The sequence below is a fragment of the Urtica dioica genome, chromosome 8, assembly GCF_054948205.1.
Source record: "Urtica dioica subsp. dioica isolate 48M chromosome 8, U.dioica_male_clone48M_v1_H2, whole genome shotgun sequence".
Classification (NCBI taxonomy): domain Eukaryota; kingdom Viridiplantae; phylum Streptophyta; class Magnoliopsida; order Rosales; family Urticaceae; genus Urtica; species Urtica dioica.
Window position 1 is genome coordinate 4,111,721 of NC_142763.1, and position 144,179 is coordinate 4,255,899.

Here is a 144,179-nt window from a genome sequence, read left to right on the forward strand (position 1 = left end):
CCCAGCTCACTACCTTTTCCGGCGAAAATCCTCCTCTCCGACGAGAACTCCAGCGACGGAAACCCCGGCCACTTCGACGAGGAGGCTCTTCAAGCGGCCATTTTCTCCGCTATCTCCGGTGAAGCATCTGAAGGCGGTGTTGGCTCGGCGGCACGGCGCGGTGAAGCCGAGCGCGGGCGCGACAGCGGAGGGGAGCGACGGCGGTGCTCCGGCGGCGTCGGCGGTCAAAGTCATCCCCAAGGCTAAGGTAATCAACTCTCTCACTTCACTTTCTTACACTAATTGGAATTTTTTATGCGACGATTTGTATTTCTCGTTACTGAATTCATCTTGATTAAAATGGATAAGTTTAAAACTGTTGTTGGCAGATTTATGTAAAAATGAATTATTTATTTTTTCAAAGTTGGATAGTCAATTGCGAAGCTCTTGTTCATTGCGAGAAATTTGGTGATAAGGTCTCCCATGGAAATAGATGAGTTATGAGTTGGAATCGCTACTAGATCCGACTATAGAAAAGTTGTATTTCTGTTATTGAATTGTTCTTGATTGTTTTGTGGAAAGATTTATCCGTATACGATGGAAAAGTTTGAAACTTTTTTTTGGCTAATTTTCGTGTAACTTATTATTTAATCGATTGTGAAACTATTGTTCGTTAGTTCGTTCATTCATTGTGAGAAAATTTTGGCGGCAGACGACGTCTTCCATTGCGATCGAAGACGTAAGAAGAGAAGTGAAGATATTGAGAGCTTTGAGTGCGCAAAATAGGAATCTCGTTATATTTTACGACGCCTTTGAAGACAGTGAGAATGTTTACATAGTCATGGAGTAAGCTCTTAAACAGTGGTTTTGAACTTTTGGGTTTTATTTTTTATTATTTCCTTTTTCTAGTTTATTGAAGTCCTAGATCTGCATGGGTTGTAGATATACAGAGGATGATGCCAAAAAAATGATGATACAAATATTAAATGTAGTCGCCTTTTGCCATCTCCAGGGTGTTGCGAATTTTCTCGCACACGCAAGTGCACGTGGTCGCAATAGTAATAAATCGTAAGAACGAGTCGATCCCACGAGGACTAGCTAAATTGAAGATTCAAGATTCACAAGCTAATATAGAACTAAATATAGTTGATGGAATCGTTGTCATAAAAATTCACTAACATGTCACAAAATTAAATAACTAGATGCACAAAAAATTCTAATGGCTAAAGGAAAGGACTATGGTTCACGGGTGCACAAAACAACTTAGATTCGCTGAATTAGGAAAATAAACAAGCTATTGAGATTCATACTTTTCACTACTCATACTCACTTTAATAAAATTGATAGATCTCTCTCAAGCATCTAACAACCTAAACCGATACCGGAATATCATCTCTCGATCTCAACTCCTAACAAGCACGGCTAGCATAAAAACAAGAGTATTCTCACGAGTCTAGAACAACCTAGCTATATCTAGCCTAGGAATGAATTCTAGTAATCCACACAAAAACACAACAACCTAATCTTTCTCAAGCATTAGAGTTGAACATAAAACAAGCATGAGTTAATGACATTCATACAAGCATTAAGCATAGTTGTGGATTAAGTAAAAGTGATGAGAAAAACAACAACCTAACAATTCTAATACCATGAATCCTACATCGTAATGAACCCGCTACACCATAGCCCTACATGAGACTAATTCATATTAATAACCATGACAATAAAAATACTTAAAGATGAACACAAGAACAACACATCAAGAAACATCATAAACATATGGAGAACTTGAATTAAAAAAAATAAGAGTTTAGATAATAGAACACTTTTATTAGGATTGTAGCAATGGTAGAACTCTGCAGCTCTCTCCTTCTCTTCAAATTGGAGCCACAAAGTATGAACAAGTCTGGAAAATTTAGGAAAAATAAAGAAAAAACTAAGAAAATGAAAAGATGTTCTTGATAGATTCTACAAAATCCCTTCCATGCATGACTTCTTCTGAAAGCATTGGTCTTTTTAAGGTTGAATGGACTTGTTTTCGGAGCAATCTAGGCCTTCCAATCACATCCAATGGCCAAAATCCGCTCAGAAGCTCAACATTGGAAAAAGCTGATTTTTGGACCGCGCGGCGCGCAGACCATTTTTTCAGCTTCGTGCGGTTCGCGCGTACGACTCTGGAGGCGAAAACAGTGAAATTTTCGTCCGCGCGGCGCGCGCTTTTTTCCGCGCGCCGCGGGCTTCCTGCTCGCTGCACACCATTTTTTAAACGGTCGTAACTCCTAGATCCGACGTCCGATTTCTGCAAATAAACATGCGTTGGAAAGCTAAGAGAGAGATATATCCAATTCTGGAAGTGGATCATCCAAAATCATCATTTAAAAATCCCAAAATCGTGCGGAAGAGGACGTTGTTCCTTGTTTCGCTCCAAGTTGTCCAAATGTGTATGAATCTCCTTGAAATTGTTCGGAATCGTCACATGATGCGCTAATAACCTCCTCAAGACCCAATTGACCTCTTAAACCTGAAAATCACTCATAAACACACAAAAGCTATCAAAAACACTTTAGGACTCGTTAGTTTGTAGTCCGGGAAATAGGAGTTTTACGCGTAATAAACGCACCTATCACAGGGCGGCGAACATCGGGATCATGTTTTGAAAATGATTGTATTTTTGGTAATTTGATGATCGTGGTATGTGATTGTATGGTTAGTGTTGTAAAGCTTGTTTTGGAAATACAAATCTGTCACGAAGTGAACTGAGTCCGTGACACATCTGTCATGAAGTGGACTTATTTTGTCAAAAATTTCTCAAATTTATATGACTCCATGAGTTCCACCGGTAGACACCAAACGCTTGTGGACACGGAAGTCGGAAACTTGACCACCATTTTACCATATGTTCTGCAAGTCGCCGGCGTTATACTCTCCAATGAATAAATATTCAAGGTCGTACACTACGATCAAATGCCACAACAAGACAATGGGAAATGTCAACGTTGAGGCTACTTAAAATTATGTGATTATGACTGTATACACATGTTTATTATTGTACGTATGTGTTTATAACTGTATATATGTGTGTCTGATTGTACGTATGTGTTTAGAACTTTATGTATTGTCTTGAAATCAATTAATTAGTTTAGAATTTTATGTATTGTTTCGCAATCAATTTATGTGTCACAAAGTGACCACATTTCGTGACAGATGTGTCACGGACTTAGATCACTTCATGACACATGAGGTTATTTTATAAACCATTCTTAACAATAAACCCAATACCAATAAAGTTCAAAACATTCAAAATGTAATACATACTAAGGAAGTTCTAGACATTCAAGGATAAAACATGTCGAATTACAAACCAAACCAATGACCAGTTCGGTTCGTTCTTCCTCAAGTACAAATAACATTGCAAACTTTCGTTGTCGTCTATGGTTGACGATATGACCCCGTCAGTTTCATCTTTGACGTTGATTGAATACGTTACATGGGTCACGTTCAACCGAGAATACAATGTTTGCTGTTTGCATCAAACTTGAGTAATTCAAATTGGTAGGAAGTCAAAGCGTAACAGTACCACCCTCTTGATATATGCCCGGTTTTATCCACTTCCCGCTATGCTTAGCATATAAACATATTTCTGCCATAGCTGTATACGTTCCGTCATATTAGATATGAGTATTAAAAAACGATTATTAACATCGAAAAACATCCAGTTCGTGACACTAGTGTCACGAAGTGAATCCACTTCGTGACACCCTGGAAATATCGGGAAACAACAAAAAACGCCATTTTTGACAAACAAATCACACCCAAACACAATGGAACCTATTTCAACATGAATCAAAACAATTAAACATGTTATTATATGTTAAAAATATGAAGAACTTACAAAAAAAATATGTTTGAAGAAGTTTTGGATCTAGGATTTGTAGGAAACATATTCAAACTTTATACTCGGGGCATCCATAGAATCGTCTTCCAGGGTTATCAGCAGTCTAGGAAGTTCGTTCAACTCCATTTAGACCACACGAACATGAAGGAGGAGGTCGTCGACGCTCGGTACCACCTCCTATATTTCCTGAAACGCGCGGCTTCCGACGTGTTGACGAACTGCAATCACTCGACTCCATCGTGATTGTATCAACTGTTATTTAATTCTGAAAGAATAGAATAAAAAACATCAACAACATGGTAAAATTTTTATTTCCAGTTCGTGACACTAGTGTCACGAAGTGAATCCAGTTCGTGACACTAGTGTCACGAAGTGAATCCAGTTCGTGACACCCTGGAAAAATTGGGAAGTGTCACGAACTGGATTCACTTCGTGACACCCTGGAAAAATCGGGAAGTGTCACGAACTGGATCCACTTCGTGACACTAGTGTCACGAACTGATTCACTTCGTGACACCCTGAAAAAATCGGGAATTCAACAAAAAACACCATTTTGACAAACAAATCACACTCAAACACGATGGAACCTATTTCAACATGAATCAAAACAAGTAAGCATGTTCTTGTATGTTAAAGATAGGAAGAACTTACCAAAAATTTTGTTTGAATAATTTTTTATCTTTGATTTGAACGAAGATGAGCTTGGATCTTTAATATCGAACAACCACTATGGGTTTCAGAGGAAGAAGAAGAGATTATGGTGACAACGTGTGTAGATTCCGGAGAGGAAGAAGAAGAAAAACGTTGAGTTTCAAATGGGCGTGAGGAAGAAGAAGGAAAAAAAATGGGTCTCAGTTTTTTTAGCGTGAGAAGTTGGGGAATAGAGTTGGGGGTAGGAAACTTACCGTCGACGAGCAAGATTCCGGCGACCCAAGTGATGAAGAACTCAAGAATGCTTCGTCAACTTCTCCAGCTCAGACCCAAAAAATAATCGGCCAAACTTGGTTTTAAGAAGAAAAAAACGTAAATGAGGAGATGGTAGGGTTGAGGGTAATTGGGGAAAAATTAATTTCTCTCACCTACCATAAGTACTATTTTTGTCAAAATTTTCATTTTGGGCTATATTTGGTAAGGGACATTGCAATGGTATTATTTGTGTCAATTCCCCTAAGTTATAACTTTATTCCTCAATAATTGTTTCTTCAGTCTACTATGGTAAAGGAGATAAATAGACTTTCTTTTTAGGTTCTATAAATTCTGGATTTTCTTTTCCTTCAATAATTGGTAGTAACTATTAAATAGATATAAGGGTTTTTATGGTTTTTTTTTTCTTGTGAATTGCGTTTAGTTAATAATCCGTAATACTAGTTACTCATTTTTTTTTTATAGTTTTTTGCATAAACATTTGATTTTCTTGTTTTTTCTTATAAATCACTTACTGAAGTTAATAAATATTGTTAATATGTTGACACTTCAGCCTTTTTACGGGATTTTTTGGGTTTATTCTCGTTTTCGATTCAAATGGCGAAGAATAAGAAAAATTCTATTCAAAATGGAAATTATTTTTACGATTATGTTATTTAGGGGAGTTGTTTCTTGTTTTATGGGATATTAATTATCACCATTATTTTCTTTCCCTTTTCACCACAACAAACTAGGTAACGGCCACGACTATGTGATAAATGAAAGAATAATCGTGTGATAATTGTCGCGTCTAATCACTTTGTAACAGTTCTTTTTTTTTTTTTTAGGAAACGTGGGCGATACCACGGGCAATTCATTAAAAACCCTCACATATGGCGGAGGAATACACCCTCATTTTGTAACACTTTATATTTGTGACGAGCCGACTTTTCGGACCGTCATACTAAGCTTAATTCTCTTACTTAGAAAAAAAATGGATAAATTTTTTTTTTTTAAAAGAATTAAGCTTAGTATGACGGTCCGAAAAGTCGGGTCGTCACAGTTGGTATCAGAGCAACGAACCTACGACCCCCCTTCGCTATCGATCGCACGGCTTCCCCCTACTCAAGTAAGTTAATTTTGTTTTATTATGTTGTATGTTTAGCTTTTCTCTTTCTTCTTTGTTAGATGGACGTTGAAGTAACAAAACACGTGAACGCGTAAAGCCAGAGCCGCATTGCTGATGGTGACCTCATGATCAAATTCTTAAGAGACAAATCCTCCGGTTCTTAGCAGCATGACGACAGATATCGTCGGCACACGAGAGTGGTGCAATAACATAGACATCCGTTTTAAGGTGTTGCAAGTTCCAGAGAGATTGCAAGTATCCTTTGCACAACTAAAGGTCCGCTGGAAGGTATTGGAGTATTGGCAAGGGATCACCCCGGAGCTGGATGGGAGTACATGAAGGATGGGGTTATACGAAATTTCACCAATATAAGGGCTGGCGTGCGAAAATGGAAAGAAGGCGTTATCGTCATGTTTTGAGGTCATGGAAGATGAGAGATGGGGAGACTGCAAATGAGTACCATAATCGAACCTCTGACATGCTATCCCACGTTCCTTTTATTTTGGATGATGAAGACGCGATTAGTATGTACTGGAATGGGCTTTCTGTTGGAAACGATCTAGGGTTTAAGAAAAAGTTTAACGCTTCGTTAAGCGGCGGAATTTTAAAAAATTTCTTTTTCAAGTAAAACAGTTTTTACTAACCTAGACAAAGTGCAAGTACATGTAAATAAAACTAATATGAGTATAATAAATTTACTAAGCTCTTTAGAAGCTTGAACGTTGATGAGCCATCGTCACTCTGTTATCTTCATCTAAAGATCTTCCTTGAAATATTCTCCTTCTGGCCATCGTTGCCTGCAACATTACAATATCTTACGCGTATCAAAGTCCACAGTTATTAATAATAAAACATTGGAATGGAATGTTAAAAATACTAAGTTCAACCCAAAGTCCATGAATGCTCCAATTACGACGTATTCTTATATCTATATAGCTTATTACTAGTATGCCAATAACTAACAATATCAACCGGTCTATACGATATAAATCATTTAAGAAATATATATTATATCTTAAACGCCACGAAAGACTAACCTTATTTTCCCAATTTGTGAAAATTATGACTAGAGAAAGAAGAAGTGATTGTAGAAATGAACCAAGCACAATCCCAACCCAAAGTCCCGTTCCTCTGAAGTCGAACCAAAATCCGAGTGTGACCGAAATGGGAATTCCGGCGAAATAGTAGGCTCCAAGGTTGACAAAGGCTCCCAAATCTTGCCATCCACATCCTCTGGCGATCCCCGAGAGGACACATTGTAAACTATCGAATATGACCCCAATGCAAATTAGAGCGGCCATTGAGGTCACGTATTTCACGACTTCCTCGTCATTGCTAAAAAGGTGACCCAAAACGCTACGGCCGACAAAGAGAGTCGAGCTCACGAGGAGAGCCTCTGAGACCGCAAGTGACATGACTGATTGCACGACAAGCCGAGCTGCTCGAGGGTTACCGCCTCCTAATTCATTTGCCACTCTCGTGCTATTCGTAAAACAAATTAAAACAATTTATAAAATAAATCTCTAGTGTTTGAACATGTTAAAAAAAATGATAAGAATCTGATGTCAGAAAAATATGAAGAGGCCAAACAAGATTTATAAGGTCACAAGTTACTCTTTGTCGAATTTGACTCATGTTAAGTGAGCTCAAAGAGTCAGCATCATATTAAATTATTAATAATCAAGCACCAAAAATAAAAAGGTCACGTGTTTAATTCTCCATGCTATAGCAACAATTGTTAAGGACGTCCCACGTCGAATAGATAAAAAGACCAAACAAAACATATAAGGTAATTTATATATTATAGTTTTTTTAATTTTTAATTTTTATTGAGCTACGTGATAGGATGAATAAAGATGAGTATGCCTCAAATAATTAACCGTAATTACCTTGCAGCCGCGCTAAGCCCTTCAGGTATTGTGTAAAGGGTAGTGATCGTTGATAAACTGTTTTAAAAAAATTGAAAGACAAGTATAAGATATCAATTATTGATCAAGAAATAAATGTTGAGATATCTTTTGTAATAATAGTTTACAAGTTATTGACAGGATATTAAACTCGTGAGTCCCAAAATGACCAATAAAAGTGTACGGAGAATAAATATTAGGATAATACAATCAGAATTTCAACGGCGTACGTACATACTCTCAGAGAAACGTATACAAACCATATAAGCATGCAAACATAATAATTAATGCTCAAAGTATTCCATCCTAAAATGCATACTTTGTTAAAGCTTGCAATTAATAACATCATTATTTAACTAAAACTTTCAAAAGGTTGACCAAATTGAAATTGCAGCATTTCAATTTGGCTACTTTGTTAGAGTGCCAATAAAATTGTTTATAAATTGATGAAAAAACGGATAAATCTATGAACTAAAAAAGGAAACTTGTCCATTAAATCTTCAAACTTGCATCTGTGAGATTTTCTTAAGGACATAGATAACATATGGTACTCTTGTAATTAAATTAATTTGAGTAATCTACATATTAAACCCTTCCCATTTCATTTTTTCTGCAAAATAATACCCTCACTTTTCAATTGTGCAAAATAATACCCGAACATTTTAAATTCCTGCAAAATAATACCCTCTTCCATACTAAAGTTGAGAATTCTTTTACATCATATCACATGGCTTATAAAAACTCATGATTTGATAACTTTAACTTAGCACATGCAAATACTTCTTATACACTATAAAAACTAAGTCCCCTCAGAAGCATAACATCTTAGTAGGAAAAAAAAAAAGAAAAAAAAAAAGAAGCATAGCATCAAAAAAATTGATTTAAAAAAAATTAATTATCAACAAAACTTAGCAATCTGCTTCTTTTGATTGAGACTCCGCTCCAAGATAAAAAAAACCGTCACTTGCTACTCCCCTGCAAGATAATGAAAAATCAAGCCCCAGTTATGGAAAGTTGACATTTGAACATTATGGACACCATATACAAAAACCCCATGAACATATTTTTTTTTTTTTTAAGAGCTGGCATTCACTCGCTCTCGTTTGTCGCCTCCACTTTTCTCTCTTTTTTGGCCACACATCTTGGTTTTAGAGACAGCAAGAAATTCCGCTTGGAAAATCAGGGTATCGTTCACGATAAATCCATTTGACTCATCGTGAAGATCCTCCAACGGCATAAGCTGAGTGAAGTGGCTGCACGGACTTTTGTTCGGGGGTTCAAAACATGAGCTCTCTGCAGCATATAGAAAAAGGATCCATTAGAATATGTAATGCTAAATAACCAATTTAAACGTTTCACATTGCTAAACGCCCAGTATCTTACAATATGTGGTTACGCGTATGCTCCGATGTAGAATTCTATTGTAAATGCTACTTCCTTATAAAATTGGGACCTCTACTACATAATTAGAGTGGTGTGATTAGCAATGGTCTAACGCCAAATATAAAAAAATGCTTATTATTTTTTAAGGAAATTATTCGACTACCGGGTTAATTTTTTTTTTTTCGAGAATATCTCATGTCTCATTATTATTCCAAGGATATTTTTTTAAAGCTTTTCCTGTTATATTTGACTTTTTTTTATTGTTTACCGTTTCCTTTAACTTTTTCTTGGTTGTTTACCGTCTAATTTCATATAACTATTAAATCATCTGAAAACTAAAAAAAAAATGAGGTTTTTATAGAATATTCAATAATTGAGGTATTCAGTGACTTATCATCTTTAAACGATATATGTGTGAAATTTTCCTTATTTTTTTTTAACTGTGAGTATCTGATTTTACCCAACTAAGCCCGCTAGTCTAAATCCTTGGGATCAATAGTAAAATGCATTTCTTTTGTTTTACAATTTTAGACACAAATTATAGCAGTCAATTGGATTGTTTGGTATTGTGCATCAAATTATACATTTAGCTCGATTTTTTTAACACTACATTGGACATGCTCTTAGTAGGCAAATTTGGTAACAATTGCAACAAAAAAAAAGGGTGGACATACCTGTGCGCTCAAAGTGTTTGCCATTGATTTGATCGAGCACTCTCAGCTTATACTCTGCGTAAACCGACCCGCGAATTTCACCAAATGTCACCGGAGATAGCTCCAATACCATTGATCTTATAACTCTCATACTTCCTTCCGGAAAGACTGTCGGAAGAATCGTAAACACCCTACAGAAACCCGGCACAACAACACTAATAATTATACCAAAAAAAAAAAAAAAAAACGCAAACACCAGAGAAAAACAAGACAAATCACGCACCACTTATTCGTTTTGTCCGAAGCAAAAACTTCGGACTTGTGCGATTCGTTCCCCAGCTTGGAGAAGTCCTTGATCACCCAAGTGAAGATTCGGTTGGTTATTTCTCTGCCCGTGAGCATCGAAACGCTCTCTACTTTGCCTCTGTACTCGATAACAAAGATTTCAACCCCGAATACGCACTCGCCTAGATGTGAAATGTAGCCTTTACAAGGATCCTCGAGAATCTCCAGCGGAAACGCTTTTGCAATTCCCGATTTGGTCTGAAGCCGGTTGAACCGGCTCACGGGATGGTCAGCATCTTCATCACCACAACGAGATACATTATTATTACGGAATCACTAGATACAGCATCTTCCTCGGTTTCTCCTATTTCGTTTGTGTTCGGTTCGTCCTCGGAATCCCATGGATTTTCTCCCACGGGCTTGAGTTCAACGTCTTTCAACTCTATTGTCGGTATCTTTTGAATCTAGTATACCAACAAAAAAAAAAATTATGATCAAGTCAGCGAAACATTCTTCTTCTGATTCACTTTAATTATTGTTGAACACTGAAATCACATTGTGAACGATAAATTAACTTTTAATATTTTGTCCCTTCTTTTGGATTTAGGCTTATAGTTTAGTGGCACGAGAATGGAGATCATCTTCGATCAACATGAATACCATCATTTAGACAAAATTCTGTAAGTGCTCTAAATAGTGGATCATTTTATATGTGTTTTTCGATTTCACCAGAAGAAAGAAAGCTGATATGAACCTTGAAGATTTCAATAGAATGGTACTGAATACAAGATAATCAAGGAATTCGAGAGACCCCAAACTCTCTCAGAAGGGTAGCGGTAAATGATTATTTCTAACCTCTATTTATAGACTAAGTGACAATCAACATATAAATTATATTTCCAGTCCTAACAAAAACATCTATAGTTCTGGACTATCTCACGAACCACGTATTAAATGAACATTTTGGAGCCAAAATTACCAAGACATGAGAAAAGGAAAGCAATTTTCTTTTGTGTTGTCATACATCTTTTGTGTTGTCATACATCTCTTGGCAACGTGAGTGTTGTCATTGTAACATAACCTTATCACATAATTATTAACCTTATCTCTTTCTGAAAAAAAAAAAAAAAAAACTTATCTTTTGCAGCCTTTTTTTTTTCGTTTACCCCAATGCTTTTATCTTCTGCCAACTGAAATTTTTTACATTTCATTCATGTCCCACCTCGTTTTATTAGTTATTTTGTTGGACATAACATTAAATGACATTTCACTCTAACCAAACAACTAATGGTTCGAATAGAATTAACCATGCAAGTGCCACTGTGAAGTTTCAAGACAGATGAATGTGAACTAAAATAAATATCCACTTTCTATTCAAAAAGCCATGTTTACGCATGAAACATTATATATAATACGACAACAATATATATATATATATATACTCTCTTTTTTTTTCAACCCCTATGTGTGTGAATCAATGAGACTACAAGCTAGAGATATGACATGTGTGACGAGGGATTCTCTTTTGTGTTGTCATACATCTTTTGTGTTCTCATATATCTCTTGGCAACGTGAGTGTTGTCATTGTAACATTAATTATTAACCTTATCTCTTTCTGAAAAAAAAAAACTTATCTCTTGCAGCCTTTTTTTTTTTTTTGCTTACCCCAATGCTTTTATCTTCTGCCAACCGAAATTTTTTACATTTCATTCATGTCCCACCTTGTTTTATTAGTTATTTTGTTGGACATACATAACATTAAATGACATTTCACTCTAACCAAACAACTAATGGTTCGAAATTCGAATAGAATTAACCATGCAAGTGCCACTGTGAAGTTTCAAGACACATGAATGTGAACTAAAATAAATATCCACTTTCTATTCAAAAAGCCATGTTTACGCATGAAACATTATATTAAATTAAAATAATTATTTTATCATATGCTTAATTATTTCAACTCATTTAATTGTTCACTTGATTAAAAAATATGATTATAAGTATATACTTGTAATGTGTAAACATATAAGATATATGTATGTCTATGGAATTTATGTATGGTATTATATATGTATTTGTGTTATTATAAACCAAACCATTAAAAAATTGTGTAGAGTTTATTATTATTATATGCACTATTCTTTGTGTAAAATTTCTATGTATATGAACTAAAACTGAAAAATCGTGCTGATATCGATATCTAACACCATTAGAAGTGTATTTAAACTTTAATGTGTGACCATTACCCTCAAAATCCTAATATCAAATATCAGCCAGTTTACTGGTTCTTGAAAGGAAAAAATAAAAAGGTCCAGACAAACCTATGTGTAATTGTGTTTTAGTCTTACTCTTAATACAAAATTTCTCTCTTTCCTAAATAACAAGTTTCAAAGCACAAAAAGGACACCATGCATGATTGCCAGTATAAGTGGGATGCAGAACATTCAACGAATTATTTTTTGTTTCAGCCATGAACTCAAATTATTAGTTTAAATTATATATATATATATATATATATATATATATCAAAATTTAAAAGCAGATTCATAGATGAAGACAAAAGTCCCAATAGGACATATTTTTAACTGTAAATGTGTGAGTTGTCTATGCTTCTACTCGAGCATGATCAGCTTTTCGTTTGCTCAACTTGCTCTCCATATTTATTGTTTTGCGTGTATAGGCTCACAGTTTTTTTTTTTTTTTTTTTTTTTAATATAAGCTTATTGTTTCTCACGAATTAACAAGTAATAAAAGACAATTTAAAATAATGATTGCATAACCACAAGTTTCCCTATAAATAGACTTCATCCACAACAAGTTTTCATATCTCTCAAGTCTCAACAACATCACTGCGCTTCTCATCTCTCTCTCTCTCTCTCTCTCTCTCTCTCTCTCTCTCTCTTCCTATCTCTCCCTCTCTCTAAATTTGCCTATATCAAGTATCAACCACAAAAAGTTAATATCACGGCTAGAAGCATTTAAAAAAAATATTACCGCTACTCTCTCTCCCTCTCGCTTGATGTATATTTATATATATATATATATATACATACATATTTATTATATTTATGTTTGTGTTAATTAGAGGAGACATGGTGGTGTATGTTTATAGATGCTGACAGAAGATAGAGAGCACAGATGATTTGAAATGCATGGAAGCTATAGCATCTCACTCATTCGTACTCTCTATCTTTCTGTCGTCGTCACTTTGATATACAACATTATCACCTAAAGTCCCTCTGGTATAACTAGGTGTTTTTTAATCTAAATTTTCTTTATTTTTTTTATCTACTGTGTTATATTGTTCGTGGGGTATTTTTATGGTAGTAGAGTTAATCTTTTGCTTTTAATACAGACGCATTGATTTTAAAATTTTGCCGATCTACATACATCTCTAGGGTTTTCATTTGTATATGTATATTTCTAGGGCTGACCTCTAATTTCAGCGTGGCATACAATTTACAGATTCTCATTTGATTACGAGTGTATCAATGATCAAGTTCATTTCGTATTTCAGATGCGTGATTTTCCTACTGAAAGCTAGTTTTGAAAATCCACTCTTTCCATTTAATGTTTTGAATACCTTTTTATTTTACTTTATCCTGACAGATTATTGCAATCCGTATATTTATTCAACTGTTAAGATATATCAGAAGAAATAATTCACCCATACAAATAAGATGAGTTCTGTTATGAACTAGTATTTTTTTTTAGCTACTACAAAACAAAAGCTTTGTTTGGCTTAGTTTAAGTGTTGTATATGTAATTTTGAGATGTTCTTTTCAATATCATCTGTATCAGTGTGCATACATTGGAATGTTTGGAATCTATTTAGTGGCAAGTGTTTCGTCACGTTTTATCGAAAAAGGGTGTTTTGATGTCTGATGTCATAATTATTAAAAAGAAGAAGAAGAAATTTGAAGTCTCATTATGTACATTTTTTATTTATTAGAAGCAAAAATAACTTCCAGTTTATTGCAAACCCTAAACCTACATTATTAGCTATATATAACAAAAAAACAGAATATAAGCAAAATAACATATATATCTATGTATGGATTATATGTAATTTCTGCAGATTCAAAACCCTAGAATTGGAGAACGGTGGTGACCGAAAAGCCCTTTTGGAATGGTGGTGACCGGAAAAACCCTTTTGTAGGAACGATGTGATGAAATCAAGTGTGTCTTATTTGGTGAAAGCCAATATCATTCTTCAATAATCTTACCAGCTATTGTAACTTTGGACGATTACAGTTAATGTCGCCACAAACATTATACGACAAATTGGAAGAATGTATATGGGACTGAATGCAAATTAAGATGTTTTTTTAAGTCTTTATCTTTCTGTGAGAGTGTTTTTGAGGGATATAACTTTTTATGATGCCTTTTTATCAAGGGATATACTTGCAAACATGGATTTAAATGTCGCCGAAATTCTCCGATTTTCGCCGGCGGTGTCGTTTTCGTCGGGAAAACGGCCGACGAACTCATGAAAGTCGTTTTTCCATGTTATTTCGTTTGATTTTCTCTGAAAATGACATGCCGTTTGTCCATGTTATGTCGTTTTCGGCTTGAAACTATAAACTCATTCTGGAAAAAAAAATGGCGGAAGCAAAATGAGGAAGAAGAAGATGAGAGAGGGGAGAGGAGAGAGACGAAGTGAGAAGAGGGAGAGAGAGGAGAGAGAGAGAGAGATAGACCTGACCATTCTGGGGCTTGGACGATTAGTTTAGAAGTTCGCGACCACATTCTGGTATTTGTTTGATTACTCAGTGGTTTTCGTTAGCTTATGAATTCAATGCGTTCATTGTTATAAATGATCATCGATCTCTCGATTTGAACCTTTTTAGCAGATGTATATAGAGTTGACTAAGGCTCTTTGGTTCAAATTATCTACCATTGTAACATTTTTCATTGCTAAAATTTGAAACTTGTATTCTATTTTGTGTTGACCAAGAAAAATATGTGGTAATGAGTAAAAGTGAGGGAATTATTTTGGGAGTTTTTTCACAACATTTATCAATTTTTTCGTTATCTTTCTTTTTATATGACTTTTTATAATATATTTTTATCTTATCTAATAGTGTCGTTATTTTCATTTTTATTTTTTGAAAGCTAAAGTTCTTTGTTTGTTGGAAGAGAATTCAACACATCCTCTTTTCTTCCCGTACTAAAAGCTAAAACAAACAAAAGGTTGTTTTCTTATTTTATTTTCATCTCACTTTAATGCATATGAATAACCTCCTCAATGTTTTAAAGGCTATAGTTTATTCCCTGAAGTGTAGCTATCAGCATTTTCTTTCATATGTTGATGAGGGCTATCAGAAATTGATATTTAGACTTGTCTATTTTATTTTATTTTTAGTATGGAAGTTTCAAATTCAAATATATTTTACAAGCATGTGATGATGCATTAAAGGGAGAAAAGCAATTCATAAAAAAAAATTCCAACAGTACTTTCAAACAAACATTTCTTAGAACTTTTTTTTTCAGATGGTCAAATATTGGAAATTTGTCTCGCATAAAAAAAATTGGTATTGGAAATGGAAAACAGGTGTGTATAGAATCTCTACAACATCACAAAATTCCAACAAGAACAAGAGTAACAACCTTTTTAATTTTTCCAAGCAAAAACTATCCTTTTGTTTTCCGTCAATTTCTCCATCCATCGTCACAATCCACGAATTAATTAAAGTTCAAATTACCAAAATCAATAGAAAATAATCCACGAAAGTGGGTCCATATTTTGTATTATTATTTGTTTTATAGCTTTTTTGCGACCAATTGATTGTGTCACGAATCAAAGCACTTGAAGAGTTAATGCTCATCTGTGTATCTGTGTTTCATTGGTAAAAGATCATTCAATGCAAGAGCAGAGAAACTGGTATGCTTGTTAAGTTGTAATTATATACTTGTATATATATGTACATAAATATATATATTATTATATATATATATATATATATATATAAAACAATTAATGTCCAAATATTAGTTTTCAAAGTGTGTCTGAGCGCAATTATAATAAAATCAACCCAAATCTTTCTTAGCAGAGACATATTAGCAATATAGTGAAGTGATGATCAAATGAGTTGTTTCTTTTGGCTATCTTCATCATAGTTATAACTGATAGTAATTATTGAAGAAGAATGTGTTTGAGCTTTAGAGGGTAGTAATAATAAAAAATATGTTTCTTTTCTGAATGAGACAAAAGCGTGGGGTTTCACACTTGTTTTATAGGGCTTCATGTATGTGTATGTATTCAAATTAAAATGTCTCAGTTTAAAGTATATAGTTTGTTAGAACTTAAAAGGCTGGCTATGTGTTGGTGAATTAGGTGAAGTTTTTTTCTTTTTCTTTCTCTAGAGAGGTTACATTACCATAGCTAGCTTCAAAGCAATATATACACTGATAAGGACTTACTGTTTAATTCTTGAATAAAAACTTAAGTTTAAAAGATGTACAGTGCAATGTTACGATAATTAGTTAGACTGTACCGTAAGAAGGGAATGTATGAATATATGGTATTAAAAAAAGATAGTGAAAGTAAAGACAAAAAAACATTGGCTATGCTATGCCATATATGTAATTGAAATTTTAAATTTCTTATTATTTTGTTTTGCTTTACTAGCTCTGTATTCAAAACTTGGTCAAAGATTGATCACTTGACATGTAACTTCACTTTCTAGTTTTTAGACTCCATTCTTTGCTTGCTTAATATGCATAGTCGGTTGCAACAACTACAGAAAATGGACATGCTTTACCTTAAAAATATGAACGGGTATCTCCTATTTGGCTGAGATTCATTTTTCCGAAATGGTTAGAGAAGAAAAATTAACAGCTTAAAATTTAGCCGAAACATTTTTTTAAATTAATTGAATCTCGATGACAGTGTTGTCACAGATGTTTTTGCGAATAAATAAGCCAAATATTCGTGTCATTTATTTTGATTATTTAACTATCTTTGACAACAATGCCGCTAGAACAATTTAATGAATATCTCTTCAGCAACATTGTCGTTGAATAATGTAAAATATGCGGCGATACCTAAACATGAAAGACAAAGAGATTTATAACTAATTAAGTGATGTAGACTTGGATTATAGGAAAGACGGAAAAACACTCTTGATCAAAAGATCGATTTTTCATTCATTTTAAAACTGCATTACAATGAGGTCTAAAAGCCTATTTATAATAAAACCTTAATCTCTCTCTACTACGATCCTGAATTCAAAAACTAAATAAAATAAAATATTCAATACTTTAATACGTATATGATACTAAATAAACCTATTTAATTATATATATATATATATATAGAATGTAAGAATTCGAATACATATATATTATAACTAATATTATATATTATTTCTAAATTATATATAGAAAGGATATTAAAACTTACGTATGTAATACTATATATAGGATATAACTAATACTATGATATATTAGTGATATATATTATCACGTAGAGAATATGCTATATAACTATAGTATCTATTTCTATATAGAGAATACTAATACTTAACTACTACTAATAAAACTAATTCTGATTACAATATATTTAAAAAATAAAAGATTAAGATTTTCTATTAAAATCTCATATTTACTCTGCATCATTAAGTCTGTTTACACTTAAGGATTTTAATGTAGCATACGTTTTATATATATTTTTTTTAGCCGTTATGTTGATATGACATTGATTCAAACCAACTCCTCCCACACAGTATATCATCAAGTATAGTGCAAAATCTTCTCCAATCACTACCAAACCAACTTTATTTTACTATTTTATTGATTTTAATAATATAGTAATGAAGGATAGTATTTTTAGTGTGAAATTTAGTGTTGTGATTGGAGTTGAAAAAAAAAAAAATTGGCGCTAAAAGAAGATTTTGAAATTGAAAGAGATGGTATTCAGAATTTCAGATTTTTAACAAAATAATATTTATACTCTCTGATTTTTATTTTAACAAAATAGCGCTAAAGGTGTTTTTATTTTATTTTATATAAATGTGACATTTTGCTTAATGTTTTTCCTCTCTTTTGTTATGGGTGGCGAACAACACAACTTAGTCTCAACTTCTTGAGGAAAACGCCGGAAACTCACAAGCTCGAAGCTTCATAGCACAGACATTTAATTCTAGATTTAATCAAGGCAAGTCAATTTTTTTATGAGAAGTACTGAACCTATTAGCAGTGTTGTTGAACTGAACAAAAAGAAAATTATTTTTATTTTTAATTTATAATCACTTCATAATTCGCTTGGTATTTCAATCTTTTATTGGCTGTGTACATATTGACAGACAAAATTAGTACAACATATAGAATAGTTGACTTTTTTTATTGTTTACCGTTTCCTTTAACTTTTTCTTGGTTGTTTTTACCGTCTAATTTCATGTAACTATTAAATCATCTGAAAACTAAAAAAAAGAGGTTTTTATAGAATATTCAATAATTGAGGTATTCAGTGACTTATCATCTTTAAACGATATATGTGTGAAATTTTCCTTATTTTTTTTTAACTGTGGGTATCTGATTTTACCCAACTAATTAAGCCCGCTAGTCTAAATCCTTGGGATCAATAGTAAAATGGATTTCTTTTGTTTTACAATTTTAGACACAAATTATAGCACTCAATTGGATTGTTTGGTATTGTGCATCAAATTATACATTTAGCTCGATTTTTTTAACACTACATTGGACATGCTCTTAGTAGGCAAATTTGGTAACAATTGCAACAAAAAAAAAAGGGTGGACATACCTGTGCGCTCAAAGTGTTTGCCATTGATTTGATCGAGCACTCTCAGCTTATACTCTGCGTAAACCGACCCGCAAATTTCACCAAATGTCACCGGAGATAACTCCAACACCATTGATCTTATAACTCTCATACTTCCTTCCGGAACGACTGTCGGAAGAATCGTAAACACCCTACAGAAACCCGGCACAACAACACTAATAATTATACATAAAAAAACAAAAAAAAAAAACAGGGAAAAACAGGACAAATCACGCACCACTTATTCGTTTTGTCCGAAGCGAAAACTTCGGACTCGTGCGATTCGTTCCCCAGCTTGGAGAAGCTATTGATCACCCAAGTGAAGATTCGGTTGGTTATTTCTCTGCCCGTGAGGATCGAAACGCTCTCTACTCTGCCGCTGTACTCGATAACAAAGATTTCAACCCTGAATACGCACCCGCCTAAATGTGAAATGTAGCCTTTACAAGGATCCTCGAGAATCTCCAGCGGAAACGCTTTTGCGATTCCCAATTTGGTCTGAAGCCGGTTGAACCGGCTCACGGGATGTTCAGCATCTTCATCACCGCAACGAGATTACATTATTATTACGGAATCACTAGATGTATGTATATGTATGAAATTAAAAGATTTTTTTCATGTATGTCTCCTGAATAATTCGTACCTTGTACGGTCAAGTATTGGTCTGTCAAATCATTGAGCAAAAAGAACTTGAAACTCACGTAGATATCGAGCTCGAACCCGGAGCGGTTTTTCTCCTCAGCAGATTCCAAGTAGAGTGAAACGTGGTCGGCACCACCGTTCTCGAGGTCTCCTTTCGGGTGAAGCCACAATCTCCTAGGAACAAACTTGAGAGAAGATCACATATTTTAAAAAAAAAGGGAAAATGACGGAAAGTAAAAAAAATAAATAAATAAATAAATAAAAAATAAAGGGAAAATGACGGAAAATTCCTCGAACACAATGGGCCGCATAAGGTTACACGCAGTGGGCCCAAAATACCTTCTAGCACTAAGGCCCATTTCAACAAAAATGTGTAATAAGTGGGAAAATTAATAATTGAAAATTCGTTACTCAACTTATTAACTAATCAAAAAGGTCAAAAATACCTTTTGACCGGTTTAAATTAAAAAATAAATAAAATAAAAAATTATTTACATGGCAGTTTTTTTAACTTAATTAATATTGAATTAATTTTCTTACTTTCTCATTTTCTATCTCCATGTAAGTGTTGATAATTGTTAATGACAGTTAATCATAGTTTTTTTTGTTTGTTTAAATTGATTAATAGTAGTTTAACAAATGGGTTTTTAGAATAACTTGTTTTTTACGCTCATTTATAATGATTTATAGTAGTTTATAACACTCGCTTTTTTATTGAATATATTAAGAAATGAAAGCTTACCCGTAAATAATTGAAATCATACATACATATATCATACAAAGAATAATCAAACACATATTCAATTTATGAGACTACATAACAAAAAAAAAATGAAACGTAAAAGTCCTTCTTGAATGCTCTCTTTCCTATATTCACGCTGAAATACAGCTCAATTAAAAAATAAATATTAATTATTAACTATAAGAGATTTAGAAAGAAAAAATCAGAAACCCATAACTGATAATTGTAGTAACTGTTATTACCGATTATTAATCATACGAAAAAAAAAAAAAAAAAAAAAAACCCCAAAACTCTAGAATGAATTCATAGAATCACCAATCAATATGAAAACCATACACAATTCCGAGCCCAATACACCAAACCCTAGCCAATCAATATGAAAACTATCCGCGATGCCGACCCCAAAACCTACTAGAAAATAAACTCTGTTCACAATTCAAGAAGTGAAAAAATCCCTCAGATTACACTCCACTATCCAGCTAATAGAAAATTAAGTCTAAAATAATAGATTAGACATCTCTTTTCATTAGCCTGCCCACTCCGAACACTTATTTATACTTAAATATAATTAAATAAATAAATAGCATGAAACTCAATAAAAAAAATGTACTAATTTACCAAACGGGTGTAACATGCTAAGTGGAACTAAAAAAAGTCAGGAAGAGCAGCCAATCCATACCTCCGACGAGTCTACGGAAGTGATGCTGAAATCCCCGAGCCTTCTGAGAAGGGGCTCATAAGGACCGGAGCGAAAGCGTGAGGCACAAAAGAGACCCTTGACTCGCCTGACGTGAAGCGCTTGGTCGGTTTGTGGGAGCTCGAGCTTGGTGAGTGAATCGGGAGAGTTTCAAGACGTGCTCGATATCTTTGTCTCCGAGATCCGGACGATCGGAGCTCGAGCTCCAGAGAATGTATTTTGTTTCTCTAACGAGGTGAATGTAGTCAAGTTTGCAGCTGGAAAGCAGGATTTCTTATTCCTTTTCGGATAGTCTGGTTATGATTTTGTCTTCCTCGGTTTCTCCTATTTCGTTCGTGTCCGGTTCGTCCTTGGAATCCCGTGGATTTTCTCCCACGACCTTGAGTTCAACGTCTTTCAACTCTCTTGTCAGTGTCTTTTGAATCTAGTATACCGAAAGGAAAAAAAAAATTATAATCATGTCAGCGAAACATTGTTCTTCTGATTCACATTTATTTTTATTCTTAGGACACTGAAATCACATTGTGAATGATAAATTAACTTTTAATATTTTGTCCCTTCTTTTGGATTTAGGCTTATAGTTTAGTGGCAAGAGAATGTAGATCATCATCGATCAACATGAATACCATCATTTAGACAAAATTCTGTAAGTGCTTTAAATAGTGGATCATTTTATACGTGTTTTTCGCTTTCACCAGAAGAAGAAAAAAAAGCTGATAAGAACCTTGAAGATAATATATTCAATAGAATGGTACTAAATACAAGATAATCAAGGAATTCGAGAGACCCCAAACTCTCTCAGAGGCTAAGCCTTGCACAAAGGTAAATGATTAATTCTAACCTCTATTTATGAACCAAGTAACAATCAACATATAAATTATATTTCCAGTCCTAACAAAAACATCTATAGTTCTGGACTATCTCACGAGCCACGTATTAAATGAACATTTTGGAGCCAAAATTACCAAGACATGAGAAAAGGAAAGCAATTTTTTACCAAGAGCATCATCATCAGGACATGTAAACATCCATTTATAATTCATAAAGAATAATAAGAAAAAAGTTATGGAAGGAAATTCATACACACAGCATACCTCGGGAAAACCAATGAACATGGGCAATGAATTTACACTCCTTGCAACAGTATGCACAGATTCGCGGGTCCCACTCAAGCTCGCACACGTCACACCGAGGACGAATCGGTCCACTTGGCAGTTGTCCCACAAGCTCCCAGTCACGGAATAGATCTTGTCCACGAAGAAGAGGACGACGTATGCGATGGTCCGGTCACAGGCTGACCCTGCAGGGACGGCCGATAAGACCTTAATCTCCTTGGGCCTTTTATTATTTACTGTAGGGTTAAATTGTTCGGCCCAAGGATTAATATATCGATACCGAGGTTTTGATTTTTTTGATATATCGAGTTTTGATTTTTTTGATATATCGACTACCGACGGATATATCGATGGATATCCTATAACAATTTCATTACCGATTACCGATTACCGATTATACCGAACCGATTGATATCTCGACAGAAATTTTATAACATAATATAATTGAAAAAACTCAAAATATATATAAGTCTCCAAATCCTAATATATTTTAAAAATAAAAAATTATGATAAGTTATATGCATATATATATGTATATTCAAAGCTTTATATATATATATATATATATATATATATATATATATATATATATATATATCTATCTATCTATTTGTATTATATATAATATACATAAGAAATATTGATAATAAATAAATAAAAGATATATAAAAAAAAGATACTGTTGAATTAAATCACCACATCATGTCATCAAGAACACAGTTGAATTCATTTTTTTTTTATAAAGAAACTTAAATTTCTTATTAATATCTCACTCCCGCCCGGAGGCAGGAGACGGAATAGAGAAAATTCCATTGCTGCATAGAAGGAAAAGAGCCAACGCCTCACCAAAAAAAAAAATACAACAAAGTTGACTAACCATAATCGGTGTGTTTTCTACAACTCGGCCACTTTGTACCACAAAAAATCGTTCCGCTAAGAACTTGCTCACACAAGCGTGTCTAAAAATTCACTTATGGTTGTGTGCCTCACTTCTGGGTACAGCTTGGTCCCATCTACCCCGCCAAAGGCCTCGATTTCAAAGTATGTTTGGTCTCCTTTCACGAAAGCCGAGTACACAAAAACCATCTCCATTTTCTGAGGATATTGGGTCTCTGCATATAACCCTCAAAATTGATTCACATTGTCATAGAAACACCCACTGAAAATTAAAATAAAAAAAATTCCAAATTTTCATTACCGTGAATCCTCCGAAGAAGCTCTTGCTCCGAAACGAAAACCTTTTCAAGCTTCTTCCCAATCTTGCCCTCCCAAATCCCGACCAGCTCGTTCATCGAATATACACATTCCCCGGAGGCCTCAAATACACCGCCATTATCGTGAATGCAGCCACGTCTCTCTCGCTCACAAACACGCCTGCCAAGAAAAAAAAAACACCGTTAATCATAAAACAGTCATTCAACTGAATCCACAGGCTTTCCGTGCTATCACCTTTGGCGGTTCCGTCGCCAAAGATAGTGACACAGTCCCTCGGAGGAGAGCTCAGACCGGGCTGGACGAGCGAGGGAAGGAACATCCTCATGAAGTAGTTGCAGCATATATAAGTGTAGGGAATTCCCAGGGATTCGATCAGGCGGCGAATCTTGGCTTTTCTCGAGTAGAAACCGCCATCAATATCGGAAACTCGAGCCCGATCTGGATCAACTCCGAATTCAGACGGAATAAACCTCTATCAAATTACAAAAACAATGAAGACTAATCAAACAGAGTTCACTTCACCTAGGACCCAAAATCTGTCAATCATTCACAATTCGATTCACCTTTAACATAAGGGAAAATCCGTGGAACTGAAATTCTCATAATTAATCACGACTGAGATAAAAGAGAAAGAGAAAAGCGAAACTGACCTTGATCGAACCAGATTGGTTGATGACTTTGATCAGAAGCTTCTGAGAGAGAGCTTCCTTGCTCGGTACTGCGGAGATTACGACATCCACTTGCTTCTCGGCCTCGACCAGACTCTGCTCGTCCTCCAGAGAACCCTGAGCGATACATAGTGAGCGAGAGAGCCAAAATGCAGAGATACAAATAATACATATATATATAGAGAGAGAGAGAGAAAGAGAGAGGTAGTGACCTTGAGGATGGTAAGTCCGGCGGCGGAGAGGGATCGGAGTGAATCGGCGGCGAGGGAGAAGGAAGATGACCTACCGAGAGCGAAGGTGGGATGAGATGATCGGAGGCTGAACTCGGCCAAATGCCTTCCCAGACGCCCCGTCGCTCCGACGATCAGAATTCTATTCTTCTGCTTCTGCTCCTCCATTTTCGGCTGTCAATGGTGGCTCTCAGTAAGCTATGCTCGCAAGTCGTGTGCCAAAACGACGTAAATACAAATAAAACGACATGCGAGTGAAAAATGACGATCTAAGTTTTGAATAAGTATCCTTTAAAATTGGATTTTTTTTTTTTGTGTCTCATTTCACATTTATTACAAAATTCGTCTCTTTTTTTTAATGTAAAATTTTATGCAAATATAAGTTATTTTTAAAATAAAAAATGGCATAAAAGTTTACCGATCTCAAAATAGGGACGCAATAAATATCATTTTCTCTAAAATATATACAAAATATGATGCATTAACAAATATAAAAAGGACATAAAAAATTATTATAGGTTAATTAATGCCATTTTTTCTTAAATGCGTTCCTTTTAAGATGGTAGACTTTTATGTCCTTTTACATTTTTTATTGGGATCCCTTTTTTATTCTTCTAGTAATACCCTATATTTTATAAGTATTAATTTGTAAACTAATTTTAAACCCTACAACTGAATAGAGTGAGGCAATTATGTCCAAATAAAAACATCTATCATAAGGGACCTTATAATTATCGTCATCTTTTCAATATTTTTAGTATAAAATTCCATTTATCTAACCTAATTATATACACTAGTGAGTCTCGCTTATAATTATCGTCATCTTTCTTACAATAACATATTTATCTAAGCTTATCATGTTTAAGAACTGAATTCAGGTGTGCTATTAAGTTTGGAATAAGTTAGCTGCGCTCGTGGTAAGAATGATTAGAGAACCGGTCAAATTAAAGTTAAAAAACAGAAATACCGTATTCAAATCTAGTATCAAATGCCACTTAGAATTCCATTAAAAAGGTCTAATTAAAAAAAATAAGTTATCTACCCAAACATCAAAACTCGTCAAATTCAAAGACCCTACAGGCAAGCATTCTACTATAAAAAATAAAAACATTATCATGATTAGAAAATTCACCCAGGAAAAAAATAAATCGGTTCAAGCTTTTTATAACAAAACAAAATACAAGAAAATCAATGGAAATTATTATAATTATTATTATTACTCAAATACATATATAAGCTAATGAGCGCAATTAGAACCACCGGGTCCTCCGTAAAGAAATCTATAGCCCCAATAGTCAGACGATGTGAGCCTATCATTTTTCAATTTAAAACACTTAGACGTGCCCATAATAAGCTCTTGAACATTGGGGTCATTGTTTAGAGGCGCAAATTGTTTAAGGCCATCCAAAGCAAAATGCAAGTTTCTGAAATAAGCCGCGGTGTCATAGAACCCGTCCGGGAATCGCCCCTCGACACTTCGTCCGCTCCGTGGGCCAAATCAGGCACTATCTCCTTCGGCCAATATCCTATCATGACGTTTTGCTCCAGCGCCACGAACCACAAAATTAATAGTCGAAACGGAACGCAAATCAGTCCAAAAAATCCTTTCGGCCAATAAATAAAAACTCATTGAAGGTTACCTTAGACCCTGAATTGATTCCTATGTATTTTGGTACTTAACTTCTAGGAGAAGAAAAAAAAAATGCTGATTTAATTTGTGGTGTTAATTAATGGGAATTTATTGTAAGAGCTATTGTGGTGAATATGAGATAATGAAATGCATGATAATGGAACAACATGAAAAAAAAAGAAAAAAAAAATCTTAAATTTTGGTCTTTTTGTATGCTATATTCGTTATTGGGTTCTATAAACTAGAATAATAAAAGGAAAAATTGTACAAAATAGTCATTTGAAACTTATTGATTAGCAAAATAGTCAATATTTCAACTTTTCAGCAAAATAGCCAAATTTACGTTTAAAAAAAAATGGACAGTCAAGATTAAATTTTTTGAAGATTATTATGAGCAATTTATCACTTTCAAAAAAATTAATCTTGGGTTCAAATTTTTTTTTGAAACCAACATACTGCACATTTTGGTTATTTCACTAAATTAAGACAAACTTTGGCTATTTTGTAAATTCATAACTTTAAATTGCCTATTTAGCTACATCATCAGGTAATTTTAGTAGTCTAACTACCTTTTTTGTTGTTAAAAATAGCTAAAATCTCGTATTTATTATATTAAAAAAAAGTCTTGACATTCGAATTCTAACATACATAGCCACACTTAAAATGACCTTTTATTATTAGAATAAAAATCACTATAGTTGCATTTTAAAGAATCTTTTTTTTTAATAACATTTTCAAGAAACTTGTGAAGACATGCATGGTTCTTGTTCTTGAAGAATCCATGCATCGTACGTATAAAATTATTTTATGAAAAAATAGATATTTTGTTAGATGGCCTGAAAACTAATAATAACACTAATTACTTGGTAGATGTTATATTTAATTTCAAAAGTTTCTCCGCCGATTGTGGAGACAGGCTCAACTGCGGTTTTCGGAACTATTTTTTGGCTGAAGCCCTTACACACGAAGTTGAAGCACCCAGTCCTTTTATTATTATCTGCCTAAATAAATTCATTTATTACAAATTGTAGATCATTAGGATTAATAAATAAAAAAATATAAAGTATACTGAATTACCGTCCAATATATACAAACAATCTAGGTTTGCTATCACCGTTTAGTGTTGATGAAACCTAAAAAAAAACTGCATGTCATATAATCATATTTTAAAAGATGTAACATATTATTAATATATAATGATAAAAAAAATCGAATTAATTAAAACAAATGAGAAGATAGATATCTATATATTACGATTGTTCCAGCAATGAGAGAATTAACCACGTCCACAGGACCAGCCTCAACCGAAATATTCGAAGTACCTGATGTGATGTGGTATAAGGCTGAGATTATATATCGAAGTCGATCCAAGGGCTCCGAAATACTTCAATTTTACGTCTTTCTTTATTTTGATCATTACTTCCTGAAAAAAATTAATTAACGAGGACATTAAAAAGAAAATAAATATGAAATTATGTAGGTGGATATATAAGTGCCGATTGATTACATGGTCATTCGGACCGACACTATTAGGGTTTTGACCAATCTTGCGAAACAATTGTCTTGTTATGTTTCTTGCCCTAATTCTTTCCTCCTTTGTTGTTCGGTATATCGGAACTGTTCCTTCAGGGCAAATCTCGTTCCTCGAGAATCCAGCTTCCGATGATGGCGTGTTTGAACCGAGTGAATTTTTCGCACGATCAATATTTTGAGGAAAATTAGCACTTGGTTTTAGCTGCAGCAAAAAAAAAAATAATAAAGAAGGGTTAACAAAATAATCGCGTTTAGTGATCTATTTTGTTCTAGTCACTATACTAAATAAAAGTACTATTGAATCCCTGCTGACTGTAAAGTAAATTGATCAATACCTGAATTTTGTGATTTTTGAGTAAAGGATGACTAAGTGAAGGCTGATTATAGACGTCCACGCAGCCGATTATTTTTCCTTCATTCCTCTTTATCATAGAGAAAAATAAAAGTGATCATCAATTTCCTTCATCAGTTTTAGAGAAAAATAAAAGTGATCGGTTAATGACGATAATATATTATTGACATTTACCATATAAGTACCGGTATCTGTTGAGATATCGGCTACCGCTGACACTATCAGTATTTCATAGTTATTCAAATACCGATCATAATTTACTGAAATAATATCTATTTATCCTTAGTGATTTTTTACTATATGAAGTATGGACAATGTCAATATCTGAATAGAAATATTGAAGACTATCAATAAATATTCTATGAAAGAAAGCCTTTGACATTTTTATAAATTAATAGTCAAATTACAATTGACTATCAATATATATCTAAAAATTAGAAGGTTTCACCTTTGTTCTCGACAAGGTGTGGAACAAAAATTAGAAGTTGGAAATGTGGTCTCTTCTCGCAAGCCGGTAAGGAGATCCTTTTAAAAGCTATTGTCCAGGCGATTCCTAGCCACGCCATGAGCTGCTTTAGACTGTCTAAGGGCTTAATCGGAAAAATGCACAAAATTATGAATGCCTTTTGGTGGGGTAGCACGTTGGAGAAGAAGAAAACCCACTGGGCTAAATGGGAGAGGCTGTGTGATCATAAGGCCAAAGGAGGTCTCGGCTTCCGTCACTTAGAAGATTTTAATCAAGCTTTTTTAGCTAAAAGAGCTTGGAACATCATTAGAGATCCGAGCAGCCTAGTGAATCAAGTTCTCAAGATGAGCTACTTTCCGAACTCTGACTTTCTTGAAGCTAATGATATGGCTGGTAGCTCTCAAATTTGGAAAGGAATCTTGTGGGGACGAGAACTAATTGCCAAGGGATCCCGATGGCGTATTGGTGACGGCGAACAAGTAGACGTACTACATGATAGGTGGATCCCGAGACCGCGGTTATTCAAGCTGATCGAGCCGCCAACTCTTCCATGTGAATTGAGTGTCGCTGAGCTGAAACATCACTCCGGGGCTTGGAATATCAATCTGATCACTGCTATGTGTTGTTACGTTGTTTTGTTGGCTTTATTTTTTAGTGCAAGTGGTATGGAAAGATGTCGGGTGTTATGTTTCATCTTCTGGATTGACATCTTTCCTCATGTGTGCAGACAGTATTTCAGGCAAGTTTCCAGTTTCGTCTGTTTGCTTCGCTGGCGACTTATTGCTGTGTTATTGCCTCGCTGCTGTCTTCATTACAAGATATCTGCCTCGCTGGAGCCTTCATTACAAGATATCCTCCGCCGCTATCTTCATTGCACGAATATTCACTTTGATGGAGTCTTTACTTTGTGATATTCGCATGAGGCCGGGTAAGGAAACCCGAGATATCTTCCAGGATTGTCCAGCTGCTATAAAAGCCGTATGCTCTCCCTTAGCAGCCTTGACACTTTTGATAAAACACTCAGAGCTCTTAGACGTGCAAGATCGGCGGACTGGGAGGCTGTGTGTTTTGGTTTTAAGTGGTGTATTCTCTCAAACACTATTCTACAGATTGAGTGTATGTGAGATTTGGGTTCTTGTGCTTTTCGTGATTGAAGGTTCACGTACTACTGAAGACTGAAGGTCATCCGAGCCAGGAGGTTGCTCGAAGGGTGGAATTGAGACGGAGCTCAAATTCAGGGGGAGTCCCTGTCTAGGTGATCACTGGTAGTAATAGTCTCTAGGTTTTATTGATTTGTTGATTGTAATCAGATATAACCTTGTGTGTACTATTGACTACAAGATAGTGAAAATCCTTTCCACTGGCAGCGTGCCCCCAGATGTAGGTGTGTTTCACCGAACTGGGTAACCATATCCTGTGTACTTTGTTTACTGCACTTTTTGTTGTTTATCCATATCTGTGTTCAAGCAAGTTGTCGGACACATTGTCAACACATTGTGTGCGACATCTTGCCATTGCAACTAATCAGAATTTCACTATGTTCTCTCCGGAAGACGCTGAGCATATTCTCTCGATACCATGCTGCAATATTCCAATCAAGGACCGTCTTATATGGCATTTCACCAACAATGGCGAATATAGTGTGAAGAGTGGCTATCGCTTAGCTCGGGACTGGAGGGATGAAGCAAGCGGATCAAATCCCAGCGACAGCGAGACGTGGTGGCGGTTTCTTTGGAGCACAAGACTTCCACCGAAAATCAAAATGTTTGTATGGAAGCTCTGTAATCACTGGCTTCCTACAAATTCTTGCCTGCGATCCCATACCCTCTGATTGTTGTAGCAGGTGTGGAAAGGAGAGGGAGACGAGCTACCATGCCATCTGGGGGTGCCGAGAAGCAAGGAAGCTCTGGAAAGCCGCTGGAATTACTAATACCATGTCCCCCGAAGAAGCCAACGACATTGCCGGAGGCCTCGCTAGACTCTCCAAAGAATTGAAGCAAGATGACATGGAATGGCTACTCACTCTCGTATGGCAAGCTTGGAATACACGTAATGATTGGGTTATGGGTCGAAGTCGTCCAGCGAAAATGGTGGTGGATTGGTCTGACCACTTTTTCCGCGAATTCACCTCTTCCTCAAAGCAAGCCAATCAGAACAATAATATGACAGCCCGGTCGTTGAATTGGCGGCCTCCGATTCAAGGAATTACTGCTGTGACGGTGGATGCAGCTATCAGCTCGGAGACGAGAAAATCCGGCGCGGGATATGTTGTCAGAGATCACCGTGGTCACCTCATCGCTGCAGGGATTGCAGTGACTAGCCAGCGCATCAGCCCTTCGGAAGCGGAAGCAAAGGCAATCATTTTTGGTCTCCGAGCTGCTGCGGCCCTTCAACTCCGCAAGATCGAAATCCAATCCGATTGTCATCGCGTCATATCCATGCTTCAGCAAAATCTTCCTCCAGCAACCGAGCTTGGTATGTTGATCGAGGAAATCATGTTCCTTCGTGATAGCTTTGAAGAGACCCACTTCTCTTTTTTGAACCGCGATTGTATCACTCCTGCCCATAAACTTGCTAGATACTCTCTCAATTTTAATTCTGATGTTATGTGGTGCAATGAAGCCCCTCCCTGGTTGTACGCTGATCTTAAGGCTGATATGCCAAATTAATGAAAGTCTGATTCTTTTGCTCAAAAAAAAAAAAATAACATTTTAGGTATTTTTTCAAAACAGTAAAATTAAAACCAACCACCGGTCCAATTTCTTCTAGAATTTTGATGAGAACAAGGGCAATGGAGGACCTGGACCATATAGAGAAGCATGGCCAAATCGTTTGCATTTAATTTCAATTTTCAGATAAATGAACTGATTCGTCAAAATCAATACGAACTTAAAGAGATCAATTGTTCAAAGAAAATAAAATACTTCTACACTCAAGTGTCAAAATACAAATGATGGCGACACAAATAAAAGTATCTAGATGATTTTTATATCCAGATTTATTTTACTCTTTAAATCACATCTTTTCAGGATCTATTAGTTTCTTTAGCATAATCTAAACTATTCGTACTCATCACTTACAAGACTTACAAGTTACAAAAGAAAAAAAGTGCAAGTACTTCACTACTTTACCAGTAAATAAAAACAATAATATAAATATAAAAAAGGAAGAAAAGAAAAAAAACTATAGTTATACCTGAACGGCCTTGACATAATTTCTCCTCATTTTCGGAGCTGCACTACATTCATGGCTTCTTAAAGAGAAGCAAAAACGACCAACAAAACTATAGTTTTCATTTATAGTCCATGTTGTTATCTAACTAAAACACTGAAAAGCCATTTCTCTCACTTATTTATATCAAAAAATTGGCTAAGTAAGACACATGAACTATAGGAATTGTAAATTAGCCAACCTTTGGTAAATAATTTGTAAATAGCCAACATGCATACGTGGCAGCCTATTAACTACCTAAAATATATGTTTGGTTGTGTTAAATAAGGCTTTTATTAATCTGTTAATAAGTTTACTTGGCTATTTACAAGAAATTAACCAAATGTGGACTATATCTCAATCCACTATATCCGTGTGGCTATATAACTTAATAACCCTATTTATATTATGTTTGGTGTGTATCTGCCAGCCCCAGCCATAGCTAGATAACTATAAAATGAGTTAAGAAATATATGCCTTTGTAGGTATTAATTAATATTGTGTGTATTTCCATTCAATGGACATTTATTTCCCATATTGATGAAGTGATAAGGTTTCACCATAATACAACAATTCATAGCATATAACGGGAAGAGAAAGATTAAGTAGAAAAGGGTTTGCAATGTAATACACTGTATTTATATGCATGTTCAATGTTAACACATATTCATTGTTATATCATTGGTCAATTCATTTCACTATTAAATAGTCAAAAGTGATGACAACATTTTAGTTTCTTAATATAAAATATGCATTAAAGCTTAGTGGAAAATAACAAACTACGTCAGTATTCATTTATAGATCGCAAATTGGCATATAAATATATTTTGATGTAGACTGTAGAGTGCTGTTTGGAACAGTCAGTCATAAATAACAAAATTAAATCTACGGATTAAAGAGAATGCGGCGACCACATAACGGCCACAATTACGGTGGGAGAAAATGACGAAAAAACCTGATGAATTTTTTTAAATAATTTATACGAGGAGGCACAGCCAAGACGTGGCGGGGGAATTCCCGCCAAAGGGACGAGCGACAAAAGATGCGATGGAAGAAGATACGAGTCGTGCCGGATCTCATATGGGATCATGTGGACGCATTTATTGTATCATTGGTACCATATGAAAAATAAACTAATATTCTAAAAAATGATATCGGGATTTTTTTTCCATCTTGTTGAAATTGGGACGGAACTGAGATCATCATTCGGTCCCATTTCGTAATGTTGTAGTGTTTTTCTAAGTAGTTTATGGTTTTTGCTTATATAAAATACCTTAAAATTGAATTAATTAATAACAAACTAAAAGAAAATAAAAGTATGGGACTATAGAATCGTAAAATATGGTACAAGAAATTTTTTATTCCGTGTAAAATGGTCTCGATACCTTTTTTACGATTTCGGGGGTTTCATTTTCCGCAAACTATGAGATGGACTTGGGGATCCTATTTCATTGATTCCATATGACCAACTTTATGTATGATCAAGTGGGTCGGTAGAAGGAAGGTGACTAATTAGCCGATTAATAATTTACCACCACGATCAAATAAAGTTAGCTGATTATATATTTAACCATGATTGACAGCTAAACATAACGGTGCAGTTAAATTTAACCGGTCATACTTTGGTTAAACCGACGCGATGTTAATTGTGAAACCCTGGAAAAAAAAATGTTTATACCTTACTAAAAGATTCCTAATTTATGTTATGAATTTTTTTAAATCCAAAGAGTAGGATTTTTTTTATATAAATATATATATATATATATATATATATATATATGATATTTGGCATGTGATATGATATATTTTTTTTTGGTATTTATACATATAAATAGATATTACGTAATTTAGACTTGGAAATAATTAGTGTGCATATAGGGGTTATGTGAATAGAGTTATATATATATATATATATATATATATATATATATATATATATATATATATATATTTATATAAGAATGAGTGCAGAGTATGTACACGTATATATATATGTATAACCCTGTGTATATATTTATAATATACATCGTAAGCAAAAAAAAATTATAATAATAATAATTTTTTTTTGTTTTATCTACTAGAAAATCACAGGATGTAAACATATATAATAGTTTTATTTATATATAGAAAGTCATTTGGTTATATATTGGTTTACGCCTATACAATATAATACATATTTATATTCTTTTTAGTATATATAGGAAAGCTAGTGCTAGTGGATGTAACCGAAAAGAAAAGAATCTGTGATTTTTGTAGATATTGTTTTATAGCATTATCTTATATTCAGTAATTAGTAAATAATAATAAAAAAAAAATCACACGATTTTTTTTAGGGTTAGAATAAGTCCTTATATAAAGAAAAACGTGAAAGATTTTGTTTTTTTTTTCCTCACACTCCCATTCCACCGATCTTCCTCTCCCCACCTTTCTTCTCCACCATAAAACCCTAGCCACCAAATAGATAGATCTTTTACTCTTTGTTCTCGAGTTCTATGAGCGTAAAAGACTAATTCTTTTACAACCATCTGAGAAGTTAGGTATGAAATTCGTGGTCTTCTCAAATTAATTTCTATATTGTTTTTGATTTTTTTAGTGGGTTTTTAGATAAAAAAAAAAGGGGTTTCTGGTTCGGATTTAATCAAACACTGATTTTCATACGCTTACCCTGGCTTCAAAAATAATTATTTTTCATCGATTCTTTTTGGAAAAGTTAGGTTTATATTTCTTCTATCTAAATGTTAAATCGATTAATTTTTTTTTGAAACAAAAAATATGTTCTGATTAAATTCCGATCGGTGCGCGTACCAGTTTTACAGTTTTGATCAAATTTTAGAAATCGTTTTTCAGACGCTTAGTGTGAATTTTCCGTTAATTATTTTTATTCGAAAGTTTTTGCAATGGTTAGTACTACGTGTCCTTTTTCTAAATATGTAATTTATTTTAAGTTTCAATCAAAAAGTTTTACGGTATAAGAATTTTGGAAACGATGCACAGATTGGATTTTACAAGTTCTTTTTTTTAGCCAAATTGTTGCATCTTATTTTATTTTTAATAAATAGTTAAAAATTTATTTTGGCCGTGATGCCTTTACAAAAAGTGCTCAAAATTATATTTTATACGTACTGGAATTTTTACAAAAGTTTTTCCAGAGTTTTAGTTTTCCCCGAAACCCTAATAGCCAAGGGTATTTTAGTAATTTCACGTCGGATCTCGTTTCTGAAAATTTTCAGAAACTAAGTCATGTATTAAATCATTTTCTTACCTGATAAGTAATTGTCAACCTTTTCCGTTTAGGTTCCGAGTCATTAAGAGCATCTTTTTCCTTCAACGGTCTTCGATCGTAATTCCGATATCCAGGTGAGAATAATCTCACTGCAACACGGATTAGTTCAAAAATATATTAAGTATTATGTGATATGAAGTATTTATGTATGGTGTGAATTTTTGTGTGTGTGTTTGTTCGGAATGTGCTTGGTATGATATGATATGACGATATATTATGTTATCTTATGATGTGTATTAGAATATCTATAACACATCTTATCTTTCTAGCTATGTTATCATGTATGTTTTTATCTTATGTCGCTCATGATTTTAACGTAATATACACGGTTAATAAGTTACGTAAGCAAGAGAGTCGTACCGCCTCGAACTACGGAGGTAACCAGAAGAATTTCTCGAGCCGAACTACGGGCTCACATAGAGAGTTCCTCATATGTTTATGTATGTGACGGGGCTTTCTATGGGAGGTCGCAGCCTCATGGTTCGTTACCAAAGTGTACACTGAAATCGGTACGGTTACTCTAGGGGACCCCCGAACTAAAATACGATAGAATTTTAATAGGGTATCTCATGTCAAGTACTAATAACCGGTTCATGCATTTGATTTTATTGCTTACGTTTTGTGAGTTATAGTTATTCTCGCTGAGCGTTAGCTCACTCTATGTATAAACGTCCGTGTTGTAGGTAAACAACATATGAACAAGTGAGGAGGGTGGATCAGCGGCGGCGATAGCGAGAGGGTTGGGTTATGGTTACCGTTTTCGAGAATAAAAGACTTCCACTTTGCTTTCAGTTTTTCAATAAGCCAAACCCAAGGTTTTATTTTTCATGGTTTAAGTTATGTTTTTCAATTCCGTTAAAGGTTAAGACTTTATTTATGGTATTTATTTCACAATGGTATTTTTTTGGGTTTTAATTTCCGATTATGCAACTTCGACTTTTTGGTTGTTTTCGTTCATCAAGTTTTAATGAAAATTTATTTTTAGGTTATGAGTTTTCAAAATTTATATTTTAAGTTATGTTTTAAAAAAAAAAATTACCTCAAATTTTCGTAAGTTTTAAAAAATAAGATAAGTAAGATGGTCTGAAATGTCGGGTCGTCACATTAATAAGGGTTAGCGGTGTGAATATCCTATTTTTTCGTCAAAGACTTGGACAGTGTGTATTTTTTTATTTGTTATTTTACTTCAACTATGATAATAAATGTTTAGTACATATACCAACGGTATGTGTATGATTTTTTTTTTCATAAATGTAAATTTTTTTAGGGATTTTTTTTTCATTTTTGAAACTTAAGTCAAATCTATATTTAACTGCAAAGTTATGTCAAACGTTTTTATGTCAAAGGCTTGGTGGGTGTTGTATTTATTGTCCACCGGTAGTAAATGTGTAGTAGTAGCACATACCAAGCTGCGTGTGTACTTTTATATTTTTATTTATGTAGGGTTTTTTTTTTTTCATTTCTAGGATGTGTTGTTGAAACTTGAATCAAATTTCGAATATATACTTTTGTTTTCCGTTGGATGACCAAATGTTCCGTCACGCATTTTTGTGACATTAGTTACAAGGTTCGAACAACAGTACAATTAAGTATTTCAATAAAATAAACAGTGGATGAGAGGGAAAAAAAAGGTCAAATGTGTGCAAAGGTAATAAAAACCTCTTACTATTTTCATATATAATGCTCAAACACGAATATAAAGACGGTTAACTGCGAAAAAAATCAATTGAGAGACGGGAAACAGAAGAATCCGAGCATTGATTTAACCTATAGGTCGGACTGTAGCGACATTCTCGACGATGACTCTATAGAATATCACTAGTACAAAAAATAGCAACAGGTGCGACTTTTTTCGCACCTGAAAGTCAATTTTCGCACCCAATGATACCTTTAGGTGCGACTTTGGGTGCGACTTTTTCGCACCCGAAAGTCCGCACCTAAAAGTTTTGGGTGCGAAAAGTCGCACCCAAAAGTCTTGACTTTCGGGTGCGACATTTAGGTGCGACTTTCCGCACCTAAAAAGTCACCAGAAATAAAAAAAAATGGCGACAATTAGGCCCTGGCTCTGTAGCTGTCCGGAGTCTTGAAGCTTCAAGAATTCGTGCCGAAATGAAATCTGCGATAAGGCAAATGCAGCTGTGTTCTTGTACCCAACCAAGACAATAATTCAATCCAAAATCCAAAGTCTTAAACAAATTATCACAGCCTCAAAACAACAATACAAATCCAGAATTCTTAACCAGAAACCAAAGAATTTACACGACCAAGAGTAACGAAATACACTAAATTCGTCCAAAAATTAATCAACACTCAAACAGCCATTTCCAACAATACAAATAAAAAAAACCCAAAAACTCGGGTTCTCTAACCCTAGTTCATCCTAATATTCGGCCAATCATCCCAAGGAATTTCTCGTTCCCACAGCTTCCTCGTCCTCTTCCCGATGGTTACCCCTTGCTCCGGCGCCTCAGTTGACGCGCGCGGTGGCGAAGAAGCTCGGCCGACAACGCCCTATGCACCCTATTAACATGTTTAGCTGGCTGAAAATTAAAGAGGAAGAAAAAAAGAGAGGGAGAGGAAACACACCTTAGGACGCTCGATGGTGGTGGTACCCGTCGGTGGTGGTCGGAGAGAGAGGCTCGGTGGTGGTAGGAGAGAACTCGGAGAGAGAGAGGCTCGGAATTAGGTTAAGAAGGAATGAAAATCGAAGTGAAAATTTGTTTTATATCCTGACCTAGATTTTGGGTGCGACTTTGTCGCACCTAATAGTTTTGATAGACTTTTGGGTGCGAAAAGTCGCACCTAAAGTTAAAAAAATCAGCGAAAATTTTCAAATGCTTGGTTGAGTTTTGGGTGCGAAAAGTCGCACCTAAAAGCCTTATTTGGTGCGACTTTTGGGTGCGAAAAGTCGCACCCGAATATCTTCCGCACCGGAAAACAGTATTTGTAGTAGTGTATAAAAAATCATCGATGGTAAAGTGATCGAGATTCGATAATAACATTAAAGGGAAAAAAAATTCACGGCTTAAGATTTTGCCAAATTTTTTAAACATAAAATGAATCTTCCTAAAAATTTTTGAAAATTATATACCGACATAGATTTCATAAAATATAACACCAAATAATCACACAATTTATTTAGATTTTTGACATTCTTTGATTGCCGCGCATGATCAAATAATGTCAAAGAACTGTGAATTAACAAACTTTTTAATATGATTTTTTTTTACAATTTTTTATATGATTTTTTTGGTTCGCTATGTAGTCGCTGATTCCTTGATATCATCAATAAATACATAATTCTACAATATTTCATAACGAAATGCAGATCAAAACACAAAACCAGCGATAACTTCAGCTGGAAGTTATCTGTGCGAAGAACAAATGCACGAAGAAAAAGAGGAAGAAGGAGAAGACGTTGATTTATCCTGGTTCGGATTCAAAATGAATCCTAATCCAATCATGCCTCGAGAGAGTCCTATTTCGATTATCCACTATCTTCAACAGAGTTACAAGTACAAATCCGATCAAAACCTTTGATCTCGGCTTCAAGCTTCAACCCAAAAACCAAACAAGCCTCACAATAGATTTCTCTCGTATTTCCCGTGAGATCAAGACCCTCTTCTTGATCTCTTACACTCTCATATTTTTACTTCTCTCAATACAATGAATGAACCGATGCCAAGAAACTACCCAGGTTAGTGTTTATATACACACACTACCCTGGTTACAACTTGCCTAAACCACATGTGCCGATCCTAACTAACTCTCCAGCCCGAGCTCTTGAGTCTGTTGCTGATCTGTCATGATGATGAGGCACAACTTTCACACCAACCATAAAACCATCTTTGAAGTTTGTACAATGTGAAAGCAGTATTCTTTGAATTAAATTGATTTAGACAGTATTTGTTTAATTAAAATTCAAAAGTTGGTACTTGAGGTAATTTACTCTTTGCGTTTATGCTCGCCAGTATAATTTTGTATGATAATAACTTTTTAACTTGATATGAGCATAATTAAGGAAAAAAAAATTAGTACATCAACTTAAACAAAATTCTTTCAGCGTACAACCTTTAGAAAATGTCAAATTGTTCGGTCTATATTTTCATGCGTGTTCAATTTAAGTTAGTAAAGCTACGTGATCGGTCACTCTGTTATCTTCATCTAAAGATCTTCCTTGAAATATTCTCCTTCTGGCCATCGTTGCCTGCAACATTACAATATCTTACGCGTATCAAAGTCCACAGTTATTAATAATAAAACATTGGAATGGAATGTTAAAAATACTAAGTTCAACCCAAAGTCCATGAATGCTCCAATTACGACGTATTCTTATATCTATATAGCTTATTACTAGTATGCCAATAACTAACAATATCAACCGGTCTATACGATATAAATCATTTAAGAAATATATATTATATCTTAAACGCCACGAAAGACTAACCTTATTTTCCCAATTTGTGAAAATTATGACTAGAGAAAGAAGAAGTGATTGTAGAAATGAACCAAGCACAATCCCAACCCAAAGTCCCGTTCCTCTGAAGTCGAACCAAAATCCGAGTGTGACCGAAATGGGAATTCCGGCGAAATAGTAGGCTCCAAGGTTGACAAAGGCTCCCAAATCTTGCCATCCACATCCTCTGGCGATCCCCGAGAGGACACATTGTAAACTATCGAATATGACCCCAATGCAAATTAGAGCGGCCATTGAGGTCACGTATTTCACGACTTCCTCGTCATTGCTAAAAAGGTGACCCAAAACGCTACGGCCGACAAAGAGAGTCGAGCTCACGAGGAGAGCCTCTGAGACCGCAAGTGACATGACTGATTGCACGACAAGCCGAGCTGCTCGAGGGTTACCGCCTCCTAATTCATTTGCCACTCTCGTGCTATTCGTAAAACAAATTAAAACAATTTATAAAATAAATCTCTAGTGTTTGAACATGTTAAAAAAAATGATAAGAATCTGATGTCAGAAAAATATGAAGAGGCCAAACAAGATTTATAAGGTCACAAGTTACTCTTTGTCGAATTTGACTCATGTTAAGTGAGCTCAAAGAGTCAGCATCATATTAAATTATTAATAATCAAGCACCAAAAATAAAAAGGTCACGTGTTTAATTCTCCATGCTATAGCAACAATTGTTAAGGACGTCCCACGTCGAATAGATAAAAAGACCAAACAAAACATATAAGGTAATTTATATATTATAGTTTTTTTAATTTTTAATTTTTATTGAGCTACGTGATAGGATGAATAAAGATGAGTATGCCTCAAATAATTAACCGTAATTACCTTGCAGCCGCGCTAAGCCCTTCAGGTATTGTGTAAAGGGTAGTGATCGTTGATAAACTGTTTTAAAAAAATTGAAAGACAAGTATAAGATATCAATTATTGATCAAGAAATAAATGTTGAGATATCTTTTGTAATAATAGTTTACAAGTTATTGACAGGATATTAAACTCGTGAGTCCCAAAATGACCAATAAAAGTGTACGGAGAATAAATATTAGGATAATACAATCAGAATTTCAACGGCGTACGTACATACTCTCAGAGAAACGTATACAAACCATATAAGCATGCAAACATAATAATTAATGCTCAAAGTATTCCATCCTAAAATGCATACTTTGTTAAAGCTTGCAATTAATAACATCATTATTTAACTAAAACTTTCAAAAGGTTGACCAAATTGAAATTGCAGCATTTCAATTTGGCTACTTTGTTAGAGTGCCAATAAAATTGTTTATAAATTGATGAAAAAACGGATAAATCTATGAACTAAAAAAGGAAACTTGTCCATTAAATCTTCAAACTTGCATCTGTGAGATTTTCTTAAGGACATAGATAACATATGGTACTCTTGTAATTAAATTAATTTGAGTAATCTACATATTAAACCCTTCCCATTTCATTTTTTCTGCAAAATAATACCCTCACTTTTCAATTGTGCAAAATAATACCCGAACATTTTAAATTCCTGCAAAATAATACCCTCTTCCATACTAAAGTTGAGAATTCTTTTACATCATATCACATGGCTTATAAAAACTCATGATTTGATAACTTTAACTTAGCACATGCAAATACTTCTTATACACTATAAAAACTAAGTCCCCTCAGAAGCATAACATCTTAGTAGGAAAAAAAAAAAAGAAAAAAAAAAAAGAAGCATAGCATCAAAAAAATTGATTTAAAAAAAATTAATTATCAACAAAACTTAGCAATCTGCTTCTTTTGATTGAGACTCCGCTCCAAGATAAAAAAAACCGTCACTTGCTACTCCCCTGCAAGATAATGAAAAATCAAGCCCCAGTTATGGAAAGTTGACATTTGAACATTATGGACACCATATACAAAAACCCCATGAACATATATTTTTTTTTTTTAAGAGCTGGCATTCACTCGCTCTCGTTTGTCGCCTCCACTTTTCTCTCTTTTTTGGCCACACATCTTGGTTTTAGAGACAGCAAGAAATTCCGCTTGGAAAATCAGGGTATCGTTCACGATAAATCCATTTGACTCATCGTGAAGATCCTCCAACGGCATAAGCTGAGTGAAGTGGCTGCACGGACTTTTGTTCGGGGGTTCAAAACATGAGCTCTCTGCAGCATATAGAAAAAGGATCCATTAGAATATGTAATGCTAAATAACCAATTTAAACGTTTCACATTGCTAAACGCCCAGTATCTTACAATATGTGGTTACGCGTATGCTCCGATGTAGAATTCTATTGTAAATGCTACTTCCTTATAAAATTGGGACCTCTACTACATAATTAGAGTGGTGTGATTAGCAATGGTCTAACGCCAAATATAAAAAAATGCTTATTATTTTTTAAGGAAATTATTCGACTACCGGGTTAATTTTTTTTTTTTCGAGAATATCTCATGTCTCATTATTATTCCAAGGATATTTTTTTAAAGCTTTTCCTGTTATATTTGACTTTTTTTTATTGTTTACCGTTTCCTTTAACTTTTTCTTGGTTGTTTACCGTCTAATTTCATATAACTATTAAATCATCTGAAAACTAAAAAAAAAATGAGGTTTTTATAGAATATTCAATAATTGAGGTATTCAGTGACTTATCATCTTTAAACGATATATGTGTGAAATTTTCCTTATTTTTTTTTAACTGTGAGTATCTGATTTTACCCAACTAAGCCCGCTAGTCTAAATCCTTGGGATCAATAGTAAAATGCATTTCTTTTGTTTTACAATTTTAGACACAAATTATAGCAGTCAATTGGATTGTTTGGTATTGTGCATCAAATTATACATTTAGCTCGATTTTTTTAACACTACATTGGACATGCTCTTAGTAGGCAAATTTGGTAACAATTGCAACAAAAAAAAAGGGTGGACATACCTGTGCGCTCAAAGTGTTTGCCATTGATTTGATCGAGCACTCTCAGCTTATACTCTGCGTAAACCGACCCGCGAATTTCACCAAATGTCACCGGAGATAGCTCCAATACCATTGATCTTATAACTCTCATACTTCCTTCCGGAAAGACTGTCGGAAGAATCGTAAACACCCTACAGAAACCCGGCACAACAACACTAATAATTATACCAAAAAAAAAAAAAAAAAACGCAAACACCAGAGAAAAACAAGACAAATCACGCACCACTTATTCGTTTTGTCCGAAGCAAAAACTTCGGACTTGTGCGATTCGTTCCCCAGCTTGGAGAAGTCCTTGATCACCCAAGTGAAGATTCGGTTGGTTATTTCTCTGCCCGTGAGCATCGAAACGCTCTCTACTTTGCCTCTGTACTCGATAACAAAGATTTCAACCCCGAATACGCACTCGCCTAGATGTGAAATGTAGCCTTTACAAGGATCCTCGAGAATCTCCAGCGGAAACGCTTTTGCAATTCCCGATTTGGTCTGAAGCCGGTTGAACCGGCTCACGGGATGGTCAGCATCTTCATCACCACAACGAGATACATTATTATTACGGAATCACTAGATACAGCATCTTCCTCGGTTTCTCCTATTTCGTTTGTGTTCGGTTCGTCCTCGGAATCCCATGGATTTTCTCCCACGGGCTTGAGTTCAACGTCTTTCAACTCTATTGTCGGTATCTTTTGAATCTAGTATACCAACAAAAAAAAAAATTATGATCAAGTCAGCGAAACATTCTTCTTCTGATTCACTTTAATTATTGTTGAACACTGAAATCACATTGTGAACGATAAATTAACTTTTAATATTTTGTCCCTTCTTTTGGATTTAGGCTTATAGTTTAGTGGCACGAGAATGGAGATCATCTTCGATCAACATGAATACCATCATTTAGACAAAATTCTGTAAGTGCTCTAAATAGTGGATCATTTTATATGTGTTTTTCGATTTCACCAGAAGAAAGAAAGCTGATATGAACCTTGAAGATTTCAATAGAATGGTACTGAATACAAGATAATCAAGGAATTCGAGAGACCCCAAACTCTCTCAGAAGGCTAGCGGTAAATGATTATTTCTAACCTCTATTTATAGACTAAGTGACAATCAACATATAAATTATATTTCCAGTCCTAACAAAAACATCTATAGTTCTGGACTATCTCACGAACCACGTATTAAATGAACATTTTGGAGCCAAAATTACCAAGACATGAGAAAAGGAAAGCAATTTTCTTTTGTGTTGTCATACATCTTTTGTGTTGTCATACATCTCTTGGCAACGTGAGTGTTGTCATTGTAACATAACCTTATCACATAATTATTAACCTTATCTCTTTCTGAAAAAAAAAAAAAAAAAAACTTATCTTTTGCAGCCTTTTTTTTTTTCGTTTACCCCAATGCTTTTATCTTCTGCCAACTGAAATTTTTTACATTTCATTCATGTCCCACCTCGTTTTATTAGTTATTTTGTTGGACATAACATTAAATGACATTTCACTCTAACCAAACAACTAATGGTTCGAATAGAATTAACCATGCAAGTGCCACTGTGAAGTTTCAAGACAGATGAATGTGAACTAAAATAAATATCCACTTTCTATTCAAAAAGCCATGTTTACGCATGAAACATTATATATAATACGACAACAATATATATATATATATATATATACTCTCTTTTTTTTCAACCCCTATGTGTGTGAATCAATGAGACTACAAGCTAGAGATATGACATGTGTGACGAGGGATTCTCTTTTGTGTTGTCATACATCTTTTGTGTTCTCATATATCTCTTGGCAACGTGAGTGTTGTCATTGTAACATTAATTATTAACCTTATCTCTTTCTGAAAAAAAAAAACTTATCTCTTGCAGCCTTTTTTTTTTTTTTTGCTTACCCCAATGCTTTTATCTTCTGCCAACCGAAATTTTTTACATTTCATTCATGTCCCACCTTGTTTTATTAGTTATTTTGTTGGACATACATAACATTAAATGACATTTCACTCTAACCAAACAACTAATGGTTCGAAATTCGAATAGAATTAACCATGCAAGTGCCACTGTGAAGTTTCAAGACACATGAATGTGAACTAAAATAAATATCCACTTTCTATTCAAAAAGCCATGTTTACGCATGAAACATTATATTAAATTAAAATAATTATTTTATCATATGCTTAATTATTTCAACTCATTTAATTGTTCACTTGATTAAAAAATATGATTATAAGTATATACTTGTAATGTGTAAACATATAAGATATATGTATGTCTATGGAATTTATGTATGGTATTATATATGTATTTGTGTTATTATAAACCAAACCATTAAAAAATTGTGTAGAGTTTATTATTATTATATGCACTATTCTTTGTGTAAAATTTCTATGTATATGAACTAAAACTGAAAAATCGTGCTGATATCGATATCTAACACCATTAGAAGTGTATTTAAACTTTAATGTGTGACCATTACCCTCAAAATCCTAATATCAAATATCAGCCAGTTTACTGGTTCTTGAAAGGAAAAAATAAAAAGGTCCAGACAAACCTATGTGTAATTGTGTTTTAGTCTTACTCTTAATACAAAATTTCTCTCTTTCCTAAATAACAAGTTTCAAAGCACAAAAAGGACACCATGCATGATTGCCAGTATAAGTGGGATGCAGAACATTCAACGAATTATTTTTTGTTTCAGCCATGAACTCAAATTATTAGTTTAAATTATATATATATATATATATATATATATATATATATATATATATCAAAATTTAAAAGCAGATTCATAGATGAAGACAAAAGTCCCAATAGGACATATTTTTAACTGTAAATGTGTGAGTTGTCTATGCTTCTACTCGAGCATGATCAGCTTTTCGTTTGCTCAACTTGCTCTCCATATTTATTGTTTTGCGTGTATAGGCTCACAGTTTTTTTTTTTTTTTTTTTTTTTTTAATATAAGCTTATTGTTTCTCACGAATTAACAAGTAATAAAAGACAATTTAAAATAATGATTGCATAACCACAAGTTTCCCTATAAATAGACTTCATCCACAACAAGTTTTCATATCTCTCAAGTCTCAACAACATCACTGCGCTTCTCATCTCTCTCTCTCTCTCTCTCTCTCTCTCTCTCTCTCTCTCTCTTCCTATCTCTCCCTCTCTCTAAATTTGCCTATATCAAGTATCAACCACAAAAAGTTAATATCACGGCTAGAAGCATTTAAAAAAAATATTACCGCTACTCTCTCTCCCTCTCGCTTGATGTATATTTATATATATATATATATATATATATACATACATATTTATTATATTTATGTTTGTGTTAATTAGAGGAGACATGGTGGTGTATGTTTATAGATGCTGACAGAAGATAGAGAGCACAGATGATTTGAAATGCATGGAAGCTATAGCATCTCACTCATTCGTACTCTCTATCTTTCTGTCGTCGTCACTTTGATATACAACATTATCACCTAAAGTCCCTCTGGTATAACTAGGTGTTTTTTAATCTAAATTTTCTTTATTTTTTTTATCTACTGTGTTATATTGTTCGTGGGGTATTTTTATGGTAGTAGAGTTAATCTTTTGCTTTTAATACAGACGCATTGATTTTAAAATTTTGCCGATCTACATACATCTCTAGGGTTTTCATTTGTATATGTATATTTCTAGGGCTGACCTCTAATTTCAGCGTGGCATACAATTTACAGATTCTCATTTGATTACGAGTGTATCAATGATCAAGTTCATTTCGTATTTCAGATGCGTGATTTTCCTACTGAAAGCTAGTTTTGAAAATCCACTCTTTCCATTTAATGTTTTGAATACCTTTTTATTTTACTTTATCCTGACAGATTATTGCAATCCGTATATTTATTCAACTGTTAAGATATATCAGAAGAAATAATTCACCCATACAAATAACATGAGTTCTGTTATGAACTAGTATTTTTTTTTAGCTACTACAAAACAAAAGCTTTGTTTGGCTTAGTTTAAGTGTTGTATATGTAATTTTGAGATGTTCTTTTCAATATCATCTGTATCAGTGTGCATACATTGGAATGTTTGGAATCTATTTAGTGGCAAGTGTTTCGTCACGTTTTATCGAAAAAGGGTGTTTTGATGTCTGATGTCATAATTATTAAAAAGAAGAAGAAGAAATTTGAAGTCTCATTATGTACATTTTTTATTTATTAGAAGCAAAAATAACTTCCAGTTTATTGCAAACCCTAAACCTACATTATTAGCTATATATAACAAAAAAACAGAATATAAGCAAAATAACATATATATCTATGTATGGATTATATGTAATTTCTGCAGATTCAAAACCCTAGAATTGGAGAACGGTGGTGACCGAAAAGCCCTTTTGGAATGGTGGTGACCGGAAAAACCCTTTTGTAGGAACGATGTGATGAAATCAAGTGTGTCTTATTTGGTGAAAGCCAATATCATTCTTCAATAATCTTACCAGCTATTGTAACTTTGGACGATTACAGTTAATGTCGCCACAAACATTATACGACAAATTGGAAGAATGTATATGGGACTGAATGCAAATTAAGATGTTTTTTTAAGTCTTTATCTTTCTGTGAGAGTGTTTTTGAGGGATATAACTTTTTATGATGCCTTTTTATCAAGGGATATACTTGCAAACATGGATTTAAATGTCGCCGAAATTCTCCGATTTTCGCCGGCGGTGTCGTTTTCGTCGGGAAAACGGCCGACGAACTCATGAAAGTCGTTTTTCCATGTTATTTCGTTTGATTTTCTCTGAAAATGACATGCCGTTTGTCCATGTTATGTCGTTTTCGGCTTGAAACTATAAACTCATTCTGGAAAAAAAAATGGCGGAAGCAAAATGAGGAAGAAGAAGATGAGAGAGGGGAGAGGAGAGAGACGAAGTGAGAAGAGGGAGAGAGAGGAGAGAGAGAGAGAGATAGACCTGACCATTCTGGGGCTTGGACGATTAGTTTAGAAGTTCGCGACCACATTCTGGTATTTGTTTGATTACTCAGTGGTTTTCGTTAGCTTATGAATTCAATGCGTTCATTGTTATAAATGATCATCGATCTCTCGATTTGAACCTTTTTAGCAGATGTATATAGAGTTGACTAAGGCTCTTTGGTTCAAATTATCTACCATTGTAACATTTTTCATTGCTAAAATTTGAAACTTGTATTCTATTTTGTGTTGACCAAGAAAAATATGTGGTAATGAGTAAAAGTGAGGGAATTATTTTGGGAGTTTTTTCACAACATTTATCAATTTTTTCGTTATCTTTCTTTTTATATGACTTTTTATAATATATTTTTATCTTATCTAATAGTGTCGTTATTTTCATTTTTATTTTTTGAAAGCTAAAGTTCTTTGTTTGTTGGAAGAGAATTCAACACATCCTCTTTTCTTCCCGTACTAAAAGCTAAAACAAACAAAAGGTTGTTTTCTTATTTTATTTTCATCTCACTTTAATGCATATGAATAACCTCCTCAATGTTTTAAAGGCTATAGTTTATTCCCTGAAGTGTAGCTATCAGCATTTTCTTTCATATGTTGATGAGGGCTATCAGAAATTGATATTTAGACTTGTCTATTTTATTTTATTTTTAGTATGGAAGTTTCAAATTCAAATATATTTTACAAGCATGTGATGATGCATTAAAGGGAGAAAAGCAATTCATAAAAAAAAATTCCAACAGTACTTTCATCTTAGAACTTTTTTTTTCAGATGGTCAAATATTGGAAATTTGTCTCGCATAAAAAAAATTGGTATTGGAAATGGAAAACAGGTGTGTATAGAATCTCTACAACATCACAAAATTCCAACAAGAACAAGAGTAACAACCTTTTTAATTTTTCCAAGCAAAAACTATCCTTTTGTTTTCCGTCAATTTCTCCATCCATCGTCACAATCCACGAATTAATTAAAGTTCAAATTACCAAAATCAATAGAAAATAATCCACGAAAGTGGGTCCATATTTTGTATTATTATTTGTTTTATAGCTTTTTTGCGACCAATTGATTGTGTCACGAATCAAAGCACTTGAAGAGTTAATGCTCATCTGTGTATCTGTGTTTCATTGGTAAAAGATCATTCAATGCAAGAGCAGAGAAACTGGTATGCTTGTTAAGTTGTAATTATATACTTGTATATATATGTACATAAATATATATATTATTATTATATATATATATATATATAAAACAATTAATGTCCAAATATTAGTTTTCAAAGTGTGTCTGAGCGCAATTATAATAAAATCAACCCAAATCTTTCTTAGCAGAGACATATTAGCAATATAGTGAAGTGATGATCAAATGAGTTGTTTCTTTTGGCTATCTTCATCATAGTTATAACTGATAGTAATTATTGAAGAAGAATGTGTTTGAGCTTTAGAGGGTAGTAATAATAAAAAATATGTTTCTTTTCTGAATGAGACAAAAGCGTGGGGTTTCACACTTGTTTTATAGGGCTTCATGTATGTGTATGTATTCAAATTAAAATGTCTCAGTTTAAAGTATATAGTTTGTTAGAACTTAAAAGGCTGGCTATGTGTTGGTGAATTAGGTGAAGTTTTTTTCTTTTTCTTTCTCTAGAGAGGTTACATTACCATAGCTAGCTTCAAAGCAATATATACACTGATAAGGACTTACTGTTTAATTCTTGAATAAAAACTTAAGTTTAAAAGATGTACAGTGCAATGTTACGATAATTAGTTAGACTGTACCGTAAGAAGGGAATGTATGAATATATGGTATTAAAAAAAGATAGTGAAAGTAAAGACAAAAAAACATTGGCTATGCTATGCCATATATGTAATTGAAATTTTAAATTTCTTATTATTTTGTTTTGCTTTACTAGCTCTGTATTCAAAACTTGGTCAAAGATTGATCACTTGACATGTAACTTCACTTTCTAGTTTTTAGACTCCATTCTTTGCTTGCTTAATATGCATAGTCGGTTGCAACAACTACAGAAAATGGACATGCTTTACCTTAAAAATATGAACGGGTATCTCCTATTTGGCTGAGATTCATTTTTCCGAAATGGTTAGAGAAGAAAAATTAACAGCTTAAAATTTAGCCGAAACATTTTTTTAAATTAATTGAATCTCGATGACAGTGTTGTCACAGATGTTTTTGCGAATAAATAAGCCAAATATTCGTGTCATTTATTTTGATTATTTAACTATCTTTGACAACAATGCCGCTAGAACAATTTAATGAATATCTCTTCAGCAACATTGTCGTTGAATAATGTAAAATATGCGGCGATACCTAAACATGAAAGACAAAGAGATTTATAACTAATTAAGTGATGTAGACTTGGATTATAGGAAAGACGGAAAAACACTCTTGATCAAAAGATCGATTTTTCATTCATTTTAAAACTGCATTACAATGAGGTCTAAAAGCCTATTTATAATAAAACCTTAATCTCTCTCTACTACGATCCTGAATTCAAAAACTAAATAAAATAAAATATTCAATACTTTAATACGTATATGATACTAAATAAACCTATTTAATTATATATATATATATATATATAGAATGTAAGAATTCGAATACATATATATTATAACTAATATTATATATTATTTCTAAATTATATATAGAAAGGATATTAAAACTTACGTATGTAATACTATATATAGGATATAACTAATACTATGATATATTAGTGATATATATTATCACGTAGAGAATATGCTATATAACTATAGTATCTATTTCTATATAGAGAATACTAATACTTAACTACTACTAATAAAACTAATTCTGATTACAATATATTTAAAAAATAAAAGATTAAGATTTTCTATTAAAATCTCATATTTACTCTGCATCATTAAGTCTGTTTACACTTAAGGATTTTAATGTAGCATACGTTTTATATATATATTTTTTAGCCGTTATGTTGATATGACATTGATTCAAACCAACTCCTCCCACACAGTATATCATCAAGTATAGTGCAAAATCTTCTCCAATCACTACCAAACCAACTTTATTTTACTATTTTATTGATTTTAATAATATAGTAATGAAGGATAGTATTTTTAGTGTGAAATTTAGTGTTGTGATTGGAGTTGAAAAAAAAAAAATTGGCGCTAAAAGAAGATTTTGAAATTGAAAGAGATGGTATTCAGAATTTCAGATTTTTAACAAAATAATATTTATACTCTCTGATTTTTATTTTAACAAAATAGCGCTAAAGGTGTTTTTATTTTATTTTATATAAATGTGACATTTTGCTTAATGTTTTTCCTCTCTTTTGTTATGGGTGGCGAACAACACAACTTAGTCTCAACTTCTTGAGGAAAACGCCGGAAACTCACAAGCTCGAAGCTTCATAGCACAGACATTTAATTCTAGATTTAATCAAGGCAAGTCAATTTTTTTATGAGAAGTACTGAACCTATTAGCAGTGTTGTTGAACTGAACAAAAAGAAAATTATTTTTATTTTTAATTTATAATCACTTCATAATTCGCTTGGTATTTCAATCTTTTATTGGCTGTGTACATATTGACAGACAAAATTAGTACAACATATAGAATAGTTGACTTTTTTTATTGTTTACCGTTTCCTTTAACTTTTTCTTGGTTGTTTTTACCGTCTAATTTCATGTAACTATTAAATCATCTGAAAACTAAAAAAAAGAGGTTTTTATAGAATATTCAATAATTGAGGTATTCAGTGACTTATCATCTTTAAACGATATATGTGTGAAATTTTCCTTATTTTTTTTTAACTGTGGGTATCTGATTTTACCCAACTAATTAAGCCCGCTAGTCTAAATCCTTGGGATCAATAGTAAAATGGATTTCTTTTGTTTTACAATTTTAGACACAAATTATAGCACTCAATTGGATTGTTTGGTATTGCAGCATATATAAGTGTAGGGAATTCCCAGGGATTCGATCAGGCGGCGAATCTTGGCTTTTCTCGAGTAGAAACCGCCATCAATATCGGAAACTCGAGCCCGATCTGGATCAACTCCGAATTCAGACGGAATAAACCTCTATCAAATTACAAAAACAATGAAGACTAATCAAACAGAGTTCACTTCACCTAGGACCCAAAATCTGTCAATCATTCACAATTCGATTCACCTTTAACATAAGGGAAAATCCGTGGAACTGAAATTCTCATAATTAATCACGACTGAGATAGAAGAGAAAGAGAAAAGCGAAACTGACCTTGATCGAACCAGATTGGTTGATGACTTTGATCAGAAGCTTCTGAGAGAGAGCTTCCTTGCTCGGTACTGCGGAGATTACGACATCCACTTGCTTCACGGCCTCGACCAGACTCTGCTCGTCCTCCAGAGAACCCTGAGCGATACATAGTGAGCGAGAGAGCCAAAATGCAGAGATACAAATAATACATATATATATAGAGAGAGAGAGAGAAAGAGAGAGGTAGTGACCTTGAGGATGGTAAGTCCGGCGGCGGAGAGGGATCGGAGTGAATCGGCGGCGAGGGAGAAGGAAGATGACCTACCGAGAGCGAAGGTGGGATGAGATGATCGGAGGCTGAACTCGGCCAAATGCCTTCCCAGACGCCCCGTCGCTCCGACGATCAGAATTCTATTCTTCTGCTTCTGCTCCTCCATTTTCGGCTGTCAATGGTGGCTCTTATGCTCGCAAGTCGTGTGCCAAAACGACGTAAATACAAATAAAACGACATGCGAGTGAAAAATGACGATCTAAGTTTCCAATAAGTATCCTTTAAAATTGGATTTTTTTTTTTTGTGTCTCATTTCACATTTATTACAAAATTCGTCTCTTTTTTTTAATGTAAAATTTTATGCAAATATAAGTTATTTTTAAAATAAAAAATGGCATAAAAGTTTACCGATCTCAAAATAGGGACGCAATAAATATCATTTTCTCTAAAATATATACAAAATATGATGCATTAACAAATATAAAAAGGACATAAAAAATTATTATAGGTTAATTAATGCCATTTTTTCTTAAATGCGTTCCTTTTAAGATGGTAGACTTTTATGTCCTTTTACATTTTTTATTGGGATCCCTTTTTTATTCTTCTAGTAATACCCTATATTTTATAAGTATTAATTTGTAAACTAATTTTAAACCCTACAACTGAATAGAGTGAGGCAATTATGTCCAAATAAAAACATCTATCATAAGGGACCTTATAATTATCGTCATCTTTTCAATATTTTTAGTATAAAATTCCATTTATCTAACCTAATTATATACACTAGTGAGTCTCGCTTATAATTATCGTCATCTTTCTTACAATAACATATTTATCTAAGCTTATCATGTTTAAGAACTGAATTCAGGTGTGCTATTAAGTTTGGAATAAGTTAGCTGCGCTCGTGGTAAGAATGATTACAGAACCGGTCAAATTAAAGTTAAAAAACAGAAATACCGTATTCAAATCTAGTATCAAATGCCACTTAGAATTCCATTAAAAAGGTCTAATTAAAAAAAATAAGTTATCTACCCAAACATCAAAACTCGTCAAATTCAAAGACCCTACAGGCAAGCATTCTACTATAAAAAATAAAAACATTATCATGATTAGAAAATTCACCCAGGAAAAAAATAAATCGGTTCAAGCTTTTTATAACAAAACAAAATACAAGAAAATCAATGGAAATTATTATAATTATTATTATTACTCAAATACATATATAAGCTAATGAGCGCAATTAGAACCACCGGGTCCTCCGTAAAGAAATCTATAGCCCCAATAGTCAGACGATGTGAGCCTATCATTTTTCAATTTAAAACACTTAGACGTGCCCATAATAAGCTCTTGAACATTGGGGTCATTGTTTAGAGGCGCAAATTGTTTAAGGCCATCCAAAGCAAAATGCAAGTTTCTGAAATAAGCCGCGGTGTCATAGAACCCGTCCGGGAATCGCCCCTCGACACTTCGTCCGCTCCGTGGGCCAAATCAGGCACTATCTCCTTCGGCCAATATCCTATCATGACGTTTTGCTCCAGCGCCACGAACCACAAAATTAATAGTCGAAACGGAACGCAAATCAGTCCAAAAAATCCTTTCGGCCAATAAATAAAAACTCATTGAAGGTTACCTTAGACCCTGAATTGATTCCTATGTATTTTGGTACTTAACTTCTAGGAGAAGAAAAAAAAAATGCTGATTTAATTTGTGGTGTTAATTAATGGGAATTTATTGTAAGAGCTATTGTGGTGAATATGAGATAATGAAATGCATGATAATGGAACAACATGAAAAAAAAAGAAAAAAAAAATCTTAAATTTTGGTCTTTTTGTATGCTATATTCGTTATTGGGTTCTATAAACTAGAATAATAAAAGGAAAAATTGTACAAAATAGTCATTTGAAACTTATTGATTAGCAAAATAGTCAATATTTCAACTTTTCAGCAAAATAGCCAAATTTACGTTTAAAAAAAAATGGACAGTCAAGATTAAATTTTTTGAAGATTATTATAAGCAATATATCACTTTCAAAAAAATTAATCTTGGGTTCAAATTTTTTTTTGAAACCAACATACTGCACATTTTGGTTATTTCACTAAATTAAGACAAACTTTGGCTATTTTGTAAATTCATAACTTTAAATTGCCTATTTAGCTACATCATCAGGTAATTTTAGTAGTCTAACTACCTTTTTTGTTGTTAAAAATAGCTAAAATCTCGTATTTATTATATTAAAAAAAAAGTCTTGACATTCGAATTCTAACATACATAGCCACACTTAAAATGACCTTTTATTATTAGAATAAAAATCACTATAGTTGCATTTTAAAGAATCTTTTTTTTTAATAACATTTTCAAGAAACTTGTGAAGACATGCATGGTTCTTGTTCTTGAAGAATCCATGCATCGTACGTATAAAATTATTTTATGAAAAAATAGATATTTTGTTAGATGGCCTGAAAACTAATAATAACACTAATTACTTGGTAGATGTTATATTTAATTTCAAAAGTTTCTCCGCCGATTGTGGAGACAGGCTCAACTGCGGTTTTCGGAACTATTTTTTGGCTAACTTGGATGAAGCCCTTACACACGAAGTTGAAGCACCCAGTCCTTTTATTATTATCTGCCTAAATAAATTCATTTATTACAAATTGTAGATCATTAGGATTAATAAATAAAAAAAATATAAAGTATACTGAATTACCGTCCAATATATACAAACAATCTAGGTTTGCTATCACCGTTTAGTGTTGATGAAACCTAAAAAAAAACTGCATGTCATATAATCATATTTTAAAAGATGTAACATATTATTAATATATAATGATAAAAAAAATCGAATTAATTAAAACAAATGAGAAGATAGATATCTATATATTACGATTGTTCCAGCAATGAGAGAATTAACCACGTCCACAGGACCAGCCTCAACCGAAATATTCGAAGTACCTGATGTGATGTGGTATAAGGCTGAGATTATATATCGAAGTCGATCCAAGGGCTCCGAAATACTTCAATTTTACGTCTTTCTTTATTTTGATCATTACTTCCTGAAAAAAATTAATTAACGAGGACATTAAAAAGAAAATAAATATGAAATTATGTAGGTGGATATATAAGTGCCGATTGATTACATGGTCATTCGGACCGACACTATTAGGGTTTTGACCAATCTTGCGAAACAATTGTCTTGTTATGTTTCTTGCCCTAATTCTTTCCTCCTTTGTTGTTCGGTATATCGGAACTGTTCCTTCAGGGCAAATCTCGTTCCTCGAGAATCCAGCTTCCGATGATGGCGTGTTTGAACCGAGTGAATTTTTCGCACGATCAATATTTTGAGGAAAATTAGCACTTGGTTTTAGCTGCAGCAAAAAAAAAAAATAATAAAGAAGGGTTAACAAAATAATCGCGTTTAGTGATCTATTTTGTTCTAGTCACTATACTAAATAAAAGTACTATTGAATCCCTGCTGACTGTAAAGTAAATTGATCAATACCTGAATTTTGTGATTTTTGAGTAAAGGATGACTAAGTGAAGGCTGATTATAGACGTCCACGCAGCCGATTATTTTTCCTTCATTCCTCTTTATCATAGAGAAAAATAAAAGTGATCATCAATTTCCTTCATCAGTTTTAGAGAAAAATAAAAGTGATCGGTTAATGACGATAATATATTATTGACATTTACCATATAAGTACCGGTATCTGTTGAGATATCGGCTACCGCTGACACTATCAGTATTTCATAGTTATTCAAATACCGATCATAATTTACTGAAATAATATCTATTTATCCTTAGTGATTTTTTACTATATGAAGTATGGACAATGTCAATATCTGAATAGAAATATTGAAGACTATCAATAAATATTCTATGAAAGAAAGCCTTTGACATTTTTATAAATTAATAGTCAAATTACAATTGACTATCAATATATATCTAAAAATTAGAAGGTTTCACCTTTGTTCTCGACAAGGTGTGGAACAAAAATTAGAAGTTGGAAATGTGGTCTCTTCTCGCAAGCCGGTAAGGAGATCCTTTTAAAAGCTATTGTCCAGGCGATTCCTAGCCACGCCATGAGCTGCTTTAGACTGTCTAAGGGCTTAATCGGAAAAATGCACAAAATTATGAATGCCTTTTGGTGGGGTAGCACGTTGGAGAAGAAGAAAACCCACTGGGCTAAATGGGAGAGGCTGTGTGATCATAAGGCCAAAGGAGGTCTCGGCTTCCGTCACTTAGAAGATTTTAATCAAGCTTTTTTAGCTAAAAGAGCTTGGAACATCATTAGAGATCCGAGCAGCCTAGTGAATCAAGTTCTCAAGATGAGCTACTTTCCGAACTCTGACTTTCTTGAAGCTAATGATATGGCTGGTAGCTCTCAAATTTGGAAAGGAATCTTGTGGGGACGAGAACTAATTGCCAAGGGATCCCGATGGCGTATTGGTGACGGCGAACAAGTAGACGTACTACATGATAGGTGGATCCCGAGACCGCGGTTATTCAAGCTGATCGAGCCGCCAACTCTTCCATGTGAATTGAGTGTCGCTGAGCTGAAACATCACTCCGGGGCTTGGAATATCAATCTGATCACTGCTATGTGTTGTTACGTTGTTTTGTTGGCTTTATTTTTTAGTGCAAGTGGTATGGAAAGATGTCGGGTGTTATGTTTCATCTTTTGGATTGACATCTTTCCTCATGTGTGCAGACAGTATTTCAGGCAAGTTTCCAGTTTCGTCTGTTTGCTTCGCTGGCGACTTATTGCTGTGTTATTGCCTCGCTGCTGTCTTCATTACAAGATATCTGCCTCGCTGGAGCCTTCATTACAAGATATCCTCCGCCGCTATCTTCATTGCACGAATATTCACTTTGATGGAGTCTTTACTTTGTGATATTCGCATGAGGCCGGGTAAGGAAACCCGAGATATCTTCCAGGATTGTCCAGCTGCTATAAAAGCCGTATGCTCTCCCTTAGCAGCCTTGACACTTTTGATAAAACACTCAGAGCTCTTAGACGTGCAAGATCGGCGGACTGGGAGGCTGTGTGTTTTGGTTTTAAGTGGTGTATTCTCTCAAACACTATTCTACAGATTGAGTGTATGTGAGATTTGGGTTCTTGTGCTTTTCGTGATTGAAGGTTCACGTACTACTGAAGACTGAAGGTCATCCGAGCCAGGAGGTTGCTCGAAGGGTGGAATTGAGACGGAGCTCAAATTCAGGGGGAGTCCCTGTCTAGGTGATCACTGGTAGTAATAGTCTCTAGGTTTTATTGATTTGTTGATTGTAATCAGATATAACCTTGTGTGTACTATTGACTACAAGATAGTGAAAATCCTTTCCACTGGCAGCGTGCCCCCAGATGTAGGTGTGTTTCACCGAACTGGGTAACCATATCCTGTGTACTTTGTTTACTGCACTTTTTGTTGTTTATCCATATCTGTGTTCAAGCAAGTTGTCGGACACATTGTCAACACATTGTGTGCGACATCTTGCCATTGCAACTAATCAGAATTTCACTATGTTCTCTCCGGAAGACGCTGAGCATATTCTCTCGATACCATGCTGCAATATTCCAATCAAGGACCGTCTTATATGGCATTTCACCAACAATGGCGAATATAGTGTGAAGAGTGGCTATCGCTTAGCTCGGGACTGGAGGGATGAAGCAAGCGGATCAAATCCCAGCGACAGCGAGACGTGGTGGCGGTTTCTTTGGAGCACAAGACTTCCACCGAAAATCAAAATGTTTGTATGGAAGCTCTGTAATCACTGGCTTCCTACAAATTCTTGCCTGCGATCCCATACCCTCTGATTGTTGTAGCAGGTGTGGAAAGGAGAGGGAGACGAGCTACCATGCCATCTGGGGGTGCCGAGAAGCAAGGAAGCTCTGGAAAGCCGCTGGAATTACTAATACCATGTCCCCCGAAGAAGCCAACGACATTGCCGGAGGCCTCGCTAGACTCTCCAAAGAATTGAAGCAAGATGACATGGAATGGCTACTCACTCTCGTATGGCAAGCTTGGAATACACGTAATGATTGGGTTATGGGTCGAAGTCGTCCAGCGAAAATGGTGGTGGATTGGTCTGACCACTTTTTCCGCGAATTCACCTCTTCCTCAAAGCAAGCCAAGCAGAACAATAATATGACAGCCCGGTCGTTGAATTGGCGGCCTCCGATTCAAGGAATTACTGCTGTGACGGTGGATGCAGCTATCAGCTCGGAGACGAGAAAATCCGGCGCGGGATATGTTGTCAGAGATCACCGTGGTCACCTCATCGCTGCGGGGATTGCAGTGACTAGCCAGCGCATCAGCCCTTCGGAAGCGGAAGCAAAGGCAATCATTTTTGGTCTCTGAGCTGCTGCGGCCCTTCAACTCCGCAAGATCGAAATCCAATCCGATTGTCATCGCGTCATATCCATGCTTCAGCAAAATCTTCCTCCAGCAACCGAGCTTGGTATGTTGATCGAGGAAATCATGTTCCTTCGTGATAGCTTTGAAGAGACCCACTTCTCTTTTTTGAACCGCGATTGTATCACTCCTGCCCATAAACTTGCTAGATACTCTCTCAATTTTAATTCTGATGTTATGTGGTGCAATGAAGCCCCTCCCTGGTTGTACGCTGATCTTAAGGCTGATATGCCAAATTAATGAAAGTCTGATTCTTTTGCTCAAAAAAAAAAAATAACATTTTAGGTATTTTTTCAAAACAGTAAAATTAAAACCAACCACCGGTCCAATTTCTTCTAGAATTTTGATGAGAACAAGGGCAATGGAGGACCTGGACCATATAGAGAAGCATGGCCAAATCGTTTGCATTTAATTTCAATTTTCAGATAAATGAACTGATTCGTCAAAATCAATACGAACTTAAAGAGATCAATTGTTCAAAGAAAATAAAATACTTCTACACTCAAGTGTCAAAATACAAATGATGGCGACACAAATAAAAGTATCTAGATGATTTTTATATCCAGATTTATTTTACTCTTTAAATCACATCTTTTCAGGATCTATTAGTTTCTTTAGCATAATCTAAACTATTCGTACTCATCACTTACAAGACTTACAAGTTACAAAAGAAAAAAAGTGCAAGTACTTCACTACTTTACCAGTAAATAAAAACAATAATATAAATATAAAAAAGGAAGAAAAGAAAAAAAACTATAGTTATACCTGAACGGCCTTGACATAATTTCTCCTCATTTTCGGAGCTGCACTACATTCATGGCTTCTTAAAGAGAAGCAAAAACGACCAACAAAACTATAGTTTTCATTTATAGTCCATGTTGTTATCTAACTAAAACACTGAAAAGCCATTTCTCTCACTTATTTATATCAAAAAATTGGCTAAGTAAGACACCTGAACTATAGGAATTGTAAATTAGCCAACCTTTGGTAAATAATTTGTAAATAGCCAACATGCATACGTGGCAGTCTATTAACTACCTAAAATATATGTTTGGTTGTGTTAAATAAGGCTTTTATTAATCTGTTAATAAGTTTACTTGGCTATTTACAAGAAATTAACCAAATGTGGACTATATCTCAATCCACTATATCCGTGTGGCTATATAACTTAATAACCCTATTTATATTATGTTTGGTGTGTATCTGCCAGCCCCAGCCATAGCTAGATAACTATAAAATGAGTTAAGAAATATATGCCTTTGTAGGTATTAATTAATATTGTGTGTATTTCCATTCAATGGACATTTATTTCCCATATTGATGAAGTGATAAGGTTTCACCATAATACAACAATTCATAGCATATAACGGGAAGAGAAAGATTAAGTAGAAAAGGGTTTGCAATGTAATACACTGTATTTATATGCATGTTCAATGTTAACACATATTCATTGTTATATCATTGGTCAATTCATTTCACTATTAAATAGTCAAAAGTGATGACAACATTTTAGTTTCTTAATATAAAATATGCATTAAAGCTTAGTGGAAAATAACAAACTACGTCAGTATTCATTTATAGATCGCAAATTGGCATATAAATATATTTTGATGTAGACTGTAGAGTGCTGTTTGGAACAGTCAGTCATAAATAACAAAATTAAATCTACGGATTAAAGAGAATGCGGCGACCACATAACGGCCACAATTACGGTGGGAGAAAATGACGAAAAAACCTGATGAATTTTTTTAAATAATTTATACGAGGAGGCACAGCCAAGACGTGGCGGGGGAATTCCCGCCAAAGGGACGAGCGACAAAAGATGCGATGGAAGAAGATACGAGTCGTGCCGGATCTCATATGGGATCATGTGGACGCATTTATTGTATCATTGGTACCATATGAAAAATAAACTAATATTCTAAAAAATGATATCGGGATTTTTTTTCCATCTTGTTGAAATTGGGACGGAACTGAGATCATCATTCGGTCCCATTTCGTAATGTTGTAGTGTTTTTCTAAGTAGTTTATGGTTTTTGCTTATATAAAATACCTTAAAATTGAATTAATTAATAACAAACTAAAAGAAAATAAAAGTATGGGACTATAGAATCGTAAAATATGGTACAAGAAATTTTTTATTCCGTGTAAAATGGTCTCGATACCTTTTTTACGATTTCGGGGGTTTCATTTTCCGCAAACTATGAGATGGACTTGGGGATCCTATTTCATTGATTCCATATGACCAACTTTATGTATGATCAAGTGGGTCGGTAGAAGGAAGGTGACTAATTAGCCGATTAATAATTTACCACCACGATCAAATAAAGTTAGCTGATTATATATTTAACCATGATTGATAGCTAAACATAACGGTGCAGTTAAATTTAACCGGTCATACTTTGGTTAAACCGACGCGATGTTAATTGTGAAACCCTGGAAAAAAAATGTTTATACCTTACTAAAAGATTCCTAATTTATGTTATGAATTTTTTTAAATCCAAAGAGTAGGATTTTTTTTATATAAATATATATATATATATATATATATATATATATATATATATATATGATATTTGGCATGTGATATGATATATTTTTTTTTGGTATTTATACATATAAATAGATATTACGTAATTTAGACTTGGAAATAATTAGTGTGCATATAGGGGTTATGTGAATAGAGTTATATATATATATATATATATATATATATATATATATATATATATATATAAGAATGAGTGCAGAGTATGTACACGTATATATATGTATAACCCTGTGTATATATTTATAATATACATCGTAAGCAAAAAAAAATTATAATAATAATAATTTTTTTTTGTTTTATCTACTAGAAAATCACAGGATGTAAACATATATAATAGTTTTATTTATATATAGAAAGTCATTTGGTTATATATTGGTTTACGCCTATACAATATAATACATATTTATATTCTTTTTAGTATATATAGGAAAGCTAGTGCTAGTGGATGTAACCGAAAAGAAAAGAATCTGTGATTTTTGTAGATATTGTTTTATAGCGTTATCTTATATTCAGTAATTAGTAAATAATAATAAAAAAAAAATCACACGATTTTTTTTAGGGTTAGATAAGTCCTTACATAAAGAAAAACGTGAAAGATTTTGTTTTTTTTTTCCTCACACTCCCATTCCACCGATCTTCCTCTCCCCACCTTTCTTCTCCACCATAAAACCCTAGCCACCAAATAGATAGATCTTTTACTCTTTGTTCTCGAGTTCTATGAGCGTAAAAGACTAATTCTTTTACAACCATCTGAGAAGTTAGGTATGAAATTCGTGGTCTTCTCAAATTAATTTCTATATTGTTTTTGATTTTTTTAGTGGGTTTTTAGATAAAAAAAAAAAGGGGTTTCTGGTTCGGATTTAATCAAACACTGATTTTCATACGCTTACCCTGGCTTCAAAAATAATTATTTTTCATCGATTCTTTTTGGAAAAGTTAGGTTTATATTTCTTCTATCTAAATGTTAAATCGATTAATTTTTTTTTGAAACAAAAAATATGTTCTGATTAAATTCCGATCGGTGCGGCGTACCAGTTTTACAGTTTTGATCAAATTTTAGAAATCGTTTTTCAGACGCTTAGTGTGAATTTCCCGTTAATTATTTTTATTCGAAAGTTTTTGCAATGGTTAGTACTACGTGTCCTTTTTCTAAATATGTAATTTATTTTAAGTTTCAATCAAAAAGTTTTACGGTATAAGAATTTTGGAAACGATGCACAGATTGGATTTTACAAGTTCTTTTTTTTAGCCAAATTGTTGCATCTTATTTTATTTTTAATAAATAGTTAAAAATTTATTTTGGCCGTGATGCCTTTACAAAAAGTGCTCAAAATTATATTTTATACGTACTGGAATTTTTACAAAAGTTTTTCCAGAGTTTTAGTTTTCCCCGAAACCCTAATAGCCAAGGGTATTTTAGTAATTTCACGTCGGATCTCGTTTCTGAAAATTTTCAGAAACTAAGTCATGTATTAAATCATTTTCTTACCTGATAAGTAATTGTCAACCTTTTCCGTTTAGGTTCCGAGTCATTAAGAGCATCTTTTTCCTTCAACGGTCTTCGATCGTAATTCCGATATCCAGGTGAGAATAATCTCACTGCAACACGGATTAGTTCAAAAATATATTAAGTATTATGTGATATGAAGTATTTATGTATGGTGTGAATTTTTGTGTGTGTGTTTGTTCGGAATGTGCTTGGTATGATATGATATGACGATATATTATGTTATCTTATGATGTGTATTAGAATATCTATAACACATCTTATCTTTCTAGCTATGTTATCATGTATGTTTTTATCTTATGTCGCTCATGATTTTAACGTAATATACACGGTTAATAAGTTAAGTAAGCAAGAGAGTCGTACCGCCTCGAACTACGGAGGTAACCAGAAGAATTTCTCGAGCCGAACTACGGGCTCACATAGAGAGTTCCTCATATGTTTATGTATGTGACGGGGCTTTCTATGGGAGGTCGCAGCCTCATGGTTCGTTACCAAAGTGTACACTGAAATCGGTACGGTTACTCTAGGGGACCCCCGAACTAAAATACGATAGAATTTTAATAGGGTATCTCATGTCAAGTACTAATAACCGGTTCATGCATTTGATTTTATTGCTTACGTTTTGTGAGTTATAGTTATTCTCGCTGAGCGTTAGCTCACTCTATGTATAAACGTCCGTGTTGTAGGTAAACAACATATGAACAAGTGAGGAGGGTGGATCAGCGGCGGCGATAGCGAGAGGGTTGGGTTATGGTTACCGTTTTCGAGAATAAAAGACTTCCACTTTGCTTTCAGTTTTTCAATAAGCCAAACCCAAGGTTTTATTTTTCATGGTTTAAGTTATGTTTTTCAATTCCGTTAAAGGTTAAGACTTTATTTATGGTATTTATTTCACAATGGTATTTTTTTGGGTTTTAATTTCCGATTATGCAACTTCGACTTTTTGGTTGTTTTCGTTCATCAAGTTTTAATGAAAATTTATTTTTAGGTTATGAGTTTTCAAAATTTATATTTTAAGTTATGTTTTAAAAAAAAAAATTACCTCAAATTTTCGTAAGTTTTAAAAAATAAGATAAGTAAGATGGTCTGAAATGTCGGGTCGTCACATTAATAAGGGTTAGCGGTGTGAATATCCTATTTTTTCGTCAAAGACTTGGACAGTGTGTATTTTTTTATTTGTTATTTTACTTCAACTATGATAATAAATGTTTAGTACATATACCAACGGTATGTGTATGATTTTTTTTTTCATAAATGTAAATTTTTTTAGGGATTTTTTTTTCATTTTTGAAACTTAAGTCAAATCTATATTTAACTGCAAAGTTATGTCAAACGTTTTTATGTCAAAGGCTTGGTGGGTGTTGTATTTATTGTCCACCGGTAGTAAATGTGTAGTAGTAGCACATACCAAGCTGCGTGTGTACTTTTATATTTTTATTTATGTAGGGTTTTTTTTTTTTTCATTTCTAGGATGTGTTGTTGAAACTTGAATCAAATTTCGAATATATACTTTTGTTTTCCGTTGGATGACCAAATGTTCCGTCACGCATTTTTGTGACATTAGTTACAAGGTTCGAACAACAGTACAATTAAGTATTTCAATAAAATAAACAGTGGATGAGAGGGAAAAAAAAGGTCAAATGTGTGCAAAGGTAATAAAAACCTCTTACTATTTTCATATATAATGCTCAAACACGAATATAAAGACGGTTAACTGCGAAAAAAATCAATTGAGAGACGGGAAACAGAAGAATCCGAGCATTGATTTAACCTATAGGTCGGACTGTAGCGACATTCTCGACGATGACTCTATAGAATATCACTAGTACAAAAAATAGCAACAGGTGCGACTTTTTTCGCACCTGAAAGTCAATTTTCGCACCCAATGATACCTTTAGGTGCGACTTTGGGTGCGACTTTTTCGCACCCGAAAGTCCGCACCTAAAAGTTTTGGGTGCGAAAAGTCGCACCCAAAAGTCTTGACTTTCGGGTGCGACATTTAGGTGCGACTTTCCGCACCTAAAAAGTCACCAGAAATAAAAAAAAATGGCGACAATTAGGCCCTGGCTCTGTAGCTGTCCGGAGTCTTGAAGCTTCAAGAATTCGTGCCGAAATGAAATCTGCGATAAGGCAAATGCAGCTGTGTTCTTGTACCCAACCAAGACAATAATTCAATCCAAAATCCAAAGTCTTAAACAAATTATCACAGCCTCAAAACAACAATACAAATCCAGAATTCTTAACCAGAAACCAAAGAATTTACACGACCAAGAGTAACGAAATACACTAAATTCGTCCAAAAATTAATCAACACTCAAACAGCCATTTCCAACAATACAAATAAAAAAAACCCAAAAACTCGGGTTCTCTAACCCTAGTTCATCCTAATATTCGGCCAATCATCCCAAGGAATTTCTCGTTCCCACAGCTTCCTCGTCCTCTTCCCGATGGTTACCCCTTGCTCCGGCGCCTCAGTTGACGCGCGCGGTGGTGAAGAAGCTCGGCCGACAACGCCCTATGCACCCTATTAACATGTTTAGCTGGCTGAAAATTAAAGAGGAAGAAAAAAAGAGAGGGAGAGGAAACACACCTTAGGACGCTCGATGGTGGTGGTACCCGTCGGTGGTGGTCGGAGAGAGAGGCTCGGTGGTGGTAGGAGAGAACTCGGAGAGAGAGAGGCTCGGAATTAGGTTAAGAAGGAATGAAAATCGAAGTGAAAATTTGTTTTATATCCTGACCTAGATTTTGGGTGCGACTTTGTCGCACCTAATAGTTTTGATAGACTTTTGGGTGCGAAAAGTCGCACCTAAAGTTAAAAAAATCAGCGAAAATTTTCAAATGCTTGGTTGAGTTTTGGGTGCGAAAAGTCGCACCTAAAAGCCTTATTTGGTGCGACTTTTGGGTGCGAAAAGTCGCACCCGAATATCTTCCGCACCGGAAAACAGTATTTGTAGTAGTGTATAAAAAATCATCGATGGTAAAGTGATCGAGATTCGATAATAACATTAAAGGGAAAAAAAATTCACGGCTTAAGATTTTGCCAAATTTTTTAAACATAAAATGAATCTTCCTAAAAATTTTTGAAAATTATATACCGACATAGATTTCATAAAATATAACACCAAATAATCACACAATTTATTTAGATTTTTGACATTCTTTGATTGCCGCGCATGATCAAATAATGTCAAAGAACTGTGAATTAACAAACTTTTTAATATGATTTTTTTTTACAATTTTTTATATGATTTTTTTGGTTCGCTATGTAGTCGCTGATTCCTTGATATCATCAATAAATACATAATTCTACAATATTTCATAACGAAATGCAGATCAAAACACAAAACCAGCGATAACTTCAGCTGGAAGTTATCTGTGCGAAGAACAAATGCACGAAGAAAAAGAGGAAGAAGGAGAAGACGTTGATTTATCCTGGTTCGGATTCAAAATGAATCCTAATCCAATCATGCCTCGAGAGAGTCCTATTTCGATTATCCACTATCTTCAACAGAGTTACAAGTACAAATCCGATCAAAACCTTTGATCTCGGCTTCAAGCTTCAACCCAAAAACCAAACAAGCCTCACAATAGATTTCTCTCGTATTTCCCGTGAGATCAAGACCCTCTTCTTGATCTCTTACACTCTCATATTTTTACTTCTCTCAATACAATGAATGAACCGATGCCAAGAAACTACCCAGGTTAGTGTTTATATACACACACTACCCTGGTTACAACTTGCCTAAACCACATGTGCCGATCCTAACTAACTCTCCAGCCCGAGCTCTTGAGTCTGTTGCTGATCTGTCATGATGATGAGGCACAACTTTCACACCAACCATAAAACCATCTTTGAAGTTTGTACAATGTGAAAGCAGTATTCTTTGAATTAAATTGATTTAGACAGTATTTGTTTAATTAAAATTCAAAAGTTGGTACTTGAGGTAATTTACTCTTTGCGTTTATGCTCGCCAGTATAATTTTGTATGATAATAACTTTTTAACTTGATATGAGCATAATTAAGGAAAAAAAAATTAGTACATCAACTTAAACAAAATTCTTTCAGCGTACAACCTTTAGAAAATGTCAAATTGTTCGGTCTATATTTTCATGCGTGTTCAATTTAAGTTAGTAAAGCTACGTGATCGGTCACTCTGTTATCTTCATCTAAAGATCTTCCTTGAAATATTCTCCTTCTGGCCATCGTTGCCTGCAACATTACAATATCTTACGCGTATCAAAGTCCACAGTTATTAATAATAAAACATTGGAATGGAATGTTAAAAATACTAAGTTCAACCCAAAGTCCATGAATGCTCCAATTACGACGTATTCTTATATCTATATAGCTTATTACTAGTATGCCAATAACTAACAATATCAACCGGTCTATACGATATAAATCATTTAAGAAATATATATTATATCTTAAACGCCACGAAAGACTAACCTTATTTTCCCAATTTGTGAAAATTATGACTAGAGAAAGAAGAAGTGATTGTAGAAATGAACCAAGCACAATCCCAACCCAAAGTCCCGTTCCTCTGAAGTCGAACCAAAATCCGAGTGTGACCGAAATGGGAATTCCGGCGAAATAGTAGGCTCCAAGGTTGACAAAGGCTCCCAAATCTTGCCATCCACATCCTCTGGCGATCCCCGAGAGGACACATTGTAAACTATCGAATATGACCCCAATGCAAATTAGAGCGGCCATTGAGGTCACGTATTTCACGACTTCCTCGTCATTGCTAAAAAGGTGACCCAAAACGCTACGGCCGACAAAGAGAGTCGAGCTCACGAGGAGAGCCTCTGAGACCGCAAGTGACATGACTGATTGCACGACAAGCCGAGCTGCTCGAGGGTTACCGCCTCCTAATTCATTTGCCACTCTCGTGCTATTCGTAAAACAAATTAAAACAATTTATAAAATAAATCTCTAGTGTTTGAACATGTTAAAAAAAATGATAAGAATCTGATGTCAGAAAAATATGAAGAGGCCAAACAAGATTTATAAGGTCACAAGTTACTCTTTGTCGAATTTGACTCATGTTAAGTGAGCTCAAAGAGTCAGCATCATATTAAATTATTAATAATCAAGCACCAAAAATAAAAAGGTCACGTGTTTAATTCTCCATGCTATAGCAACAATTGTTAAGGACGTCCCACGTCGAATAGATAAAAAGACCAAACAAAACATATAAGGTAATTTATATATTATAGTTTTTTTAATTTTTAATTTTTATTGAGCTACGTGATAGGATGAATAAAGATGAGTATGCCTCAAATAATTAACCGTAATTACCTTGCAGCCGCGCTAAGCCCTTCAGGTATTGTGTTAAGGGTAGTGATCGTTGATAAACTGTTTTAAAAAAATTGAAAGACAAGTATAAGATATCAATTATTGATCAAGAAATAAATGTTGAGATATCTTTTGTAATAATAGTTTACAAGTTATTGACAGGATATTAAACTCGTGAGTCCCAAAATGACCAATAAAAGTGTACGGAGAATAAATATTAGGATAATACAATCAGAATTTCAACGGCGTACGTACATACTCTCAGAGAAACGTATACAAACCATATAAGCATGCAAACATAATAATTAATGCTCAAAGTATTCCATCCTAAAATGCATACTTTGTTAAAGCTTGCAATTAATAACATCATTATTTAACTAAAACTTTCAAAAGGTTGACCAAATTGAAATTGCAGCATTTCAATTTGGCTACTTTGTTAGAGTGCCAATAAAATTGTTTATAAATTGATGAAAAAACGGATAAATCTATGAACTAAAAAAGGAAACTTGTCCATTAAATCTTCAAACTTGCATCTGTGAGATTTTCTTAAGGACATAGATAACATATGGTACTCTTGTAATTAAATTAATTTGAGTAATCTACATATTAAACCCTTCCCATTTCATTTTTTCTGCAAAATAATACCCTCACTTTTCAATTGTGCAAAATAATACCCGAACATTTTAAATTCCTGCAAAATAATACCCTCTTCCATACTAAAGTTGAGAATTCTTTTACATCATATCACATGGCTTATAAAAACTCATGATTTGATAACTTTAACTTAGCACATGCAAATACTTCTTATACACTATAAAAACTAAGTCCCCTCAGAAGCATAACATCTTAGTAGGAAAAAAAAAAAGAAAAAAAAAAAGAAGCATAGCATCAAAAAAATTGATTTAAAAAAAATTAATTATCAACAAAACTTAGCAATCTGCTTCTTTTGATTGAGACTCCGCTCCAAGATAAAAAAAACCGTCACTTGCTACTCCCCTGCAAGATAATGAAAAATCAAGCCCCAGTTATGGAAAGTTGACATTTGAACATTATGGACACCATATACAAAAACCCCATGAACATATATTTTTTTTTTTTAAGAGCTGGCATTCACTCGCTCTCGTTTGTCGCCTCCACTTTTCTCTCTTTTTTGGCCACACATCTTGGTTTTAGAGACAGCAAGAAATTCCGCTTGGAAAATCAGGGTATCGTTCACGATAAATCCATTTGACTCATCGTGAAGATCCTCCAACGGCATAAGCTGAGTGAAGTGGCTGCACGGACTTTTGTTCGGGGGTTCAAAACATGAGCTCTCTGCAGCATATAGAAAAAGGATCCATTAGAATATGTAATGCTAAATAACCAATTTAAACGTTTCACATTGCTAAACGCCCAGTATCTTACAATATGTGGTTACGCGTATGCTCCGATGTAGAATTCTATTGTAAATGCTACTTCCTTATAAAATTGGGACCTCTACTACATAATTAGAGTGGTGTGATTAGAAATGGTCTAACGCCAAATATAAAAAAATGCTTATTATTTTTTAAGGAAATTATTCGACTACCGGGTTAATTTTTTTTTTTCGAGAATATCTCATGTCTCATTATTATTCCAAGGATATTTTTTTAAAGCTTTTCCTGTTATATTTGACTTTTTTTTATTGTTTACCGTTTCCTTTAACTTTTTCTTGGTTGTTTACCGTCTAATTTCATATAACTATTAAATCATCTGAAAACTAAAAAAAAAATGAGGTTTTTATAGAATATTCAATAATTGAGGTATTCAGTGACTTATCATCTTTAAACGATATATGTGTGAAATTTTCCTTATTTTTTTTTAACTGTGAGTATCTGATTTTACCCAACTAAGCCCGCTAGTCTAAATCCTTGGGATCAATAGTAAAATGCATTTCTTTTGTTTTACAATTTTAGACACAAATTATAGCACTCAATTGGATTGTTTGGTATTGTGCATCAAATTATACATTTAGCTCGATTTTTTTAACACTACATTGGACATGCTCTTAGTAGGCAAATTTGGTAACAATTGCAACAAAAAAAAAGGGTGGACATACCTGTGCGCTCAAAGTGTTTGCCATTGATTTGATCGAGCACTCTCAGCTTATACTCTGCGTAAACCGACCCGCGAATTTCACCAAATGTCACCGGAGATAGCTCCAATACCATTGATCTTATAACTCTCATACTTCCTTCCGGAACGACTGTCGGAAGAATCGTAAACACCCTACAGAAACCCGGCACAACAACACTAATAATTATACCAAAAAAAAAAAAAAAAAACGCAAACACCAGAGAAAAACAAGACAAATCACGCACCACTTATTCGTTTTGTCCGAAGCAAAAACTTCGGACTTGTGCGATTCGTTCCCCAGCTTGGAGAAGTCCTTGATCACCCAAGTGAAGATTCGGTTGGTTATTTCTCTGCCCGTGAGCATCGAAACGCTCTCTACTTTGCCTCTGTACTCGATAACAAAGATTTCAACCCCGAATACGCACTCGCCTAGATGTGAAATGTAGCCTTTACAAGGATCCTCGAGAATCTCCAGCGGAAACGCTTTTGCAATTCCCGATTTGGTCTGAAGCCGGTTGAACCGGCTCACGGGATGGTCAGCATCTTCATCACCACAACGAGATACATTATTATTACGGAATCACTAGATACAGCATCTTCCTCGGTTTCTCCTATTTCGTTTGTGTTCGGTTCGTCCTCGGAATCCCATGGATTTTCTCCCACGGGCTTGAGTTCAACGTCTTTCAACTCTATTGTCGGTATCTTTTGAATCTAGTATACCAACAAAAAAAAAAATTATGATCAAGTCAGCGAAACATTCTTCTTCTGATTCACTTTAATTATTGTTGAACACTGAAATCACATTGTGAACGATAAATTAACTTTTAATATTTTGTCCCTTCTTTTGGATTTAGGCTTATAGTTTAGTGGCACGAGAATGGAGATCATCTTCGATCAACATGAATACCATCATTTAGACAAAATTCTGTAAGTGCTCTAAATAGTGGATCATTTTATATGTGTTTTTCGATTTCACCAGAAGAAAGAAAGCTGATATGAACCTTGAAGATTTCAATAGAATGGTACTGAATACAAGATACTCAAGGAATTCGAGAGACCCCAAACTCTCTCAGAAGGCTAGCGGTAAATGATTATTTCTAACCTCTATTTATAGACTAAGTGACAATCAACATATAAATTATATTTCCAGTCCTAACAAAAACATCTATAGTTCTGGACTATCTCACGAACCACGTATTAAATGAACATTTTGGAGCCAAAATTACCAAGACATGAGAAAAGGAAAGCAATTTTCTTTTGTGTTGTCATACATCTTTTGTGTTGTCATACATCTCTTGGCAACGTGAGTGTTGTCATTGTAACATAACCTTATCACATAATTATTAACCTTATCTCTTTCTGAAAAAAAAAAAAAAAAACTTATCTTTTGCAGCCTTTTTTTTTTCGTTTACCCCAATGCTTTTATCTTCTGCCAACTGAAATTTTTTACATTTCATTCATGTCCCACCTCGTTTTATTAGTTATTTTGTTGGACATAACATTAAATGACATTTCACTCTAACCAAACAACTAATGGTTCGAATAGAATTAACCATGCAAGTGCCACTGTGAAGTTTCAAGACAGATGAATGTGAACTAAAATAAATATCCACTTTCTATTCAAAAAGCCATGTTTACGCATGAAACATTATATATAATACGACAACAATATATATATATATATATATACTCTCTTTTTTTTTCAACCCCTATGTGTGTGAATCAATGAGACTACAAGCTAGAGATATGACATGTGTGACGAGGGATTCTCTTTTGTGTTGTCATACATCTTTTGTGTTCTCATATATCTCTTGGCAACGTGAGTGTTGTCATTGTAACATTAATTATTAACCTTATCTCTTTCTGAAAAAAAAAAACTTATCTCTTGCAGCCTTTTTTTTTTTTTTGCTTACCCCAATGCTTTTATCTTCTGCCAACCGAAATTTTTTACATTTCATTCATGTCCCACCTTGTTTTATTAGTTATTTTGTTGGACATACATAACATTAAATGACATTTCACTCTAACCAAACAACTAATGGTTCGAAATTCGAATAGAATTAACCATGCAAGTGCCACTGTGAAGTTTCAAGACACATGAATGTGAACTAAAATAAATATCCACTTTCTATTCAAAAAGCCATGTTTACGCATGAAACATTATATTAAATTAAAATAATTATTTTATCATATGCTTAATTATTTCAACTCATTTAATTGTTCACTTGATTAAAAAATATGATTATAAGTATATACTTGTAATGTGTAAACATATAAGATATATGTATGTCTATGGAATTTATGTATGGTATTATATATGTATTTGTGTTATTATAAACCAAACCATTAAAAAATTGTGTAGAGTTTATTATTATTATATGCACTATTCTTTGTGTAAAATTTCTATGTATATGAACTAAAACTGAAAAATCGTGCTGATATCGATATCTAACACCATTAGAAGTGTATTTAAACTTTAATGTGTGACCATTACCCTCAAAATCCTAATATCAAATATCAGCCAGTTTACTGGTTCTTGAAAGGAAAAAATAAAAAGGTCCAGACAAACCTATGTGTAATTGTGTTTTAGTCTTACTCTTAATACAAAATTTCTCTCTTTCCTAAATAACAAGTTTCAAAGCACAAAAAGGACACCATGCATGATTGCCAGTATAAGTGGGATGCAGAACATTCAACGAATTATTTTTTGTTTCAGCCATGAACTCAAATTATTAGTTTAAATTATATATATATATATATATATATATATATATCAAAATTTAAAAGCAGATTCATAGATGAAGACAAAAGTCCCAATAGGACATATTTTTAACTGTAAATGTGTGAGTTGTCTATGCTTCTACTCGAGCATGATCAGCTTTTCGTTTGCTCAACTTGCTCTCCATATTTATTGTTTTGCGTGTATAGGCTCACAGTTTTTTTTTTTTTTTTTTTTTTAATATAAGCTTATTGTTTCTCACGAATTAACAAGTAATAAAAGACAATTTAAAATAATGATTGCATAACCACAAGTTTCCCTATAAATAGACTTCATCCACAACAAGTTTTCATATCTCTCAAGTCTCAACAACATCACTGCGCTTCTCATCTCTCTCTTCCTATCTCTCCCTCTCTCTAAATTTGCCTATATCAAGTATCAACCACAAAAAGTTAATATCACGGCTAGAAGCATTTAAAAAAAATATTACCGCTACTCTCTCTCCCTCTCGCTTGATGTATATTTATATATATATATATATATATATACATACATATTTATTATATTTATGTTTGTGTTAATTAGAGGAGACATGGTGGTGTATGTTTATAGATGCTGACAGAAGATAGAGAGCACAGATGATTTGAAATGCATGGAAGCTATAGCATCTCACTCATTCGTACTCTCTATCTTTCTGTCGTCGTCACTTTGATATACAACATTATCACCTAAAGTCCCTCTGGTATAACTAGGTGTTTTTTAATCTAAATTTTCTTTATTTTTTTTATCTACTGTGTTATATTGTTCGTGGGGTATTTTTATGGTAGTAGAGTTAATCTTTTGCTTTTAATACAGACGCATTGATTTTAAAATTTTGCCGATCTACATACATCTCTAGGGTTTTCATTTGTATATGTATATTTCTAGGGCTGACCTCTAATTTCAGCGTGGCATACAATTTACAGATTCTCATTTGATTACGAGTGTATCAATGATCAAGTTCATTTCGTATTTCAGATGCGTGATTTTCCTACTGAAAGCTAGTTTTGAAAATCCACTCTTTCCATTTAATGTTTTGAATACCTTTTTATTTTACTTTATCCTGACAGATTATTGCAATCCGTATATTTATTCAACTGTTAAGATATATCAGAAGAAATAATTCACCCATACAAATAACATGAGTTCTGTTATGAACTAGTATTTTTTTTTAGCTACTACAAAACAAAAGCTTTGTTTGGCTTAGTTTAAGTGTTGTATATGTAATTTTGAGATGTTCTTTTCAATATCATCTGTATCAGTGTGCATACATTGGAATGTTTGGAATCTATTTAGTGGCAAGTGTTTCGTCACGTTTTATCGAAAAAGGGTGTTTTGATGTCTGATGTCATAATTATTAAAAAGAAGAAGAAGAAATTTGAAGTCTCATTATGTACATTTTTTATTTATTAGAAGCAAAAATAACTTCCAGTTTATTGCAAACCCTAAACCTACATTATTAGCTATATATAACAAAAAAACAGAATATAAGCAAAATAACATATATATCTATGTATGGATTATATGTAATTTCTGCAGATTCAAAACCCTAGAATTGGAGAACGGTGGTGACCGAAAAGCCCTTTTGGAATGGTGGTGACCGGAAAAACCCTTTTGTAGGAACGATGTGATGAAATCAAGTGTGTCTTATTTGGTGAAAGCCAATATCATTCTTCAATAATCTTACCAGCTATTGTAACTTTGGACGATTACAGTTAATGTCGCCACAAACATTATACGACAAATTGGAAGAATGTATATGGGACTGAATGCAAATTAAGATGTTTTTTTAAGTCTTTATCTTTCTGTGAGAGTGTTTTTGAGGGATATAACTTTTTATGATGCCTTTTTATCAAGGGATATACTTGCAAACATGGATTTAAATGTCGCCGAAATTCTCCGATTTTCGCCGGCGGTGTCGTTTTCGTCGGGAAAACGGCCGACGAACTCATGAAAGTCGTTTTTCCATGTTATTTCGTTTGATTTTCTCTGAAAATGACATGCCGTTTGTCCATGTTATGTCGTTTTCGGCTTGAAACTATAAACTCATTCTGGAAAAAAAAATGGCGGAAGCAAAATGAGGAAGAAGAAGATGAGAGAGGGGAGAGGAGAGAGACGAAGTGAGAAGAGGGAGAGAGAGGAGAGAGAGAGAGAGATAGACCTGACCATTCTGGGGCTTGGACGATTAGTTTAGAAGTTCGCGACCACATTCTGGTATTTGTTTGATTACTCAGTGGTTTTCGTTAGCTTATGAATTCAATGCGTTCATTGTTATAAATGATCATCGATCTCTCGATTTGAACCTTTTTAGCAGATGTATATAGAGTTGACTAAGGCTCTTTGGTTCAAATTATCTACCATTGTAACATTTTTCATTGCTAAAATTTGAAACTTGTATTCTATTTTGTGTTGACCAAGAAAAATATGTGGTAATGAGTAAAAGTGAGGGAATTATTTTGGGAGTTTTTTCACAACATTTATCAATTTTTTCGTTATCTTTCTTTTTATATGACTTTTTATAATATATTTTTATCTTATCTAATAGTGTCGTTATTTTCATTTTTATTTTTTGAAAGCTAAAGTTCTTTGTTTGTTGGAAGAGAATTCAACACATCCTCTTTTCTTCCCGTACTAAAAGCTAAAACAAACAAAAGGTTGTTTTCTTATTTTATTTTCATCTCACTTTAATGCATATGAATAACCTCCTCAATGTTTTAAAGGCTATAGTTTATTCCCTGAAGTGTAGCTATCAGCATTTTCTTTCATATGTTGATGAGGGCTATCAGAAATTGATATTTAGACTTGTCTATTTTATTTTATTTTTAGTATGGAAGTTTCAAATTCAAATATATTTTACAAGCATGTGATGATGCATTAAAGGGAGAAAAGCAATTCATAAAAAAAAATTCCAACAGTACTTTCATCTTAGAACTTTTTTTTTCAGATGGTCAAATATTGGAAATTTGTCTCGCATAAAAAAAATTGGTATTGGAAATGGAAAACAGGTGTGTATAGAATCTCTACAACATCACAAAATTCCAACAAGAACAAGAGTAACAACCTTTTTAATTTTTCCAAGCAAAAACTATCCTTTTGTTTTCCGTCAATTTCTCCATCCATCGTCACAATCCACGAATTAATTAAAGTTCAAATTACCAAAATCAATAGAAAATAATCCACGAAAGTGGGTCCATATTTTGTATTATTATTTGTTTTATAGCTTTTTTGCGACCAATTGATTGTGTCACGAATCAAAGCACTTGAAGAGTTAATGCTCATCTGTGTATCTGTGTTTCATTGGTAAAAGATCATTCAATGCAAGAGCAGAGAAACTGGTATGCTTGTTAAGTTGTAATTATATACTTGTATATATATGTACATAAATATATATATTATTATATATATATATATATATAAAACAATTAATGTCCAAATATTAGTTTTCAAAGTGTGTCTGAGCGCAATTATAATAAAATCAACCCAAATCTTTCTTAGCAGAGACATATTAGCAATATAGTGAAGTGATGATCAAATGAGTTGTTTCTTTTGGCTATCTTCATCATAGTTATAACTGATAGTAATTATTGAAGAAGAATGTGTTTGAGCTTTAGAGGGTAGTAATAATAAAAAATATGTTTCTTTTCTGAATGAGACAAAAGCGTGGGGTTTCACACTTGTTTTATAGGGCTTCATGTATGTGTATGTATTCAAATTAAAATGTCTCAGTTTAAAGTATATAGTTTGTTAGAACTTAAAAGGCTGGCTATGTGTTGGTGAATTAGGTGAAGTTTTTTTCTTTTTCTTTCTCTAGAGAGGTTACATTACCATAGCTAGCTTCAAAGCAATATATACACTGATAAGGACTTACTGTTTAATTCTTGAATAAAAACTTAAGTTTAAAAGATGTACAGTGCAATGTTACGATAATTAGTTAGACTGTACCGTAAGAAGGGAATGTATGAATATATGGTATTAAAAAAAGATAGTGAAAGTAAAGACAAAAAAACATTGGCTATGCTATGCCATATATGTAATTGAAATTTTAAATTTCTTATTATTTTGTTTTGCTTTACTAGCTCTGTATTCAAAACTTGGTCAAAGATTGATCACTTGACATGTAACTTCACTTTCTAGTTTTTAGACTCCATTCTTTGCTTGCTTAATATGCATAGTCGGTTGCAACAACTACAGAAAATGGACATGCTTTACCTTAAAAATATGAACGGGTATCTCCTATTTGGCTGAGATTCATTTTTCCGAAATGGTTAGAGAAGAAAAATTAACAGCTTAAAATTTAGCCGAAACATTTTTTTAAATTAATTGAATCTCGATGACAGTGTTGTCACAGATGTTTTTGCGAATAAATAAGCCAAATATTCGTGTCATTTATTTTGATTATTTAACTATCTTTGACAACAATGCCGCTAGAACAATTTAATGAATATCTCTTCAGCAACATTGTCGTTGAATAATGTAAAATATGCGGCGATACCTAAACATGAAAGACAAAGAGATTTATAACTAATTAAGTGATGTAGACTTGGATTATAGGAAAGACGGAAAAACACTCTTGATCAAAAGATCGATTTTTCATTCATTTTAAAACTGCATTACAATGAGGTCTAAAAGCCTATTTATAATAAAACCTTAATCTCTCTCTACTACGATCCTGAATTCAAAAACTAAATAAAATAAAATATTCAATACTTTAATACGTATATGATACTAAATAAACCTATTTAATTATATATATATATATATATATATATAGAATGTAAGAATTCGAATACATATATATTATAACTAATATTATATATTATTTCTAAATTATATATAGAAAGGATATTAAAACTTACGTATGTAATACTATATATAGGATATAACTAATACTATGATATATTAGTGATATATATTATCACGTAGAGAATATGCTATATAACTATAGTATCTATTTCTATATAGAGAATACTAATACTTAACTACTACTAATAAAACTAATTCTGATTACAATATATTTAAAAAATAAAAGATTAAGATTTTCTATTAAAATCTCATATTTACTCTGCATCATTAAGTCTGTTTACACTTATAAGGATTTTAATGTAGCATACGTTTTATATAATATTTTTTTTAGCCGTTATGTTGATATGACATTGATTCAAACCAACTCCTCCCACACAGTATATCATCAAGTATAGTGCAAAATCTTCTCCAATCACTACCAAACCAACTTTATTTTACTATTTTATTGATTTTAATAATATAGTAATGAAGGATAGTATTTTTAGTGTGAAATTTAGTGTTGTGATTGGAGTTGAAAAAAAAAAAATTGGCGCTAAAAGAAGATTTTGAAATTGAAAGAGATGGTATTCAGAATTTCAGATTTTTAACAAAATAATATTTATACTCTCTGATTTTTATTTTAACAAAATAGCGCTAAAGGTGTTTTTATTTTATTTTATATAAATGTGACATTTTGCTTAATGTTTTTCCTCTCTTTTGTTATGGGTGGCGAACAACACAACTTAGTCTCAACTTCTTGAGGAAAACGCCGGAAACTCACAAGCTCGAAGCTTCATAGCACAGACATTTAATTCTAGATTTAATCAAGGCAAGTCAATTTTTTTATGAGAAGTACTGAACCTATTAGCAGTGTTGTTGAACTGAACAAAAAGAAAATTATTTTTATTTTTAATTTATAATCACTTCATAATTCGCTTGGTATTTCAATCTTTTATTGGCTGTGTACATATTGACAGACAAAATTAGTACAACATATAGAATAGTTGACTTTTTTTATTGTTTACCGTTTCCTTTAACTTTTTCTTGGTTGTTTTTACCGTCTAATTTCATGTAACTATTAAATCATCTGAAAACTAAAAAAAAGAGGTTTTCATAGAATATTCAATAATTGAGGTATTCAGTGACTTATCATCTTTAAACGATATATGTGTGAAATTTTCCTTATTTTTTTTTAACTGTGGGTATCTGATTTTACCCAACTAATTAAGCCCGCTAGTCTAAATCCTTGGGATCAATAGTAAAATGGATTTCTTTTGTTTTACAATTTTAGACACAAATTATAGCACTCAATTGGATTGTTTGGTATTGTGCATCAAATTATACATTTAGCTCGATTTTTTTAACACTACATTGGACATGCTCTTAGTAGGCAAATTTGGTAACAATTGCAACAAAAAAAAAAGGGTGGACATACCTGTGCGCTCAAAGTGTTTGCCATTGATTTGATCGAGCACTCTCAGCTTATACTCTGCGTAAACCGACCCGCAAATTTCACCAAATGTCACCGGAGATAACTCCAACACCATTGATCTTATAACTCTCATACTTCCTTCCGGAACGACTGTCGGAAGAATCGTAAACACCCTACAGAAACCCGGCACAACAACACTAATAATTATACATAAAAAAACAAAAAAAAAAACAGGGAAAAACAGGACAAATCACGCACCACTTATTCGTTTCGTCCGAAGCGAAAACTTCGGACTCGTGCGATTCGTTCCCCAGCTTGGAGAAGCCCTTGATCACCCAAGTGAAGATTCGGTTGGTTATTTCTCTGCCCGTGAGCATCGAAACGCTCTCTACTTTGCCTCTGTACTCGATAACAAAGATTTCAACCCCGAATACGCACCCGCCTAAATGTGAAATGTAGCCTTTACAAGGATCCTCGAGAATCTCCAGCGGAAACGCTTTTGCGATTCCCAATTTGGTCTGAAGCCGGTTGAACCGGCTCACGGGATGTTCAGCATCTTCATCACCGTGACGAGATTACATTATTATTACGGAATCACTAGATGTATGTATATGTATGAAATTAAAAGATGTTTTTCATGTATGTCTCCTGAATAATTCGTACCTTGTACGGTCAAGTATTGGTCTGTCAAGTCATTGAGCAAAAAGAACTTGAAACTCACGTAGATATCGAGCTCGAACCCGGAGCGGTTTTTCTCCTCAGCAGATTCCAAGTAGAGTGAAACGTGGTCGGCACCACCGTTCTCGAGGTCTCCTTTCGGGTGAAGCCACAATCTCCTATTATAAAAAGGAACAAACTTGAGAGAAGATCACATGTTTATTTCGGTTTTGGATTGCTTCACTTCCGAGTTACTCTGTTTAGGACTTTCTTTTTTCTTTTGCTAATTAGTTATATATCGAAATCTACAACTAAGTTTTCCGGTGAGAGCATGCAACTTTAGTTAAAAATAGCGACCGATAAGTAATCGACGAACCATGAAATAAGAAATTCCAGCAGGCAAATTGAAGAAGAAAATAATAGTAATAATTAATAACATGTACAATGGCTACGATAAAACCTAATTTTTTTTTTTCAAAGTGCATCCAAGTTTGAAAATAAAAACCTACCATTTATAGCCAGAAGCTTCAAAGATATTGCTGACATATTTCTCCATCTTTGATACAAGGCTGTACGACTTAATCCGCAGCGAATAGTGACTTGATGGGATACTTCTTTTGGTTCTTAAAAAAAAAAAAAAAAAAAAAAAAACCGTTAAGGATCATGATTGACAATGCATTACATACGGAGAAAATATGAACAAAGTAGATAGTTCGAAACAAAATAACTTCCGTGTAGCTGATCGTTCGCGTTTAGTCAATAAATCAATTCGCAAACTTGTATTGCCTTCAATCCAAGTTCCAACACACAAAGATTGTTCGTAAGCAAAGATCACGAATTACATACAGAGAACATGGAAATCAAATACGAAATTAGAACCAATACCTGCGTTGTTTCCTGAACTGAGATCCATTATGTCTCTCTCTCCTCCTCCTCCTCTCTCTCTCTCTCTCTCTCTCTCTCTCTCTCTCTCTATATATATATATATATATATATCTATCTTTATTCGCAAGCTATAGAATCGATGTTTATAGATTCAGCGCGGAGAGTCCGATTAAAAAAGGGAAAATGACTTTGTTAAAAAAAAAAAGGAAAATGACGGAAAGTTCCTCGAACACAATGGGCCGCATAAGGTTACACGCAGTGGGCCCAAAATACCTTCTAGCACTAAGGCCCATTTTCAACAAAAATGTGTAATAAGTGGGAAAATTAATAATTGAAAATTCGTTACTCAACTTATTAACTAATCAAAAAGGTCAAAAATACCTTTTGACCGGTTTAAATTAAAAAATAAATAAAATAAAAAATTATTTACATGGCAGTTTTTTTAACTTAATTAATATTGAATTAATTTCCTTACTTTCTCATTTTCTTTCTCCATGTAAGTGTTGATAATTGTTAATGACAGTTAATCATAGTTTTTTTTTGTTTGTTTAAATTGATTAATAGTAGTTTAACAAATGGGTTTTTAGAATAACTTGTTTTTTACGCTCATTTATAATGATTTATAGTAGTTTATAACACTCGCTTTTTTATTGAATATATTAAGAAATGAAAGCTTACCCGTAAATAATTGAAATCATACATACGTATATCATACAAAGAATAATCAAACACATATTCAATTTATGAGACTACATAACAAAAAAAATGAAACGTAAAAGTCCTTCTTGAATGCTCTCTTTCCTATATTCACGCTGAAATACAGCTCAAATACACAATTCCGAGCCCAATACACCAAACCCTAGCCAATCAATATGAAAACTATCCGCGATCCCAACCCCAAAACCTACTAGAAAATAAACTCTGTTCACAATTCAAGAAGTGAAAAAATCCCTCAGTTACACTCCACTATCCAGCTAATAGAAAATTAAGTCTAAAATAATAGATTAGACATCTCTTTTCATAAGCCCACCCACTCCGAACACTTATTTATACTTAAATATAATTAAATAAATAAATAGCATGAAACTCAATAAATAAAAAAATGTACTAATTTACCAAACGGGTGTAACATGCTAAGTGGAACTAAAAAAAAGTCAGGAAGAGCAGCCAATCCATACCTCCGATGAGTCTACGGAAGTGATGCTGAAATCCCCGAGCCTTCTGAGAAGGGGCTCTTAAGGACCGGAGCGAAAGCGTGAGGCACAAAAGAGACCCTTGACTCGCCTGACGTGAAGCGCTTGGTCGGTTTGTGGGAGCTCGAGCTTGGTGAGTGAATCGGGAGAGTTTCAAGACGTGCTCGATTTCTTTGTCTCCGAGATCCGGATGATCGGAGCTCGAGCTCCAGAGAATGTATTTTGTTTCTCTAACGAGGTGAATGTAGTCAAGTTTGCAGCTGGAAAGCAGGATTTCTTATTCCTTTTCGGATAGTCTGGTTATGATTTTGTCTTCCTCGGTTTCTCCTGTTTCGTTCGTGTCCGGTTCGTCCTCGGAATCCCGTGGATTTTCTCCCACGACCTTGAGTTCAACGTCTTTCAACTCTCTTGGCAGTGTCTTTTGAATCTAGTATACCGAAAGAAAAAAAAAATTATAATCACGTCAGCGAAACATTGTTCTTCTGATTCACTTTTATTTTTATTCTTAGAACACTGAAATCACATTGTGAACGATAAATTAACTTTTAATATTTTGTCCCTTCTTTTGGATTTAGGCTTATAGTTTAGTGGCACGAGAATGTAGATCATCTTCGATCAACATGAATACCATCATTTAGACAAAATTCTGTAAGTGCTTTAAATAGTGTATCATTTTATACGTGTTTTTCGCTTCTTTCACCAGAAGAAAAAAAGCTGATAAGAACCTTGAAGATAATATATTCAATAGAATGGTACTAAATACAAGATAATCAAGGAATTCGAGAGACCCCAAACTCTCTCAGAAGGCTAAGCCTTGCACAAAGGTAAATGATTAATTCTAACCTCTATTTATAGACCAAGTAACAATCAATATATAAATTATATTTCCAGTCCTAACAAAAACATCTATAGTTCTGGACTATCTCACGAGCCACGTATTAAATGAACATTTTGGAGCCAAAATTACCAAGACATGAGAAAAGGAAAGCAATTTCTTTTACCAAGAGCATCATCATCAGGACATGTAAACATCCATTTATAATTCAGAAAGAATAATAAGAAAGAAGTTATGGAAGGAAATTCATACACACAGCATACCTCGGGAAAACCAATGAACATGGGCAATGAATTTACACTCCTTGCAACAGAATGAGCAGATTCGCGGGTCCAACTCAAGCTCGCACACGTCGCACCGAGGACGAATCGGTCCACTTGGCAGTTGTCCTTCAGGCTCCCATTCACGGAATAGATCTTGTCCACGAAGAAGAGGACGTCGTATGCAATGGTCCGGTCACAGGCTGACCCCGCAGGGACGGCCGATAAGACCTTAATATCCTTAGGCCTTTTATTATTTACTGTAGGGTTAAATTGTTAGGCCCAAGGATTAAAATATCGATACCGGTACCGATACCGAGGTTTTGATTTTTTTTTATATATCGACTACCGACTGATATATCGATGGATACCCTGTAACAATTTCAATACCGACTACCGATGATACCGAACCGATTGATATCTCGACAGAAATCTTATAACAAAATATAATTGAAAAAACTCAAAATATATATAAGTCTCCAAATCCTAATATATTTTAAAAATAAACAATTATGATAAGTTATATGCATATACATATATATATATATATATATGTATATTCAAAGCTTTATATATATATATATATATATATTTGTATTATATATAATATACATAAGAAATATTGATAATAAATAAGTAAAAGAAATAAATAAAAGATATTAAAAAAAAAGAGATACTGTTGAATTAAATCTCCACATCATGTCATCAAGAACACAGTTGAATTCATTTTTTTTATAAAGAAACTTAAATTTCTTATTAATATCTCACTCCCGCCCGGAGGCAGGAGACGGAACAGAGAAAATTCCAATGCTGCATAGAAGGAAAAGAGCCAACGCCTCACAAAAAAAATTACAACAAAGTTGACTAACCATTATCAGTCTGTTTTCTACAACTCAGCCACTTTGTACCACAAAAAATCGTTCCGCTAAGAACTTGCTCACACAAGTGTGTCTAAAAATTCACTTATGGTTGTGTACCTCACTTCTGGGTACAGTTTGGTCCCATCTACCCCGCCAAAGGCCTCGATTTCAAAGTAGGTTTGGTCTCCTTTCACGAAAGCCGAGTACACAAAAACCATCTCCATGTTCTGAGGATATTGGGTCTCTGCATTAGTACCCTCAAAATTGATTCACATTGTCATAGAAACACCCACCGAAAATTAAAAAAAAAAAAAAATTCCAAATTTTCATTACCGTGAATCCTCCGAAGAAGCTCTTGCTCCGTAACGAAAACCTTTTCAAGCTTCTTCCCAATCTTGCCCTCCCAAATCCCGACCAGCTCGTTCATCGAATACACATTCCCCGGAGGCCTCAAATACACCACCTTGCTCAATGCTCGCGGGTCGTCCACCGCCATTATCGTGAACGCAGCCACGTCTCTCTCGCTCACAAACACGCCTGCCAAGCGAAAAAAAAAACACCGTTAATCATAAAACAGTCCTTTAACTGAATCCACAGGCTTTCCGTGCTATCACCTTTGGCGGTTCCGTCGCCGAAGATAGTGACACAGTCCCTTGGAGGAGAGCTCAGACCGGGCTGGACGAGCGAGGGAAGGAACATCCTCATGAAGTAGTTGCAGCATATATAAGTGTAGGGAATTCCCAGGGATTCGATCAGGCGGCGAATCTCGGCTTTTCTCGAGTAGAAACCGCCATCAATATCGGAAACTCGAGCCCGATCTGGATCAACTCCGAATTCAGACGGAATAAACCTCTATCAAATTACAAAAACAATGAAGACTAATCAAACAGAGTTCACTTCACCTAGGACCCAAAATCTGTCAATCGTTCACAATTCGATTCACCTTTAACATAAGGAAAATCCGTGGAACTGAAATTGTCATAATTAATCACGACTCTGATAGAAGAGGAAGAGAAAAGCGAAACTGACCTTGATCGAACCAGATTGGTTGATGACTTTGATCAGAAGCTTCTGAGAGAGAACTTCCTTGCTCGGTACTGCGGAGATTACGACATCCACTTGCTTCACGGCCTCGACCAGACTCTGCTCGTCCTCCAGAGAACCCTGAGCGATACATAGTGAGCGAGAGAGCCAAAATGCAGACTTCCAAATAATACATATATAGAGAGAGAGAGAGAGAGAGAGAGAGAGAGAGAGAGAGAGAGAGAAAGAGAGAGGTAGTGACCTTGAGGATGGTAAGTCCGGCGGCGGAGAGGGATCGGAGTGAATCGGCGGCGAGGGAGAAGGAAGATGACCTAACGAGAGCGAAGGTGGGATGAGATGATCGGAGGCTGAACTCGGCCAAATGCCTTCCCAGACGCCCCGTCGCTCCGACGATCAGAATTCTATTCTTCTGCTTCTGCTCCTCCATTTTCGGCTGTCAATGGTGGCTCTCAGTAAGCTATGCTCGCAAGTCGTGTGCCAAAACGACGCAAATACAAACAAAACGACGCAAATACAAACAAAAAATGACTAAGTTTCCAATAAATATCCTTTAAAACTGGATTACCTTTTTTTTTTTTTTTTTTTTTTATCAGTAAGGCATCTATATCTCATTTCACATTTTTTTTTTTCAAAATTATGTCTTTTTTTAATGAAAAATTTTATGCAAATATAGAGCATTTTTAAAACAAAAGATAGAAGGGGCATAAAAATCTACTAATCTCAAAATAGAGGCTTAATAAATGTCATTTTCTCTCAAATATATAGAAGATAAATTATCTCAACTACCATCATTTGATAAGTTTTTTTTCAATTTTCCACCAAAAATTTAATTTGACCAAAAATACTACTAAGCCACTTGTACAAATACAATTTTATCATCAACAATTGATGTCAATAATTTATGTCAATTGTTGGCATAGATGTCAACAATAGATGTCGATTGCTGACATCTATGTCAACAAACAGATAATCCAAACCTCAAAGATGTCAACAATAGATGTCGATTGCTGACATCTATGTCAACAAACAGATAATCCAAACCTCAAAGATGTCAACAATAGAGGTCAATTGTTGATGATATTTGTACAAGTGATTTATTAGTATTTTTGGTCAAATTAGCTTTTGATGGAAAATTGGAAAAAACTAATTAAATGGTGATAGTCAAGGCGAGTTCTTTATATACAAAATATGATGCATTAACAAATATAAAAAGGACATAAAAAATTATTATAGGTTAATTAATACCATTTTTTCTTAAAAGCGTTCCTTTTAAGATGGTAGATTTTTATGTCATTTTTCATTTTTTATTCTTCTAGTAATACCCTATATTTTGTAAGTATTAATTTGCAAACAAATTTTAAAACCTACAACTGAATAGAGTGAGGCAATTATGTCCAAATAAAAACATCTATCATAAGATTCATAAGGGACCTTAATAATTATCGTCATCGTTTCAATATTTTTAGTATAAAACTCCATTTGTCTAACGTAATTATATACACTAGTGAGTGTCGCAGTGAGACTCTCGCTTATAATTATCGTCATCTTTCTTACAATAATATATTTATCAAGTTTATCATGTTTAAGAACTGAATTCAGGTGTGCTATCAAATTTGGAATAAGTTAGCTGCGCTCGTGGTAAGAATGATTAGAGAACCGGTCAAATTAAAGTTAAAAACAGAAATACCGTATTCAAATCTAATATCAAATACCACTTAGAATTCCATTAAAAAGGTCGAATTAAAAAAAAACATTATCAAGATTAGAAAATTCACCCAGGAAAAAAAGAAACCGGTTCAGGCTTTTTATAATACAAGAAAATCAATGGAAATTATTATAATTATTATATTATTACTCAAATACATTTATAAGCTACTGAGCGCATTTAGAACCACCGGGTCCTCCGTAAAGAAATCTATAGCCCCAAAAGTCAGACGATGTGAGCCTATCATTTTTCAACTTAAAACACTTAGAAATGCCCATAATAAGCTCTTGAACATTGGGGTCATTGTTTAGTGCCGCAAATTGTTTAAGGCCATCCAAAGCAAAATGCAAGTTTCTGAAATAAGCCGCGGTGCCATAGAACCCGTCCGGGAATCGCCCGCTCCCCATCGAAGGGCTAAATCCGTCATTTCCCGAAGAAATCGCGCCCCACGACACTTCGTCCGCTCTGTGGGCCAAATCAGGCACTATCTCCTTCAGCCAATATCCTATCACCAATTTCCGGTTATCGGATCCTACAAAATTAATAATATTCGAAACGGAACACAAATCAGTCCAAAAAAATCGTTTCGGGCAATAAATAAAAGCTCACTGAAGGTTAACTTGTAGGTGAAGAAAAAAATGCTGATTTTGTGGTGTAATTAATGGGAATTTATTTTAAGAGCTATTGTGGTGTATATGAGAGAATGAAATGGATGATAATGGAGCATAACAACATGAAAAGAAAAGAAAAAAAAATCTTAACTTTTTGTATGTTATATTCGTTATTGGATTCTATAAAACTAGAATAATAAAAAGGTAATTTTAGTTTTCTAACTACCTTTTTGTTGCTAAAAATAGCTAAAATCTCCCATTTATTAAATTAAAAAAAAAAGTCTTGACATTCAAATTCTAACATACATAGCCACACTTAAAATGACCTTTTATTATTATAATAAAAATCACTATAGTTGCATTCTAAAGAATTATTTTTTTAATAACATTTTCAAGAATCTTGTGAAGACATGCATGGTTCTTGTCCTTGAAGAATTCATGCATCGTACGTATAAAATTATTTTATGAAAAAAATAGATATTTTGTTAGATGGCCTGAAAACTAATATAATAACACTAATTACCTGGTAGATGTTATTTTTAATTTCAAAAGTTTCTCCGCCGATTGTGGAGACCGGCTCAACTGCGGTTTTCGAAGCTATTTTTGGGCTAGCTTGGATGAAGCCCTTACACACGAAGTTGAAGCACCCAGTCCTTTTATTATTATCTGCCTAAATAAATTCACATAAATTTATTACGAATTGTAGCTAGATCATTAGGATTAATAAATAAAAAAAATATAAAGTATACTCAATTACCGTCCAATACACAAACAAACTAGGTTTGCTATCACCGTTTAGTGTTGGTGAAACCTAAAAATAAAAAATAAAACAGCATGTCATATAATCATATTTTAAAACATGTAACATATTATTAATAATGATAAAAAATAAAAAAAAAATAAAAAAAAAACGAATCAACTTAAACAAATGAGAAGATATATATCTATATATTACGATTGTTCCAGCAATGAGAGAATTAACCCGATCCACAGGACCAGCCTCAACCCAGATATTCGAAGTACTGATGTGATGTGGTGTAAGGCTGAGACTGAGATTATATATCGAAGTCGATCCAAGGGCACCGAAATACTTGAATTTTACGTCTTTCTTCATTTTGATCATTACTTCCTTAAAAAGATCATTAACAAGGACATTAAAAAGAAAATAAATATGAAATTATGTGGGTGGATATATAAGTGCCGGTTGATTACATGGTCGCTCGGACCGACAGTAATAGGGTTTTGACCAATCTTGCGAAACAATTGTCTTGTTATATTTCTTGCCCTAATTCTTTCCTCCTTTGTTGTTCGGTATATCGGAACTGTTCCTTCAGGACAATCTCGTTCCTCGAGAATCCAGCTTCCGATGATGGCGTGTTTGAACGGAGTGAATTTTTCGCACGATATCACTATTTTGAGGAAAATTAGCACTTGGTTTCAGCTGCAGCAAAAAAAAATTATTTGAATAAAGAAGGGTTAACAAATTAATCGTGTTTAGTGATCTATTTTGTTCAAGTAACTATACTAAATAAAAGTACTATTGAATCCCTGCTGACTGTAAAGTAAATTGATCAATACCTGAATTTTGTGATTTTTGGGTAAAGGATGACTAAGTGAAGGCTGATTATAGATGTCCACGCAGTCGATTATTTTTCCTTCATCCCTCTTTATCATAGAGAAAAATAAAAGTGATCGGTTAATGTCGATAGTATATTATTGACATTTACCATCTAAGTACCGGTATCTATTGAGATATCGGCTACCGCTGACACTATCAGTATTCAAATACCAATCACAATTTACTGAAATAATATCTATTTATCCTTAGTGATTCTTAACTATGAAGTATGAACAATGTCAATATCTGAATAGAAATATTGAAGACTATCAATAAATATACTATGAAAGAAAGCCTTTGACATTTTTATAAATAAATAGTCAAATTACAATTGACTATCAATAAATATCTAAATAACATTTTAGGTATTTTTTCAAAACAGTAAAACTAAAACCAACCACCGGTCCAATTTCTTCGAGAATTTTGATGAGAGCAAGGACAATGGAGGAACCTGGACCATATAGAGAAGCCTGGCCCAATCGTTTGCATTTAATTTCAATCATTTTCAAATAAATGAACTGATACGTCAAAATCATTTCAAACTTAAAGAGGTCAATGGTTCAAAGAAAATAAAATACTTCTACACTCGTGTCAAAATACAAATGATGGCTACACAAATAAAAATATCTAGATGATTTTATATCCAGATTTATTTTAATATTTATATCACATCTTTTTAGGATCTATTAGTTTCTTTAGCAAAATCTAAACTATGCGTACTCATCACTTACAAGAGTTACAAGTTACAAAAGAAAAAAAGTGCAAGTACTTCAGTACTTTACCAGTCAATAAAAACAATAATATAAATATAAAAAAGGAAGAAAAGAAAAAAAAACTATAGTTATACCTGAACGGCCTTGACATAATTTCTCCTCATTTTCGGAGCTGCACTATATATTCATGGCTTCTTAAAGAGAAGCAAACGACCAACAAGACTATAGTTTTCATTTTAAAGTCCATGTGTTATCTAACTAAAACATTGAAAAGCCATTTCTCTCACTTATTTATATTATGTTTGGTGTATATCTGCCAGCCTCAGCCATAGCTAATGAGATAACCATAAAATGAGTTAAGAAATATGTGCCTTTGTAGGTATTAATTAATATTGTGTGTATTTTCATTCAATGAGACATTTATTTCCCATATTGATGAAGTGAGAAGGTTTCACCATAATACAACAATTCATAGCATATAACGGGAAGAGAAAGAACTAAAAGGGTTTGCAATGTAATACACTGTATTTATATGCATGTTCAATGTTAACACATATTCATTGTTATATCATTGGTCAATTCATTTCACTATTAAATAGTCAAAAGTGATGACAACATTTTAGTTTCTTAATATTAAATATGCATTAAAGCTTAGTGGAAAATAAGAAACTACGTCATTATTCATTTATATAGTGCAAATTGGCATATAAATATATTTTGATGTAGACTGTAGAGTGCTGTTTGGAACAGTCAGTCATAACTCATAAATAACAAAATTAAATTTACGGATTAAAGAGAATGCGGCGACCACATATATAACGGCCACAATTACGGTGGGAGAAAATGACGAAAAAACCTGAAGATCTTTTTTTAATAATTTTTACGAGGAGGCACAGCCAAGACGTGGCGGGGCAATTCCTGCCAAAGGGATGAGCGACAAAAGATTCGATGGAAGAAGATACGAGTCGTGCCGGATCTCATATATATGGGATCATGTGGACGCATTTATTGTATCATTGGTACCATCTGAAATATAAACTAATATTTTAAAAAATGATATCGGGATTTTTTTTTGGGTAATTAAGCTAAGTAGCCTCCTGAAAATAGCCAATTTATTTTTAGCCAACGTTCTGTAAATAAGTGGTAAATAGCCCGGATGATTTATTAACAGCCAAAATTTGACTAGACTACCATTTTCTTTTTCCCGCCCAGTTTCGTTACTAATCAGCTCAAATATTTCGTTATTAATGCTCGCGAAAATCTAGGAAGTAATTAAAACCGTATAGATGCGTTCACACACAACCGCCCACATTAATTTCCATTAAAAAAAAAAAAAAGAAGAACCCCAAACGATAATATCCTCTCACGAATCTGTTGGAGCGATTTCTGCAGACCTCGAAGACGAGTCCATCGCAGATGGAGGCTGGTGCTCGAGCCGCGCCTGAGAAGGAGATCCTCGACCGGGTCAAGCTGGAGTGGCTGGCGACGCACGCGAGGGAAGCCGCGACCGACGATGGCGGAGATCGAGTCGCGTCGGACCGTCGGAGAGCGCGCGCGAAGGAGATCGCGACCGGCGATGGCTGGGAAGCGCAGATCCGAGCGTCCACGAGCGTTGTTGAGCGACCACGAGCCGATCCAAGATCCAAGCCGCGAGCGAGCGAGGATGAGGCGCGCGACAACCTAGGGCGTGGCCTAGGTTCTAGGTCGGGATTTCGCGGCGACCTAAGGGCACGGCGGCGGAGGAGCGTGGCGACTTGGAGGCCCGCCGGCCGGAGGAGATCCAAGGCGTGGAGTCTTGAAGAAGTCTCCAGCCCGAGTCCATCGACTATCCGATCTTTGCCGCGATCTCGTTGAGGCCGTGCGATCTAAGCAGTGACGATCTTCTTCTCTGGCGCCGAAAGGATAATCGACAATTGGAGGACGGTCATGTTTGAGCATCAAGCCGATTTTGGAGATTCACGCCGCCATTTTGATGGCGGTCAAGTCACCATCGCTGCCGGTGACCTCCGAGGTCCGCGTAGGAAGAGACAGACATATGATTAAATAAGAAGAACAGTTTTTTTTTTTTTGGTTGCTGTTCATAGAAAACATATTTACAGTATATTCGTGTAAATAAGAATCATATTTACAGTATATTCATTGTAAATACAAAGCATATTTACAGTATATTCATTGTAAATAAGAAGCTTATTTACAGTATATTTACAATATATTTGAACTGGAAAAAAAAATTCTGGAAATATTTTGAACACGAAAATTATGGAAATTATGAATATATGGAAGACAAAATAATATCAATAAATGAAGAATATATTTACAGAGTTTAACCACGAAAATAGATACTAATTACCTAAAGTCAACGCTAGAAACTTCCAAAAACATAACAATAAATAGGCTATTAATTTTCAAAATCTGCAGGAAATTTCAAATTTCAAATTTGAAAACTTCCCTATTTGGTTTATGCGAGTTAAATAAGGGCAAAAGTGTAAACATAATTTAATTAATAAGCTGCCACGTAAGCAATATGGCTATTTACAGCATATTAACGAAAGGTTGGCCAATTTTAAGCAGCCAATTTTTTGTTTTTTTTTCTATCTTGTTGAAATTGGGACGGAACTGAGATCATCATTCGGTCCCACTTCGTAATGTTGTAGTGTTTTTCCAAGTAGTTTATGGTTTTTGCTTATATAAAATACATTAAAATTGAATTAATTAATAACAAACTAAAAGAAAATAAAAGTATGGGACTATAGAATCGTAAAATATAGTACAAGAAATTTTCGATTCCGTGTAAAATGGTTTTGGAAATTCTCGGTACCTTTTTTACGATTTCGGGGGTTCCATTTTCTGCAAACTATGAGATGGACTAGGGGATCATATTTCATTGATTCCATATGACCAACTTTATGTATGATCAAGTGGGTCGGTAGAAGGAAGGTGGCTAATTAGCCGATTAATAATTTACCACCACGATCAAATAAAATTTAGCTGATTATATATTTAATTAACCATGATTGACAGCTAAACATAACGGTGCAGTTAAATTTAACCGGTCATACTTTGGTTAAACCGACGCGCTGCTAATAAGGGTTAACGGTGTGAATATCCTATTTTTTCGTCGAAGACTTGGACAGTGTTTATTTTTAAATTTGTTATTTTACTTCAACTACGATAATAAATGTTTAGTACATATACCAACGGTATGTGTATGATTTTTTTTAGGGAAATTTTTTTTTTTTTTTCATTTTTGAAACTTAAGTCAAATCTATAATTTGTATTTCGTTGGAGGACCAAACGTTTTTATGTCAAAGGCTTAGTGGGTGTTGTATTTATTGTCCAACGGTAGTAAATGTGTACTAGTAGCACATACCAAGCTGCGTGTGTATTTTTATTTATGTAGTTTTTTATTTTATTTTTTTCATTTCAAGGATGTGTTTGTTGAAACTTGAATAAAATTTCGAATCTATACTTTTGTTTTCCGTTGGATGACCAAATGTTCCCTCACGCATTTTTGTGACATTAGTTACAAGGTTCGAACAAAGGTATTTCAATAAAATAAACACTGGATGAGAGAGAAAAAAAAGGGTCAAATGTGTGCAAAGTAATAAAAACCTTCCCTAAAAAAAAAGTAATAAAAACCTCTCACTATTTCTATTTTCATATACAAATACAATGCTCAGACACGAATATAAAGACTGTTAACTGTGAAATTTTTGCCAAATTTTTTAAACATAAAATGAATCTTCCTAAAATATTTCAAAATTATATACCGACATAGATTTCATAAATTATAGCACCAAATAATCACACAATTTATTTAGATTTTGACATTCTTTGATTGCCGCGCATGATCAAATAATGTCAAAGAACTGTGAATTAACAAACTTTTTAATATGATTTTTTTGGTTCGCTATGTCGTCGCTGATTCCTTGATATCATCAATAAATACATACGCATTATTATTTTGCCTTAATTCCATGATTTGTTGTAATGATCACTAATAGGATAAATAAATCAGTTGCTGTTCCCAGGACAAAAATCTCTGTAAATTAACATCCACCATATGCTAAACACTAAGTTAAAATAATAATTCATTTAAAAAATTAATCGTTATTAGTCTCATCTCACGAATCATTTTTCATTTTATCAATTTTCATTTTCTAAATAATTAATCAATTAATAATCGCGATGACTTGCGTGTTGAAGAACAATAAATATAGGGGTTGGTGCATTGCATTACATTTTCATTTACGTATCCCTTTAAAATTTTACTTTGCTTTGCAGTCAAACATTTATGAGACCTAACGTGAACGAAGCAAATACAAAGGTATACGAATATTGCGTGGAAGACCTATGGAAGAAACAATGTTAATATAACTTGTCAACAAACTCAACCACCGCATTACATTCACACAGTGGTCCACAACATCACGCGAAATGCATGGGTTTATTAGGCACTTTTACAAAGAATGAAAATACAATTTCATTTTCTTCTTAATTTAAAATCAAATTTGTATAAATCTCGGATTGAATTCAAAATGAAACAAGCAGGAATTAATTGTACATGTATGTATATTATGCTCAGTTGGGAGATTTGTTAATTTTTTTTTTTTTTCACCCAAATTTAATGTCCTTAACAAGGTGGGAGATCTTTTGGTGGAGGCAAAACAGATTGATCTTTGCCTTTCCCATTTTCCACTACAAATGCTGTTTTCAAACCCCAACCCGTGTGAACCTCCAAATGACAGTGCATAAACCACACTCCTGCAAATAATTACCATCAATTATCGCCACAGATATATAAATATTTTTCTCCTCTCCATTATTTTGACAAAAAAATAAATAAAGGGTTCCATAGGTGAGTGAGTGAAAGGAGAAAAGTATTTTTGCGACTGTTATTATTGTTAGCTAAAGTCAATTTTGGCTAATCATTCATCAAAACAGATTAAAATATACTATACGGTTTATATATTAATTTAGGTTCTCTAATTCTAATCAGCAAAGTTCAAAGATAATTGACTTTTTTATTTTTAAAAACTATTTGGCATGTATAAGAGTTGTTTTTGGAATGTGAAATCAATAAGTGAAAAAAATTGTTTGTTTTGCATGATTAATTGAGGTTTAATGACAATGAAAAATATATATTACCTGGGTTGTCAGCCCTAAATCTGATGGCGGTCCAACCACCGGTGGGAACTCCAACGGTGTTTCTCTCAGGAGGATCAACTAAGTTGAACTTAAGCGGGTCTTTACTGGAGTTAAAGTTACCGACTCCGCTTCCAACCACAAAAAAGTTATATCCATGGAGATGGAAAGGGTGTGATTCCACGGTTAGAAGATTAGTGTCTTGTAAAACCAACTCGATGCTCGAATTGAAAGCAAGTTTGTTGACCCTCGTCCCGGCTTTGGTTGCGAGATTCGCGGTCAATGGAGCGCCCGTGTAGTTGAAAGCGGCTGGTGGGCGATCGGGGAAATCGGTAGAGAAAACCCCTTTGATTCCAAAGTAGTGAGCCTAAACAATTTAACAATATACCGTATAATAAGATAATTGAAAGTTATATACAATTAAATAATCAATCAAATTTTGGGAGACGATAAAAAAGTACTTCTTCGTATTTTCATCTACATAAGAATGAATCCGAATCATCTATCTTTTTTTTTTCATGTCTCGCTACATGACTCTTAAATCAAAATTTATCACGCCGTTACCTTTTTATTGTTATTAGATTTAGAATAATAATTAAAAGAAATTGGGATGTGACTTATTTTTATTGGATATACGAAAAGGGACAGACGATCTAGATTCCATAAAATAAATTCAACGATTTTGTATTTTGTTATACGCTATTTCTCTCGATCTATAGTTCAATAATAATAGAACAAAATTATTTTGTCTATTTAATACCTGAAGGAGCCCGGTTTGAGGCATCACGAAGCTTATATTGTTTATAGAGGCAGTGAGTTTCGTCCCATTGAGGCAGCTAGGGCAAGGGTTTATCCCTAACCCTATCGTGTAGAAAAGTCTCCGATCGACCTTTTGAGGCACGTTAGCTGGGAATTGAGGAGTGTTGAGGCTCCTTAGCTTGTCGTCGAAGGCTAGGGCAAATGCAGTGTCGTTCTGCTTGGGGAGAGATGGGAGGATGGGCAAAATAGAGTTTGGGACGCCTTTGTATTGGAAAATTGCGGTTGCGGTCTTATTATCCACCGCAATTGGGGCATCCATAAATGCCGTAGCGCCCATGAAGTATCGGTTTGGAGGCTGATTAGCATGGACTAAAACGTTTGTCGTCTGACCTGGAGCAATCAAGATGGCTTGCGTCGTGAATGGCTTGGTGTACACCGCGTCAATCTCTACCACCGTTAGATTGTGGCCCGCTATGCCAAAGAATAGCTCGTCGTTGAGTGCAGAGTTGATGACACGTAGGAGATATGTCTTTCCTTGTTCAACTTCCATAGCAAAAGTATCTAAGAGCGGATAATTCATGTTAGTTTAATCATTTTCTTAAGAGTAAGATTAATGCATGGGAAATAGTCTTAATTAGACAAACAAATTATTTGTAATTATCCGGGAAAATATCATGTAATATTTTTGTGTAGTTACTAAATTTGTTTACAGGGATCACTATAATATCCTCTTACTTTTAGTTAATATAATCCATTATTGGTTCACAGTTTTTTTTTTCTTTGAGTTCTCTCTCCATGATTTCTTTATTTAAACAAAAAAAAAAAAACCACACATAAAAATCAGCAAAATAAAAAAATCTCATAGGATCACGTATAGAAGATTGTAATTTGTATGGATTAAGAAATACTTATATATTCAGCTAAAACTTAGAAGAAAAATTGATATTAATTTTATTGTTATTTTCATTATTTGTTTTTTTTTTTTTTTGAGAAGTTGTTAGGTAGGTATGTATACCCACGTTTTTTATTGGTTCACAATTATTTTTTTGGAGCAGTAATTACGTTTTTTGTTTTTTTTAATCAACGAGAAGAAATTAGGTAGGTATGTCTACTCACGTTTTTCAGAGCATGGAAAGAGTGGTCCTGGCTTTCCATTGATTGTATGTGCATCGGAAGCATTTGGTGGTAATCCCAATGAACTCCCTTGTTTCTCTACCTCTTCAACGTCCCTGTTCCACCACTCGCCTATATTTACGACTATTATTATAATCTATACCCACCAATAATACACAGATAAATATTTTATTTTTAGAAAATTCATGACTGAGTTTTGACTTTTGACAACAACATGATTGATCAAATAAAAAAAAAACCACAATATGATTGATACCATGAAAAGTCGTGTACGCTTCTCAGCCAATAATATTTTTGAAATGATAAAAATATGCCCCAACGATTTTTTTTTCATATCTTTAAAATCCAACATAAAGTAAATAAGAGATATACTTACTTTTTTACCGCATTTTGCTTACCAAACAAAAGTTTCTCAGAAATAAAAAAATTAGCTACTCTATTGTTGTGATATACTTAACTTAACACTAATATATATCACATCTTGTCACCTTAATGAAGGTGGTGAGTTTACTTCCGTAGGTAACAAATGGCAACAAATACCCTTCAAAACTAAAATATATCGCATGTTCTATTCCATGTCCATTGTATCGAAATGACAATATTCAGACACGATTTTATCACGAGACATAATAATCGACCTCAGTAAACTTTCTGAGCAAAAAATAAAAAATAAAAATCATAAATCGACCTCAACAACTCAACATGTACAAAAGTTGTACACGATCAGACCGCTATTAGGTTCAAACTTCAATCTATGTTTCGTAAATTAATTAATTTGCCACCCAAAATATTTTGGTCTAAATAATTAGTTTACGTCATGGCATATATGTGGTATCTAGCTATGGAATAAACTCACCCAAGATGATATTTTGCTCTCTGTAAGGTTGAGGGAAAGGGAAAGGAGTGGATAGTTTGGGCATGATAACAATGGCACCGTAAACGGTGGCTCTGAGCCAGAAAATGTGAGCGTGCCACCACAAAGTCCCTCTTTGACCCGTCACATTAAATGCATACGTGTAACTATTTCCACTTTTTATTGGGCATTGAGTTATATATGCGGGCCCATCTGCCCATCCATTCCTATATTGTTTTAGTCCATGCCTGTACAATAAATACATTTATATATATATATATATATATGTATATATATATATAATTAATATTTTTTTCTTGCACATAAACACAAAAATTAAACAAATATACACTTAGAAGATATACCCCATTTTGGGTTGGCTATATTTTAAATTATATCCAGCATTTATTTATTTTTGAAAAAATAAAAACTCAATATACAAAACTCTAGTAATCTGAATGCTAAATTCAACAAACAAATTTTCTCAAAAAATTCTAAAGGGTATCCCTGAATGTTTTTTTATCAGTGTAAATAAACCTATTTTGTAAAAATTTCATTGGACTCTAAACTTTGTTGACATATATGTCAATACATCCACAATTTGTTGACATTAAATGTCATGAAGTCATGGATTTGTTGACATAAATATCAATAACTTTTGAATTCGTCTGTGAGTCTCTACTAACATATTTATTATGATTGTGTTTTCGGTTTGATTTTGAGATATCTAAATAATAAACATTGTTACCAGTGGATCGACATGTTGTACTGGGCATGGTTTGTGACATTTACAAGAACTGTATCTCCTTCCCTGGCGTATATTGTGGGACCAGGGAACATCCCATTCACTGTCACAATTGGTTTGGCGTGACATAATCTACTAACATTCTTCACTTGAACCTGTAAAAAATTAAAATAAAATTAATTAATTACAATCATATAACATTATCATATATGTCAAACGATAATTATGTACACTAACATCAAATTGGTATTTCTTCACAGCAGCTTTGGCTGGGAGAGGAAAAAGCATGAATGAGCAAAGACATATTAGCAATATAGTGAAGTGATAATCAAATGAGTTGTTTCTTTTGGCTATCTTCATCATAGTTATAACTGATAGTAATTATTGAAGAAGAATGTGTTTGAGCTTTAGAGGGTAGTAATAATAAAAATATGTTTCTTTTCTGGATGAGACAAAAGCGTGGGGTTTCACACTTGTTTTATAGGGCTTTCATGTATGTGTATGTATTCAAATAAAAATGTCTCAGTTTAAAGTATATAGTTTGTTAGAACTTAGAAGGCTGGCTATGTGTTGGTGAATTAGGTGAAGTTTTTTTTTTCTTTCTCTAGAGAGGTTACATTACCATAGCTAGCTTCAAAGCAATATATACACTGATAAGGACTTACTGTTTAATTCTTGAATAAAAACTTAAGTTTAGAAGATGTACAGTGCAATGTTACGATAATTAGTTAGACTGTACCGTAAGCAGGGAATGTATGAATATATGGTATTAAAAAAATATAGTGAAAGTAAAGACAAAAAAACATTGGCTATGCCATATATGTAATTGAAATTTTTAATTTCTTATTATTTTGGTTTGCTTTACTAGCTGTATTCAAAACTTGGTCAAAGATTGATCAGTTGACATGTAACTTCACTTTCTAGTTTTTAGACTCCATTCTTTGCTTGCTTAATATGCATAGTCGGTTGCAACAACTACAAAAAAATGGACATGCTTTACCTTTAAAATATGAGCGGGTTTCTCTTATTTGGCTGAGATTCATTTTTCCGAAATGGTAAGAGAAGAAAATTAACAGCTTAAAATTTAGCCGAAATATTTTTTTAAATTAATTGAATCTCGATGACAGTGTTGTCACAGATATTTGCGAATAAATAAGCCAAATATTTGTCTCATTTATTTTGATTATTTAACTATCTTTGACGACAACGTCGCCGCTAGAACAATTTAATGAATATCTTTTCGGCAACATTGTCGTTGAAGAATGTAAAATATGCGGCGATACCTAAACATGAAAGACAAAGAGAATTGTAACTAATTAAGTCTGTTTAAACTTAAGGATTTTAATGTAGCATACGTTTCATACTCTTTTTTTAGTCATTATGTTGACATGACATTGATTCAAGCCAATTTCTATCACACGGTATATCATCAGATATAGTGCAAAATCTTCTCCAATCACACTGCAAATACAACACTATATTTTAGTAGGGGTGAAACTGGATCGGTTCGGTTCGGTTTTTTACATTTTTAGTATCCGAATCCGAATTTTTCGGTTTTTAAAAACTCTATCCAGTAACCGGTCCAATTTAGTCTAAAACCGAAATTCGGTCATCCGAATATTCGGTTATCTGGTTTTTTAAATCCAGTATCCAGTCCAGTATCTAATTTTTAAAATTCGGTTATCCAGTTTGTAAAATTTCAGATCCAGTTTTATAAAATGGATATCCAGTTTCTAAATTCCAAATCCGATTTGTAAAGATTCAAAAAACGAGTACAAACGACACTTATAAAGCTCCAAAATGACAATACATAATCTAAAACTGAGTAAAAAAATAAAATTCAAAAGGACATTCGTCTCCAACTACCTGCACATGCAAATATCATAATATAAAATTAAAATTACAACCCTAATGATCATAATAAATCATACAACAATTGAATTTGTATGTTACTTTTATAGATCACATAATCAAGTTGTAGTAGCAGTAGTTGATATATGATAAGTTTGTTCTTCTATGACAACTTGACCATCATCTGTTAATAATAATGACATAAATTTAAAATAAATTTGTTTTAATAAACAAACTACAAATGAATATGTCAAATAAAATATCAAATTAATTATCTTACCCGAAACAATAAATAATTTGATGTGTTACTATATCACACGGAAAAAATAAAGAATTTTATATTATTTTAAATTTAGTTGATTATCAATTTCACTACCAAATCAACTTTATTTTACTATTTTATTTATTTTAATAATATATAATGAAGGATAGTACTTTTTTTTTTAGTAGGGGCACTATCGGCCAAGATTACATGATATATTAGCAGTGCAAAGCGCAGGTGGCACTATCGACCAAGATTACATAGTAGGTGGCACTATTGGCCAAGATTGCATACTTATTAGAATAAATCCTAGGGGGCATGCATTTCTGCATCCCATGGGGGCTTGAACCCATGACCTCTCCGTCGAGGTGAATGTGAGATTACCGCTAGACCAAACTAGCTACCACATGAAGGATAGTACTTATAGTGTGAAATTTAGTGTTGTGATTGGAGATGAAAAAAAAAATTGATGCTAAAAAACTACAAAAAATAGTGTGATTTCAACACAAAACTTAATGTTAGGGTTGGAGTTGCACTCATGCTTGAAATTTATGTTTTAACATTTTGTTTAATAATACAGTTTCAGCTACAATATTACATTTTTTTTCCTAAAATAAACGGTTACGTATGGATTAAATTAATTAGTAGATATTTATCGACTTTTTTTTAAGGAATCGGTTAGTATTTAATTAATACATTGATCCAATATTAATAATAATTAATAGAAATTAGTAACAATTATAAATTAAATTTCCAAATATATCTGAAAGTTATTACTGATTAAATTAATATATTTATGATTCTGATCTTAGTTACAAACAAAAAATTAAACCATAACTCTGCTGCATCGATTTCGTCCATTTGTTTAGGTCTCGACCTAGAACCTTTATTCGCAATTATTTTTGTCCTCATGTTCAACAATAAAGCCTTATAATAATCTGAAATAAAATAAAATAAAAAACATTAGTAAACAAACATCATATGATCTTTTATTATCGAAGACCATATTCTTGAACAATCCGAGTATGTATCAAATGAAAGGATTTGGGAGAGATTGGGAAAGACGAGAAAGAGAAAGCTGTAATTGTATATTCCAATCTCTATGTTCACATACAAAAGAGAATAGACAGTATTTATACTTAGGCCTATCAGGATGGAGAATGCCACATAGGCAGAGCAAATACAAATGACACAAAACCCATTTATACTCTGGTATTCTAACAGCCCCCCTCAAACGAAACAGTCTATGCATCAAAGACTGTGAGTTTGGACCGAAGCGCCGGAAAGGAAGAATTCGAGATGGGTTTGGTAAGAACATCAGCGATTTGCTCTGACGCCGGGATATGCTTCACACGGATCAGACCAGCCGCTACCTTTTCACGAACAAAGTAGAGGTCCATCTCCACATGCTTCGTACGCGCGTGAAGAACCGGGTTAGCAGAAATCATGACCGCACTTGCATTATCACACCAGACATCCGGTGGCCGGGATTGAGGTACAGCAAGTTCAGTCAGAAGCGCACGAACCCAAGAGATCTCAGACACAACGGAGGCAATACTTCGAAACTCTGCCTCTGCAGTACTCTGAGACAAGGTATGCTGTTTCCTCGAGGACCAAGACACCAAATTAGGACCCACGAACACGCAGTGACCAGAGGTTGAGCGCCGATCATCCAGATCAGCACCCCAGTTTGCGTCACAGAAACCAGTGATGTTCATGTGAGAGGCACGGCTGATGCGAATCCCCAACGCAGCAGTGCCAGCGAGGTAACGTAAAATTCGCTTGACCGCCTTCCAATGTGCCTCACGAGGTTCGTGCATAAATTGGCACACTTTATTCACAGCAAACGCGATATCGGGCCTGGTAATCGTCACATATTGCAGCGCCCCCACAATGCTCCTATACTGGTGTGGATCCGAGAGAAGAGGAGAGACAAACTTGGAAAGGCTAGGAGACGTAGCCATCGGCGAAGGCATGGGCTTGGCATTGAGCATATTCGCTCGAAGTAAAAGGTCATGAATATACTTCTCCTGAGACAAGACCAAACCGTGAGCCATGGAGGAGACCTGAATGCCTAAGAAATAGCTGAGAGAGCCGAGATCTTTCAGCGAGAAACGCCGCTGAAGACAGCGAAGCAAATCCTCGATCGCCGAAGACGAAGACCCAGTGAGAAGAATATCATCAACATAAACCAACACAAACAACGAATCGCCACCAGAATGTTTTATGAACAACGAGTTATCAGCCCGAGACACAGCAAAGCCTAACTCAAACAAAGCAGTTTGCAGCTTCTCATACCAGGCACGAGGCGCCTGTTTAAGACCATAAAGAGATTTCCGAAGCTTGCACACGTGCCTTGGAAACCTCGGATCAGTAAACCCCGGAGGCTGACGCATAAAAACATCTTCATGGAGATCACCATTAAGAAACGCGTTGTCAATGTCCAACTGACGAATTGACCAGTTCTGAGAGACAGCACGTGTGAGAAGAACACGAATCGTGGTGTGCTTAGCTACAGGGCTAAAGGTTTCACCGTAATCACATCCAGCCACTTGACTACACCCTTGAGCAACGAGCCGGGCTTTGAGTTTATTCAACGTGCCATCCGGATGCTCCTTAACCTTGAAGACCCACTTGCAGCCAACAAGACGGCGATCAGGCGGAGCCGGAACCAAATCCCAAGTTCTATTTCGATCAAGAGCAGACAGCTCAGCTTTCATGGCAGCAGTCCAACCATCATGATTCAAAGCCTCCGCCACATTAAATGGCTCTCGAGCAGCGACAAGAACACGATGCTTGAACACACCCAACTTTCCTCTAGTCACCATAGGATGAGCATTCACCGTCGGAGCAGTATGAGACACGGGAGCAGGATGTGATGAAGAACACACTGAAACAGCCGGAGCTGTATCATCCTGAGCCTGCAAAGAACCAATCTGCGGCTGCACTGCAAAGCACTCATCAACAGGAACATGATCGACAGGTAAAGGGTTCAACCGATTCACATTATTGGTCAAAGACAACGGAGTTGACACATGAGACACTGGAACAAGAGGAATTTGAGCTGAACAGAGACTAGAAGGAACACTCGAACTTGATGACGGAACAGAAAGAGAGTTGGACATTTTGTGAGGAAAGTGACGCTCATTAAAGACAACATCACGAGAGATATAGAGACGACCTGTTGGGGATAAACACTTATAGCCACGATGATTGAGACTATAACCAATAAAGGTACACTCAACAGTCCGAAAATCAAGCTTATGACGATTGAACGCGCGAATATTCGGATAACACGCACAACCAAACACACGTAACAAGCTATAATCTGGTTTGACCTTGTCAAGGACCTCAATGGGAGAGGAATTATTCAAAACAGGAGTAGGAAGACGATTATGAAGATACACAGCTGTGCGAAAAGCCTCATCCCAAAACTCAAAACCGAGACCAGACTTAGCAAGGAGAGTAAGACCATTTTCGACTATATGACGGTGTTTACGCTCGACAAGACCATTTTGTTGGTGCGTATGAGGACACGACACACGGTGAACAATACCGTGTGAGGCAAGAAAATTCGAGAAAGCAACAAACTCACCGCCACCATCAGATTGAATAGATTTAAGTTTATGAGATGTTTGAAGTTCAACTTGAGCTTTGAAACTCTTGAAAACATGCAATGCATCAGACTTGTGTTTGAGCATATAAATCCAGGTAAAACGAGAGAAAGCATCAATGAACGCAATATAATATCTATAACCATTTTTTGAAACCATATGAGCAGGTCCCCAAAGATCAGTATGAACAAGCTGAAGAGGTTCAGTGTAAATAGAATGAGACGCAGGAAAAGGAAATCTATGAATTTTCCCATAACAACACGAATCACAAAAAAAATCAGCATTCTTAGTACACACTTGTTTATTACATTTGACCAAGACAGACTTAACAATTTGAGAAGATGGATGACCCAATCGGTCATGCCAAACAGAGAAATCAACAAAGGGAGTGGACTTGGAGACACTGAGAACACTGTGTTTGACTGGAAATGACTCTGAGACTGACGCTTTGGACGACTTCACAATAGACATTTGAGAGGGATCAAAGGTATACAGGCCATCCCTAAGCTTGCCTTCCAGAAGAGTAGTGAGAGTACTCCGATCCTTAACAAAACAACAATCGGAAAAGAATTCAAAGAACACGTTATTATCACGACAGAACTGAGAAACACTAAGCAAATTCTTTGTGATTTCAGGCACATGAAGCAAATTTGACAGACTCAATTTCTGAGAAGTGGAAGGACTTGAGATAAGAGAATGACCAATATGTAGAATAGGTAAACCCTTACCATTGCCAATATGAACCTGATCCTGACCATGATAGTCGGACTGGAATGCGAGATTGTTCAGATCGGCAGTGACATGAGAGGAGGCACCAGAATCTGGATACCAATTCTGGTCTGGAGTGTAGTGAGGAGAGGCAGCAAAGTAGGCCTGAGCTGGAGCAGCAAACATTGCTTGAGGTTGAGAACCACGACCAAAACCTCTTCCTCGATTGAATCCACCACGAAACTGCTGCTGAGTTTGAGATCTGTACGAGTCATCATACCTGTAGAAGCAGTCAAGAGCAACATGACCGATTCTACCGCAGACTTGACAAACCGGCTTGGATCCACCACCACTCCAGTAGCCACGATTCGATCTACCACGACCACGACCTCCTCTGCCACCTCTGTGCACCGGCGATGAAGAGGCAAAGTTGGCATTAGGATTGAGGTTTTCATTTGCTTCAGGTTTCTTCCGATCTGTGGAGTGACTAGCCAGATTCACGGATTTGGACACAGAGGACTCGAGTTCTCGCATCCTAGTCTCAATCCGAGACTCTTGAGCAAGAAGGAGTGACTCAAAAGTCTCAACCGTGAAATCCTCGCTTCGAGCTGTTGTTGCTAGAACGAACGTATCGTACTCAGCAGGAAGGCCATTACAAATCGCATCCACATGAGCTCTCACGCTCACATCTTCACCAACAAGACTCGGAAGATCTACAGTGTGACGAACCTTGAGTAGATACTCATTCATTGACAATGAATTTTTCTTCAATTGTTGGAGCTGAGTCTGATATTGAGAGATTTTGGCTCGAACTTGAGCAGCAAAATAAACCTCGAGCGTACTCCAGATCTGAGCGCTTGTATCGCAGTTGATCATTCGAGACAGCACACCTTCACTCATCGATGAGAGCAGCCAAGAGACAAGTAGTTGATCTTGCTGCTCCCAATCGCTGAATCGAGGATTGACAGCTCCGATCTCTTTGTCTGACGCAGAGAGAAACTGAATTGGAGCAGAGGAGATTCCGGTGAGAAATCCAGAAAGCTTGTAGCCTTTCACTGCCGCGAGAACTTGCTTTCTCCAAACCAGAAAATTATTGACGTCAAGCTTCACCGAAATTGCATTGTTGAACGCAATCGGAATGATTGTTCTCAGTGCTGTTGCAGACAGTGAACTTTCCTCCGTGGCCATTGACGATTGATCTTCGCTCGCCATTTTTTTTTTTTTTGAAAACCTAAAGCTCTGATACCATGAAAGGATTTGGGAGAGATTGGGAAAGACGAGAAAGAGAAAGCTGTAATTGTATATTCCAATCTCTATGTTCACATACAAAAGAGAATAGACAGTATTTATACTTAGGCCTATCAGGATGGAGAATGCCACATAGGCAGAGCAAATACAAATGACACAAAACCCATTTATACTCTGGTATTCTAACATCAAATACGTCTACAAAATCAGCTAGTTCGTATGAACATGCATGCATTTTTTTATACATTTTTTTTTATATATTTTCAGAGATTTTCGTAACACACACAAAGAAAAAAAAAATCAATTTGAGAGCTACTGATTATGCTGAGTTTTTTTTAGAGCTTTTATTTTTGTTATGCGATTTTTGGGGTAAAATGGGTTTGACTTTGGGTTTCATTTTTCAAATGGTGTAATTAATACTTAAATTTTGCCTCATTAATCGCGTCTTAGTTATTGTCATTTATTTTGTTTCTTTTAATTTTTTTTTTCCTCGAATACACGTGTCCTTGGTCGGGAATAGGGTTAAGGTTAATAGTGTCCTTAATCGATAAGTAATAAATTGGGGTGGCTAATAAATAATTCAAATTACGGCTACATTATCGTCTCTAATAGCATGATTGGTTTGGTTGTAGTTTTTTTTTTTTTAAGAAGAAGAAATTTACATAAATATTACTATTTCAACACACTCTACCAAAATCAAACTTTTTTTTTACGGATCTATTAGTAAATTATTAGTAAATGAGTTGTGAAAAATTTAGTATCACTAGAATAAATATATGCATCGGGTGCGACGAAAGTCGCACCCGATGCCTCGAAAGTCGCACCCGATACTACTTAAAATCAACGAAATTTTTGATTTTTTGGAAGGGTATCCGGTAAGACATGTCGCACCGGATACCCTTCCGCACCAGAAAATGTCGCATCAGATACCATTCTGCACTAGAAAATGAAATTTGTAATAGCGTATATCCTTAATAAAGTCGGTCACGAAATTGCTAGATTTCACGAAAGATCAATCCCAAATCCAGCATTTTTATGACAGATCACTCACGAAATCTAGCAATTTCATGACCGATCTTGAATTTCGTGAATGATATGTCATGAAATTTAAATTTCATGACCGATCTATCTTGCAATCCTGACCCGTCACGAAAATTGGAGAATTCGTGGCCGTTAAATCTAGTAATTTTTTGACCGATTACATTGAAGGTATAACATTCTTCTCACAACTCATTTACTAATAGATCCATAATAATTTGCTTTATGGCTGATTTTAGTGAAATAGTGTTGAAATGATAATGTTCACATAAATTTCCCTTTAGCTAACCGAACACCTTTATTTTTATCCGTTTTTTAGTATTATATACATGATTTGGAGTTTCTAGTTTAACACCGTTATGAGCACTATAACATTACAAAGAGTTATTATATTACTTTATAAAATATCCATCAGTAGTATCTCCGCGGAATTCTAATCGATAACTTTACGATATATGTCAACGCCTTTATCGGCAGTTAAAATATCAGTAAAACCAAACCTTCAATAATTTATCCGTACATTTATTAATCCTTGTCTAAATCACGAGCAACAGCCTAGCCTTGTCATTTATATTCTTTATGAACAAGAAAACTTGTATTCTTTGCTCCCAGTTAGTTTTAAATATTAATTTGTATTCTTTTAAATTATATGGAAATGAATACTCTTTTGTTTGGTAACAAAAGGTTGGTACCTAGTCAATTTAAGAGTTTGAAGTTACTTGAAACCTGAACTTACTTAAATTAGTATGTAATTTCTTATTTCTTATTTGTTTTCCATTAAAAATCTGGTACATGGACGTTCTTGCTTCTAAGTATTGAAAAACAATTATTTATTCCTTTTTTTTCTTTTATTTGCTAGGAATTATTTATTCAAAGTTTCTGGTTGTGCTTTTCGTTGAAATTTACCTTACCATGTAGATTGTTATATATAATTACAAATAAGAATTATAAAAGTAACTATAAATGACATGGGTGATACCGTGATAGCGACAACGTTATACAACTCACTTTCGACGTGCATATATCTTAAATAAAATAAAAAGTTTCACTTTCAACGTTTAATTTAGTGTTGAAATTACATCATTTTAGTATAATTTTAGCACCAAATTTTTATTTCTATTCTACCCATAGCATCAAACTTTCACACTAAAAGTACTATTCTCTAATATTATATATAATCAACATCAATGATTCACACTAAAAAAATTACCGTGGCCTACAATACTCATTCTATAATTTGGTGGTCATTATACCGTGTTATTGATGTCCAAATGACGTGAATTTATTTATTTATTTTTAATTTTTTTTAAAACAAAAAGCTACCAAAACATTTTGACTAAAGAATTCTTATTTTATCATGGATATATATTTTACCCTTTTTTCCTTCTTTTTTCTGAAAACGTCACCATTTATAGAGTATAGACTAGTGGTTCCAATTTCAACGTAAACTACTCAAATAAATTACTGAAACCATAAGTTTTAGACTTGTCTTATTACTACTTTAGGTAAATAATGAGGAAACTTACTCGTAACGTGGTCTTTTGAGAAGTTAAAATTTAGAGTAAAATACAAATTTGCTTGTTCTTATGATTGTTTTGTTTTAAATCGAATGATAATACATCCGTAAGATGTGAAAAAACAAGAACTCACAGATATATGTAGAAAACCCACGACGGTAAAAAATAATGGGCAAGGAGAAAAGTTCACTACATATGAGAGATTTTTGGTATTCATTGGAGAGAAAGTTAGTAAAGAAGAAAAAGCCAAAAAATAAAGTGATAATGTCTTAGCCGAAAATTTTACTAAAAAAAAAATTACAAAAAGTTTCCTGCAGGTAACCTCGTCTCTTAATTTTTTATTTTTTATTTTTTATTTTTTATTTCTAACTAGTAAATTTATAAATAAGAAAAATATCTATACATAGATTATAGATCTATTATACTCAAGCTCTATATATTGGTAGGGCTCTCAATTGACTAAACTAAAAAAATACTTTGAGCAATTTATAAAAATGTTCCTACTTAATTATTTCGATATTTTGGAAATTATTTTTAATATAACTATTATAATACACTTTTTCTTCTGATGATCTGTATGACTTACATTCATAAATCAATCTATTTTGGTAGTTGGTCTATGTGGCTGTAAAATTACTATGTGGTTCAATGCTTTCCACATGCTCTGTTTTATTGACAGCTCTTGAAGTTGAAAGAAACACAAAACAAGAACTTCTATTACTTTGAATTTTTCAATTTTATGTCATGCACGATATGAAAAAAAAAAAAAAAAAAAAAATAGCATGACATGAAATGTCATTATACTTTTTTTTTTTTTTTTTTCCATGTGTTGATTTTTTTATTTTTTATAATTTTTGGATTTTATGTTCTGTGTAATAAACTTTTCTCAACGTGTGATATTGTGCAAAGACCCAGCTACCCAAAAAAAAAAAAAAAAAAATAAAAATAAAAATAAAAATTCACGGACATACAATAAATTGATTACTTGGTCCTCTTACGTTCTTTCGCGGCTGCCTTAAAAGACCTTTATTGATAAGAATTTCATGCAGTCGGTAAATGGGAAACCTATATATGAGCATTTCGAAATAGAAGAAAATATCACAAAAACGAAAAAAAACAAAAAAGCGTTTTTTTGGGTAAAAGATGATATTCTTTTTTCCATCTCCAACTCGACTTTAAAAATTGCAGAACTATCCTTGAGAGAGCTCGCGATCTTCATGTTCACCAAGTAGCAAGGTTAGTAAACTTCATTAATTTACTTTATATTCAAGCTTTCTTAACAGATAGCTGATTAAATAAACCCAATATAATTCTCTAGATATTGTGTATCATGGAAGCGAAGAGAGGTTATTGTGGTGCTACTTTTGGCGTTATCTTTTCATTGGTCTTCATATTAACATTGCCAACAACTTTCATAGTCCTCGATTCGTATGATATTTGGTACGGCGTTCTAACTCATTATATATATATATCATTTTACTCAGATCTATAAGTGAGATTATAATACATCTCATGCTTTTGAAATATAATGATATGCGAATATGCACTAAGCCACAGTCAGATCAGGGGCTTTAAAACCCCCTGTTTTTTTTTTTTGTTATTAGAGAACTAAAAAATAAAACAAATTTAATGACTTACAGGTAATGAATTTAAAATAAAATAATTCAATAACCTTTTGCATTTATATTTAAAAATCCAGTTAAAAGTTCTAGGATGTAATGAAAAAAACAAATTTCCGGTATGCTTTATTTCAAGCTATTTTCATCTTTTTTTTTCTTTTTCTTTTTTTTTTAAAGAAACCTATTTTCATCTTAATCTATAAAGTTACAAAAATTCTGCTTCACTTCATCACTGTCACAGTATAGTAGTACAGTAGTTGTTTTTCTTTTCTTTTTTTTTTTCATGAACAAGAGTAGTTGAAAAGCTTTGACGGCAATTATAGTTTTTAGTTAATAACTTTGTTTCACAAATCCATAGTAATCTTATTTCAAATGCATGCGTAAATAATTCATGCTGAAGATTTTATGAATCTTTTATTTATTAGCTGGTAAAAAACAAAGATCTTCAATATATTTTTTGTTCATCAAGAAGTATAGCGACGTCTGATTTGTTTTAGTTGAGTTATTCGACTGTGTTGTTGTAGTATCTCAATAAATAAATCACTGGAATATCATTCCAAGTAATTATTTTTGTCCATTGTGAATTTTTGTTTGATATATATACAGTAATACCGATTAGTATTTTTAAGAGATAATATTAATCAGTATTGTGTTTAGACTTTTAGCCTACATGATATATGGGATATACTCATAATTAGTCATTCCAAATATAATTATGATAGACTTGGACCACATAAAAATAGCCGTGACATATATATATATATATATATATATATATATATATATATATATAATATATATGCTTTTTTAATTGCCATAAAAATATAATCAATTTTGTCTGAAGTGCATAACTAACAAGGCGTCTGTTTACGATTCAACTGCAACTATTAGACTTTTGGGTTGTCCCGTAATTGTCTACACCCATTTACATGGAAATTTTGCATTTAAATAAATATAAAAAAAATTGAACATACATGGCAAATTTTTCAAACATGATTTAAATTGGATTACTTTAATGATTTTACATATCTTTTCGTAGTTCTTTTAAGCTAAAATATATCAAAATCAATAAAGGATGTTTGAATTAAATTGTTAACATGTAATTCCATTCCCAAGAAGGCAAGAAGTAAATGCGAATTTGGTTTAATTGTTTTTTCTCCAGAAAGAGGTAGACATAATCAACTTGAATTCGGACAACGATTTGACATATAAAAAGAAAAAAGAAATATACAAAAAATACAGAAAAAGGGGTCACCATCTATAGTGAATTAGCACCACTCCTCTCAGTAAATGGAGCCCATACAAATTGTTATCAAATAGAGAAAAATAAAATTGTTGGACGACTATATAGAAAAGTCACTTTTCTGGCAAAATAATTTACATTTTCCTTCTCTGAAAAAAAGGTAACATTTTCCAATTGAACAGTAGTAGAAAAAAACAATCTACATTCATTGAACAAAGATATCTAATAATTAAATTTATTAGCTACATAGATAATTCATGCATATTGAAGCCATATGCATAGATAATTCATACAAATTATTACATCGACATACAGGGAACTGAAACTGACACATGCAATAATCCCAAAATTATTGAGAGGAGGAGCATCACGTGATCATAGTCACGTGATCAACCCGGACTCACTAAACAAGAAGGGAAAACCCCATAATTTTGCCCCGAATATCAGCCCGAATCTCTCGAGCTGCCACGACTCGTACGGCCGGCCCGACCTCCTCGTGAATTGCTGCCCGCCCGAGGCCCGAGAGGTGCCCGTGAAGTTCGACCCGGCCCAGACACCGATGCGCGTCCGAAGGCCCATACACCGTGTTGGGCCCGAGCACTGGGCCCAATACGCTCGGGCCGTCGCTCTCATGAAAGCTCTTCCCGACAGCGACCCGCGAAGCTTCTCCCGCCAGGCTGGCATTCACTGCACCTTCTGCACCGGCGCCTTCGACATGAAAAATTCTAACCGGTATGTATATCGATACGCATTATGTTATCTTTATTTTTATTTTTTCGTAAAGGCGGAGAAGTTTAAATTAACCGATCGATTAATTTATATTTTAAGTTAACCAACTATAAAAAAAATGTATATATTGAAACTTAATTGGTTAACTATTTTAAAAAAAAATATACATGATTAATCGGTTATATGATTATAGAAAATAGTTAAGCATTAACCGTCTAAAATTTAGACGGTTAATGCTTAACTATTTTCTATAATCATAAATAAAGGTGACAAAATGGTTGAACCCATTAAATTATTAATCAATTTAGACTCTAAATTGATATGTGTACTTATGTAGTACATATTAGGTGTTATTTGAAAAAGAGAATAGTGAATGGACAGTTTATGTGGGGGTAAGTGGTTTGTTGTTTGGGTTTAATCTTCAATGTGGGTGTGGGTCTAAGTGGTTGATAAAGAGACATAGATGCTCTGACTTGTAGTACAACTAGCTGGCTCTACAACTAACATCATAAATGAGGTGAACAGGCTGTAGATACAGAAAAACGACGTAAAAGATAAAATGAGTATTGACTTTAAACGGATGAGAATAGTACACATCGATTTCGAGGAAATGCATTGCCTGGTATGAAAAACGTGACAAAAATGGCGATACATAAATTAAAGGGGAAAGAAAAGTGTAGAGAAGAGTCGGTTGAAATTTAAGAAAGCGTCGAATTGGGGTGATAATTAATCATATAGGAGTGATACAAACGATAAAGTGACTTGCACATGCTATATTGATAAAGTTGTTAGCCTAAAAGAAATGTATGATGCTAAAAATGCTTTGACTTATTGAGAACTGAAAAAAATTATTAGATTTAGAACCATGATACAATCATACGAGGCATGGCTTGACGCTATACTCTTGTGAAATGGCTCTGACAAAATTCAATTTTGTTTCAACAATTTCATTTCGGAAATGTTTTTCAACACGGGTCACGATGTTGAACGATCCACTCACAACGTGACACGTGGCATTGCCACGTTGTGAGTGGATCGTTCAACATCGTGACCCGTGTTGAATAGCATTGCTCATTTCATTTAGTACATGCCATATTTTATACAACATTTAGGCATTATGCCATATCTTCGGTAACAAGATTAAACAATGACACATCATCATTTATGATTTATATGATCTTAGGGGTCTGAATATCCACCGGGCGTGGCTGTTCTACCCGTTCCACCGGATGTACCTGTACTTCCACGAGCGAATCCTCGCGAGCCTCGTCGGGGACCCCTCGTTTGCCCTACCCTACTGGCCGTGGGACCACCCGGTCGCCATGCAGTTCCCGGACGTCTTTCTCTCCGACCCCTTCAACGACACCGAGCGAGACCCCACCCACTGGGCCCCGCGCGTGGTCGACCTCAACTACGACCCCCACTCCGCCACCGAGAATCTCTCCGTGGGGCCCGCCGACAACTTGGCCTTCATGTACAACCAGATGGTCTCGGCCGCGGCCGCGCCCGAGCTCTTCCTCGGCTGCAGGCGCCAGCCGACGGACGGCGAGCTCTGCGACGGCCCCGGGACGGTCGAGCTCGCGCCCCACAACACCGTCCACTCGTGGGTCGGGTCGGGAAAGAACCTGGGCCGCGAGAACATGGGCGCATTCTACACCGCGGCTAGAGACCCGTCTTTTTACCCTCACCACGCCAACATCGACCGCCTCTTCGATGTCTGGCGGGACATCCACGACATGCCGGTCCCGTTCGACGACCCCGTGTGGCTCGACTCCCACTTCTACTTCTACGACGAGAACGCCGACCTCGTCGAGGTCAAAGTCTCCGAAGTTCTCAACACGTCGAGTCTCGGCTACTCCTACGAGGATATCGAGGCTCTCTGGCTCGACCACCGTCCGAAACCCTCCATGAGTCCCAAGGAAGCCAAGCGGAGGCTGAGGAATAAGAGACTAGGCTCGAATGTGATGCCGATCGAGGGTCGAACCCTGGAGAGTCCTATTAGGGTTAGGGTTTCGAGGCCCGAGCGGGAGAGAGAGGAGCGAGAAGAGGAGGTTCTCGTGGTTCACGGGATCGGCGTGGGAGATTGGAACGACGAGACGGTGAAGTTTGACGTGTACTTGAACTTGGCCGACGAGACGAAGCTCGGGCCTTCTTTCAGGGAGTTTGTCGGGACTTATACGCGGCTTCCTCAGAGACCGGAGCGTAGTAAGAACGGGGTTTTGAAGCTCGGAATTTCCGAGGCTCTTAGAGATTTGGAGGCTGAGAGAGACGAGAGTGTTTTGGTGACATTGTTGCCTGTGAGTACTTCTTGTGCTAGGGTTACCATTGGCGGTATTAGGATTGAGTTCATGAAGAAATAGATGATTATCTCAGAGAGAGATATACATAGTTTTTGTTGAGTGATTTTTTATTTATTTATTATTACAATAATTGTTGGTGAAAATCATTTATTTGAATAAAGGTTTGATTAGATTAAGGTTTGGATTTGATATTGAATTGGAAATCCATTATTCCATATATTCAGTTTAAAAACATTTTTGTATTCGAAACACATGCAGAGAATGAGTTTAAAGAAAAGGTGTTCAACTATACTCTATTACGTGCGCTTGAAGCCTTTAACACATAGGTTGAATTTGAAATACCACGAGCAACCGTTTTTTTTTGGGTAGGTTTATCAATTATGTGCTGTTATTGACAATCAATAGACAGAATTCGAGAAATGAAAGTTATCAAAGGAACACCACGGCCTTTTGAAAAATGTCTTCTAATAATTGATTATGCCACTGCCTCAATCTCTCCTAAGCCGGAAATCGTTTAAAGATTATGATTCTTTAAATACATTCGAATTTTTAAACATTCTATAAATAACCCGTTTTATATTATTTTCCAATTCATTTATCAATATTATAAATAAAAATGTAAACTAATATAAAATAATGAAATTGTAAAAATTAAAATAGATAGGTCTAATAAAATTTTAAGCGACAAGAAATAAATTATAGTATTTTTAGAATAAAACGAGACACTTTCAGAATAAGAATGAGAAGCTGAGATGATCTTCGAAAAATATTTTATAAGAAGGCGTAATTTCCGTTGTCTCTTGACAAATAATATTCAGTCACATGTCAAAAGCCCGAAAACCCTGGCGGGCCAATGGATTCCTGTTTCTTGGGGTGGACTTATAACTAAGACAGAAATCAGGAATTTTGAAAATACTCCATCTAGCTTTAAGGCCAATTCAGATTAACCATTTGCCGATTAAACACTAACTTAATAACCTTTTAATCCTTTTTTTATTACAAAAAAAGTATAAAGTACCATATGAAATTTTAATTTTTTTAAGAGTTAATAGCGGCAAATTAACAGCTTAGGCAACTCCGCGCAACTAAAATGTAATATTACGTATTTTTGTCTCAAAAAAATGTATACAAATATGAATTCGAGAAAATATTAGGTATTTCGAGAAAAAAATGTAATTAGGTATTTATTATTCTCCTTAGTTTTGGGTCTAATCTCGTTAAACAAACTCGGCCCATGTTGTGGATGGGGTAAGCCTTCGAGCCCAAACCGTGCCACTGTAAATGCCCTTCACTCTTGGAAAGAACCACTATAAAAACACAATCACAGAATGCGAACCCTAGAGATCGGCTTCAAGCTTTGTATAGGCTATTACACGGTTTTTAATTCAATCTTGTTATCGTTGATCCATTCTTTTCTCTTTGTCTGCGTTTATGTACGTTCGTTTTTCTGTGTGATTTTGTTCAAGAGAAGGTACGATGATGATGAGTTTGTAATCTCGTTAATCCGATTTTGTCTGAGGATAACTATCTCACCATTCATTCATTTTTCTGAGTACCTTCTCTTAATCTTTTTATTTTTTAGCGAACATTTTTTTTTTGGGAAATAGGGCTTTTGACTCCGAATAGCTAATTAGAAATGGTTTTTTTCGTCAAGAGTCTCTTTACTCTATGTATCACTGTTTGACGGTGTTTTTTTTTTTTTTTGTATTGCCATAAATATTAAATTATGCAAATGAAATAGTGAATAAATTATATACATTAAAAAAAATATTACAAACAATATAAACAGTGTTTTAAAAATGTTTTCGTGAGACCGTAAGAGTAAGGTATTGAACTCTTTTATTACAGATTTACTTGCAAGTCATTTAACTTTATTTAATTATCCGATTTGACGCTATGAATAAACATTATTTTAGCAATTTAAAAAAAATAGAAAGAGTAGTAGTTAAACATTCTTTTAGACCTTATTATTTCGAAAATTAAAGAATAGTTAGTCATTTTCAGTATTTTGAAAAATATTCTATTGGAACAAAAATCTTCAGAGATAGTTTGAGCAGTTTCAACAAAATCAATAAAAAAGTAAAATATCATAAAACTAAACCCTTAGTATATAAATTTGGAAGGTTGAAATTACTTTGGGAATGTAGTTCAAGCATGTCGGTTGTTGAACAATTGATTAATTTTAAGAAGATTAATTAAATCGACAATTCCCTTAAATGACCAATCAAACAGACAATAATAAAGAACACTAGTAATTTGTAAACTTGTTTTGTATAAACAATTTCTCCAGATGGATTGATATGTCCTCAATAATTGTAGACTCTTTCAAACAATTTGCTTTTTTTTACTTCTCCTATGAATGGTAATTTGAGCTCTTTTAAATCAGAGATTCTTTCTCTTTGTCGCGCGACTTTTTCTCTTGAAGATCGCACGATCCTCTTTTGTAGATCTTCTCAATATATTAACGTAAAACATGTATTCACAAAACTCTATAAATAAAGCACAACACCAGTAAGTTTTTTGAATCAGTTGTTGATAAAGATCTTCAAGCAGAGAAACTTGTTCAAGGCTAAGGTCGATGTGAATTGACCATCAATTGATCTAATGAAATGCTGAAGGATTTTATAGAGGTTAAAAACATAATCTCTGGAAATTAGAACGATATGGAAACCAAAATTGCATCTTCATGATTTTCGGAACTAAAAACGCAATATTTTTAATTTAATTTGCGTTGGAGAAAATTGACGAAAGTAACTTGAGTCTTGAATTTGGTTTAGAAACTTCTTGCAGTTTCAACTTGAATAACTATTATAAAGTCTATCTCATATGTTACGGAATTATGCCTGGTTGATAAGTTAAGTAATTGAAGTTTAAAATTTATATCAATATTGCTTATGTTTATGTTTGTCGAAATGATTTGTATGAACTGTCAATAAATTTATTGACATATGCTAGCACACGAGTTTATTCATTATGAAGATTTTCTTTAAAAAAAAAAAAAAAAAAATTGCTAACTGTTTTCAAAATAATGCTTCATGGACAACAATGTTTTTGGACACTCAGACAGACAAAACAGGAGGGCAAAGCTACATAAAGAGAAACGTGACTCGAGCATTAAAATTACATACTCGGCGCTTCTAGCCAAAACTAGCATCCTAAAAAACTGATAATTCAACTAAAATCCAAAAAAAAAAAAAACAACAACAACATAAGAACGCAAATTCTCGACCAAATTAGGATCATATTGTTATTTTAAGTAATAATTAAGGTACTTTTTTTTTTTTTTGGGGAAAAGTTTGTCTTAATAAAATAGAGTTTTAATGGTGTAATAAAATGAAGTTTTAAGTGTTTAAAACGTTGGGAATCGGGATGAGCTTTACAAGCCCAAGAGCACGGGTGGGCTCGGACTCATGAGGTAAGGCTATCCAAATTGGGCTGGAAACTACTTAACAAGAAAAATGCTTTTATATAGCTAAGCTAAGCTCTGCGAATAAATTATGGTACATCAAGGGACTTTTTATTAAGAAATTTAGAAAGACTTAAAAACTAGCAAAGTATTTTGGCTAGATCTTTTATCTTCAAAATATCTCAAATTGAACTTTTGGCTCATTTTCAGACAAAAATATCCCTCTATACAATTTTCACACTTCTCTATCTCTCATCTCTCTTTTTTAACACTTTTGAAGATCTCCAATGATTTTTTACGATGATTGATGTTTTTTTTACGAATGTGCACAAAACTTTTTTTTTTTTTTAAATTAGTTTCTTTTACTATATCATTAAAGAAAATGATTAATTTCATCGCTAATCATCACAAATCGTCGCTATCCATCAAAAAACGTCGCTAACAATAGCAAAAAAAAAAAAACTAGAAAAGAGCAATGACGACTACAAAAGAGTCGATGTTTCTCTATCCCAATTTTATAAAAGAGTCGTTGCTCATTTCAAGTTTTTTTGCGATAGTCTGCATCGATGTTTTTATTTCCCAATTTTATCAAAGAGTCGTTGTTTCTCTTTTCAAGTTTTTTTGCGATAGTTCACGACAATTAGTGATTGTTAGCGACATTTTACGATTTTATAAAAGAGTCGTTGTTGCTTTTTTCAAGTTTTTTTGCGATAGTTTACGACAGTTGGCGATTGTTAGCGATGTTTTGTGATGGATAGCGACGATTTACGATGGTTAGCGATGAAATTCATTATTTTCCTTGATAATATAATCAAAAGTGAAAAAAAAAATTGATTTTTTTTAATTTTGCGTGTGTTTGTAGGAGATCGTCGAAAATCCTAAAAATTCATCGGAGATCTTCAGTGTTGAAAATAGAGCGTTGGAGGGATAAAGATATATGTTTTTTTTAGAAAATCGTGTGAGTGGTGTTTTTTGTCCAAAAATAGGCCAAACGTCCAATTTAAGATATTTTGAAGATAAGAGATCTGTTCAAGATATTTTGATAATTTTTAGATCTATAAAATGAAACTTCTTTTTTTATTCTCGAGACATAAAGATGGTAGCTCTATGGTGTGAAAAACAATAGTCTCGGCTTTTAACCATCTTAAACTGTCTTAAAGCATCCTAAACCCATCTTAAAAAGTAATTGAATTTCATCGCAATATTTTGTTAAATTTCACCTTAAACCGTCTTAAACTTTCTTGAATCATTTCAAGCTGTAAAAAAAATAGTCAAAAATCTAATTTGATATGTTTTGAATATACGAGGTCTAATCAAAATATTTATAGACTTTTTAGGTTGACATAAAATTTCTCTTTTGTAATTTGATAGTATCAAGTTTAACCAAAAAACGTATAGAAAGTCAAATTTTCCATACACTTTTACATGCAACAATTAAAAATTGAAATCCATGCAACAATTAAAAGCAAATGGAGCAATATTTAATAAATGTTATTTATCTTTTCGACGTGGTGTAAGAGAATGTAATCTTCAACTAAAGTCGGCCGACAACAAAAGTAGCCATGTATCAAGAGAAGGGAGTCTTTTAAAAAAAAATAAAAATAAAATTGACGCGTCTTAAACACACAAAAAAACAAAGAATTAATGATATTTTTGCCTCCTCAACTACCTCAACTACGTCACCATTAACAAGTTGTACCCTGAACAAAAAAAATTGCAATATCACTCCTTCATGAAAGACATCATTTGACCTTTAGTCCTTCCGTGACTTCTGTCGTAAAAAAAAGATGACATTTTAACATATGCCCATCACATGTTTACTCAAATAAGGGTATTAAGGTAAATTTGTATCAAAATGTTAAAAAAAAAAAAAAAAATCCTATCTCTCGAAACAGACTTAATATAATGCATATACGCAGACACACAAAAACACAAATCAACATATATAAAGTGCAGACACACATACACAATATAATAATTTTTTTAAAAAAGTAAATAAAAATGACAACAAAAGAAAAACAAAAAAATAACATCCATTATATCCTTTTTCGTTAATATCTGATAGAGTTTGTGTTCCATTAAAGATACAATGGATGGTGTGTGAAATCTGGGTATTTACAAACTGAATTAAAGCGGAGACGCCGCAAGTGAAATCGTCTGTGAAATAATTTCCAGTGGTCGGGTAATCGGAATAACTGGAGGCAGTGGTGAGGCAATAATTTCTAGGGGAGGAGCGAGAGTCACCAACGGAGGCGTTACGAAACTCAAATCGGGCGGCAGATGAATGAGTTTGTCAAATCATGCTTTTACCTCCGGCTACCAACGCGAGTCCCAAAGAATTTCTTCTCCAGACTTGCACTCGTCCGCTTCAATTCGGCTCAGCACCTCCTGTCGCCGTCAAGCGAAAGACAAGCCGCAGAAGCTGCGGCAGTGCGACCAACGGCTTCCTAATGAAACACAACGAAAAAGCAACAGATTTTATTTTTTTCTTTTTCTTCTTAGATCAGGTCAGAGTATTCAATTCGAAATAAAAACGGGGAGGAACGATTTTCCTTCGCACGTGTCAAACAAAAATAGATTTATACTTCTCAGTCGTCTCAAGATACTCGTCGGTGCAATGGAGAAACGACATTCGAGGCCGATATTTCTCTCTTCACGCCGTAGCAGAATTTCGCTACCGTCTCAAAAGTCTCGGAGCCACCGGGATAATAAAAAAGAACTTGACTTGAACCTCTTCGATTTCGTCTGCGCCTCCGTGTTCTTCATCTTCTCCGGCGGCAACAGTAAGGTTTTGGTCTCCTGCTGAAATGGGATTCTAGGTTTTGGATTGGGATGGAGAAGGGACGGCCATTGAGATTTGGTTTTTTATTTTGATTCTTGCTATATTTTATAAAATAAATATAAATTTAATTAATGATTTATACTTGAGGGTATTTAAATAATTTCCCTTATTTGAAACAACTGGTGATAGGCACGTGCTCATATTCTGTCAATTTTGACGAAAAAAGTCACAGAAACTAAATATCAAACGATGTCTTTCATGAAGGAGTGATATTGCAGTTTTTTTTGTTCAGGGTGCAACTTGTTAACGGTGACATAGTTGAGGGGGCAAAAATGTCATTAATTCAAAAACAAAATTCCATCATTGGGAGTCGTTTAATTTATAAAAGTCAAAAACTTGATGCGGACAAAGAGATAGTTTCTTTCGGCACCAAAGCAAATAATATTTATCAAGTGATGAGATCATCCGATTGTGGGAAAGAGGGTGTGGTGGTTAAAATGGAGACGGTGGTGGAAGGCGAAGAAGTGTACAGCTGGAAAGAAGTGAAACTCCCATCGCTGAAGGTGAGTCGAGAAGCAGAGCACGAGCCAGAGCTAGAGAGAGAAACAGGAGAGAGAAGGAGGGGCCGAGATATTCTGGTGGCTGTGGATCATGGGCCCAATAGCAAACAGGCCTTTGATTGGGCCTTGATCCACTTCTGTCGTCTCGCAGATACACTACACCTCGTTCATTCCGTTTCCAGTTACGTAACACGGATCGATATATATGTGTTTTTGATAATTAATCTCATTTTTATCCCCTGACTCGTACCTCGGTTACATTTCACCCACTACATTCGAAAATGTTGCAGAACTAATCTCAGAACTTAGACACGTGTTACAACTTGCCACTTCCGTCAGTATTTGGACGTTAAGTTTAACTTTTTGATGACGTGGCAATATTTTAAAGGGTATAAGAGTATTTTCTATTATTCTAAATACTTTTAATATTTAAATATTATTATCATATTAAATAATTAAATATTTCTATATATCTCTCTCTCTTTCTCTCTCCTTTCTTCTTATTCTTCTTCTCTTCTCTGCATTTTTTTCTTTTCTTCAATAATGAACAAAACTCATCAAACAATTCGAGTTTAATCACAACCTCAACAATTAAAACCAACCTGAATCCATAAAAACATCACAAAAATCCGAAAGCCCAAAATTCGAGCTATGAGCTTCCAGAAGACTACGATTTGGTGTCCGATTCCGATAGGCTCAACGAACGTACTGGTTCAGTGAACTTCAAAAAGCCGACTTTCCTCGAAAGACCCATTTGTCATTCACAACCGAAATCGACTCGGACGCCCCGCCAAGCCCAGAGAACAAGGAGTGCTCACCGTCAAGAGGAGAATCCGACGGAAACCCGGTAGACTCGGCGACGATCTCGGATCCTCAGTACGATGAGCTGGCGAGGCACGCCGCGGAGACGATCGTGTCCTTTTCGTCAAAAGCCCTCGAAGAGTCTCTCGATTGGTTTGCCAGCATAGCTTCGTCTTCCTTGGTCGTCGACGGCGACGGCAACGATAGTATGGACTATTTCGAGGCAATGACGTTGAGTCTGGAAGAAGAGAAATCAGACAAACATTTCCTGAGGGAAGAAGAGACCGAGACGGCGTTGCTGTCGTCGCCAGATTAGCAGAAAAAGTGTCAGGGCTGGGCCCGGCGGGGAAGGAATCGCCAGAGGAAGGACTTCCAGCGGGAGATTCTGCCGAGCCGGGTGTCACTGTCGAGGCACGAGGTCACAGAGGATCTCCAGATGATAGGAGGTCTAATGGAATCTGCTGCGGTGGGCTCATGAAGAAACATGTGCTCGAGAAGTCAGAAACGAGCCTCGGAGGGTAAAACGGTAAAAGAGGAGAGGAGTGTGATATGCTGGGGAAAAGTGACGAGAAGACGCCGAGGGCAGAGATGTCCGGTTAGAGTTAGCACTCAACAACAACTTATAGCGAGTCAAGTATAGTTCACAAGTTATGAACCACCAAACCTGCAAAGCAAAGCAAAGCAGAACCCAGAGAGAGTGTGCTTTCTTTCTTTTCCGTAGAATAACAAGCTTCATAGCTCGAATTTGGGGCTTTCGGATTTTTGTGATGTTTTTATGGGTTCAGGTTGGTTTTGATTGTTGAGGTTGTGATTAAACTCGAATTGTTTGATGAGTTTTGTTCATTATTGAAGAAAAGAAAAAAATGCAGAGAAGAAAAGAAGAAGAAGAAGAAAGGAGAGAGAGAGAGAGAAATATTTAATTATTTAATCTGATAATAATATTTAAATATTAAAAATATTTAGAATAATAGAAAATACTCTTATATCCTTTAAAATATTGTCACGTCATCAAAAAGTTAAACTTAATGTCCAAATACTGACGGAAGTGGCAAGTTGTAACACGTGTCTAAGTTTTGAGATTAGTTCTGCAACACTTTCGAGTCCAGGGGGTGAAATGTAACCGAGGTACGAGTCCAAGAGATAAAAATGAGATTAATTCTTATTTTTTTTATACGTGCTGCGAATTGTGATTATTAATTTGATGTTATTGTAATTATTTTTTTAGGTGTGAGGAACGATCTCGTCTACGAGGCGACTCAGCAACTGATGGAGAAGCTTGCTGTTGACGCCTTCGAAATAGCCATGGTTTGTTTTGTGGTTTAGTTTGTTAATTTTTTTAAAAAAAATTAGTATTATTACTATTTTGTGGTTGTTTGTGCGAATTTTTAACGATTTATGATCGAAGCATTTACTAAAACAAAAATGAAAAACCCTTGGGTTATTTATTTATTTATTTTGTTTTTTTGGGTTTATAGACATCAAATTGTGGCTTTCACTCTATTTATTATGATATACCTAATTCCTTCTATTTTCAATTTTCTTACGCAAAAAAAAAAAAAAAAAAAAAAAAAATCAAGATATACCCTTTGGCTTTTTAGCATTAGGCAAAGTGTTTGAAAAAAGAAGAAACCGTTGTTGTTGTTTTTTTTTTTTTTTTTTTTTTTTGTTTCCTTTTTTGTTTTAGTAAGAAAATTGAAAATTTAATGGAATAGGCTATACTAGACGAAATGGAGTGAATGTCACAACTTGATGTCTCAAAACAAAATTTGAAAGAGAAAAATTATTTATTAATTTATTCATTTTTTCAGTAATAAATATCTTAAATATAAACAGGGAAAATATATATAACGGACTCAATTCCAAATAAGTGGAGAGTTTCATTTTTTCTTCTCCACTCTTTGATTTTTCCAAGACCTCTAAGCGGGACTATACCTGGGCATTTGGTAGGAAATGGAAATCCATTACCATTGGGCACGGAACTCCGGTTTTGACTGGAAGAAATTATTCCTTCCAGTGTTGACCAGAATTCCACTGGGAATGGTACGGAAATTTTCATTCCATTGGTGGAAATTTCCATTTCCGTACATAAAAATTAATAATTAAAATAAATACATGTTTAAAGGATTAAAATGTAGTGTTTTTTTAAATAAGGACTAAAATGTAAAATGAGAAAATTGAGAGTAATTTAGTTTTTAAACTCATAAAATCTTTCAAACTATATTCTAAATTTATATATGAAAATTACATATTAAAATTATATTACAAACTATATATGAAGAAGAACAAAAAAAAAAAGTGGATAAAACGATAATCTTTACTAAATTTATATATTAACACTATATACTATAATTATATATGAAAATTAAATTATAAAGTTTATAATAAAACAAGTATATTTTAAATTGTATGAGAGTTAGAGTAGTTGAAGAGAGTATGAGAAGAAATTATATGAGAAAGTTGTGAGGAAATAATGTGAATAAGAGTGATATTTATAGGAGAAGAAAAATGAGGGATTAAAAAATAAAAAAATAGAACAGATGTTGAAATCAGCTGAAACCACTGGAAGGAACATTTTCGTACCATTTTAACTTATTTTCGCTGGTCAACGGAAGAAATAATTTCTACCACGCTTTATCAGTGGAAGAAAATTTACATTCCTTAAAAGTTAAAATCGACCGGAAGGAATGGAATTCCACCCCATTTCCATTCCAAATGCACAGGTTTAACCGGGACTGTATATTTAAGATTTTTTAAAAAATAATTGATAAGTGATGTCTTATATAAAAATAAATAAATAATAGGTAAAGACAGTGGCGAGGATAGTTGAAGGGGAAGCTGGGAAAGTGATATGCAATGAAGCATCAAGGCTTAAACCTGCGTGCGTGATCATGGGCACCCGAGGCAGAACCTTAATCCAAAGGTTCATATTATTTAATTTATTAAACAATATATAATACTTTAGATAAATAAGTAATTAATTTACTGTTTTGATTTTGGTACAGTGTACTACAGGGAAGCGTGAGCGAGTATGTTTTCCACAACTGCAAATCTGCTCCTGTAGTTATTGTTCCTGGGAAAGGTAATTTTTTACTTCTCCTATTTTCAATTATGTATTTATTATTTGTGTCACAATATAATTCATGGATTTTCATTTTGAGAGTTTTAATTCATTTTGTTTTGCTTGATGATGAATTACAGACGCTGGTGATGAGTCTTTAGTCTAGTCGGAGTTCTGCTTTGTTTGTAATGAAGTTATGTATTTTTTTTTATATTTGTAGTAAGCTCCTAGTTTTTGTTTTTGTGTTTTTTTTTTTTAATATTCAGCGTCCAGATTTATGTATCCATTTTTCCCCTTAAAATTTCCATCCTTACCTATGCCTAGCCAAGGTAGTTTGAGTTCGAAACAAATTATAGCATTTGAATCTAAACCACATGTGACAAAGAAAAAAAATTGAGGATAGAGAAAAAATAATTGAAGATCCGAATGAAAACAAATACAAAATCAGACCTATACTTTGACATCAAGTGGAGATGTATTTACTATCAAAATCAGACTTATATGGGATCCCGATCAATACATGAGATATACGAAATAACTATATTATAAAAAATGGTACATAAATTTTGTCACATGCAATCCGAATAGTGGGATGAAGCTTGGATCGCCGGTCAGTCTCATTTAGTACCATTTAGTGTTTTTTTTTCAATTTATGATTTTTCTGCTTAGGTAATTTACTTTATTTGAATAATTAGTAAAAAAATTAAAAATAAAATATAGTACTACGCGTGAATTATTTCTAACAATGAGCAAATGAATTATCTGACATAGTACTACGCGTAGCGTTATTATAATCATAGTACATAAGAGTGTAATATAAGAACATGAAAGTAACGTTAGCAATTGAAAATTGTTGAAATTAATAAAAACAGAATAGATATGTAGATATGTCCACACTGCAATTGCTTTCATAGGGTAGATTTTTTTCTTTTTCTTTTTTTCTCAGCTGAAATACGATATATCAGCGTCCCTATCGACAAATATTATTGAATATTCTGGCACAAAAGAGAGAGGGTTTTTGAAGGTCCACCAATTTAGGGTATGTCTCTTATCACAGTGGTGAAAATTGGAAAGCAAGTGGTTTGGTTGGAGTTTTGTCTTGTGAGGATGGCCAATCAGAGAGACAGAGCTTAGAAGTGGATTAATTGCGAAGAGCGACACTGCTTAACTATCAATTACCGAGCGGTTATTTTATAACTATCAAGGTCGTGGGATTGATCATCCCACGTCCTCAACTCAAAACGTCTATAAATAAAAGAGAATTTAAAAGGATCTCGATACCAAGTTGTACTAATTTTACTTGTCAACAATAACATAATTAAACATGAATTCAACAGTCTTGAAGAAACAAGTAGGAAATTAAGTGTCAACTAATAAAACAGTGAATTTAAAAGGATCTCGGCTTAGGCGGTCGCGCGAGGGGCCTTCTCGGTCTTGCGGCCACTCTTGGACTCCTAGTAAAAACAGAAAATAACGGTAAGATTTAAAAACAATAATCAATTGAGGGATTATAATTTTAAGATTCAACTTTTCTGCAAGAGAAAATGTAAGAAATTTTCCATGGTCAGATTAGGCAAAATTGAAAGAGGTAATTGGTGGATCTTAAAAGCATATTGGATTTGTAATGCTCTCCTTGAAGTCTAGCCTCCAGACGAAAGCGTTATATGATTATATTTCTACACTACGTGAACGTGAAGATGTTTTACAGAAAAAAAAAATTATAATTAATTTGATGTTATTATAATTATTTTTTTAGGTGTGAGGAACGATCTCGTCTACGAGGCAGCAACTGATGGAGAAGCTTGCTGTTGACGCCTTCGAAATAGCCATAGTTTGTTCGTGGTTTAATTTGTTAATTTTTTTAAAAAAAATTATTATTACTATTTTGTGGTTGTTTGTGCGAATTTTTAACGATTTCTGATTGAAGCATTACTAAAACAAAAATGAAAAACGCTTGGGTTATTTATTTATTTATTTTGTTTTTTTTTGGGTTTTTAGACATCAAATTGTGGCTTTCACTCTATTTATTATGATATACCTAATTCCTTCTATTTTCAATTTTCTTACGCAAAAAAAAAAAAAAAAAAGTCAAGATATACCCTTTGGCTTTTTAGCATTAGACAAAGTGTTTGAAAAAAGAAGAAACCGTTGTTTTTTTTTTTGTTTTGTTTCCTTTTTTGTTTTAGTAAGAAAATTGAAAATTTAAAGGAATAAATATCTTATCTTAAGTAAATATAAACAGGGAAAATATATATAACAGACTCAATTCCAAATAAATGAAGCGTTTCATTTTTTCTTCTCCACTCTTTGATTTTTCCAAGATCAAGGGAACAAATAAGGTACTATTGATACCTTACTTAAGTCATATGGTACTCAATAAATGAAACATTTTCAAAATCACTTACCCTGGTCCAACGCCGAGCAACGTCCCGAACGCTTTTGTCGTCAAACTCGGCCGCGACCTTCACGTACTGCTCGATGGTGGGTTGAGTACCATACCTAGAACACATTGAGAAAATCAACACATGAAGCTAAATGATAATGATAATAAGAATGTATATACAACAAATGACATACTTCAGCATCTCTCTCTCCAGCTGGATCTGCTCTTCAGCAGACCACTGGACCACCTCATCGCCGCTCGTCAACAGCCCCGTAACTGAATCGATTTGGAGCCATTTCGAACCTTCTTCTCCACCACGAGAGCCCATCGCCAAAGTGAATGAGAGTGTTTCTTCGCAATTTAAATAGAGTGTGCGTGTGAGAGAGATTTTTTTTTTTACCCAGGGGGTATATGTGAGTCTAACATATTTTTATAAGTACCCTTATAAAAATTACCTACCCCTTCGTTGGTGTATAATGTGAGTCTCTACTCTCTACTAACATATTAATTATGATGGACGGACGTGTGAGCTTTCACCAACCCTAGCTAGCTTATGTAGCCTATTCCTCACAGTCTGAAGCACAGCAGCGAAATGGATGGACGCAACCTCTCTGCTCTCATTTTTTGTCATTATTTATTTTTATATATATATATATTTGAGAAATAATAAAACTGATGTCCCCGTGTAATAATTACGAACCCTAGCTAGCTTATTATGTAGCCTATTCCTCACAGTCTCATCACATATAATATATATAATTACATTACATACACACACTCGCACGCAAGCGATCGATGTTAAGTTGCGGTTTGCCATATGCCATGCCTCTTGGCTGTCGCTCCATCACCTCCAAGTCCAAACCACCGCACCTTAACCCTAAAACCGACTTCTCACATTATTATATTCGCATATCGCATGTTCAGCTTTCTTTTCAAAATTAATACATACGGGAGAGGCCTTAATTAATATACTAAAAAAATTTATTATAAATGAGGGATACAAAAAACAAAAGTGCAAGTGTTTGTGCGAGAAATTAGTGGTCCTAATGATTCGTAGGTATAGGTGAATAAAGGCAGGGACAGAGGAGGATTTCCAAGTGGCGGTTTCTAACATTTCTTTAAAAAAAAAAAAAAAAATTGTTCATCCGAGGAAATTTTATGATTTCTTTCATATTTTTATTCCTGAAAAAAATATTTTATTCCGTTAGATATATGTTCTCGAAAATAGTTTTCCTCCAACTATTGAGATTTACAGCAAGTTATTAAAGTAAAGTCTACCTACCTATTTTCCCTCAAAAAAAAGTCTACCTACCTATTTTAATATAATTTAATGGAGAAGCATGCGTTTTTTATTTTTTTTTTTGTGAGCAAGAAAACGTTAACCATGGTGAAGTATTAGACAGAGAACACAAGTACACAACAGTCAACACTCTCTGTTTGGTGTTTGTCAAACAGTTGCTATACTCTCAAATTCAATGGTCCCCAACAAACAAAATCCAATAGTTTCTCACTCATCTCATCTCTATCTCAGATTCTGAAATTCTCAAAAACCCAACTCACACTGAAAATAAAATACTTCTACACTCAAGTGTCAAAATACAAATGATGGCTACACAAATAAAAGTATCTAGATGATTTTATATCCGGATTTATTTTACTCTTTAAATCACATATTTTCAGAATCTATACTCATCACTTACAAGACTTACAAGTTACAAAAGAAAAAAAGTGCGCAAGTACTTCACTACTTTACCAGTCAATAAAAACTAATATAAATATAAAAAAGGAAGAAAAAAAAACTAATAGTTATATCTGAAGACATTTTCGGAGCTGCACTACATTCATCTTCTTAAAGAGAAGCAAACGACCAACAAAACTATAGTTTTCATTTTAAAGTCCATGTTGTTATCTAACTAAAACATTGAAAAGCCATTTCTCTCACTTATTTATATTATGTTTGGTGTATATCTGCCAGCCTCGATCAGCCATAGCTAATGAGATAACCATAAAATGAGTTAAGAAATATATGCCTTTGTAGGTATTAATTAATATTGTGTGTATTTTCATTCAATGAGACATTTATTTCCCATATTGATGAAGTGATAAGATTTCACCATAATACAACAATTCATAGCATATAACGGGAAGAGAAACAAATAGAAAAGGGTTTGCAATGTAATACACTGTATTTATAAGCATGTTCAATGTTAACACGTATTCATTGTTATATCATTGGTCAATTCATTTCACTATCAAATAGTCAAAAGTGATATGACAACATTTTAGTTTCTTAATATTAACTAATATGCATTAAAGCTTAGTGGAAAATAACAAACTACATCACTATTCATTTATAGAGTGCAAATTGGCATATAAATATATTTTGATGTAGACCGTAGAGTGCTGTTTGGAACAGTCAGACATAAATAACAAAATTAAATTTACGGATTAAAGAGAATGCGGCGACCACATAACGGCCACAATTACGGTGGGAGAAAATGACGAAAAAACATGAAGAATTTTTTTTTAATAATTTATACGAGGAGGCACAGCCAAGCCGTGGCGGAGGAATTCCTGCCAAAGGGGCGAGCGACGAAAGATGCGATGGAAGGAGATACGAGTCGTGCCGGATCTCATATTAGATCATGTGGACGCATTTATTGTATCATTAGTACCGTCTGAAAAATAAACTAATATTCTAAAAAATTATATCGAGATTTTTTTTCCAGTATCCTGCGGAAAGTAGGACGGAATTGATATCATCATTCGTTCCCATTTCGTAATGTTGTAGTGTTTTTTTTTAAGTTGTTTATGATTTTTCCTTATATAAAATACATTAAAATTGAATTAATTAGTAACAAACTAAAAGAAAATAAAAGTATGAACTCTTAGAATCGTAAAATATGGTACAAGAAATTTTCGATTCCGTGGAAAATGGTTTGGGAATTTCTTGGTACCGTTTTTTATGATTTCGGGGGTTCCATTTTCCGCAAACTATGAGATGGATCAAGGGATCCTATTTCCTCGGTTCCATATGACCAACTTTATGTATGATAAAGTGGGCCGGTAAAAGGAAGGTGGCTAATTAGCCGATTAATAATTTACCACCACGATCAAATAAAGTTTAGCTGATTATATATATAACCATGATTGGTGGTTAAACATAACGGTGCAGTTAAACTTAACCGATCATACTTTGGCTAAACCGACGCGCTGTTAATAAGGGCTAGCGGTGTGAATATCCTATTTTTTCGTCAAAGACTTGGACAGTGTGTTTATTTGTTATTTTACTTCAACTACGATAATAAATATTTAGTACACATACCAACGGTATGTGTATGATTTTTTTTTCATAAATGTAATTTTTTTAGGGAATTTTTTTTTTCATTTTTGAAACTTAAGTCAAATCTATAATTTTGTATTTCGTTGGAGGACCAAACGTTTTTATGTCAAAGGCTTGGTGGGTGTTGTATCTATAATTTTATATTTTTATTAATGTAGTTTTTTATTTTATTTTTGTCATTTCAAGGATGTGTTGTTGAAACTTGAATCAAATTTCGAATCTATACTTTTGTTTTCCGTTGGATGACCAAATATTCACTCGCGCATTTTTGTGACATTAGTTACAAGGATTAAGTATTTCAATAAAATAAACAGTGGATGAGAGAGAAAAAATGGGTCAAATGTGTGCAAAGGTAATAAAAATCTCTCACTATTTTCGTATACACTGCTCAAACACGAATATAAAGACGGTTAACTGTGAAAAAATCAATTGAGAGACGGGAAAAAGAAGAATCCGAGCATTGATTTAACCTATAGGTGGGACTGTAGCGACATTATCGACAATGACTCTATAGAATATAAAAAATCATCGATGGTAAAGTGATCGAGATTCAATAATAACATTAAAAGGAAAAAAAAAAAACACTGCTTAAGATTTTGCCAAATTTTTTAAACATAAAATGAATCTTCCTAAAATATTTCAAAATTATATACCGACAAAGATTTCATAAAATATAGCACCAAATAATCACACAATTTATTTAGATTTTTGACATTCTTTGATTGCCACGCATGATCAAATAATGTCAAAGACCTGTGAATTAACAAACTTTTTAATATATATTTTTTTTTTTTACAATTTGTTATATGATTTTTTTTGGTTCGCGGGGACTATGTCGTCGCTGATTCCTTGATATCATCAATAAATACATACGCATTTATTCTGCCTTAATTCCATGATTTGTTGTAATGATCACTATAGGATAAATAAATAAATCAGTTGCTGTTCCCAGGACAAGTCTCTGTAAAAATATTTTTATGAGTTAACATCCACCATATGCTAAACACTAAGTTAAAATAATAATTCATTTAAAAAATTAATCGTTATTAGTCTCATCTCATGAATCATTTTTCATTTTATCAATTTTCATTTTCTAAATAATTAATCAATAATTGCGATGACTTGCGTGTTGAAGAACAATAAATATAGGGGTTGGTGCACGTGCATTGCATTACATTTTCATTTACGTATCCCTTTAAAAAAAAAAATTGCTTTGCAGTCAAACATTCATGAGACCTAACGTGAACGAAGCAAATATAAAGGTATACGAATATTTGCGTGGAAGAAATTATATTAATATAACTTGTCAACAAACTCAACTACCGCATTACATTCACACAGTGGTCCAAAATGGCATTTTCAACTTTGATTTTGAGTACACTTCTGATTGAATACTCTCTTTTTTTATCAACCCGTATGTGTGTGAATCAATGAGACAAGCTAGAGATATGACATGTGTGACGAGGGATTCTCTTTTGTGTTGTTGTCATACATCTCTTGCAACGTGAGTGTTGTCATTGTAACATTAATTATTAACCTTATCTCTTTCTGAAAAAAAAAAAAAAAAACTTATCTCTTGCAGCCTTCTTTTTTTTTTTTTACCCCAATGCTTTTATCTTCTGCCAACCGAAATTTTTTACATTTCATTCATGTCCCACCTCGTTTTATTAGTTATTTTGTTGGACATAACATTAAATGACATTTCACTCTAACCAAACAACTAATGGTTCGAATAGAATTAACCATGCAAGTGCCACTGTGAAGTTTCAAGACACATGAATGTGAACTAAAATAAATATCCACTTTCTATTCAAAAAGCCATGTTTACGCATGAAACATTATATATAATACGACAACAATATATATATATATATATATATATATATGTGTATATATTGAGCAGGAAATAAAATTTCAGGAAAGGCAGATGTGTCTAAATTTATTTCATAAGGGTAAATTAAAATAATTATTTTATCATATGCTTAATTATTTCAACTCATTTAATTGTTCACTTGATTAAAAAATATGATTACAAGTATATACTTGTAATGTGTAAACATATAAGATATATGTATGTCTATGGAATTTATGTATGGTATTATATATGTATTTGTGTTATTATAAACCAAACCATTAAAAAAAAGGGAGAAATTGTCAAAATAGTCAACGTTATGTTTATTTTGTACAATAGTCGATAAACCACATAAACTCACTTGAAGAGATAATAATACCTTTCATTTAAATTGAAGAGTTACCGAATATAAATTAGTTAATAAAAATAAATAAATAAATGAAAAATATTACAATAAATAACTCTTTCATTAATATATTAAGAAATTCTATAAAGATATTACGAGGTCTTCACTGACGATCTTCACCGTCGGTCCCAACTTGCGTAATTTTCCGCCGATCTTCACCGCCGATCCGTCTCGAACCGTCAATTCTCCGACCGGAGACACAGAGTCGCCGATTCTCCTACAAGTAAATCGAAATTAATACGAATAAACATAAATAAATTGAATTAACATGAATTAATTACGAAATAAACTGAATTCATGCATTAACACGAATCAACACAAATTTTCTTACATATATCGGCGGCATGATGGTCGTCTCGCTACTGGTGTCGCAGATTTGTGTCAGTGCGTCCGGAGACCGTGCGAGTCTTGGTCCGCAGATCTTTGGCTCAAAATCAATGAAGGCAAAATGTCGTTCGTCGATTCGAATCCTTTGATCCATACAGTTTACGTCTTCACCGTTTGAATCCTTTATGGCAATCAGAACAGCCAACTTTGAGATTCTCCGAGAGCTCTCCGACGGAATTTTTCGCCGCCGCGATATAGGCCGCTCTCCTAGAAGATGAAGCCGAACAAAGGCTACGAATCGGTGGCGATCCGTGCCATCCCGGAGGAGCTCGGATCAGTCGCCGAAGAGCTCGAATGAAAGTGGCGTTGATCCAATTGGACTGGTGTTCTGGAGAAGCTCATGATGATGTCGCTGATTTTAGGGCTTTTCTTCGACCTCGCCTCCGTGGGACTCGCTAAGATCCTCTTCCGCCGTTGGCATTATCTGAGATTGAACCAACTTATACCGAAGAATCCAAGCCTATCTTTGCCTCAAGTCTAAAGGAGGCTATTAAGTAACCTCTTAAACCCTATCACATAGGATCATTTAGTTAGTTTTCAAATAATTAGCTAGTAAATCTGCCAGCTTGTAGATGAATTAGATAAGGTTAGTTATGTATAAACTTCGCTTCTCAAAACTTTACCTAAAACCTGAGAGTAATAAACCAAACAGATTATATACTTACGATTTTAATCTCACCTTTAAAATTAATAATTATCCTAAAAAACTGGGATCGGAATATTATTTATTTTAAATTCTCAGCCTTCGATATGTATTTGTAAAACATTAAGTGATATGTATTTGTAAAACATTAAGTGATATGTATTTGTTAATACATACATATGAAAAAGCTGATGCAAAAAAAAAAAAAAAAATACATTCGGTAAAAATACTGAATAAAACGATAAATATATGAAAACAAAAGATGAAAAATTTAATAACACGTGTAAATAAATAATTCAAATAATCATTTGTTGAAACAATGTTAGCGGGGGGCTTACTTTATTATTTGAATATTTATACCATAATGCGTTTTAACATCCTTATGCTCAGTTTAGTTTTGAGCAAGGTTCTAATTCTAACGATTTTCTCGATTTGCGACGGCGGCGCCGCTTTCAGTGGGTATCTCCTATTTGGCTGAGATTCATTTTTCCGAAATGGTTAGAGAAGAAAAATTAACAGCTTAAAATTTAGCCGAAACATTTTTTTAAATTAATTGAATCTCGATGATAGTGTTGTCACAGATGTTTTTGCGAATAAATAAGCCAAATATTCGTGTCATTTATTTTGATTATTTAACTATCTTTGACGACGATGCCGCTAGAACAATTTAATGAATATCTCTTCAGCAACATTGTCGTTGAAGAATGTAAAATATGCGGCGATACCTAAACATGAAAGACAAAGAGATTTATAACTAATTAAGTCTGTTTACACTTAAGGATTTTAATGTAGCATACGTTTTATAAATATTTTTTTAGCCATTATGTTGATATGACATTGATTCAAACCAACTCCTACCACACGGTATATCATCAAGTATAGTGCAAAATCTTCTCCAATCACATTGTAAATACAATACTATATTTTAGTGTGTGTATAGTATCAAGCCAAATTTGGTGTGTTACTATATCACACGGCAAAAAAAAAAATTATTTTAGTTTTAGTTGATTATCAATTTCACTACCAAACCAACTTTATTTTACTATTTTATTGATTTTAATAATATAGTAATGAAGGATAGTATTTTTAGTGTGAAATTTAGTGTTGTGATTGGAGTTGAAAAAAAAAAAATTGGCGCTAAAAAACCAAAAAAAATAGTGTGATTTCAACACAAAACTTAGTGTTAGGGTTGGAGTTGCCTTCAAGCTTGAAATTTCTGTTTTAACCTTTTGTTTAATAATACAGTTTCAGTTACAATATTTACATTTTTTTTCCTAAAATAAACGGTTATGTTACGTATGGTTTAAATTAATTAGTAGATATTTATTGACTTTTTTTTTTAAGGAATCGGTTATTAGTTAATACATAGATCCAATATTAATAATAATTAATAGAAATTAGTAACAATTATAAATTAAATTTCCAAATATATCTGAAAGTTATTACTGATTAATTAATATATTTATGATTATGATCATAGTTCAAACAAAAAATTAAACCATAATTCTGCTGCATCGATTTCGTCCATTTGTTTAAGTCTCGACCTGGAACCTTTATTCGCAATTATTTTTGTCCTCATTCATGTTCAACAATAAAGCCTTATAATAATCTGAAATAAAAAATAAATAAAAAAACACATTAGTAAACAACATCATATGATCTTTTATTATCCAAGACCATATTCTTGAACAATCCGAGTATGTATCAAATACGTCTACAAAATCAGCTAGTTCGTATGAACACGCATGCATTTTTTTATACATTTAAAAAAAAATTCAGAGATTTTCGTACATTTTGAGAGCTGTTGATTATGCTGAGTTTTTTTTTAGAGCTTTGATTTTTGTTATGCGAATTTTGTGGTAAAATGGGTTTGACTTTGGGTTTCATTTTTAAAATGGTGTAATTAATGCTTAAATTTTGCCTCATTAATCGCGTCTTAGTTATTTTCATTTATTTCGTTTCTTTTATTTTTTTTTCCTCGAATACACGTGTCATTGGTCGGGAAAATAAGGTTAAGGTTAATAGAGTCTTTAATCGATAAGTAATAAATTGGGGTGGCTAATAAACAAAAATGATTCAAATTACGGCTACATTGCAATTTCAAGTTTCAAAATGACCAGATATCCCAATGACAAATGTAGCCGACTTTGTCGTTGAAGAAAATTATCGTCTCTAATAGCATGATTGGTTGGGTTGTAGTTCGTTCTATCCAATTTTAGTTTTTGTCATATATTTTCGTATCGCTTATCAAAGGGAAATTTACATAGATATTACTATTTAAACACCATTTTACCAAAATCAACCACAATTATTTTTTTACGGATCTATTAGTAAATGAGTTGTGAAAAATTTAGTATATCCTTAATATAGTCGGTCACGAAATTGCTAGATTTCAGAAAAGATCAGTCTCAAATCCAACGTTTTTTCTGACAGATCACTCACGAAACCCAGCAATTTCATGACCGGTATTGAATTTCTTTAACGATATGTCACGAAATTTAAATTTCATGACCGATCTATCATGAAATCCCGACCCGTCACGAAAATTGGAGAATTCGTGACCATTCATGAAATCTAGCAATTTTGTGACTGATTTCATTGAAGGTATAACATTTTTTCACAACTCATTTACTAATACATCCATAATAATTTGCTTTATGACATATTTTAGTAAAATAGTGTTGAAATGATAATATTCATATAAATTTCCCCTTAGCAAACAAAACACCTTTATTTTTAGTAATTAAGTTAAATGACCTCCCAAAAATAAGCAATTTTTTTTTAGCCCACCTTTCGTTAATAAGCTGTAAATAGCCAGTGTCATTTATGAACAGTCAAATTTGGACAAGATTGCCCTTTGTTATTCCCGCCCATTATTTTCAGCGTCGAAATTAAAATGAAAAGAAAAAATTCGACCATAACTACCTTACATAAATCAAGGGAGCATTTAAAACTCCATAAATGCATTAACAAACGAATTTAAACATCACGCACCACAAATTTGGACGCTATTTACTGCTCTTCAGGAAAAAAAAAAAAAAAAAAGAGGATTTGGCCGCCATCAATGGCCGAGCCCGAGCACCCCCCTCCTCTCTCTCATTGTCATCGTCTCCTTCATCTCATTCTCCTATCTTCTTTTTCATTCCTTGCGCGCCATCAATGGCCAAGACCGAGCACCACCCGCGCGTGTTCCAGCCGAGAAAACGAGGACAGCCACGAGTCGCCATGGATGCCGGACCGAGAGGAGGCACCGGGAAACGACGCAGAGAGCACCGGAGAGTTGATTTCACAGCCATAAATGGTTCTAGGCGTGCGTGCGTGTGAAATGGTTCTCCCCGCCTCCAACTCCGCGCTAGGCAGCACCTCCTTCAGGCCGCCGCCATCACTAATAATCACGACCACCACTAATAATCACGACCACCACCACGTCACCACCGCCGTTAAGTGTCACTTCGTCCTCCTCTCCGCGATCTGCGTCCAAGGTCCCGATCTGCGACACCGCGAAGAACAGTTTTTTTTTTTTTTGGTTGTTGTTCATAGAAAACTTATTTACAGTATATTCGTGTAAATAAGAAGCATATTTACAGTATATTCATTGTAAATACGAAGCTTATTTACAGTATATTCATTGTAAAAACAAAACATATTTACAGTATATTCACTGTAAATACAAAGCATATTTACAGTATATTTGAACTGAAAAAAAATTCTGGAAATATTTTGAGCACGAAAATTATGGAAATTATGAATATATGGAAGACAAAAAAATATCAATAAATGAAGAATATATTTACAGAGTTTAACCACGAAAATAGATACTAATTACCTAAAGTCAACGCTAAAAACTTCCAAAAACATAACAATAAATGGGCTATTAATTTTCAAAATCTGCAGGAAATTTCAAATTTCAAATTTGAAAACTTCCCTATTCGATTTCTGCAAATTAAATAAGGGCAAAAGTGTAAACTTAATTTAATTAATAAGCTGCCACGTAAGCAATATGGCTATTTACAGCATATTAACGAAAGATTGACCAATTTTAAATTGCTACACATTCTGTGGCTTAAGCAGCCAATTTTTTGTTATTTTTATCGTTTTTTTAGTATTATGAACATGATTTGGACTTTCTAGTTTAACACCGTTATGAGCACTATAACATTACAAAGAGTTATTATATTACTTTAAAAAATATTCATCACTAGTATCTCCGCGGAATTCTAATTGATAACTTTAAGATATATGTCAACGCCTTTATCGGCATTTAACATATAAGTAAAACCAAAGCTTCAATAATTTATCCGTACATTTATTAATCCTTGTCTAATACGTAGTCTCCTATTTGAATGCCGAATCCTAATCGATAACTTAAAGATATATGTCAGCGCCTTTATCGGCAATGAACATATCAGTAAAATCAAACCTTCAACTTTTTATCCACATGTATATTAATCATTGTATAAAATTATGAGCAACACCCTAGTATAGAGTGAAGACGTTATGTTGATTACTTTCGTTGCATGACTACCATCGATAAAAAAATAAAAATAAAAAAATGACTTCATATTTTGACATCGTCTGCCTCTGCCTTGTTGCGGAGAGTATGGTAGTTATGTCAATCCAATCTCGGCCAACAAACAATACATAATGAAACCTAAAATGAAAACAAGAACGCCTTTTTATATATTTATGAGTATGTGAGACTCTTTTTTCATATCATTTATATTCTTTATGAACAAGAAAACATGTATTCGTCGCTCCCAGTTAGTTTTAAATATTAATTTGTATTCTTTTAAATTATATGGAAATGCAATACTCTTTTGTTTGGTAACAAAAGGTTGGTACCTAGTCAATTTAAGAGTTTGAAGTTACTTGAAACCTGAACTTACTTAAATTAGTACGTAATTTCTTATTTCTTATTTGTTTTCCATTAAAAATCTGGTACATGGACGTTCTTGCTTCTAAGTATTGAAAAAAAAATATTTATTCATTTTTTCTTTTATTTGCTAGGAATTATTTATTCAAAGTTTCTGGTTGTGCTTTTCGTTGAAATTTACCTTGCCATGTAGATTGTTACATATAATTACAAATAAGTATTATAAAAGTAACCAAAAATGACATGGGTGATACCATGATAGCGACAACGTTATACAACTCACTTTCGACGTGCATATCTTAAAAAAAAAAAAAGTTTCACTTTCAACGTTAAAGTTAGTGTTGAAATTACATCATTTTAGTATAATTTTAGCACCAAATTTTTATTTCTATTCTACCCATAACATCAAACTTTCACACTAAAAGTACTATTCTCTAATATTATATATATTATAAACATCAATGATTCACACTACAAAAAACTACCGTGGCCTACAATACTCATACTATAATTTGGTGGTCATTATACCGTGTTATTGATGTCCAAATGATGTGAATTTATTTATTTATTTTTAATTTTTTTTTAAACAAAAAGTTACCAAAACATTTTGACTAAAGAATTCTTATTTTATCATGAATATATATTTTACCCTTTGTTTCTTCTTTTTTTTTTTTTCTGAAAACGTCACCATTTTTTTTTTCTGAAAACGTCACCGTTATGAGCAATATTGCTTATGTTTATGTTTGTCGAAATGGTTTGCTGGAACTGTCAATAAATTTATTGACATATGCTAGCACACTGAGTTTATTCATTATGAAGATTTTCTTTTAAAAAAAAATTTGCTAACTGTTTTCAAAATAAGAGAAATTGGCGGCATAAAGCATCAAACTCTTTCGCTGGACTCAGTTTGGTACTCAAACTTTTTTTTTTTACGGGAATAATCACTAAACTGCATTTCTAGTACCGACGTTACTCATTTTAACGATTTTTTTTTACGGAACCTCTGCTGACTCTTCTTCTTCATCTTGTCTGTTTTCCCCTTCATCATCTCTCTCCACCGCCGATTTCGATCCCCTCCTCGCGCCGCCACCGCCGCAGACGACCGACGGATCGTACCTCGACCCTCCGTCGTACGCCGACGCAGTCTTCTCCCCCTTCGATTCCTCCTCCGCCGCAGATCTCAACGGCTCCGAAAGCCCCGGCCGAGTCTCTTCTGGGAGATCGATCACCTCGGCAGAGAGCTTCTTGAGATCCAGAGACTCGTCTCTTGCAGAGGCCTCCATCGCCGCCGCTTCGTCCACGATCGAGTTCCACAGCGCAGCCTCCTCGGCTCGCTTGCCTTACCATTGGAGAGCCGTTTTCGTTTTAGGGCTTGAGAGGGGATTGAGGAATTTGGCTTCAGAGCGTAAGAGGAATAGTATTCTTTGATTAAGAAGAAGAAGAATAAGAAATGGATTCGGAAGTGAGATATGAAAGTCGAGCTCCGGGATTCAACGCTCGGTGAGCTACGAGTCGTTGGCCTGCGCCAACTCAGCCCAGGGCTCGTTCTACTACGCCGGCGATGACTGGTTGGTGTACTCCAGCAATCTCCGCCGGAAGACGACGGAGACGCTCTGCGCCGGGACCCACTTGCTGGTCTCCGGCAAGGAAGACGACGGAGTTCCGGTCGTGTGGCGGTACAGCCTCGTCCAAGACCGGTGGCTCCGAGGGCCGTCGATGATCAACCCCCGCTCCATGTTCGCCGCCGCGGCTTCCGGCGACTTTGGTTACGTCGCCGGTCGACTTTGGTACTCGAATTTATGTTAGATTGAGACACGTGGATTTCCGTCAAAAAAATCGTTAAAATGAGTAACGTCGGTACTAGAAATGCAGTTTAGTGATTATTCCCGTAAAAAAAAAAAGTTTGAGTACCAAACTGAGTCCAGCGAAAGAGTTTGATGATTTATGCCGCCAATTCCTCAAATAATGCTTCATGGACAACAATGTTTTTGGACACTCAGATAGAACAGGGGAGCAAAGCTACATAAAGAGAAACGTGACTCGAGCATTAAAATTACATACTCGGCGCTTCTAGCCAAAACTAGCATCTGAAAAAGCTGATAATTCAACTAAAATCCAAAAAAAGAAAGAAAAAAAAAAACCAAAGTTGACAGACCTACGGATAAGAACGCAAATCCTCTACCAAATTAAGGATTAAAAAGCGGTGATTTTATCATGATAGACGAGATATAGGATCATATTGTTATTTAAGAATAATTAAGTTTCTCTTTTTTTTTTCCTTTGGAAAATTTTGTCTTAATAAATTAGAGTTTTAATTGTGTAATAAAATAAAGTTTTAAGTGTTTAAAACATTGGGATGAGCTTTGCAAGCCCAAGAGCTCTGGTGGGCTCGGACTCATGAGGTAATGCTATCCAAATGGGGTTGGAAACTACTTAACAAGAAGAAATGCTTTTATATAGCTAAGCTCAATAAATTATGGTACATCAAGGGACTTTTTATTGAGAAATTTAGAAAGACTTAAATACTAGCAAAGTATTTTGGCTAAATTTTTTATTTTCAAAATATCCCAAATTAAACTTTTGGCTCATTTTCAGACAAAAATATCCCTCTATACAATTTTCATACTTCTAAATCTCTTCAACTCTCTTTTTTAATACTTTTGAAGATCTCCAACGTTTGCTCATTTAGCGATTGTTAGCGACATTTTGCGATCCCGATTTTATAAAAGAGTCGTCGTTGCTTTTTTCAAGTTTTTTGCGATAGTTTGCGACGGTTAGAGATTGTTAGCAATGTTTTGTGATGGATAGCGACGATCTGCGATGGTTAGCGATGAAATTCATTATTTTTCTTGGTAATATAATCAAAAGTGAAAAAATTGATTTTTTTTAATTTAATTTTGCGTGTGTTCGTAGGAGATCGTCGAAAATCCTAAAAAATCAGAGGAGATCTTCAAAAGTGTTGAAATAGAGAGTTGGAGAGATGGAGATGTATGATTTTTTTTTTAGAAAATTGTGCGAGTGGTGTTTTTTGTCCGAAAATGGGTCAAAAGTCCAATTTGAGATATTTTGAACATAAGAGATCCGTTCAATATATTTTGATTATTTTTAGTTTATAAAATGAAATTTTGTTAGAAAACTGATTACATAAAATATTTATTTTCTGGAAAATAAAATAACAGCTTAGATATAAGGAAGAAATAAAATTACAACACAACAATATTATGAATGGGATGATAAAATAAAAATAAAAACAAGATGAAAACCAAAGGCCGAGGACCGTTCGACGGTCTCCTTAAAGTAATATTGCCCTCCCACGGGTGTCGGAATCGATGAGCAATTTACCTCCCAGGATACAACGGCGGAACGAGAAGAACGGTACACCAAACGAACTTCTCCGGCGAACTTAACCCTGTGACAGAACGAATCACCGACTATAAAATAAAACAAACAATTTCGGAGGAGAGAAAGGAAAGAGAGGATGAGTATTCAGGTTTCTCGAATGAGAGGAGGGTTTCACTATTTATAGGCCAAACTCTCAGAGGTTACATCCTCTAGCCTCACACCAACAGTCTGGCCATTAAGGCAATAAACCACCATTAACACTCACTAATGACCCGGTTACAAACGTTAATACCACCCACTAAACGCAGGGATACAAACAGTTGCTCTGTCAAAAACTGCTCAGTATCAATGCATGGTAAAAACCGCTCATTATCAATGCATGCATTCATGCAAGGTACACAATTAATTCCGACCATTACAACACAAGTTATTTGTGGAATTAACAAATTTTGAAGTGAAAATTTCAATAAAAAGATAGAATCGGCCCAAGCCCGAGACATTCCCGAAACCCGGGTCCGGCTTGGCCCGGCTCGACGGTGGCGCGCGTGTGTGTGCGCGCGAGGGGTTAAGAGATAACTCATCCACACTCTCCTCTCTTGTACTTGCTTGACCACTAAATAAAGAGGAGAGTATATAAACACTACCAAAACACTTATTCCCAACCCATGTGGGACTCTTGATTTCCACTTCAATTACACATATCCAATGTGTTCTTTGAGCATAGTTTAAACATCAATTTCTCATTCATTCTAGCTCCGATTTTGGCAAAATTATAATCGATATTATACCCCATTCCGCAAAGAAGAATAATACGAAAGAACTATCAAATTTCGTTGAGTGGACCCCACTCAAATCTTTGCCTAAAGTCAACAGCTTAATAGACAATAAATACTCAAAATTGTCCATTTTCCTCTCTCACACTCCAACAAATTTCTCTTTTTATTCTCGAGACATAAGGATGGTAGCTCTATGGTGTGAAAAAACAATAGTCTTTGCTTCTAACCATCTTAAACCGTCTTAAACATCCTAAACACATCTTAAAAAGTAATTGAATTTCATCACAATATTTTGTTAAATTTCATCTTAAACCGTCTTAAACTTTCTTGAACAATCTCAAACGGTAAAAGAAAATGGTAAAAAAAAACCTATTTGATATATTTTGAATATATGAGATGTAATCAAAATATTTCTAGACTTTTTTAGTTAACATGAAACTTCTCTTTTGTAATTTGTTAGTATCAAGTTTAACCAAAAAACGTATAGAAAGTCAAATTTTCCATACACTTTTACATGCAACAATTAAAAATTGAAATCCATGCAACAATTAAAAGCAAATGGAGCAATATTTAATAAATATTATCTATCTTTGCTGAGACGTGGTGTGAGAGGATGTAATCTTCAGCTAAAGTTGGCCGACAACAAAAGTAGCCATGTATCAAGAAGAGGGAGTCTTTTATTATTATTATTATTATTTGACGCGTCTTAAACACACAATAAAACAAAATTCCATCATTGCCATTGGGAGTCGTTTAATTTATAAAAGTCAAAAACTTGACGCGGACAAAGAGATATTTTGTTTGGGCACCGAAGCAAACAATATTTATTAAGTGATGAGATCATCAGATTGTGGGAAAGAGGGTTTAGTGGTGGTTACAATGGAGACGGTGGTGGAAGGCGAAGAAGTGTACAGCTGGAAAGAAGTGAAACTTCCGTCGCTGAAGGCAGAGCACGAGCCAGAGCTAGAGAGAGAAACAGGAGAGAGAAGGAGGGGCCGAGATATTCTGGTGGCTGTGGATCATGGGCCCAATAGCAAACATGCCTTCGATTGGGCCTTGATCCACTTCTGTCGTCTCGCAGATACGCTACACCTCGTTCATGCCGTTTCCAGTTACGTAACACGGATCGATATATATGTGTTTTTTTTTATACGTGCTGCGAAATGTGATTATTAATTTGATGTTATTATAATTTTTTTTTTTTTAGGTGTGAGGAACGATCTCGTCTACGAGGCGACTCAGCAACTGATGGAGAAGCTTGCTGTTGAGGCCTTCGAAATAGCCATGGTTTGTTTTGTGGTTTAGTTTGTTAAATTTAAAAAAAAATTATTATTATTACTATTTTGTGGTTTGTGCGAATTTTTAACGATTTCTGATTGAAGCATTTACTAAAACAAAAATGAAAAACGCTTGGGTTATTTGTTTATTTATTTTTTTGGGGGGGTTTTAGACATCAAATTGTGGCTTTCACTCTATTTATTATGATATACCTTATTCCTTCTATTTTCAATTTTCTTACGCAAAAAAAAAAAAAATCAAGATATACCCTTTGGCTTTTTAGCATTAGGCAAAGTGTTTGAAAAAAAGAAGAAACCGTTTTTTTTTTTTTTTTTTTTTGTTTCCTTTTTTGTTTTAGTAAGAAAATTGAAAATTTAAAGGAATAAATATCTTAAGTAAATATAAACAGGGAAAATATATATAACGGACTCGATTCCAAATAAGTGAAGAGTTTCATTTTTTCTTCTCCACTGTTTGATTTTTCCAAGATCTCTAAGCGGGACAGTATATTTAAGATTTTAAAAAAATAAATTAATAAGTGATGTCTTATATAAAAATAAATAAATAATAGGTAAAGACAGTGGCGAGGATAGTTGAAGGGGAAGCTGGGAAAGTGATATGCAATGAAGCATCAAGGCTTAAACCTGCGTGCGTCATCATGGGCACCCGAGGCAGAACCTTAATCCAAAGGTTTATATTATTTAATTTATTAAACAATATATAATACTT

At 34.0% G+C, this 144,179-nt stretch overlaps 11 protein-coding genes, 2 long non-coding RNA genes, 1 other non-coding gene and 5 pseudogenes across 18 annotated transcripts in view; 6 read left to right on the forward strand and 13 right to left on the reverse strand.

The window, feature by feature from the left end:
* Positions 1-6,613: 6,613 nt before the first annotated feature.
* LOC149387396 (protein DETOXIFICATION 13 pseudogene) lies at positions 6,614-7,321 on the reverse strand (annotated as a pseudogene).
* A 2,855-nt stretch (positions 7,322-10,176) lies between these two features.
* LOC149387397 (uncharacterized) lies at positions 10,177-21,144 on the reverse strand (the record flags this gene model as incomplete). The annotated part of the gene is made up of 5 exons (XM_089622137.1): positions 10,177-10,598; positions 18,899-19,068; positions 19,155-19,452; positions 19,560-19,743; positions 20,980-21,144. Coding segments are annotated over 5 exons (855 nt in total), but the record flags the coding sequence as incomplete, so codon positions are not given.
* Positions 21,140-23,224, reverse strand: LOC149387398 (putative pinoresinol-lariciresinol reductase 3 pseudogene; annotated as a pseudogene). The gene is made up of 3 exons (XR_016300667.1): positions 22,990-23,224; positions 22,092-22,297; positions 21,140-21,421 (listed from the first exon to the last, which is right to left on the reverse strand). The product of XR_016300667.1 is annotated as a putative pinoresinol-lariciresinol reductase 3 pseudogene (transcript).
* Positions 23,024-24,423, reverse strand: LOC149387399 (putative pinoresinol-lariciresinol reductase 3). Its single transcript, XM_089622906.1, has 5 exons — positions 24,208-24,423; positions 23,978-24,112; positions 23,562-23,799; positions 23,311-23,486; positions 23,024-23,224 (listed from the first exon to the last, which is right to left on the reverse strand). The coding sequence occupies exons 1-4, from the start codon at positions 24,391-24,393 to the stop codon at positions 23,401-23,403; spliced, it is 645 nt and encodes a 214-aa protein (XP_089479032.1). The 5' UTR covers positions 24,394-24,423; the 3' UTR covers positions 23,024-23,224; positions 23,311-23,400.
* A 5,320-nt stretch (positions 24,424-29,743) lies between these two features.
* On the forward strand, positions 29,744-30,875 carry LOC149387400 (uncharacterized). The gene is made up of 2 exons (XM_089622138.1): positions 29,744-29,931; positions 30,050-30,875. The coding sequence occupies exons 1-2, from the start codon at positions 29,744-29,746 to the stop codon at positions 30,873-30,875; spliced, it is 1,014 nt and encodes a 337-aa protein (XP_089478264.1).
* A 7,984-nt stretch (positions 30,876-38,859) lies between these two features.
* On the reverse strand, positions 38,860-39,524 carry LOC149387401 (protein DETOXIFICATION 13 pseudogene; annotated as a pseudogene).
* Positions 39,525-50,991: 11,467 nt separating this feature from the next.
* Positions 50,992-51,818, reverse strand: LOC149387402 (putative pinoresinol-lariciresinol reductase 3 pseudogene; annotated as a pseudogene). Its single transcript, XR_016300627.1, has 3 exons — positions 51,559-51,818; positions 51,329-51,463; positions 50,992-51,150 (listed from the first exon to the last, which is right to left on the reverse strand). The product of XR_016300627.1 is annotated as a putative pinoresinol-lariciresinol reductase 3 pseudogene (transcript).
* Positions 51,819-57,098: 5,280 nt separating this feature from the next.
* Positions 57,099-57,936, forward strand: LOC149387403 (uncharacterized). The gene is made up of 2 exons (XM_089622140.1): positions 57,099-57,286; positions 57,405-57,936. The coding sequence occupies exons 1-2, from the start codon at positions 57,099-57,101 to the stop codon at positions 57,934-57,936; spliced, it is 720 nt and encodes a 239-aa protein (XP_089478266.1).
* An 8,276-nt stretch (positions 57,937-66,212) lies between these two features.
* LOC149387404 (protein DETOXIFICATION 13 pseudogene) lies at positions 66,213-66,877 on the reverse strand (annotated as a pseudogene).
* Positions 66,878-67,987: 1,110 nt separating this feature from the next.
* On the reverse strand, positions 67,988-70,091 carry LOC149387405 (ubiquitin C-terminal hydrolase 12-like). The gene is made up of 4 exons (XM_089622141.1): positions 70,034-70,091; positions 69,688-69,985; positions 69,426-69,595; positions 67,988-68,662 (listed from the first exon to the last, which is right to left on the reverse strand). Exons 1-4 carry the CDS (start codon positions 70,089-70,091, stop codon positions 68,445-68,447), a joined length of 744 nt encoding a protein of 247 aa, XP_089478267.1. The 3' UTR covers positions 67,988-68,444.
* On the reverse strand, positions 69,732-82,530 carry LOC149387406 (uncharacterized). 2 transcript variants are annotated; one of them, XM_089622903.1, is made up of 8 exons: positions 82,248-82,530; positions 81,135-81,576; positions 79,957-80,084; positions 79,581-79,694; positions 79,078-79,250; positions 78,673-78,970; positions 78,418-78,587; positions 69,732-70,153 (listed from the first exon to the last, which is right to left on the reverse strand). In XM_089622903.1, exons 4-8 carry the CDS (start codon positions 79,625-79,627, stop codon positions 70,116-70,118), a joined length of 726 nt encoding a protein of 241 aa, XP_089479029.1. In that variant the 5' UTR covers positions 79,628-79,694; positions 79,957-80,084; positions 81,135-81,576; positions 82,248-82,530; the 3' UTR covers positions 69,732-70,115. The 2 variants fall into 2 exon arrangements, with proteins under 2 accessions (XP_089479029.1, XP_089479030.1); XM_089622904.1 differs by lacking the exon at positions 79,957-80,084.
* A 373-nt stretch (positions 82,531-82,903) lies between these two features.
* LOC149387407 (putative pinoresinol-lariciresinol reductase 3) lies at positions 82,904-84,647 on the reverse strand. Of its 2 annotated transcripts, none has more exons than XM_089623835.1 (5): positions 84,390-84,647; positions 84,145-84,268; positions 83,719-83,922; positions 83,438-83,641; positions 82,904-83,348 (listed from the first exon to the last, which is right to left on the reverse strand). In XM_089623835.1, the coding sequence occupies exons 1-5, from the start codon at positions 84,573-84,575 to the stop codon at positions 83,182-83,184; spliced, it is 885 nt and encodes a 294-aa protein (XP_089479961.1). In that variant the 5' UTR covers positions 84,576-84,647; the 3' UTR covers positions 82,904-83,181. The 2 variants fall into 2 exon arrangements, with proteins under 2 accessions (XP_089479961.1, XP_089479960.1); XM_089623834.1 differs by having other exon boundaries at positions 83,719-83,956; positions 84,134-84,268.
* Positions 84,648-86,033: 1,386 nt separating this feature from the next.
* On the reverse strand, positions 86,034-87,491 carry LOC149387408 (uncharacterized). The gene is made up of 4 exons (XR_016300520.1): positions 87,420-87,491; positions 87,222-87,275; positions 86,988-87,134; positions 86,034-86,385 (listed from the first exon to the last, which is right to left on the reverse strand). It is a non-coding gene; the product is annotated as an uncharacterized LOC149387408 (long non-coding RNA).
* A 5,649-nt stretch (positions 87,492-93,140) lies between these two features.
* LOC149387409 (laccase-11-like) lies at positions 93,141-98,134 on the reverse strand. Its single transcript, XM_089621916.1, has 7 exons — positions 97,669-98,134; positions 97,435-97,586; positions 96,690-96,934; positions 95,816-95,944; positions 94,701-95,260; positions 93,944-94,307; positions 93,141-93,559 (listed from the first exon to the last, which is right to left on the reverse strand). Exons 1-7 carry the CDS (start codon positions 97,792-97,794, stop codon positions 93,429-93,431), a joined length of 1,707 nt encoding a protein of 568 aa, XP_089478042.1. The 5' UTR covers positions 97,795-98,134; the 3' UTR covers positions 93,141-93,428.
* A 10,526-nt stretch (positions 98,135-108,660) lies between these two features.
* On the forward strand, positions 108,661-113,777 carry LOC149387410 (polyphenol oxidase I, chloroplastic-like). The gene is made up of 4 exons (XM_089624536.1): positions 108,661-108,905; positions 108,988-109,109; positions 110,847-111,263; positions 112,444-113,777. The coding sequence occupies exons 2-4, from the start codon at positions 109,000-109,002 to the stop codon at positions 113,618-113,620; spliced, it is 1,704 nt and encodes a 567-aa protein (XP_089480662.1). The 5' UTR covers positions 108,661-108,905; positions 108,988-108,999; the 3' UTR covers positions 113,621-113,777.
* A 1,255-nt stretch (positions 113,778-115,032) lies between these two features.
* LOC149387411 (small nucleolar RNA U30) lies at positions 115,033-115,114 on the forward strand. Its single transcript, XR_016301098.1, has one exon. It is a non-coding gene; the product is annotated as a small nucleolar RNA U30 (small nucleolar RNA).
* Positions 115,115-120,117: 5,003 nt separating this feature from the next.
* LOC149387412 (uncharacterized) lies at positions 120,118-124,361 on the forward strand. Its single transcript, XM_089623841.1, has 5 exons — positions 120,118-120,489; positions 122,335-122,414; positions 123,911-124,029; positions 124,112-124,188; positions 124,308-124,361. The coding sequence occupies exons 1-5, from the start codon at positions 120,204-120,206 to the stop codon at positions 124,331-124,333; spliced, it is 588 nt and encodes a 195-aa protein (XP_089479967.1). The 5' UTR covers positions 120,118-120,203; the 3' UTR covers positions 124,334-124,361.
* A 1,076-nt stretch (positions 124,362-125,437) lies between these two features.
* Positions 125,438-126,885, reverse strand: LOC149387413 (uncharacterized). Its single transcript, XR_016300495.1, has 3 exons — positions 126,745-126,885; positions 126,573-126,666; positions 125,438-125,621 (listed from the first exon to the last, which is right to left on the reverse strand). It is a non-coding gene; the product is annotated as an uncharacterized LOC149387413 (long non-coding RNA).
* A 16,061-nt stretch (positions 126,886-142,946) lies between these two features.
* The window catches only part of LOC149387414 (uncharacterized protein C167.05-like), a 1,691-nt gene continuing 458 nt past the window's right edge, over positions 142,947-144,179 (forward strand). The window contains exons 1-3 of the mRNA XM_089623440.1: positions 142,947-143,283; positions 143,380-143,459; positions 144,022-144,140. Coding sequence (XP_089479566.1) covers positions 143,007-143,283; positions 143,380-143,459; positions 144,022-144,140 — 476 coding nt within the window. The 5' untranslated portion in view covers positions 142,947-143,006. The remainder of the gene's footprint in view (positions 143,284-143,379; positions 143,460-144,021; positions 144,141-144,179) is intronic.

Excerpts from the sequence above, each read along its gene's own strand:
- LOC149387410 (XM_089624536.1), top strand. The coding sequence starts at position 109,000 with ATGGAAGCGAAGAGAGGTTATTGTGGTGCTACTTTTGGCGTTATCTTT. Across the intron at positions 109,110-110,846 it reads CTCGATTCGTATGATATTTG|GGAACTGAAACTGACACATG; the intron begins GTACGGCGTTCT and ends ATCGACATACAG. Across the intron at positions 111,264-112,443 it reads GACATGAAAAATTCTAACCG|GGGTCTGAATATCCACCGGG; the intron begins GTATGTATATCG and ends ATATGATCTTAG.
- LOC149387406 (XM_089622904.1), bottom strand. The coding sequence starts at position 79,627 with ATGGAGAAATATGTCAGCAATATCTTTGAAGCTTCTGGCTATAAATG. Across the intron at positions 78,588-78,672 it reads TCGGACGAAACGAATAAGTG|GGTGTTTACGATTCTTCCGA; the intron begins GTGCGTGATTTG and ends GGGTTTCTGTAG. Across the intron at positions 70,154-78,417 it reads CAAACACTTTGAGCGCACAG|ATTCAAAAGATACCGACAAT; the intron begins GTATGTCCACCC and ends TTGGTATACTAG.
- LOC149387407 (XM_089623834.1), bottom strand. The coding sequence starts at position 84,575 with ATGGAGGAGCAGAAGCAGAAGAATAGAATTCTGATCGTCGGAGCGACG. Across the intron at positions 84,269-84,389 it reads CCGGACTTACCATCCTCAAG|GGTTCTCTGGAGGACGAGCA; the intron begins GTCACTACCTCT and ends TGTATCGCTCAG. Across the intron at positions 83,957-84,133 it reads ACCAATCTGGTTCGATCAAG|AGGTTTATTCCGTCTGAATT; the intron begins GTCAGTTTCGCT and ends GTAATTTGATAG.
- LOC149387399 (XM_089622906.1), bottom strand. The coding sequence starts at position 24,393 with ATGGAGGAGCAGAAGCAGAAGAATAGAATTCTGATCGTCGGAGCGACG. Across the intron at positions 24,113-24,207 it reads CCGGACTTACCATCCTCAAG|GGTTCTCTGGAGGACGAGCA; the intron begins GTCACTACCTCT and ends TGTATCGCTCAG. Across the intron at positions 23,487-23,561 it reads TGGCGACGGAACCGCCAAAG|GCGTGTTTGTGAGCGAGAGA; the intron begins GTGATAGCACGG and ends TTTTCTTGGCAG.
- LOC149387412 (XM_089623841.1), top strand. The coding sequence starts at position 120,204 with ATGAGATCATCCGATTGTGGGAAAGAGGGTGTGGTGGTTAAAATGGAG. Across the intron at positions 120,490-122,334 it reads CCTCGTTCATTCCGTTTCCA|GTGTGAGGAACGATCTCGTC; the intron begins GTTACGTAACAC and ends TTATTTTTTTAG. Across the intron at positions 124,189-124,307 it reads AGTTATTGTTCCTGGGAAAG|ACGCTGGTGATGAGTCTTTA; the intron begins GTAATTTTTTAC and ends GATGAATTACAG.
- LOC149387409 (XM_089621916.1), bottom strand. The coding sequence starts at position 97,794 with ATGATGAAGATAGCCAAAAGAAACAACTCATTTGATTATCACTTCACT. Across the intron at positions 96,935-97,434 it reads TACAACATGTCGATCCACTG|GCATGGACTAAAACAATATA; the intron begins GTAACAATGTTT and ends TTTATTGTACAG. Across the intron at positions 95,261-95,815 it reads CTTTCCATGCTCTGAAAAAC|ATACTTTTGCTATGGAAGTT; the intron begins GTGAGTAGACAT and ends ATCCGCTCTTAG.
- LOC149387405 (XM_089622141.1), bottom strand. The coding sequence starts at position 70,091 with ATGGGATTCCGAGGACGAACCGAACACAAACGAAATAGGAGAAACCGA. Across the intron at positions 69,986-70,033 it reads GAGAAACCGAGGAAGATGCT|ATGCTGACCATCCCGTGAGC; the intron begins GTATCTAGTGAT and ends GTGGTGATGAAG. Across the intron at positions 69,596-69,687 it reads TCGGACAAAACGAATAAGTG|GGTGTTTACGATTCTTCCGA; the intron begins GTGCGTGATTTG and ends GGGTTTCTGTAG.
- LOC149387403 (XM_089622140.1), top strand. The coding sequence starts at position 57,099 with ATGTTCTCTCCGGAAGACGCTGAGCATATTCTCTCGATACCATGCTGC. Across the intron at positions 57,287-57,404 it reads GACAGCGAGACGTGGTGGCG|GTGTGGAAAGGAGAGGGAGA; the intron begins GTTTCTTTGGAG and ends TTGTTGTAGCAG.
- LOC149387400 (XM_089622138.1), top strand. The coding sequence starts at position 29,744 with ATGTTCTCTCCGGAAGACGCTGAGCATATTCTCTCGATACCATGCTGC. Across the intron at positions 29,932-30,049 it reads GACAGCGAGACGTGGTGGCG|GTGTGGAAAGGAGAGGGAGA; the intron begins GTTTCTTTGGAG and ends TTGTTGTAGCAG.